This window comes from Medicago truncatula, chromosome 1, assembly GCF_003473485.1.
Source record: "Medicago truncatula cultivar Jemalong A17 chromosome 1, MtrunA17r5.0-ANR, whole genome shotgun sequence".
Lineage (NCBI taxonomy): Eukaryota > Viridiplantae > Streptophyta > Magnoliopsida > Fabales > Fabaceae > Medicago > Medicago truncatula.
The window spans coordinates 9,444,851-9,565,633 of NC_053042.1; the positions used below are offsets into that span (position 1 = coordinate 9,444,851).

The following is a 120,783-nucleotide window of genomic DNA, read 5'->3' on the forward strand; positions in this document are numbered from 1 at the left end:
AACGTAGAACTCTCTTTAGTTAATATTATGAAAACTTGAGTGTAGAGTTTGTGCAAAGACAAACAAGGTTCCTCATACTCAAACTATAACAACAACCTAAACCTAAACCTGCAAAATCATACAAAAAAATGGCCAATTTTCACAATTTCGCCTTTCTACTAACTATGTTCTTTCTTCTATTAACAGAACCAGTAACATCCAAAAATCCATGCACTGAAAAATGTGGAAAAGTTCGAATTCAATTTCCATTTCATCTCAAAAACAACACCACGAATCACACAAATCCTCAAGGTTTTGAATTATCATGTACAGACAAAGGTGAAACCATGTTAGAAATTCCCACAATTCAATTAAAACTTTTCATCAAACGCATAGATTACAAAGCTCAAAAGTTCCAAATCTATGACCCGAAAAACTGTCTTGCAAGACAATTATTAAAACTAGGAAACTTATCAGTTTCACCGTTTCAGTTTCAATTGCCGGAGTTTGATACACGGCGTAACATTAACATTTCTTTCTTTCATTGTGATTCGAACAAGGAGTGTCCGATTCTGCTACGTGATTCCAGTCATGATTTTATTGATCCTAAATTGGTTTCATGTAGAAAAGTGAGTGAAGTTTTGAATGTGGGCTGGATGATTGAGGAATGGGAAGATGATGTTGCAGAGAGTTTGATTATGAAATGGTCTAAACCAAATTGTAGTTTTTGTGAAGTTCAAGGGAAGAAATGTAAATGGAAGAATGGTACTAGAAATGGTGAAGTTGAATGTTTTGTTTGTAAATCAGATGGGATTGCAAGATCTACTGTTCTTCTAATTACTACTGGTATGAAATATTCTTTCATCTCTATGTTGCGCAATTGAGTTATAGTATAAGTGTGCTCTAGTATGAAATATTCTTTCAGCTTATAGTATAAGTGCTTAGCATCATAAATCATGAATCATGATACACACTTATGTAAAAGCTTTTTCGTAGCATAAAGTTAAAATAAATTTGCCAACATGCTTGTATTTATTGTTACATACAATCAACAATTTGAGTTGAAGTATTAGTTTAGAATATCTGAGTTGGGTCATAACAAGTTTTAGAACAAATCAGTCTAACTGATGAACAGAGGATATAGTTGTTGAAACTTTGTTATGTGTGTGATGTAATTTTCATGAACAGGGGTTATAGTTGGTTCCATGATTTTGCTGCTATTGGCAAATGGATTTCTTCGCATTTATCGTTATTTTAAGATGAAAGGAGATGACATAACAAGGATAGAAAACTTCTTGGAGGATTATAGAGCAATGAAACCAACAAGATTTACTTATGCTGATATTAAAAGAATAACAAATGGTTTTAAGGAAAATTTAGGAGAAGGAGCTCATGGAGCCGTATTCAAAGGCATGCTATCCCAAGAAATTTTGGTTGCTGTGAAGGTGCTCAATGAGACACAAGGAGATGGAAACGATTTCATCAATGAAGTCCGAACTATGGGAAAAATTCATCATTTCAATGTTGTTCGCTTGCTCGGATTCTGTGCTGATGGATTCCACCGTGCTCTTGTCTATGATTTCTTTCCAAATGGGTCGTTGCAAAAATTCTTGGCGCCACCGGAGAACAATGATGTTTTTCTTGGTTGGGAAAAGTTGCAACGCATTGCTCTTGGTGTTGCTAGAGGGATTGAGTATCTTCATATTGGTTGTGATCATAGAATACTTCACTTTGATATCAATCCACACAATGTGTTAATAGATGATAATTTGAGTCCTAAAATTACTGACTTTGGACTTGCTAAACTGTGTCCCAAAAATCAAAGTACGGTGTCTATAACCGCAGCTAGAGGAACATTGGGCTACATTGCACCTGAAGTTTTCTCAAGAAACTTCGGAAATGTTTCTTACAAGTCTGATATTTATAGCTACGGAATATTGTTGCTAGAGATGGTTGGAGGTAGAAAGAATACTAATGTGTTGGGGGAGGAAACATTCCAAGTTTTGTACCCAGAGTGGATCCATAATCTTATTGAAGATAAAGATGTTCGAGTTAATATTGAGGATGAGGGAGATGTTAGAATCGCAAAGAAACTTGCGCTGGTCGGACTTTGGTGTATTCAATGGAATCCGGTGGATCGGCCATCCATGAAAACCGTGGTACAAATGCTTGAAGGTGATGGAGTAAATTTAATGGCACCCCCTACTCCTTTTGACTCTATTGGTGCTAATAGAACAAATCAAGTCATTCCACCTAGACATCTAAATTTTGAGTTAGAAGTTATTCCTGAAATAGACTAAAATTACTTTCAGGTTCATCAAATGTAATATCTACTTGTTGAAGTCTATCAAAATTGAAAATATATTTCAAATAGTTATGCTGAAGCAATCAGTTTTATGGTTACAATAATATGCTGCCACATTATGTTATTTATGTATGTTATCGTTGTTACATCAGTTACTGGCTATAATTGATGTAATTGAATTATGTTACGACGGCTATTAGTTCAAGACTTGTATTAAGTTACCTATTGCATACGGCATCTTTATGTGTGAGACGTATTCATGTAAATTTTATGAGAAATAGAAGTAAGAAAATTTGATAGATCAATGGGAATTGAACAATACATGAAAGTGTGGACAAAAGAGAGGCTAAACAGCAGTAAATAACATTTAAAGTACTACCTATGTCTCAAACTAATTACTACCTCCATCCCTAATTATAAGATCTTTTGAAAAAATAACGGAAATTAAGATAGTTGATATTTGTATTAAATATGTTTGTAATTACTATTGTTTTTACAATTTTATCCTTTAAGAGAGAGAGAGTCGGTTTATGTTTTTAACATGTTATTTATTGCTGATTGAAGAAAAAGATGTATAATAAGTAGGGACATGTATGTAAAGAAATAATTAATGTAGTTGGAAATAACAAAGGAGTCTTATAAAAAGAGACAAAAAAAATTCGCAAAAGTGTCTTATAATCAGGGATAGAGGTACTATCTCTTTTAACATGTTTTTTTCTTTCTTAAAATAATTGTCATTTTAGAATATCAATGCAATATTTATTTATTTTTCCATTATTATACCTATATTTATTAAATTTCATCAAACTTAACTACTCCCACTAACTACAATTAATAAATATATTTTAATAAATGATATTAATTTTATCATTAAAATCATTACAATTAATCATTTCTTTAAAAATTGTGCATAATCTTAAAAAATGTTATTTTTAGACAGATTGAGTATTTAAGGTAATTGTTAGTCAGATATGATAGCTTTGACTTGGTCAAATAATTTGGCCACATATTGGTCAAAGATGGCTATGACTTAGTCAACTAATACTTGGATCTAGGGACTGTTTGATTAATTTTTACATATTAGTCAAGATAATTTGGCCACATGTTGGTCAAAGATGGCTTTGACTTAGTCAAAAACAAATTATGACAATAGTATGAGTGGTGTGATGGGCTAACCACCTTATGTGTTTTATGGGTTCTAAGGTCGTCGTTATGGTGGTAACCAGTGATAGAGGTGGTGGTGGTTGACGAGAAAGAAAGATGGAGGGACAACGACCAACCATCAAAGGGAGGGGTGAAGCGGAGGTGCGAGATGAAGAGGGATGGAGAGGAGGGTAAGGATGAGGCAGTGGTGGTTATGGTGGGGTAGCACTTGGGTGATATCGTGGTTGGTGACATTGGTGATATTGGCCAACCACAATGTCACATGTGGCTTTCTTCTTTTTCTTTCACAAGATTTTTTTGTTGTTTTGCACACTTGTAACATTGTGGTTGGTAATGTTACCAATGTCACCAACCACAATGTCACCCAAATATTATCCGTTATGGTGTGTGGAGGTTGTGGTGGTGAGATAGAGAAAAGTGAGAGAGATGTTTGGAGATGAAAAGAGAGTGGTTGTGAGATGAAATCCCTAAAATGTCCCTTGCCACATCAGCAGTGGTACAAAGTTTGACGTGATTATTTTTAAGCTTTATTGTGTTTTTATCTTTTTAAATAGAAGAAATGTAGAAGAGTTTAGATGCGTGGGGTAACCCATATCACACAGTTTGACGTGACTGAACTAATCCAATTCCAACCTTTTTACTCTAGAAAAAGTAATATTTTCACTTAAATTGTATTCTATTCTACATTGCAAAATATTACAATACTTGCACCAGTGAAAACCTATGAAGCTCGGATACGTAGTACGGGTTGGGTACGATACAATACGGATTATGGAATTTTTAAAATTTAGAATATGATATGACTTAGATACGTTAACAAAAAATTTATATTAAAACTTATATGCATGTACAACTTTTTATTTTTGTCAAAAAATGCATGTACGACTTGATTACTCTTTGTTACTATATATTCATAAAAGTTAAAATTCACAAAAAAATAATACATTAAATATTGTATTGAAAAGATAACTTTTTAAATGCAATAATTTCCAAGATTAAATTTCTATATTTACTCCCTCTATCCCTATATCATAGCACCTATTTGACTGAAAAATTGTCCCTAAATGTAAACCCATATTCAAATTACTAGATGCATTTATTATTTTTCCTTAACATACCTTTAATTAAGACTACTAACTTTATCTTGAAATATGAAAATTTAAATTTAATACATACTCCATCTGTTTTTAATTATAAGCAAATTTCGGCTTTTAGGTTCATTCAATTAATGATGTCTGTGGTAATATTATAACATACAAAATAGACATATTAATCGCACTAACTATTGGGAAAAACCCAAGTCCCACATCGGATAGACAAGACTCTTGAGAATAGTATAAAAAGAGAAGACAATCCTCACAATACAAGCCGGTTTTGTAAGGATGAGTTAGGCCCCAAATTTCAACATGGTATCAGAGCTTGTCAAATTCAAGGGCCACCTAACTATTCACACACCAAGCCCAATGAGTGTTGGGCGTGAGAGTATTAGGAAAACCTAAATCCCACATCGGATAGACAAGACTCTTGAGAAGAGTATAAAAAGAGAAGGCAATCCTCACCTTACAAGCCGGCTTTGTAAGGATGAGTTAGGCCCCAAATTTCAACATGGTATCAGAGCTTGTCAAATTCAATGGCCACCTAACTATTCACACACCAAGCCCAATGAGTGTAGGCCGTGAGGGGGGTGTATTGAGAAAACCTAAATGCCACATCGGATAGACAAGACTCTTGAGAAGAATATATAAAGAGGAGGCAGGTGAATTACTGGATATAAGGACGGAGGGAGTAATTTCTTATATTATGCCCTTGGAACATAAGTTAACAAGACCCTTTCTTTTTACTTCCCTTTTAGTCTAATTACTTCTTCCTCTTGTTTTCTTCAATTTGAGTTACGTTTTTTTAAAAAACTATGATCATTGTGTTATATTATAAATTACTGATAAACTATACTTATTTAACATCAAAAAATTTCTAATACCAAATATATTATGACTAACAGTAAATAATTCTTTTGAGGGTCCACGATTTTTTTAAGAGAAATGATATATCGAGCTGACTCGTGAACTAAACGAGTTGAATTATATGTAGTTCAAATTCAAATCATTTTTTTAACAAATTACATTTTCAACTCAAGTTCGGCTCATTTGGTTCAACGAACTAATTACCGATTCGGATCTCGAAATATTTTCGAGTTGGTTCGGTTCATTGTCAACCCTTATTTTAACCCAATCTAAACTTTTGATAGAAATTACAAAGGAGTGATATAATATGGCTCATTTGGTGCGCATGATAGGATAGAGACCTGAGAGGATTAGAAGATGGATAAGGATATGATATGATAGTAATATGAAGGCCACTTATCCTCTCATGTTATGTGTTTGATGCACACTTGTTATTGACATGATAAGAAATATATTATATTAAAGTGACAAATAATCCTTGTGAAACCTGCATAATCAACTCGTTGTATACCAGTGTTTTTGGTATACAATAGGACTAGTTTTATATTGTTTTTTGCAGGATCAAGCTAGAAATCCTAGAAATAGTTGTGCAATCTTTATAAACAAGATGAAGAAAATTGTTTTTATGGTGAAGATTTCCTTTCGACAGGAATCAACAGTATGTTAAAAGATTAAAATGCTAAAAGACTTAGAATTTTAAAGGCAAAGAAACTTAAATAAGATAAATTGCATTGCATTGCTTATAAAGATGGTTCAACAAATCATTGCATACATTCTGACACTCGTTTCTCTCTAACGTTGGGTACTTTGAGTTTGAAGAACTTTTGATAAATGATTTGTGAACCGTTTTTTCCTATGTGAAATTACTATAAATATTAAATACACAAAAAATAACTACACAAACCAACGGTCATAAACTAATTCCTTTTAACAGCTTTTGCTTGTTTTCCACGTGTCTGACTCTTCAATCTGGCCTCTTTATAGAATTTGAACTCTTTGGTGAAACCCTCAAAACCTTGTCAAAACAAGTTCTGGTCGAATCCATGTGCCTGAACTTTCAACCTTGCAACTTTAGGGAGGATTTAATTTTTGTCGAAATCAGAGAGTTTGTCGAAAACATGCTTGTCGAAAACCTCATGCTTTGATCCTGAACTTAGAGAATCTTGTAGTTTTGGCCACAATTTTGCTTGTCGAAATGCATATTCAAAATATAGGCTAACACCTTCAAGTTTGCTTCTTGAGTGAGAATTTGAATCTTCCAAGTCGAAGTGAACGAACACTTGTCGAAACCCTTCCATAACTCTGTCAAAATACTTGTGCTTCAACTTGTACTTAGAGAATTTTGAGGTTTTGATAACCATTTTGTCTGTCGAAATGCATACTCAAAAATACAGGCTAACACCCGCACAACTTGCACAACTCAACGAACCCGCGTACGGACACAAAACCTAATTGCAACAAAGTAAGGTATGTGAGCTCATGAACACCGGACTTGATCTTTTTTTGATGGCAAATAACAAATGTAGACACCAATGATTCACTCTGAAAAGAAATATTGAAATATGATTTTGAAAAGAAAAAAACCTTTCCAAAAACTGAGGGTCGGAGTCGAAGGAGATGTTTTGATGAAAAGAAGATAAGCGAGTGATCAATTTATGCTATCAGGTTGCTAACCCATCAAAAATTAAGGATGAAAATAACAAAGGGTGAGTAGGATAAGATTAGAAATTGGTTTAATTTATCCGTTCCTATTGGTGCACCAAACAATGGATTTAATCAGGATGTGATAGTTTTATCATATCTTTTCTCCCTATCCTATACACCAAACAGAGCTTGCGTTTTTGAAAAATAACGCAGTGTATCTACAAAATTAACATATTGTTAAATAAGGTTCAATCTGATCCCAAAAACTAGCTTTAAGGATGAGGAAACTCAAAAAGTCATCCAAATAAATTTGCTTTAAAGATGAGGATACTCAAGAACTAGCTCTAAGGATAAGGGTACTCAAACATATTTATATGCTCAACAGCCCAGAAACCTGAGTTGTGGGACTTGAAATAAACTACAAACAACTTCAACACATATGACAGCTTAAAATAAATTACAATTTGTAGGACAAAAAATACAAGAGAAATTATTATGAAAAAAAGAACAATGAGTTAGAAAAATTGCAACAAAGCCTTATTTCTTTGCCATTGGATGGAATCAAAGGTTACCATGATCTAAACAATTCATAGTTTCAAACCAGAAACTTTCACACACTTAAACAGCATCAAAGTTCTACTGACATGGTCTGTGTTTGTCAAGAGCAATTATCTGATGAATAACTAGTGGAAGCACCCCATGATGTTCGGTCAGAGTTGATTTCATCATGATATTTATAATTTTCATTTGGATAAAAAGAAGGTCTTGGGGGAAATTCAAGGCTTTCAGTTTTCCCTTCAAGCATCTCAACTACTTTGTTCATTGTAGGACGATCACTCGGTTTCAACTGAATACACCAAAATGCAACCATGAACATCTTTTTAGCTACTGCCATTTCCTCTTCAGAGACATCTTCCATTATTTCAATATCTCTCTCTTCTTTAAATTGATCGTAGATCCAAAACGGGAAGTAATGCTGACTTGAATGCTCTGCATTAGGATTCGAATTCTTCCTTTTACCTGCCATTTCCATCAAAAGCATTCCAAAGCTATATACATCAGCCTTGTAAGACACTCCACCAATATTTTTGTAGAACAGTTCAGGAGCCATGTAACCCAAAGTTCCTCTTGCCGCAGTTAAGGTAACAATGCTATCGTTCACAGGATATAGCTTTGCAAGTCCAAAATCCGAAACCTTTGGAACAAACTCTTCGTCTAGAAGAATATTATGAGGCTTGATATCAAAATGTAGAATTTGCATATCACATCCTTGATGCAGATATTCTATCCCACGAGCTATTCCGAGAGATATTTCATATGTTTTCTCATAACTCAAAGCGTTAATTCCTTCTTTAGGGAAAATGTATTTATCCAACGATCCATTTGGCATGAACTCGTAAACCAATGCACTCTTTTTCCCTTCAACACAGTATCCAACAAGACGAACTACATTAACATGATGTATTCTTCCAATGGTCGCAACTTCGTTAATAAAATCTTGTCCATTATTAACATTGGATTTTGTCAACATCTTAATTGCAACATCCGGTCCACTTCTTAGCTTTCCTTTGTAGACAGCACCAAAACCTCCTTGTCCTAATTTCACTCTTAAACCTGCAGTCATCTTCTTGATTTCTTTGTATTCATACCTAATAGGGTTTAGATTGCTCTCTAGCAAAAAGTTTTCAATGTTGTCATACATCGATAAATGTCTTCTTTTCCATTTGTAGATAAACAGCACAAGTAGAGCTATAACTCCAAATATAAATCTGGTTGCTAAGAATAAAGGTATAACATTTCTTCCTATGACTATTCCTAGATCAAAGTATTCTAGTCCAACAGGATTGTCCAATTGTCTTGTGCTAAATGTGATTCTACTTCTAAGTCCTGCATTGATATTTTAGCATAAGAATTAGGAGAAGCAGCAAGTAATTTGAGTCTGATTTAAGTTTGTTCAAGTATGAAATATGATAACAATTCTTATGCGATAAGAAGGTTCTTACCAATAAAAATGCCTCTAAGATAACCTGCAAAAATACAAAGGAAAAAACTAAATTAAAACTAAATATAATTCCAAGAAATTATACATATAACTCGAAGATAACTTCAATTAAATTGAAGGAGCTCAATATGAAAATAACAAGGATAAGTAAAAATAAAACAGAACCTAAGTAGAAGCAGATATTAAAACAGGGAAAAATGTAGGAGATTAATCCTTACCACGAGCATAACCAAATATCTGGTCCTGAAGTCCTGAAACACCACAAAATAATATTATTACCTTATTATTTAAGACTACATGGGGTAAAAATTAAACATTTATTTGTATAAGTAAATTATGTTTGTTACTGGAAAATTTACTAATCTTGAATGATGCAACAGTAATTAGTTATCTTGGATAAATCAGTTTTGAGAAGGACGAAATTATTGGTTGTATAATTCAAACCATAGGTACAGAGGATCATCCCGGAGGGTCATCCGAAAGGATGCGCCGCAAAAAAAAAAAGTATATATCAACAAAATATTAATCTAAAAGTCCTAACTTAACTGGCAAATGCCGAATTACAAGGTCGGACGTCGTGACCGGGTTCAAACGCGGGACCTCACAGTTGTATGTCGGTTTAATTTTAGTGAATTACCAATTACCACTTTATATAAGACAAAAAAAATAAAAAATAAACAAATACTCATCACATCTGTAAACTGAGGCAATTATACGTACCACATTTTTCGGTTGTTTGGTATACATAATGACAGAATCGCTTATCACATTGAACTTCTCCACTATCTTCATCAACAACCTCACAACTTGTCTCCTTTCCACATCTATCTTCACAAATCACAGGCAACCATGAAAGCTCAAATCCATCAATTATCATCCCATGAATCACATCATAAGAAATCTTCTCTTTCACTTCAATCTTCAACAATGGCCTACCCAACGTAGCCACCATAAAATCACACCCAACCTTAATATCCCCAAAACTATACCTGGAGAATGATGATGATTGTTCCAAAACTGCATATACATGATTAGTACTACTATTCCCATGTATGTTACAACAGCTCATGTCCACGTTAACATACATATGATCTTTAATTGGATTAGAACAATTGAAATACGCTACCTGCGTTTGATCCCGAAAACGCAACGAGTACGGCTCAAACACAAAATCTGCTTTGTTGAAGGAAAGGGAATTACTGAAACTTTGAGGATATAAAAAGTACCGCGGGATGAAAGAGCAATTAGCATCTTCCACTGCACCCGCGTCACTTAATCGAATTATAAACCTCTTGTAATCTATGTGTTGTACATAGTATTTCCCGGAGAACATGGTTAATGATGGACCATTTTCGTTGCAATCTAATTCATACCTTTTGTCCCCACAGTGGTTTGGATCAGTTTTGAGACGAAATGGGTATGTTATGTTGGTGATTTTGCCGCATGATGACGTTGGGCATGGTTGGTGATGCTTAGCAAGACAATTTTGATGAGAAATGAGAAGAATTGAAGCAAATAGTAATACTAGTGTTTGTACATATGATGAACTAGAACACGAAGCTTGTTTCTTCATCATTTAATTGTTCAAGATGATTTGGAAATTACAAAAGGAAACCCCTCATGAGCTAATGTTGTGATTGCTTTGTATTTCGATTTATCAATAGTTTTATACTTTTCTGTCTTTCCTAAAACATGCAATATTATTGTTTTGAATAGTCCTCCATTCTTGTTTGTTATGAAATGACCCAAGAAGAGTGGTCGATCAAGAAGACTTTCCTACTTAGTATATTGAGATGAGAGTAGTTCACCCTCATGGAGACTTTGTCAAACTTAGTTTTCTCAATTATTGTCCTGGGTTGATAAGAATTAACGGTGAACAAACTTTCAAAACTATCTAGAGCTGTGAATGTAGAAACTGGAATTTGCTATGAACGAAATTTGCATCCACAATTTCAAATTTCACCCATGATGTATCCACATCACTGATCCACAACCACAACGCATCTTCATAGAAAAAAGAAAAAAAGACTTCATCCGATCTTATTTTTTATTCATTACATAAATGATGTATTTGATCTATATTATACCAAATAGATTAATTACTCAGTCAATCTAAAGCCAATTTTTTCTTAATTACTCAACGATAGTTATGCAATTATTTTTGAACAACTTTTAAAGAATTTTTTTCTCATATTTATATTTAATTCTTATTCGCTTTGGGTCTCGATTCTTTTTGCCTTAAAAATTCTCCTCAAAATTGTTCTATAAATAATTGTAAAAATATCATTTCTCATACTAAAAAAAAACATTCCATAACAAAAATACTCTTTGATGTAGCACATCATCTATATGATTAGGATACATACCCTACGGATTATGTTTTTGCTTATGTTTTAGCTTGTAATTGATGTTTGAAGACTTCCCATACACAATCGAAATTAAATACTCTTGGATGTTTTTGTAAAACCGTTTTTGAATAGGCTAAACTGCACTTTTTGCCTTCTAAGTTTCAAAATATTACGATTTTCGCCCCTATTAAAAAAATGGCAAAAGTAACCCCCATGTTTAAGGAAATATGCTCTTTTGACCCCCCTAACATAAGGGAAATATAATCTTTTGACCCTTTATCTTCTCAAAAATTTGCGATTATGACACCTGTTTTGGGACATGTGGCGTCTCTTCTCATCAATTTTGGGACGAAAGGAACCAAAATTGTCATCTTTTTTAATAGGGGCCAAAATTGCAACATTTTGAAACTTAGTGGATGAAAGGTGCAGTTTAGCCTTTTTAATAACAAATGTTGTCATGTTAATTGTCATTGTGGAGTAAAAAGCTTGGGTGTTCATAACGAATGATGGCTATGAAAGCATCTTCTCTCTACTTTTTGCGGCCCTATTTAATAAATGGTACACATATCCACAATGGAGCTCTCCACTTAGGTGTTTAAATAGATCTTACATGTACCCACTACTTTTTATAATTAATATTTAACAAACACACTCAATCTCTCCAACTCAACCCGTCGAAAAAAATTAATAAGTGGATCCCAACAATTACTATATATTAGTAAATTTCTACAATAATTTATCTATTGTTCAAATATTAAATATAATAATGAAAAATAAATAAATATTAAATTAATTAAACTATAAATGATTTTTTAATAATTAAAAAAGTTATTATAAATTTGGACAATTGATAATGAATCGTTAGAGTCACTGTCCATATATATATATATATATATATAGATGATGTTATATGAAGAAAAAAAACAGTAAAAATAAAATGTTATATGAAAGACAGGAACTAAAAAAATCAAATAATAGTGTAAGGAAAGTCTAAAAAGAGGAATGATATGTGAACAATTAAATTGTACAACCAACAACTTATTTACTATTTTTAATGATATTTTGTCTGATTTCGATTTATGTGCTCCTCACAAAATTAGAGGTTGTTGCATTGGTTGTTCAATTTTAGAGGTACAAATAACATAGTTCTTTTAAAAAATAGCAATGTTGGTCAAGAAGAAAAAATAGTTGTCTATGACCAAACACTTCTATCTTCTCTTTTATTTGGTTTAATTGTAGTTTTGGCCCCCCTATTTTTATCTTTTTGTAAAATTGGTCCCCCTATTTTAAAATTCGACAATTTTAGTCCCTCTATCTCAAATTTTGTTTAAAATATGGTGATATAACATGTTTTAAATGGTGTTTTTAAGAAAATATTCTTATGATTTCATTGTTGTTGATATTTTCTCGTCTTCAGATCATATACCACGGCATTTAAAATCTATCTCATCACTTTTTTTTAGTTAAAAAATATGATAGAGGGATAAAAACCGTTGAATTTTAAAATATGGGGAGCAATTCCACAAAAAGATGAAAATTGGAAGACCAAAACTGTAACTAAGCCTTTTTATTTTTATTAATGAAATTAATACAATATTACATTAAAAAGAGGGAATTATTTTTACAAAATTAATGCATGTGAGACTCATAATTAGTCGGATAGTGAGGATGCCCATAAAATTACTCATTTTTTTAAAAAGTTTTCAAATCTAAATCTTTCTTGATATATAGCATTGCTCTCTATGCATTGAAATTTAAAGTGTCACATTAGTGGTATCAAGGTAAGTTTGTACAGTCGGCCAGTGTGACATGTGTCCATTATGCTGCTTGCATGTCTATTCTGTTACTGGTTTGTGTTATTATATTTGCACTTTGTTCATCCCTCTTGGTCTTCTTGCGATACTCAGAATTACCAAGAGATTGATCCATCCATTAGAGTTTTATATGGCATATTTTACTATGCTATGTTGTATGTCTTAACAAGGTTTGAACTTTATGTCCTTCTATTTTGAAAATTATGGGACTAGGACAAAACCCAACAAAAAAAACATTGTGCAAGACCAACAACTCCCTCATTAATAATCTTACTAGGTAAATCCAAATGGTTAAAACCATTGTGAAAGGAAAATAAGTGTAGTGCAGCAAGAAATCAACATCAACCAAAGATAAATCCTTAAGCAAACCAATACCACAGAAGAAAAGGAAGAGGGGAAACACTCTTTTCATCCGACGAAGAAAATGCTAGCTTGCCTCTAGTAAAAAGGAAGCATTCCTCTGGTGGAACACAAAAAAGCTCATAGACTTTTCAAAGAACCCATAATTTGGTCTTAAAAAAGTGAACACTCGAAGATTTGTGAAGTTTCAAAGATGAATGCTCCATATCATTCTTGACACAAAAAACGCATCATCTGATCATGAATCACTCTCTTACAATTCATATACACATCATTTACATGTCCCTTAATAGATAATCAAGATTTTTTTTTTAAACAATACATAAGCATGGTTAGTTTAGTTTCTTATAACTGAAGGTAAAAAAAAAAAAGTTATATTTTTAGTTTTAATCAAAATCAAAATTTCATAACAAAAGAAACACCGTTCATAGCTTTCAAACGTTATCACACTAAAAAGATTGGAAATACGGTTACGTGAGTTTCCATCTTTTCACTAATGTTTATAATAAAATTTATGACGATTAGCATCGTAAAATTAAGAAGATTATGAGTTTAACCGAGAATAATTATGAAATTTTGTTTGAGTACGATTTTCTTATAACATAACACATAACATGCAGAGGATATTATATTAGACTAAAATACCATATACTATGAATTTAATCCTGTAATCACTAATTTCGTTAAATTACTGTGAACCAACCAGTACATGTGTACCAATTCACGGTTCACAGCTTGTCAAGAGAATATCCTGAATATGATCATAACTTAATCAAAATTTATTAAAATTGATCATAGACAGACTAGCCTAACAAAAGAAAATACTTCTGATTTACATTATTGTTTTGAATAGTCCTCCATTGTTGTTATGAATGACCCAAGAAGAGTGGACTCAATAGGCAAGTCTAGAGTGCAGTTTCTGCGAAAGATATAATAAGAAAGGGAGAGGTATTGACAAATATATTTTATGACGACAATTCGACGAACAATTAGTTTTCTAATAAACCAATTTCATAGTAAAATTGTGGAAACGGGAAAGAAGCACAGTAGGAAGTTTCATTTCTTTTATCGGATAGGAAGTTTCAGTTTGACATAATTGAGTGAGAAGCAAGAGATATGAAATATGAGAAATTAGTGATTACAGGTTTAAATTTGTAGTTAATGATTTTTTAATCTCGTTTAATATTTAATTTAAAAAGTTAGCAATCGTGGGGTTGGTTTTGGACCTTGAAAAGTGTTCCTCTCATAGGTTCAATTCTCCCGTGCCAATTTCAGTGGAAATTTTACCCTATACCCCGACATATGTACTTCCACCCCTGTAAATCTTTAAAAATTTTAATTTTACTCTCTTTACTGTTTCACCTTGTTCCATATAATTTTTCACCCTCAATTTTAACATTTTCCATTCAAGTTCACCCCACGTGATATTTTTCCAACACTACAAGAAAACTGCGATTTAGAGTCGGCCAAAAACCCACTCTAATAGGACTAAAACCGACGCTAACACTGGTTTAGCGTCGGTTTAGCGTCAGTGTCAAGGGCAGGCTAAAAACTCGAAGTTACTGAATAGCGTCCGCTGTTTACCCTCCGAGGCTACTGTAGCGTCGGTTACGCTGAGTTTAAATCCGACTCTACTGGTAGCCGAGCCTAACATTTGCAACATCTGAAATGTCAACCAAATCATGTAGAGTGAGTCAAACCGACGCTAAATGATTCATTTAGAGTCGGACACACAAACTCTAAAGTCAACGTTTAAGTAGTCAACAAATTTTTTAGAGTCGGCCACACCGATGATAAAAATTAATATTTAAAAGTCAACTTAAATTCCTAGAGTCGGTCTGGCTGACGCTAAACAATATTTTAAAAAATTATAAATATATTTCACTCACTTTATTCCCCCATTGTGCTAATAAGTCATTTAACGCATCATAGCTAACACCATTATCCACCAATTGTAGTATCATAAAATCAAATGTCTAATGGAGCCACCTAGGAAGAGAATTTTTTATCACAAATGTTTACATTATACATCAATTACACCATCATAGCTAATCCTAAATCAAAGACACTGATCGTATTGCATAAAGACAGAAATCTTAGAAATAGTCACACATGTAACTTGTAAGAATCCAAATTTTCATTTGTTGGGTTTCAATTTGCAGTATCCACACAGTCTTGTAGTTTGTGTTCCATTAGAAAGAACAAAAATTAAAAAATAGGAATCTAATTCACAAAACAGAACCTACCTTTGGTTCAAATTTGCAATGTATTATGATTTTCTTTTTTACTTTCTTTTACTAGACAACGTAGAAAGATTTTCTTTAGTACTTGTTTTTCCCAACCTGAAATAATAACCGCAGTTATTAGAATGAATTTTTAGCAAATATTAAAAGCAAATATGATAAGAAGGATGACCTATGGACCACTGAAGCCCGATAACCTCGGCTTAACTTTTTCAATAACCTCAGCAAAAAGTGGAAAAAGAGAGGACATAACTAGAATTAGAAATATGTGTATGGTAACTGAACCAAAATAACAGAATCGAAACATGCTCACACAAACTTAAGAGAGATTCGTTCAGACCATATATAGATTGATAGGAGAGTTTCTGATAGTTAACTAACTAAAAGGGAGAGTTAACTAACTAAAGGAACTCACCTCGGCATTTTCCTGAATTCTCTACACCATTTAAGTCTCAAATACACTCCTGCCAGCTTCATAATCGCTTTTCTGTAAAATAGTGTATCGCGGCTTTTTACGTCAGCTTCTAACATTCTACATTTCAACTTCAAAACAAACACTTATTCAGCCCTTTGAACATACATATCAAGTTCTGGAACCTTTCGCCCAATTTAAATTCACGTTTTAGCTTATTTCGAAAAAATCCAAGCCGAACCCGTAGGCAAATTTTCAGCATAAAATCCTAACTTGAAACACGTTTTGTGAATCCATTCCAAATCCGAAACATACAAAATTTGTATTTAAACTGAAGGGAATTAAGTGTAGAATCCAAAAATCCAATAGTTACTCAGTTATGGGTTACAACATCATATACAAGCAAAAGAAGATCATACGAATTTCGTCTCAAAATCATGAATTTCAAGTATAACCTCTTGTAACAACAACAAATACCACTCAAAATACATCAACAACATTCATCAAAGTTGTTATACCCTTTTCCATAATAATTCCTTAAATCCCAAGTTTCTACTTTTCAACCCTTTCTCCAAAAATTCAAACTTAGTAGTAACTCACCTTGAATGTGATTCCAAAGCTCCTTATGTATCAAACAAGTCACTATCATAATCACCCACAACATAATTGCATTCCTAAAACATTGAAATGAACCATTCAACAAAAAGGCATTAAAGGTAAAGGTGGGTGGATCGAATTCCATGGGAAAGGAAGAAGAGTTTTGATACTTACTTAATTAAACCATCATGGGTGCTCCAAAAACAACTTACTTAATGACTTCCATGATATTAGAGGAAAAATTGGAGAATTTGGGAAGAAGAGGGAGAGGGGCGATTATGAGGAAAAATGGAGAGAATATGAATTTTGAACCATGATTCTTGCTTAGCTAACTCCTAGGAACTCATATTCCATGCTGATTCTGGTGAAGAATTGAGAGATTATGGTGGTGGTGAGGTGAACCGAATTTTGAGAGGGAGGAGAAGAGGTTTGTTCTTGTTGTTTTTTTTTTTTTTTTTTTTGTGTAAATGGAAAAGTGTAGAAGAATGGTGGATTTTCTACTTAAAAAAAATCTCAAATGGCAAGATTACCAAAATACCCTTTAAGTGAAAAGTCACATTACCCTCCGTTAATTCTTAACCATTTAATTTCTTAAGACTGTAGGGAATAATATGCGAGATGTTTACCAAATATCTTTGCATTTCTCAATAAATAATTAACTTTTTAGAAATTATTTATGTTCTAACATGTTCAACTGATACGATAGTTTATTTAAAATTCAGTGGGATACCTTGTACAACACATGACCAGATCAGAAGTTGGAGTTGTTATTACATAAAATATTATGCTACAGGACTCTTAGTTGATGCTACTCTACTCCGTTAGAGAGAGAACAAATTGTAATCAATCCTTCACCATATTACATTCAAATTAATAATTTTTTATAATCAATCCTTCACCATATTACATGCTACAGTTAGAGAGAGAACAAACATCAATTTGTTGTCTTTAGATTCTTATTTCTTTACAAGCAAAAGTCCAGCTAACGAAGGCATTAAGAATAACAACATAGTCTAACCTGGATTCAGGAACTTTGAGTGGCTGTAGTGCATGAGATGCATTGGCAAAAGCAGTTAAAATCTACAATATATGTATAAGTATTAGTCACATACATATATCTTTTGTAGACAGCATTTGGTTCCTATCATATCAGCAAGCACATAAATTGTGCATATCAGCAAACTACCTCTATAGCATCTTCTTGATTCACCCAAACAAATTGTAATATGCATTGTAAATGGTTCCCTGCACTATAAAGATAGATAGCAGTAATCAATAACTTCCTTACAAAGATCATACATCATATACTAAAAACTAAAAAACTTCATTATCTTTAACTAATCATTACCGTAACTTTGGAGGCCGAACTAGAGGTTGGAATGAACTAGCAAGTAGTGTTCAAGAGCATGCAGAAGATCAATGATCATAACTCTGTATTTGTATAAATACAAAGTTTTCTCATATAAGATCTTTGTCTCAATTTACAAGTTGTCAACATGATCAAGTTGAAATAAATTTAAAGGCTATACAAGCTTTCAAAGATGAAAAAATCATAACCAATGTAATAGAAAATCCAGTGTCAAACACCCCACAACTTAATGATAAAAAAGATACATAAAAGGCACATCTCATCCATATTGATCAGAATACTTTATTCAATCAATGACCAATGATACAAAATAGAATAAAAAATCAATCAAGTAGTTGTGAAGAAAAAATAAATATAATTTAGAGAAGATAAAGGAAATACATTTCGAGCACCAAAAAGAAATTAACAGTTCTTACTGCAAAAACAATCTCAATCAAAGTCAACATGCCAAGAAACATATACATGCTAGTAAGGCCCAACATATGCTAAGAACAGAACTAGCTACCAAGGCCACGAAATAGAAAACTTCAAAGAACATAGAGAATAAAAAGATAGAAAATATGATATAAAGTGAGCAAGAGCTTATAATTAAACAATGAGTAATGTGGTTAGGTTTAGAATATGCAGTCAAGTAACTCATATGCAATTTGCCGAATCACAAATGACAGTAAATTCGAGCCAAATTAACCAGCATAAATTTCCAACTACACATGTATAAAAGCGTGAATCTTACCAACAACTTTTTTCCTTTTCAGATCCTTCTTTCATAGAGACAGTGCAATTGCACGGTCGGGTCGATATCTTTTTTCTTGACATCCGTTAAATCATCCTGCACTCAATTTATCACAATTAAATATTCAGACTATCTTGTTAGGTCTCAGAAAAGAAAAAGAAAAAAAACTAGTATGCTGACATGAGTTAAGTTGTAACATTATACAATAATTTCAACTTTTGCTGGTAAAGAAAATTTTAGATTACCATTGAACTATGATGATTATCCCAAATTTTATCATCAACATGTTTGTCATTGTATTGTCCTTGTAAAATTCTATGATTGGAGCCATTGAGAAACTTAGCAAACCAACCCATAATACACAAATCTATTCCCTTTTCCTGAAAATAACACCCGAAGTACACGAGAAAATACATTCCCCAAAACATGAGAATGTTTTTTCTTTGAATTTGCAGTGAAAAAACTTGATAACTTGAACTTTTTAAATTAAATTTCAGGAACACCCAATAGGATTCTTTGAAAGTGTTGACTGACACAATGAAACCTAGAGGAACCCTTAATCCCAAATCCCCTTTGACATAAACCCTAAAAATTGAACAATAGTTAACTAACCGAGTGTGGTTGAGAAGAGACGAGATAGAATGAGCATCGCGACCTTGGTGGCAAAGAATAGGGGTATAGGGCAATCATGGTGAGGGAAAACGAGATCTGATTGTGGCGCTGTCAGATGGAGGAGACAAGAAGGATACTGAGAAAAAACAATATCTGATAGTGTGACTGAAGAAGCGATGGAAATTGTGTTAGATCACATATTATTAATTTGCATAAATTAAAAATATTGAAATGAAACAATGTACTGAGTTATAAATAACTATGCTAAAACAAATATACAACAAGTTGATGAATAGGCATAGTGGTAAAACACAAATTAATTTTTTCCAACAGGCATTGGTTCGATCCTTGTCAATGACTTTTTTAACAAAATTAATTTTCACTTAGAGTCGGATAGTCCGACATTAATTATATTAATAAGGTTTACAAATAGTAGCGTCTGACTTTAGTGTCGGTTGAACCGATGCTATAATTTGTCAGAAAAAAGAAGATCAAATAAAAATGATAGAGTGGGCTAAGCCGACTCTAAACCGACATTAGTAGCGTCGGTGTTAGGGGCCGACGCTAAAATCTGACTCTAAAATGTTGTTTTCTTGTAGTACCAGGTATGTATTTCCACTTTATTCATCCTATAATACATTTCCAAAATTTTCCCAGAACATTCATCTTTAGTTTTTCGAAAGGTATGCCAAAAAAACTTCACACATCCTTTTCGAAAAATATATAATAATCTTCCTGCTTGTGAAATCATCAAGTCGTGTGCTAAAGCACTTACACGAGCACTCTCAATATTGTGATTACAAAAAAAGTGATTGAGTAGTCCATGATGTTTACCTTATTCATTAAATTGTTTCTCTTCTCTCACACGTCGACTATAGCAGACAAACAATAATCACAAAACTTCTTTAATTTATGAAAACAATTCTCAAACCTACAATTATGAAGTCGATAATACATCGTATAATCAAAGAACGATTTCGATTCCGATAACCTAAAACACGATGTGAATCCAACACAACCATGGAGCAAAACAATTCCGGTAACCTAGAAAACCTCAATCAAAGATTCGAGAGAGCAAGCACAAAGAAACGATTAACAATAACATTTCGGTTGATGCCTGTAAAATAAATCAAATCGAATGTTTCAAGCGAAAAAGGGTTCATGAAATGCTTACTGTCCGAACATTTTCCTGAAGAAGGTGGGGGTGAACTTTTGTCTAAGCAACCTCAATGTTGAGGCGACAAGGAAAACATAAGTTGTCTAAAGGGTAATCTTCATCCGCACCATGAAGTGGCGAGTCAATGTTCCAGGACCTTTGACTTCCCTCCCAAGCAGCGTCGGGAGGACAAGTAAACTTGTATCCCAAGCCAAAGGGCATGGACCTTAGAGCAAGATCTTCTTGAGCAGGGTGGAGGTCGTCTACGCGTGTAATGGAACGCCTGCAATTAGCAAGTTGCTGACGTAAGAAAAGGTTAGAGAAAGCTGAAATAACTCGGTCTTTAGGAAACCCCTGAATGGCCAACACTTCTAACATTATTTCAAGATACTTGGCCCCATCAGATTAATGTTTCACCGCTTTCGCCAAAATATCCTTGATAGCTTCCAAGTAAGGTTGAGGTTGGAGAAGCAAGTGAGCCGCCAATACCACGCTAACCGATGCACGTCCACTATAGGAAAACCTTTGCATGAATCTGACCTTGGCATCACTAAGTGAATCATCAGCAAAGAATCTCAGATAACTTCTTGGGAGTAATCTGAATGTGGCTTTCTTGTCGACAAGATAGCGGTGTCGACGAGATGTTTCTTTGAAATTTAAGAGGTCCTTGATCCCAAAGCAGCCAACTTCTTGATAATAACTAAGAGGAGCTCGTTCATGAGGAAATTTTTTTGTTGCAAACCAACTAAAAAGACGAATGCCAAAACAAAAGTAGTCAAAAGAACTATTGATTAAAACAAAAAGTCCAAAATACATTACGAAGAAGTTTTGGTGAACAAGCAAAGTGCGTTCATTTTGACGCGTTAAAAGATGGTTCCTAGAGTTTTCTCAAGTAAAAGGTCCAGATCAAACAAATTGGAAGTAGTCAAGGAACTAAGAAACTTCAATGTCGAGGCGACAAGGAAAACGGAAGTTGTCTAAAGGGTAATCTTCATCCGCCCCAGAAAGTAGTCCTATCCATTTTTGTTGCAGAAATTTTTCTTCCGTTATGAGGAAAAAGGAAAGTAAAGATGTGGATAGTGAAGCCTCAAGAGCAAGAGTGACGTGATGTTTTACAACAAAACAATGGTTTGATAAATAAGGGAAATAAATGAAACAGCGAAACTCCTCATATTCTGTTCGGAAACCGCTGTGTGTCTTGAATGTGAAGGTAGTTTCTTTGGATTGTTATAACTTGAAAGCAACAAACATTTATTTTTTAGTTTTAATCAAAATTAAAATTTCATAAGAAAAAAATGCCATACATATTTTTCAAACCTTAGCGCATTAAAAAGAGTGGAAAGACGGGCACGTGAGTGCCCGTCTTTTCGCTATTAATAATAAAAGTTGTGACAATCTTTCAAAAAAAAAAATATTAGAAGGATAAATATCTAATTATAATAAAAGTTGTTACAAGGATAATATATATATATATATATATATATATATATATATATATATATATATATATATATATTTTGTTATAAGGATAATACTTTTTGGTGTTGTCTGGGGTTCGAACCCCAGACCTTACATATATCATGCATTGTTCTTACCAACTGAGTTTATCTCACCGGGACATAAGGATAATATAATCTAATGATAATAATAAAAGTTGTTACAATGTTAATATTGAGATTTTAAATTAATTTAAAGATAATTATGGTAATACAATAAAATTTTAAAGAGACTTTCTCCCCTCCCCTTCTACAAATTGAACCAAACACATCAAATTTAAAAAAAAATTCCCTCGACAACTCTTGAACCAAACAGACCCTATAATTTCACATCTTGCGCAGCAAGTAACACGCAAATAGTATAACACAATTCATACCTTTACGTGCCATGTTACAACTAACAGCATCTTTTGTTATCTAAACTGTACATGTTTATAGGATGAAATAATTTGGTTCATTTCTCTTCCATTCCATTAAAAACAGCATATCAGGATTCATAAGATAGATTAACTTCTTATGAGCTTAACTAAAAAAAAAATGTAGCAACATGACATATATACATATTGAACAAATTATTAGGTTCCATATAACTTCAGGAAACATATGTATCTTTTTAATTACATTTTTTTAATGGAAAATGTTTATAATTAATTATTAGATTAATATTTATTCATTCATCCGGGTTTGAACTCTACATCTCCAACTTCATATGCCTCAGCTCAAATTAATTGAACTGCTCAACTCCCCATGTATTGTTTTTACATATTGTTTACAAAGTTTACTTAGATTTAGGTAATAAAGTAACAAATTCATATTTCATATTTTACAAATAAAGCAAACACTACATGCATAAATTAGGCCATAATTCATTAGACAACAAAATAATCCAAACGTCGACATATATAATTACTTCAATAAAGGATTGCTCACTTTTTCCTCCACATAACTGATTGACCAATCTGATTCAGTTTCATTTGAGTTGCTATCAAGATTCTCTTGAATTGTTTCATGTGGATATAGTAATGGTTTTGGAGGAATTTCAAAACTTTCAATATCCCCTTCAAGCATCTCTACTACTTTGTTCATTGAAGGACGATCAATGGGTTTCAACTGTATACACCAAAGTGCAACTATGAACATTTTCTTCAAAACATCATTAATTTCCTCCATAATCACATCTTCCATTTCTCTAACCGTATTTTTAACCAATTGATCATAAATCCAAAAGGGGAAATAAAGTTGACTTGAATGCTCAGCATGTGAATTCAAATTTCTTCTCCTACTTGCAATTTCAATCAAAAGCATACCAAAGCTATACACATCAGCCTTATATGATATTCCCCCAATATTTTGGAAGAACAGTTCAGGAGCCATGTAACCAATTGTTCCTCTTGCTGCCATCAAAGTGGCAATGCTTTTGTCAATAGGATAAAGCTTTGCAAGACCAAAGTCCGAAACTTTAGGGATGAAATTTTCGTCAAGAAGGATGTTGTGAGGCTTAATATCAAAATGCAAAATTTGCATATCACAACCCTGATGAAGATATGAAATTCCAAGAGCCACTCCAAGAGATATCTCATATATTTGGTCGTTAGTTAGAGATATAACTCCCTCTTTGTTGAAAATATATTTATCAAGTGAGCCATTGGGCATGTACTCGTAAACAAGAGCACGTTTCGATCCTTCGACACAAAACCCGATGAGTCTTACCACATTTGAATGGTATATTCTTCCTATAGTTGCAACTTCACTTATGAAATCTTGCCCATTGGTTTTCGATTTAATTTTCAACATCTTTATGGCTACAAATGGCCCACTTATTAGATTTCCTCTATACACATCTCCATAACCTCCTTCACCCAATTTTACCTTGAAATTTTTTGTCATCTGCTTTATCTCTTTGTATGAATACCTTATTGGCATGAGAGTATTACCTTGCAGAAAATCTTCAATATTTTCATATATCGATGCATGTCTTCTCCGATATGTATAGATCAACAGTGTCGAGAAAAATATGATGCCCAATATAACTCTAGGTGCAAGGTATGGTAGAACATACCTTCCTGTAACTATTCCTGCTTTGTACATGTTAATATATGACTTATATATTTGATGATTTATCTTATCCATGCCTGTCAACTCTCGAAGTCCTACAATACATATCATAGAATTAATTGGTCACCATAAACGCTACATATATTTCTATGTTCAACTCCCGCATTAGAAAAAAAGGCCATGTATTGTTAACTTGTGTTTTAAGGGTACATGACCGATAAGCAATCCAAAAAGAGCAACTTTCCATTGAAAAATATAATATATTAACTTTTCAAAAACTGAATGCACGACTTTTGATACGTGTATTTCGTTAACATGTGTCCTTGAAGGCAAAGTTAGCATTTGCCTTAAAAAAATAACAACAGACATTTGTAGTTTAAAAAAATATAAGATTATGACTTATGTTAACTACAAGAAAAACTAGGTAATAATAATGCAAATTATATCATTATTCAACCATAAATGGATGAAATGGAAGCTATACCTCCGTAAATGCCAGCGACATAATCTGCAAAACAGAAAAATCACATTAAAGTTCAATTTCACAGAAAGCGCATGGCATTAAGGAATTAAAGGCGTAAAAACATCTCTTGAGGAACATGTATTGGTGCATTTGCTGGAAATTTTGGTTTAGGGAGCCAGTTTAGGTGATTAATTGGTTTCAGTTTTGGGTCTATTTTATTTCATTGCTTATTAATTTTGATAGTCAATGATGATTCTCATTTAACCATAAATCACATAGTTGTTTGTCCTTTCATCTAACTACACTTTATATTTTTACACGATTCATCTTTACCTCTTCAATCATCGAAATACCTTCTATTCTCTTTAATAACTTGCATGCTTTTTAAGGTAGCTCCACAAGTGCAAAAATTGACATTTCTTGCATTCAATTACCATTTGTAATCCCACAAGTTTCACAGTCTGATTTTCCTTGATTTCAATTGCTTTCTTAAGGATACTTGGTTTCAAGTCTTGCATCTATCAAGACACAATTAAAACATATTACACAAGGTTTCCATATCCACACCGTTTTGGTGCAACAATATCTCTCTTTTCCCTATATCTCAACCGATAGTGATGCGTATTGGATTAGGCAGTGTACCAAATAGTTTACCAGGTAATAAAGTAAGTAGAGTATCGTATCCACATGAATTGTCGTTTCGTCCAAACAATTCGCGTTACTTATTTTTGTAAGTTGTTGATATAATAAAAGATAACGGTTAGAGAGTTGCAATTTTTATCTGTTTGCAACAGAGTAAGTTTACCTGTTTTGGTTACAAAAAAGTAAGTAGCGGTTAGGATTCTTCGAATCCCCTCTATTTATATTGTAGGATATTAAATAACAGACATATCGCGTTTATTTATCTTAAGTAGACTATACGAGTGATGAGGCTGTTGGGACGTGACTAACCTAGAAGGTTGGAAGCTGCACCTGTTGATCACACGGTGATCCTTACGTGTTGGGTCTATAAATCTCGGTTAACTAGTTTTATCCCTCCTAAGTCTGGTTGCACCTGCTGATCACACGGTGATCCTCACGTGTGGGGTCTTACCGTCTCTAAGGTAATTGAAACATAGACTTTATGTTGGCTTTCCAAGATTTCCAAAGGCACTTATGGTCACAGTAGGGTTTTACGCGCGCTATAGTATATGGTTATTAATCCTATCGGATTCTGCCACCTTCGTAATGAATATTAGTGTGGGGCCTGGCCAATGTTCATGTACGTCTACCCATCTATGAATCTTTGCACACTCATATCACACTCTCTCTCACACTTAGTAGTTCTACAAATGAGCAGCCCTATCTCGCCTACCTTACAAAGGGTTAAAGAGAATGGTTCTGTTATATTATTCTTCATTTGTTTGTTTCCTTAATTACTAACTAGTCACCTCCTAGGTTCAGCAAATTTTACTTAGTATTAGTAATGTCACCTCCTAAGTACTTACTACTAGGGTCAACTCGCATTCGATATCTTTTGCTAGTTACTAACTAATTACTTCCTAGATAGATAAATATTAGTATAATGTTATAAATATCAAGATATAAGCAGCAAGATACTAATAACAATATTAGGCTCTGTCACAACCTCAGTACCTAATCTAGGGTTCGCTCCTTTGAAATAAATAACTAAATAAAACTTAATAGTGAACAAAAAAATAAATCAAATATAAACAACCCTAAATTCAATAAATATCCAACAAAAATAAACAGAGATTCATCTTAGAACTCTAACCTAAAAATAAGTAGTTACACATGGTAACTAAAAACAAATTATTAAAGATAAAAATATACCCTAGAAAATAAAGGAGAAGATAGAAACACTCTTGATGCTCCAAAGTTGCCTTCCCCTTGAACTGCCATAGTTATGAACGAGAAATTCTGAATGAAGAAGACTAATTTTTATAATTAGAGTTTCTAACTGGGTTGGGACTAAAAACGCGGACTTTACCCATAAAATTGCATAAAATTACGCCTGCGCCCGTGGCATTTATAATGCTCGGGGCACATATAGCAGGCCCAAGGCGCACCAAGTGCAACCTTGGAAATGCCCATGGTGCATGCACAGTGCCCAAGGCGCATGCCATGTTTTAGCCATGCCCAAGGTGCATGGCATGTGCCCAAGGCGCATGGTTATACTCCCTTGGCCTAGTTTCTCCAATATTCGTCGTTTTTAAGTTTTCGTTTTCAAATAACGTGCCTCGAAACTTTGGAACATAATTCCTCCCACTGTAAAGTCTCCTGAGACCTCTTGAATCTTAATTCTTGGTCTTCCCAAAGTCTTCACAAATGTTTAGATGTTCTTGATTTGCCAATTTCCTTGATTTCTTCGTGAATTACTTCAAAAATCCCCCTAAAATTGTCATGTTTGGGAAAACTAGAATTATAGACTCAAATATAGAAAAAAGGGTTAATAGTGTTTTTCACCCTTGTAATATATGCCATTTTCGGTTTTCGCCCCTATAAAATTTTCGGTTTGATTTGCACCCTCGTAAAAATTTTATTTCCCGGAAAATACCCTTAATAGGCCATTCAAAAACCAAAATTTCTTAAAAAAAATTCTAAAAATGGCCTATTAGGGGTGTTTTCTGGAAAATAAAAATTTTACGAGGGTACAAATCAAACCGAAAATTTTATAAGGGCGAAAATCGGAAATGACATATATTACAGGGGTGAAAAGCACTATTAACCCTAAAAAAAATTACAAAAGTCCCGAAATCATAGGCAAACGTTCTAATACTCCTTCTTTTTGCTGCTAAAACCTACTGAAAAACATGCTAAGAATAATGTAAGATGATCTGTCATCAGATAGCTACGAGTTATTGTTGATTGTATTCTAGTTCCACTAGTTGAAGCCTCCTCCTGAATTTGAGTTTTCTCCACCATAAATTTCAATCACTTACATCAATTATGTCTTTTACTAACCTATTAAACTCAACAAATTGCTATATCCAAAAACTAACTGAGTATTCTTATCATTGCCTCTTTAAAAAAAAAAAATTATTCAGCTAGTCCAAATAAACCATGTCATTAACATGCATGACATCAAAATCACATATCTAAGAATTATCGTGTAAATCCCTACTAGATACCAATGCATGACCAATAGTTGCACAACCATATACCATATATAATCCATACATTTTGCTATCTCTACCTATTACCTTAGCATCATACAAAATTTCAATTTCCCCATGCTCGGTACTAGCTACATTGTCAAACATCGTAAGACAAATCTAACACATACATTGAACCTTGCACACTTCACCGTTTACTTTGACTTATTACTACCACTTGATTTTGATTTAGCCCATTTGCCTTTACTCTCACATCTTAACTTCTCTACACATTTTTGTTAAAAATGGAATAGCTTTCATATTTAATTTGCACAACTTGAAGTCATTGTTACTGGAAAGATTCTTCGTCTCAAATTTAGTAGTCATCCTACTCTTTGACAAGTTTGTTGTGGTTCCCCACAAATGTCATCACTTGTTGAGAGTTCAACAAGGAAAGTGGAACATATATAATAATACCAATACTAAAAAGTTTTAGCAACAATGATATTCAACGAGTTTTAGCAACTAATGTATAGTACCTAAACATTCAAACCCTAGATAAAATGAGTAAAGATAGGAGAATAACACACCAAGATTTTGGTTACTCATTTTCCCTCAAATTAACCTACATTTAGTGAAGAGCTTGGCGGTAGCTGCACAAAATGATCCCCTCCCCTATCCAGCTTTTAAGGGAGAAGATTTTTGTATTAAGATTACCCAACAAGACTTGGAGAAGGGATTAACAAATTGTCAAAGAAAACTTCATGGCAATGTTGGTTCTAAATAAGGGGAAGAATCCTTATACAACAAAATAAATATCATTTAAGTTGTCTGGTATGAAAAATATCCAATCATTAGAAGATGATCTCCTTAGGACATCGTTTTCTTGAATTCACTTTTGCCTTAGTTGAAGACATACGCTGTGTTTGGCTGATGTACATTAACAATATAAAGTCAGGAGTTCTCAGTTTTGTTAGTGGACAAAAGATTTCAACACTCACTCATACCGTGAAACCCATGACCATGTTGGAATAAGAATAATGGAGCTTCATCAAGAATATTGGTTTGATTAGACTCTTTTTAAAATTGCTGGTGCAATAGGTATGCCTTTGACTATAGATACTGCCACACAATCGGGTATTTGGTCATTATGCTCGTATTTTGGTTGATATTGTTTTTACTCACCACATTTTTAATTAAAAAATGGTTTACAGAGATGCTTGCGCTTTCAATCTAGAGGTCATTTATGAATGGTTACCGGACTTTAGCTTCCATTGTAGAATCATTGGTCATGATGTCATAGTTTGTCGTTGGCTGCAATCTTTAAAGGTTGTTGAAAAGGTTGACCGTTGTAAACACCTAGCTCAAGTACAAAAGTAACTGACTCAGAGGTGTGTGTAAAAAGAAAATACTCATGGTATTGGCTTTTTAAAGGCTTTCGAAGCACCTGCTACTAATAATGTTACTAATAATCAAGCATCTATGATGACTTCAAAAACCCCGGCGCAACAAAAATCAAAAGATCATGTGGAAGAAACTCATTAATTGGTGATGGAGAAGCAACCAGTCCAACATTCCAAGGCCATCTTCTCTTTTCATTTGCTTTATTGAATATCACAGACGCAATTTTTGATATGTCTACATTGGTTCGAAATAATGGTAATGAGCAAATTCCCTTCATCTTGGAATTGATAATTTTTCGCAAACAAATCACCATTCTATTGCACCTTTTGACATTATTGAAACACAAGGGCTACATGCGGATATGGAAATCCATGAAAATGTTTCTAGTGCAGCTCTACATAATGTTGAGCATGTTGAGAATCATGAGCACATTGACCAGACAAGGAATGTTGAGCATTAAGATTTAGGAACTTGTGCATAATCACTACAAGAATTCATTGATTTAACATAAACAATTTGCAACAAATTTAGTTCTCACGCAAATTTGTTGCGGCATTATATGCATTTGTGGCGAAAAAGAGCCCACACAAATGTATTTCTATTTAAATTAATTTCAAAAAATATTTGCGGCAAAAATAAATCTGACGCCAATTCTAAACTGGAAAACAAAAATTTAAATTTAAAATTTGCAACAGAAGAAAGCTGTCGCAAACTGTATTAAAAAAGAACTTTACGAAGGATCCAGGCCCCCACAAAAGCTGGCGGAAAATTTAAAATTTAAACTTTGCGGCAAAGCCTAGCCGCCGCTAATTGTATGCAGGTAAAAGGATACATGTTTAAAATTTGCCGCGGAAAAAGCCACCGCAAAACTGCAAAAATAAAACAGAACTTTGCTACATATCCTACCCAACGCAAATGTTAGGCGGCAAATTCAAAATTTTAATTTTGCGGCAGATATAAGCCGTCGCTAAACCTCTATGACTACATTTTTGTACCTTTGGCATTTGTGTCATACAATAGGCCGCCGAAAATATCCCACTTGAAATTTTGTTGTTGTTGTTATGTGTGTTATATATACACTTCTTACTCTTTCACTTATTCTTACACTAATTCTTTACAACAAATATATCATCTTACAACAAATAATGAGTTATTTTTATTATTAGAATTTGTATTAATTATTAATTCGTAATTTTAATTTTCGGTATCAATATGTAATATTTTATTTGATGACTTTTGATTATTATATATATTTATGTTGAAATTATTATATTTAAATTTGCCTTTTCAAGTTTGTTATTAACTAATATTAAATTAAATGTCTAAAAATTGAAGCTTGAAAAACCCTTCTAGAGAGAGAACAGAGAGAAGCTCTGTTCTCTCTCTTCCTTCCTCTACCTAACTGTTCTTCTTCCATCCTCCTTCTTAACTCATCCTACCAAATCCAAACCTTCCCATAACAATGTAACCCCACACATCAAGGAGGTGGTGGTGTGATTCTTTGACCACCTCCTAGAACCCCTTTTTTTGGGGTTGGATCCATCAAATATGTCGGCGCCGCCGTTGATGGTTCTTCCTCTTTTTCAATCTAAACTTGTCCAGATCTGTTGTAGATGGTGACCTCGTCTTTAGCGTCACCATCTTTCACCCCTATCAAGGTAGCCTACAAAGCTGATGGCGCCACCATGGTTGTTTCTTAGATATTTCTTCCTACATCACGACGGTGATGTTCCAAGCAGATTAAGTTCGTTTAGATCTTTTTTTTTTTTAAAAAATGGCGTTGTTGCTTCTCTAGTTACGACATCACACTTCTGGTGTTTAAAATACTCGTTGTGGCGCTATGTTGACTCGTCAGAATAAGGTTCAGATGTCTCTTCGTCGTGGACAGAGATCCTTATGCTCGAAAGGGCTATGATGCTTGTGTTTGTGCAGGGGCACTTGGTCCATGAATTTGTCCGTGTTGGTGGTCGGTTCATACATCATCTATAAAAAGATGGATTTGAAGTTTTTCATATTCGTGTCTGGTTTGATTATGCTAGCGGTTTGATACATCACTTTTTTTGCAATTTTTCTTTCGTGCCCTGTGTTGGGTTCTCTAGATTGTGCTAGTGTGTATTTATATGCTAAGAATTTGTGTTTCTTATACCACTTTTGTTTTATCATCGATATAATACCCTTTTAGGGTAGATTATATGGTTGCTAGGTCAGGTTTACGCCCCCTCAGCTCTTTTGTATTCCGTTTTCTTTCAATATATTTTCCTTAGCTTAAAAAAAAAAATTAAATGTCAATTTTCTATATATGTATATATGACTTTTATTATAAAATATATATATTTTCAAAGTACATATGTGCTTTCGCGATAGAAAAAGCCCCACGGAAATGCATATATATTATTTAAAAAAATCCACAACATTTGCGGGAGACTTTTACCCACGCAAACTCAATGGCTTTTGTGGTGGCATGTAGACCTACACAAATGTGACTTTGTGTCAGCACGGGATGTTGGATTTTGTGTCGGCCATGTGTCCCACACAAAAGCCATATGGGGTTTTGTGGCCCTCAAAATTCAACCACAACCGTTTGCAAGGGTATTTTTTTCGTTAGCTTAAATCTTGCCGCATATGGTTCTTTGCATGGGCTTTTTTGCAGTTTGCGTATGGATTATCCCCTCGCGAATTCCATCCATTCCTGAAACACAGTTGGAGACGTCATTTATCCCCACCTTCACATTGTTCCTCGGTACTTCAGAAGGACCTTGAACTTCTTATGCACGCGAGAGCTTTGCAACTCAACAAATTCAATTCCTATAAAACTCACTTCAAGGGTGGTTAAGCAATATCTCTTTCCTCTAGAGCCATTTTTCTTCTATGCTTTTTCTTTTTTTTTTTTACTTGCTTTGGGTTTTTTTTAGGGTTATGGTTTAGCCCACCCTCTTGTACATTTTTTTTTTTTAATATATATTATGAGTAAATGGTAGAAGATACATTTTTCTTGGGATGCCAACTGAGATGCCATATCTAAGTCTTTCCTTGATGTTTAAACTCACTCTACGCTTATAAAAAAAATGTATGGACCTCTCGAAAAGGTCTAAAGGTAAATTTTATTATTTTTAGTAAAAAAAAAAATAATTATATAATGAAAAAAGAAAAAGAGATGTAATATATTTTATAACAAGAATTCACCTACAAAACTTATTTATTTTTTTGGTCAGGTAGCTTAGTGGCTAGAATTCACCTTATAAGGTGATAATCTTTATAAGTGGGTTGTCCGGGATTCGAACTCCGACCCCTGCATTTAATAATGCATTGTCCTACCAACTGAGCTATGCTCACGGGACACCTACAATTTTTTTTTTAATAGGTTCATATTAGATACACACCGAAAAATGGCTAGGGTTTTAAAACTTCTAGGACGAGCGCTGATCTAAAATTGCATCGAAATTTAAATATTTTAATTGATCGTACACCATAGATTATTTCAAATTGCGTAGTCGTTCCACTAGTATACATACTATTGATTTTGGTACAATCATCACCAATATAGTTTTTGTTTTCACATAAAATCGTTATTGTTTTTTTGGCATCCATCACCAATTGAAAGGTTCACGTTGACTGACTTTTTGCTTTTTATGCAAATTTGATTCAGAAACGGTGGTACAAGAAGGTGGAGCTAATCCATTTTTTGCTATGGTTACACCCATATGGCGTCTTGGTCATGCATGGTGGATTATGCAAAAAAGTGAACCGTCAATACTCCTGCAACATCTTTATCCTTTGCAAAGGTTGTCAACAACTCTCGTCATAACGCAAACTGCAATTGTCCGCTGCCTTTACCATCGATCAAAGAGGATGATTTTTGTATCAAAATAACACGAGAAATGTGAGAAGGGTTTCGAGGAATGTAAAAGAAACCTTCAAAGAAGATTGGTTCCCAGCAAGGAAGACAAGCTATATGCAACAAGGGATCTTAAAGGAAACTTTCAACGCTATGAATGACAATTGGGCTTTGGCGCATGATTTCACTTGGAAGAAAATGTTTTGAATTTCATGTTGATTTCTCTAAGGACATTTGTACTGTTTGGGCAACGAGCATTGTGAACCTTAATCCTGGCATGCTTCGTATTTCCCAAATGGACGAAGGACTTCAACTCGCACACTCAACGACAAACAGATACACAAATTTGGATACACTAGATGGAACTCCCACAAGAATATCGACGAGACACGACACTTTTTGAGATTTCTAATGTCGTATGAATTCCCTTGACCTTGGATGTTGCAACGCAAAACAAGTTTTTTGGCCATTACACGTGTATTTTGGTCGACATTGATTTATCCCGCTGTATTTTTTATGAAATCATGGTGTAGTGGGATGGATGTGCATTCAAGGTTGAAGTGGTCTACGAGAAGTTATCATAGCAAAATTTTCCATTGGTGATTGTTACTTATGAGATTGTCCCATCCAGATTTGAAACTAGTGGTCCGCTCAAGCAAGATGTTGAGATTATTGAACTATTTGTGCAACGAACTCTCAGCCTAGAGATGTGGATCACACCATTGTCGACATGACGACTCTTGAAGTTACAGATAAGGATGATCACACAGAGGTGATTGCAAACCCTCTCCATAGGTCTGCAGCGGTGCAACACAATATTGATCTAATCAAGTAGTCTTGGGAACAAGAAAAACAGGAAGAATAGCCCTTTTTACCTCATTTATCCAAAAGAAAAAAGAAAAAAAAGCAAAGCAAGCACGCAACGAAGCATATAATCAAATTGCTCGCAAGGAAAGCCTAGAACACTCGCTCCAAGAGTGGTTGAGCAACAATATACTTCTTTTGGGATTTTTTTTTTCTTTCAATAAGATAATTGTAAGTGGGTAACAGAAGATAGAAGTTTCTTGAGAGTCTTAACTTTTTTTTTTTTTTGTCAAGTAGTTTAGTAGTTAAAATTCACCTTTTTCAAGATGAATAAGTGGGGTGTCTGAGGTTCGAATCTCAACCCTGCATATAACTATGCATGTCCTTGCCAACTGAACTATGCTCACGGGGATGTTGAGAGTCTCAACTTAGTTGAGAGGTTTAAGTTTGACCTTAATGATTTATCATGCTCTTAGTTCATAAAAAAAAATACACCCTTTTTTTTATAAATTAGTTGCAATAAAAGATTATGATATATCTTTTTATATATTTTAAATAAACTATAACTATTAAAAATATAAAAAGTAGATAAAATATCAAATTGTTTAACTTCATCTTACCAAATAGAAGGCGGGACTTGTAGGACCAATATCCTGAAAATTACAATTGAAGGACAAATCATTTTGCAATGTGTTGAAAATGAAAATAAGATCAATTACTCACTTTTTTCAATTTTATTTTACAATAACGAATATACAATTACAGTATTAATATAAACTCAGGGCATAGACACGAAAGAAAGATATCGTTTTTAACAAATATATATTAGGAAGGAAAGTTGAAGAAAAAAAAAACAAGAACATACTCCTTCCGTCCCAAATTATACGACGTTTTGGACATTTCACACATATTAAAAAATAAAATTAATATTGTTTGGGAAAGATATATTATAAGTTATTTTACAAAATTGTCCTTAATAAATGATATAGGAAAGATAAATGAAAGAATTGAAAGAAGAAAAAGTAATAAATATCCTTATATTTTATATCTTTTCTTTTCAAAATTTGTTTGCTTCTTTATTTATTTATTTTTATGTAAAATTGATATTATATCCGCCCCTAAATATAGGATATTTTGCTAAAATCATGGGAATTAAGAAAATCAATAGTAGTATTAAATTTGAATATAAATTGTTATTATTTTTACAATTTTATCTCTATGAGAAAGAGTTAGTTTATATTTTCAATATAGTGTTTATTGTTGATTGAAGAAAAAGCTGCAAAATAATTAAGGGTATATTGGTAAAGAAATAATTAATGTAATTGGAAATATCAAATGAATCTTATAAAAAGTGATTTTTTTCCTCAAAATGGTCTTATAATTAGGGACGAATGTAGTATAAAAACGAATAAATATGATTTTAATCCTTATAAATATTTCAACTTTTCATTTTTGTCTCTCTAAAATGTTGCTACAACTTTTGTTTCGTAAAAGCTCTACGACCCACACTTTGAGTCACTGCTTTTAAGTCAAATCATGCGTATCTTTTAAATTTTTTGAATGTGTTCTTACAAAATGTTTAGAATATTATAAGCAGATGCAGAGCCCTTCATGGGTTGGCCCACCATAAAAAATTAAACAATTCAATTATAGGGCTATTTTGTAATATGTTTAATTATTTTCAATTAATATAAAATTGACAACAAAAATAATAATCCCTCCGGTCCATTTTATTAGAAACAAAAGTGAAAATTTTTTTGGTCCTTTTTATAAGAAATATTGACCAAGTTTCAAGTATATTTGAAGTTAAATTTCACTTGTGCCCTTATTTATTATGAGAGAGAATATTAAAAGTAAGTAAGTTGGTGGAATAAAGAGTAATTAATTTAGGGGTGTTAATGGAATTTTCTTAAGTATAGAAGTGTATTAAATGCAGGGCCGGCCCATAGCCCGTCGAGGCTGGGCGACGACACCGGGCCTCCAATTTTTTGGGGCCCAAAATATTATTTTTTTATATGTAAGATACGAAAATAATGGTTATATATCTATTAAAAGCAAATTATTTCAATTTGTACAGCTTGCTTTAGTGGCAAGATCACTTTTTATTGAGTGTGAGGTCATGTGTTCAAGACCCACCAAAGTCTGATTTCTAATTTTTTTTTTTTAAATAACTTATTTATTTTTTTTGGGCCCAGAATTTATTTTTTTTTGCATCCCTTATAAAATTAAAATTGGGCCTATGAATTTGTTAAGACGGCCCTAAATTTACTATTTTCAATGTATTTCCTTGGTCTTGATGTTTTATGTCTTTTATTTCTTGTATAAGGAATCGGAGGGAGTAATATATAAAGAGATTGCCACTATGGGTAAACAAATTTGGTATTTTTGATAAGTTAATAAGAGAGGTAGTTATTAATGGCAAGTAGTAATGCAGTCGCGCGTTGCCCACGAAAAAATGTGTCGTGCCTTTTAGCATTTTCTTAATTAAATAAACTTACAAAGTTAAATTTACTTATAATCGACACCAAAGAGATGAAGTATATCCTTACCGCAAGAGTCAAAAGGACAATCGGGAACGTAACATTGAATCTCGCCAATAGTGTCGTTGAGGAAGCATTGATCACAAGGACAAGAGGCTTTCATCGAAGAAATTTCAAATCCATAGCTTAACGCCTTGTGAATATCAATATACGAAACGTTACCTACAAATACATTTAATTCAAGTAATAATGATTTAATTAAAAAGAAAATAAGAAATTAATTATGAATACTCCCTCCATCTCACAATATCAGTCGTTTAAAATTTATGTACTATTATTAAAATGGTAAAATTAGAAGCATTTAATAAAATATTCTGATTAATTGTAGTTAATGGAATAGTTGGGTTGGATGAAATTCAATAAATAATTGTAATAGTGAAAATAAATAAATAAATTTTGCATTAGTATTGTAAAGTGACAATTATTTCGAGAAAAAAAATGTTAAAAAGAAAATAATAGTGAGACCGAGAAAATAAAAATATATGATGTACTACATCTAATCCTAAGTAGGACTACCTTCGTCCCTAATTATAGGACCCTTTTGAAAAAATAACGGGAATTAAGATAGTGGATATTTGTATTAAATATGTTTGTAATTACTATTGTTTTTACAATTTTATCCTTTAAGAGAGAGTTGGTTTATGTTTTCAACATGTTATTTATTGTTGATTGAAGAAAAAGATGTATAATAAATAGGAGCATGTATGTAAAGAAATAATTAATGTAGTTGGAAATAGCAAAGGGGTCTTATAAAAAGGGACAATTTTTTTTTTCAAAAGGGTCTTATAATTAGGGACGGAGGTAGTATAAGATATTTTGAGAATTTTTATCGTCCTTTTTTATAAGATCTTTTTTGTTATTTTCAATTGTATTGATTATTATTTACATACATATCAATATTTATTATACATGCATTTTTTTCTTCAATCACAATAAATAGTAACTTTTTTTTTTAGAGAACAATAAATAGTATGTTGAAAATATAAACTATATCTCTTTTCAAAGATAAAATTGTAAAAATGATAATGATTGCAAACAACTTTAATACAAATATCAATTTTCATAATTCTCATGATTTCGATAAAAAAAAAGTCTTATATATAAAGATCGAGGTAATAATTATTACGTTGTCCTTTAGTATAAAAACATCTAACAACAATAATAAATTTTAAGAAAAATTAACTAAATATTAAATTTATCTGAACTTTGTGTGGCTTTTACAAGAGGGGCATGCTAAGTCTCGTGAGTTTAGTTCAGTTGGTAAGAACAATGCATAATATATGTAAGGTTCGGGGTTCGAATCCCGGACGCCACCAAAACAAAAGGGTCATGCTAACCGGTATCTTCAGGGCACCAGTTAAGGATGCCAAGAAAATAAATTATTACATAAAAGGAAACATTTTTTTACTATTTTAATATTAATTACACAGTTTTCAATTCAATAATTACTGTATAATTTTCTTTTTAATATCTTTAACCAATGCCCCGGGGCACCGGTTAGCATTTCATCATGTAATATATAAACGCTTTCAATGTTAACATTTTATATTTCAAGACACTTTGATAGTATTAATAAGAGATACTCTCTTTGTCCTAAATTAAATGACGTTTTGATCATTTTCCACAAATTAAGAAATGTAATTAGTATTATAGGGAAAAAGAAATTATAAGTAATTTTACAAAATTATCTATCATTAATGGTATAAAAGAGATAAATTAAATAATTGAAAGAAGTAAGAGTAATAAATAGTTGATGATATAGTAAGAAAAATAACATTTAATACTTCATTCATATGGTAAAACGACTTATAATTTGAAACAATATTTTTCTTCAAAATAACCTATAATTTGAGACGAACGGAGAAGAGAGTATTAAATTTAGGGACAAACAAATTTTTTTTAAATGGTCTTATTTATTTTTTTTGGTTACAAATGGTCTTATAGTTAACAACGAAAGAGTCTTTTCACAGTAACTTGACTTGTTAGATTTTTTTCTTTTCTTTAAGGAACCACTCAAATTGATATAAGGGGTGATCAATGCAACCTTAAAGAGGATTATACTACATTGTCTTAAACAAACACTACCATATCAACCTAATTGGATTAACTTGTTAGATTTTTTATAATCGTATAATATAGTACTCCCTCTATCCCTAAATATACACTTATTTGATTAAAAACTTGTCCATAAATATAAACTTATTTTCAAATGACTAAATACATTTTTTTTTTTAAAAAAAACAAACCTTCAATTAATATATATCACTAAGGGTTTGTTTGGAAGATCAAAGAAAGTGAAAGGAAAGATTGTAAGCGGAAAGATAGTTGAAGGAATGTAAGAGAGTAGAAAGTGAATGGAAAGTGAGATGATTATTTAACCGTTTGGTATGAAAGAAAGAGGAAAGAAAGATAAAGGAAAGATAGATCTATGTTTATTAAAATGACATAAATACCCCTACATTAAAATTGATATTGTACTATTACATAAAGTAACATATATTAATAAAAAAAAACAAATAATAAATTAACGATAGCATAATATTATATGAGAATTATTTTATTAACCGTTAATTTATAAGAAAAAATGTTAATGGATAGGTATATATATATATATATATATATATATATATATATATGTATAATAGTAATAAATGTTGAATGTCACCAAAGTCACAGGTGAGAAAAAAGAAAGCACATGCTATTGGAATATTTTTATTCAAATAACAGTAGTATTGTAATTTTACAATTTTGGAACTCATGCCATGCTTTCTTTGCTGATTTGAGCGGAAAGTTTTAACACGTGGGCCCCATCATAATTAAACTTTCTTTCCACTCTTACAACGCAACCATGCAAGGGAAAGAATGTTTTTCAACAACCTTTCTTTCCACTTTGCTTTCTTTCCTTATTGTTTCTGCAGTTCCAAACAAACCCTAAGTGTTTTGGAAAATAAAAAAGAAAATTTACTACAAGTAAGGTTGGGAACATGTTGGACCATTCGACAGAGGCCTATAGCGTGTCTTGGAAATTGTTAACATATATATCTATGCTATATATAAAGAAGGCTTAATTGATCATCTAGTCCCTTAACTTAATTCTTTTTTTCATAATGGTCCCTTAACTAAAAAACGTCTTAAATTGGTCCCTTATGTATTATGCCGTTACCTATTTTGGTCCACTTCGTTAGTTTTTAACCATAAATATCTAAGGTGAACCAGCACCATAGGTGGTCCACCATGCACCTTATTAGATTTTTAATTTTAACCCTTTGATCTTTTGTCTATAATGAGAACAGCTAGATCATGCATGTCTATATTGTATCTTAAAGTGAACCACCAACATCCAATTTTTTTCTCCTTCTTCATCTTCTTCCTCTCACTTCTTCATCATCTTCAACAACATCTACATATACCTTCATCAATCTTCAAACACTAAAACCCAAAAATAAAAATAAAATAAAATTGTGAACCAATCAAACAACTCTTAATTTTCCAATTTTAATTTTAATATACAATTTTCGTTTTCTCTCATTCGTTCATTCTACAAATTTTCATCCCTCCCTCTCATTTTCCAACCAATCAAACAAAAATCCCTTTCCTTCAAAATAAATGGACGCTTGCTGAAGACTTAAATCTCTTCCTCCACGTTCTCCCACGGGCGGCGAAAACCTCAAAAGCCAGAAGCTTACCATCACCACCGGAGAAAACCTCAATTCACAGACCGTTTCTCTTTGTGTCGCTAACACCGTTTTCTTCGGTGTCTTCTTCTCCGTGGCATATTTTCTCCTCCACTATTGGCGTGAGAAGATCCGTACGGAAACTCCTCTTCATATCGTCAGTCTCCGAAACCGCCGTCATTGTTTCTCTTATAGCCTCCGCCGACAACGTGTCTAGCAGCACTTGTCGACACTTAAGTAAAACCACCACCGGCAACGGTAACTCCAATTATAGCTCCGATGAAGATCTATGAAGTTGCACCGGTGAATCTCTCACCGGAAGATGAGGAAATTGAAAAATCAGCAGTCACTGGTTCAATTCCGTCGGTAGTTATGATTGTGAAGGTGGTGAATTTGAATTGGGAAATGGGGTTTTGAGAAAAGGTTAAAGGTTGAAACTTTGGAGGGAAAAGAGAAGGATTGTGAGGTTGGTGATGATTTGAGTGATGGGATTGAACGGTTTTGTGGAAGAGAGGATTGAGATCTGGAGATGGGTCATGAAGAACGATGATGATGGAGGAAGAAGGTGGGCGATATGTCTCATTTTTATGTTTCAATTTTAGATTTTTTTTAAGTAATTGGATCAATTAATTTAAGATTTCAGTGAAGGATTCAATCAATTTTTTTTTTTTTGGGTTTGTTTCTTCAAGTTTATTTGGGGTTTATATGAACATTAGTGTTGAAGAAGATGAAGATCAAGAGGAAGAACAGGGAAAGAGAAGAAGAAAAGAAAAATAATTAGATATGGGTGGTTCACTATAACATGATATGGACCTTAAATCAAACGGTTATAATCATATTAAAAATATTATACATTAAAAAACTAACGGAGAGGACTGAAAGAGGTGACGGTAGAAGACATAAGGGACCAGTTCTCTCAACTCTTTTGAGCTGACTTTTCTTTTTCCAAAAACGCCTTCAAATTTCAATACAAATAACACATATAACAAATAGATAAGAATAAAAAAAGAATGTAACAAACATGATATAAATATATATATGTCTGATTTTTTTTCCTTTATCATTTAAAAAGGTGTAACAAACTAGATGGGTATATTTATACTTACTTTTTTATTGTTCCAATTATACCCTTAAGAACTTTATATTTATATATATATATATATATATATATATATATATATATATATCTTTAGTTTTAAATCAAAATTTCATAAAAAAACAATACAGTTGATAATTTTCAAACGTCAACGCAATAAAAAGAGCGTAAAAGATGGAAACGTAGATTTTCATCTTTTCGCTGGTGTGTTTATATATAAGGACTGAGAGGTATATTTGTTGTCTCAATAAAAAATTTGTACCTTTAATGTCGTATGCATGTAGTGTATCTCGCCAGGAGGATGTGAGAGTAACAAGCTCAACACGGCATTGAGGCTGCAATATTCCAAAGTGTGGATCCCCAACAATAACATATGTTTGTTGATCCAGGCATGAAGCTGTATCCGCATAATACATATTCACATCATTACTAGGTGGACTTGTACACTTCAGGTAAATTACAGGCCAAGATAAATCCGAGGAAATAGGTGAATTCGATCGAGTTAAGCTGTATAGGTATGAATTATTTTCTTTGTAAATGAACTCGGTGTAGCTTCCTGAGTTAACATAATAAGTGAAATTGGTGCGGTATATGAAGAAGCGAGGGAGAGAGGAGCAATTGTTGGGTTGAATATTAGGGTCAACAACTCGTATTGTGTAATTCTTGTAATTGATTGATTGCACAAAATATTCAGCATCATACAGCTTCAATACTGTAACGTTGTTTAGACAATTCAACTCGTACAAATTGTTGCCACAGTGGTCTGGGTCGTGTTTTTCCACAGGAAGAAGAACAAGGTTGTGAATAAGTTTTGTGTGGAAGTAGAAACAAGTAAAGAAACACTATCACACATCTTGCATAACTGGTTTTTCGTCCAAAAATAGAGGTTGAAACCATTTTCACTTAAGGTGCTAGTTTTGTTTTGGTGCTGGAGTATAGTATAGTTTTAAAGGATTTACATGGAAAAACTTATTATGTAACTTTCCTATACTATTTCCTATATCTTGTTTTGGTTCTGAATATTTTGAACCGGTCTGGTCAACACAACTAACATGAAGTTGAGTTTTTGTTTTCAACTCTTCAATCTATTTTTGAAAGAGTAACATATGAATTTATCAAATATTAGTATAAAGTAATTGTTGTCCTTTTCATTAGATCAAGGTTACATATATATATATATATATATATATATATATAATAGGTTAGTCAAACCTTGGGTAAAAAAATAAAGGTAAGTCAAACCTATGAATAATGGCCGACATGCGTGTGGTCATGAGCACATGTTACCATATTCTCAAACAACATGGGAAATATATACAAGTGAGATCTTTAATTTGTCTTTGCTTATTTTTGTTTTCTTTATTTTCTATTAATGTTCTATTCTGCTTAATTAAGTAGTTGGGGGCTTGAGTGGTTAATGAGAGGCAATTAAAGTAAAAAGATAGTATAAGTCCTTATGGACACGTCATAAACTTTTTATAAGCTCTCATAACCCAGATAGCCTCCCAAATGCTTATGGGAGCAGATAAGTTCAAATAAGTCAATTCAAACTAACTCTTATTCTACAATGTACATCATTCATGCCTACTATTTTTCTCCGTATTGTCTTGTTATTGTAGTCTTCTTCCTCTCATAGATTACTGATAAATTATTTATTTTGTTGTCTAAACAAGGGAATTGTTGTTCTTGTTTTCCATCCAGCAGACGAAGGAGGTGTAGGAGCTAAGAAAATATTAGATTCTAGAGCGTTAGAAAATGTTTATGTTATCTTTGGATTACATATTGATCCGGAGTTACCAATTGGTGAGATGGAATTTAGGTCTGGTCCAATATTTGTAGAAAGTGGCTTCTTTGAAGCAAAAATAAGTGGAAAGGGGGGTCATGCTGTTAGTCCCCAACACACTATAGATCCTATATTGGCAACTTCAAAAGTGATTATTTGGTTACAACAACTTGTTTCTCGTGAGACTGATCCTTTAGACACCTAGGTGAATTGAAGATGAAAGGTTGTGCATTATCAATATTTTCTTTCGGGGTTGTCATGTGAATTGGAGATGAACATCTTCATTATTTTGTTGTAACCATGTATAGGGAACTCAATTGATGATGATTGAGAAATGGAATGAGAAGACATTGTTTGAAGAGAGTGAGTTTTTACTTTTACGGCGCAAGGTATGAAGGATTGGGCATGAAAGATATGAAGAAGAAAGAAATAACGGAGAGATGAAGAAGGTGGAAAGATTGGTTTTTAAATTTCAAAATTTGATGATTACGTTTTTTAATTTCATCCCTATGTAAATATTCGTTTTTGGTTTTATTCCCTCTAATCACAACACTTATCATATTTCATGCCACATAAGCGTGTTTTGCCAACTCAGAAAGTGACATGTGTGCCTTCGTTAGCCGGCACAACTTATTTTTAACGGAAGTTAATGTTTGGGACCAATTTCTAAAAGTTAACAAGATCCAAGGGTTGTTTCGCCAAAAAAAATACTCGGACTAAAAGCAAAAACACGCCAACTTACAAGGACCTTTTACATATTTAAGCCTAAAATTTATAATATATATGTGTGTGTGATGGATTGAACTAAACTAGTAATATACCGTTCAATTGAAAGTTTATAAAATATGACCTTTTGGGTATCTTTACAAAATTATAAAACTATTTTCTACTGAATGCATCAAGATTAACATCACACCTATATGTAAGATGTTAAACATCTGATTTTTATTCTATTGTGATTACCTTATCTCATTCATGTATAGCTTCCAACTCTAAGGTTGAAAATTTTGTTTTGGTTTCCACAACTCTGGACGTCGTCGAGTTAAAAGGGTTTGGGGGAACAATCAAGTTTTCTTCTTCTAGAGCCTCTAACATTTTGAGCACAACTGTTATAGATGGACGATTTATTGGATTCCACTGTATGCACCATAGTCCTACGATTGCGAGTTTCTTTAAAATTCTATCATCTTCTGCTCCTTCAATATTTACGTGAATATCTCGGCCTTCAAGTAGATTGTGAATCCATTCTGGATATAGAACTTGGAAATTTTCCTCAGACAACTGACCTATATTTTTTCTTCCTCCAACCATTTCAAGAAGTAACATCCCATAACTATATATGTCAGCTTTATACGATACATTTCCAAAGTTCCTCGAAAACACTTCAGGTGCAATGTAACCTAAAGCCCCTCTTGCAGCAGTTACTGACACTTTGCTTTGATTTTTAGAGCACAATTTCGCCAAACCAAAATCAGTAATTTTTGGAACAAACTTGTCATCTAATAACACGTTATAGGGATTAATATCGAAGTGAAGAATTTGCTGATCACAACTCATGTGAAGATACTCAATACCTTTGGCTATGCCAAGAGCAATTTGTTGTAGCTTCTCCCATCCGAGAAAATGGTCCATATCATCAGGTCGGGTTATGAAGTTCTGTAACGAACCATTTGGAAAGAAATTATAAACAAGAGCACGGTAGGATCCATCGGCGCAAAATCCAACCAAGCGAACAACATTGATGTGATGAATTTTTCCCATAGCTTTCACTTCGTTAATGAACTCTTTTCCATCGCCCTCGGTGTTTTTAAGCATCTTCACAGCCACAAGAATTTCATTAGATAATTTACCTTTGAAAACTGCACCATGAGCTCCTTCACCTAACTCTTCCCTAAAATTATTTGTAATCCTCTTTATATCAACATAAGAGAATCTTGCAGGGTTGAGTGCCCTGTAATCCTCTAAGAACTTTTCGATTCTAGTCTCATCTTCACCTTTCAGTTTAAAATAGCTATAGAGATGCAAACAGGCTGCAATAATCAGTGTTATCATAACGGAACCTACGAACACAACTGCATAAAACAACACTAATTAATCTATGAGTAATTATCGTGTAGGGGCGAATATAATTATACATCGACTTTAAGCACACTGAATTAAAACATATGACAAAAACTTGAAGAAAAATAGTTAAATAATGGACAAATTCTTAACAGCAAATTGAATTAACCATCAGAAAAAGAATGTATCTCTAACCTGTGGCATATAGAATTATCTTCTTAGTAGGTTTGTGATGACGATCAAAACATTCTATCTCGTCTTCAGTTCCATTGTTTTTCAGTTTACACATCTTGTCTTCTACTTCACACCTGCTACAATTGGGTTTTGACCATGTCATAACCAAAATATTCTTATATTGCAAGGACAACGATGAAAAAATAATATCTAAAGTCTTGGTGCAGAGTATTGGGTCCAAACCCGAATCAAGGAATCGTGTACCAGAATCAGCAAAATAAACCGGGCAGGTTAATGAACTACAATCCATGAAAGTGTAGCTATTATTGGAGTCGGATCTTGCAAATAATTGAAAAGGTGAAATTTGTGAATGAAGAAGCTTTAACAACTGTTTTGGAAGGCAATTTTCAGGATCAGATATCCATAGTTCCTGGTCGTCATAAAATATCCTCTTCACTTCTAATTGAATTGGACCAGAATGTGTAGGAAGCTCTATTAGAGTTTTTCTTGTGTCTGAACAAGTAAGCTCAAATCCGGGGTAACTGCAACCATATTTTTCTTCCCTGTCTTTAAATCGGAAGGGAAATCGGATTGGCGGACCATGAGGTCCGCATCTGAAATCCCTCCCGCTACAACCATTAACATGGCATATCACTGTGTTGCAATTGCACACCAAGATTAGAACCATGACCACCAAAATATTTGACCTGGTTACCATTTCAGTGGTTATTGATACTCAAATGCTAATTAATAAATCTAATTAATATGGTGAGATAATATATGAATGAATGATAGCATTAGAGAGATAGTTTGAATAACATATGATTTGGGGAGACATTATAAGAAGACCCAGGTATTAAAAATACTTATCTCATTACTATTGCTATAACCAACGATGGTCCTCAGCATAGGCCGGAGTGAGGGGCGGCAGTTTAGAAAATTATTTTTTAGAGACATTAAAATTATTATTTTTATTTAGTAGTTAATATTATATTATATAAATATAAACTTACTTAGATTGTTTTAACGATGTTGGTTTGAGATAGGCTCTGTTTGGTAAAAATAAGCTATAAGCTAGCTGGTAGCTGATAGCTGAAAAACTAGCTTATAGCTGATGACTGATAGCTGGTAGCTTATAGCTTAAAATTAAAGTGTTTGGTAAAGTTAGTTGTCGAAGTAGCTGATAAATATAAAATGACATAAAATGATATGTTTGTTAATTTATTTTTTTTATAAATTACATATGTAATTTTTTTTTACTTAATGTATTTTTTAAATATTCAAACTTATTTGAAATTATTTTCATCTTTACACTAATAAATGTACTTTATGAATTCAATTGACATTTTTTATTCGACAAATTTTTATTTTTTGACAAATTTATTTAACTAAACTTGTTTCGTTTATTGTATATTTTATTTAATAACATTAAATGTTATATGAATTTATCAAAAAAAATTATTATATGAATTAAAATCAAGGTCATAAAAAAAAAATGGAACACCAAAATATAGAAAACTATATCATGTAGTGACTAGTAAGCTACGAGGTTGGTTTCAATGAGCCATAAAACATGGGAACGTGGGAGGTTCTTTTTTTATTTTAAAATAATAAAATTAAATTAACAAGGTTAAAATTGGAAGAAATTATAAGAAGCTATAAGCTCAAAAGCTACTTAAAATAGCTTTTCAAAAAACGTTATAAGCTCACAAGAAAAGCTTGTTACCAAACACATCACATTTTGATCCAACAAGCTTATAAGCTAATTCAACAAGCTATAAGTTGGCTTCTTGCTGTTACCAAACATAGTAACGTGCTTCAGTCTCTAGTTTATAAGCTAATTTAACTTCTTCAAAAAAAATTACATTCATATATTTTTTTAACTCATTTTGATTAAGTTTATTTGAAATATATTTTTAAAGAACATTAATCATGAACAAATCTTTTACAACAAAAAAAAAACAAGAAGAAGAAAATTGTTTGAATAATTTAAATGACACGACTTTATTAAATAATCCAAGGGAAAGAAAAAAATTAATTAGGACCGGCCCTTACTATAAGTCTATAACAATAAGGATAATATAATACTAGTGACGATAGATTATTGAATTAGTTGTTCATGACGCAAACCATACGATCTAAAAGTCTACATTTAAAGTTTGAAAAAGATATAAGATATTTTCTGCTCCACGACTATGAAAGAAAAAATAGTATTTCTCTCAAAATAGATTGAAGAGTTGAAAACAAAAACTCAACTTCATGTTAGTTGTGTTGACCAGACCGGTTCAAAATATTCAGAACCAAAACAAGATATTGGAAATAGCATAGGAAAGTTACATAATAAGTTTTTCCATGTAAATCCTTTAAAACTATACTATACTCCAGCACCAAAACAAAACTAGCACCTTAAGTGAAAATGGTTTCAACCACTATTTTTGGACGAAAAACCAGTTATGCAAGATGTGTGATAGTATTTCTTTACTTGTTTCTACTTCCACACAAAACTTATTCACAACCTTGTTCTTCTTCCTGTGGAAAAATTTCCAACATAAATCATCCATTCCGACTAAAACACGACCCAGACCACTGTGGCAACAATTTGTACGAGTTGAATTGCGTAAACAACGTTACAGTATTGAAGCTGTTTGATGCTGAATATTTTGTGCAATCAATCAATTACAACAATTACACAATACGAGTTGTTGACCCTAATATTCAACCCAACAATTGCTCCTCTCTCCCTCGCTTCTTCTTATACCGCACCAATTTCACTTATTATACTAATTCATACGAATACAGCTTACTTCGATCAAGTTCTTACGATGGAATTGATTTATCTTCCACCTCTTATGTTTTCGATGGAATTGATTTATCTAGGCCTGTAATTTACATGAACTGTACAAGTCCACCTAGTAACAATGTGAATATGTATTATACGGATACATCTTCTTGCATGGGTCAACACAACATATATGCTATTGTTGGGGACCCACAACTTGGAATATTGGAGCCTCAATGTCGTGTTAAGCTTGTTACTCTCACATCCTTCTGGGTTCCACCACCTGTATTTAGTATCAACAACATTATAGGTACAAATATATTCTCTCTCTTATATATAATGAGGAACTTCTATATCATTTAACTGTTGAGATAACTTTATGAAAAATGCTTACGTGTGCTCTTGAGACATATGTTAAGAAGTTAAATGTAGAAGTTTTTTTTTGCAAATTGTGCATTCAATGTTTAAAAGTTTCAAAAGTTATATTTTTAATATAAAATTTATTTTTAATTTCCATTTTAAGTTCCTTAACTTATGTCCTAAGAGCACAAGTTAACCTGACTTATATTTTATTAATATATAAAAACAAATGACAAAATATGATAAGTCGTTGGATTTATCTCAATAAATATTTTAGAAATATTAATTCTGTTTCTAAATATAAGATCCTGTTGAGAATTTTCTTTTTTCTCTTTTCATAAGATCTCTTTGGTATTTTCAAATACATTAATTCTTTTTTTACCAACATACCTCTATTTATTTTATATCTTTTTCTTCAATCAACATTAAATATTATGTTGAAAACATAAAATAATTCTCTCTCTTAAAAGATAAAATTGTAAAAACAATATTAATTATAAACAAACTTATTATTATCAATTTTCTTAGTTCCCGTTATTTTTTTAAAATGATCTTATAATTAGGGACGGAAGTAGTATAAGTTTTTTATGATTTTTGTTAGTACATGTTTAAAGATATTAAGGTTTAAAATTGTAGGTTAGCATGTGTAAAACAGTCAATAGAATACCTTAATGCAGAATGTAGCTATTACTATTTTGAAACAAAAAGTTGACTCGAGAAACTTATGTTTTTAATTAATATTTTCAATCTTTCAAGAAATCAATATTTTTTTTTTTAATGAATTTAATCACTGTTTGAACTGAGATGTATTTTTATATATGATTATATACCTGTCAATTTTTGTGTGTAAATAGTACAGTATGACTTTTATATAGGCAATGTGTCATACATCGATATTCATAAGGCACTAGGCTATGGATTTGAAATTTCCTGGATACTAGCCTTTTGTCCTTGTGATCATTGCTACCTCAAGGACCCTGCCGGCGACATTCTGTGTTACGACCCCAAACCCAACTGTACCAATTGCTGTAAGACCTTGGTCCTTTGTTACATTTTCTTTCTTTTATATAAAAATATATCATTTTATTGTTAGGTTAGTTGTCAAACGTATCTATCATTTTTTTTTTTTTTAATAAACTAGGGTTTTGGAGAGAATAATAAAGGAGACGGTTAGAGTTTCCAATGACATTATAAAATAAGATTGTTTCTTTTCTCATCTATGAGCTTCTCACGCGTCTTATGTAGTTCTGATTTTAAAATCCGAACTATATAAAAATCTCATAAAACCTTTAAAAACATACTGAAATATTTCGGATTTTAGAATTCGAACAAGGCACGTGAAAAGCTCATAGGGTGAGAAAAGTAATGGTCATAAGATAATATCGAATAGACTCTTCTAAGGTAGAAAATATAAAGGTCCAATAACATGTTATTTAACACCTCCCCTCAAACTCATGGTGCAACTACAGAAAACATTGAAAGTTTATCAAACAAGAAAACATAAAAAAAAAAAAAAAAAAAAAAAGCTTACTCAATAATATAAACTTAAAATATTTAATATCTAATATTATCCCTCAAGTTAAAGCTTACTAAGCTTTAGACTTGTTACGAAATTAACCCTAAAAATAAATCAAACCAATTAATATCATAATTAACTGAGAGGAGCATCCAATGAATGAGCACCAGCCAGAGAAGAAGCAACAACATATCACACCAAACCAAATAGAAGAATCAATAGAGAGAAACAACCAAACAAAAGAGTCAGAATAGAACGAATCAATCAAACAAAAAAATAGAGAAATAATCAATCAAACATCATAACCAATAAGAAAAGGAACAATCAAGTAAACAGAAGAATCAATCGAGAGAGATAATCAATTTATTGGATTAGTAATTCATTTTAGTTAGAATTAGTCTTATATTTGTTAGTAGCTTCATTAGAAACTTGCATGTGAAGTAACTAACTCAAGTTACTTGCACGTGAAGTTATGAGTTTGTTTTAGTTGTTTGTTACATCACTTGATGTATAAATACTTCATAGCTCTTGTAAATAGATAGTTCAATTCATAAATAAAATTTACAAGTTTTATTTTCATCTCTCTCTCTCTCTCTCTCTCTCTCTCTCTCTCTCTCTCTCTCTTCTCTCTCTCTTCTCTTTTTTTCTCTCTCTCTTCTCTCTCTCTCTCTCTCTCTTCTCTCTCTTCTCTTCTCTCTCTCTCTCTCTCTCTCTCTTCTCTCTCTCTCTCTCTCTCTCTCTCTTCTCTCTCTCTCTCTCTCTCTCTCTCTCTCTCTCTCTCTCCTCTCTCTCTCTCTCTCTCTCTCTCTCTCTTCTTTTCTCTCTCTCTCTCTCTTCTCTCTTTCTCTCTCTCTCTCTCTCTCTCTCTCTCTCTCTCTCTCAAACTGTGTTGTTTTCATTCAATCTTTAGACATTGTTCCATCAAATTGGTATAGCAGAGTCTGGTTCCTTCATTGGCGTACGAAAAAATATTCACCTCATATCTTTAATTTAATATTTATATGGACTTGCCACAACATTTTCAATAAATACAAATTTATCCCAAATGATTATCCTTTAACAACAAATTACATACTGAGAAACAAACCCATAAACATTAAATTAAATTACTTTTTGAGTTTGAATATAGTTCACGTTATCCGGTTGATTCAAACATTGGCTTTGAATTATCATTTTCTAATTTATAATTAATAGCTTGCTCAAAACTCACGAGAAAAAAGAGAGAAGAAGACAAGAAAACCATAAGATGTGAATCTGAAATTTGATTATAGAGAAAAGTTTAATTAATGCGTAATTTGATTTCTAAATCCTTCTTATTTTATGGGTTGCCGAGAAATACACTTTCTTGATGAAGACATTGATGACAAAGAAGAAGAACACATTTTTTTTTCAATTTTTTAAAATTAGTGTAAATACAATTGCAATCGCCTTATTGTTAAATACTATTTTTAGTCCTCGTGAGCCTAACTCAGTTGGTAAGGATAATGAATAAAATATGCAAGGTCCGGTTTAAACCTCACCACCACAAAAAAAATACTCTTTTTAAAAATATTGAAAACATCAATCAGTAAACACGCTAGTACTAACCACGATGGAGATTGAATAACTGATTTTTCTCACTATGAAGTTGAGGTGATGCGTTATTAGCTGAGTTCCGTGCTATTCAGATAGGTCTTGATTTTTGTAGTCTAAAATGCTATGCCAACATTATTTGTGAGAGTGATTGTTTGGATTCAGTTGACATGCTTACTGATGGTCGTGATCATACCTTGCACATTTATACTACTGACATCCTTCATATTAGAGATGTTTTACATGGAAATGGTAATACAAGATTGGCGCATGTTCTTAGGGAACAAAATTCGTATGTAGATTTTACGACTAAGGAAGGATCACATGCAAGGTGCTCTACTCGCTGGAACTGCCCTCCATCAGGCATAGAATCTCTCGTTCTCAGAGATAAGCTTGAAACATAATTTTGACTCTCCCTCTTTTTTCTTTTTCTTTTTGCCTCGTTACTTTGTAACATTACAAAAAAAAACCGCAAGTAATATTTTAATAATAAATCAATGGTGAAAACCTCATTTTTGCACTATACACAAAAGTTATACTTTTGTATGCTAAACGTCACCATTAAACAAGACAACTTTTGTTGTACCCGAATTAATTTATAAATAGACTATGAGACATGATAAAATAAGGGGTAATAGATATAGTTGTTCATCTCTCGCTATTCATGACTCATTCTCCTCGTTCAATGTACAGAAAAATTATGTAACTTAAACGTTGTTCTGTATTATTTTATCTAGTTCTTATCCTATTACAAGTCAAATGGACCCCTAAAATCACATGAATGGTAAAATTTAGTTTAAAGATGGATTTAATTATAAATTATTAACAATTTGGCCTGATATTATGTATTATTTTCATCATATATGTAAAATGATTTCTTCTCTATTGCAATTTTCAGCACGTTGGTGGATGCATCTGGCCTTCATTCTATATGGTAAGGTTCTCTGATTTAATTTAAAATTTTCTTAATTTTTCGTTTTTAGTAATCTTGCACTAAGTTTATAATAAAATTCTATACTTACTTGAAGTCGAATAATATTTCATCAACTTCCCTGCATTAAGATAAGGAAGAGAGAGATTAATGTGAAATAATATAACATAGATATCGATAATCAGAGTTCGATTAAAATTAGCTACATCTTAGGACTGTTGCAGACTTTTCTATTGCAAAGAAAAATATATATTAAGTATTCCAAAATCCAATTATACTATGTTTATATTTAAAAATAATTATTTTGTTGGCTAATCTTAAAAAATAATCTTGAAAAATAAACAATTAGACTATTAGGCGAGGAAACCACCAACTGATGGAAGGATAGGTGATGCTTAAGCAGCCAAGCAAGAGGAGTTGATTCTTTATCTAGGCCATTAACTCAATACATGGGTACATAAGTCCAGACTGGGTCTAAACATAGTAAGACTAGACCATGATACATAAAACTCATGTTCCACGATTGTAGCACCACTAACAAATAAAAGGTGAGGGAAAATACATGATTATCATGGAGTTGTGCACTAAGAATGATGTCAATAGATCATGGTGTGAAGATGGAGATCAGAGCCAAACTTTGGGTGCCACAACTCCATTAGCAAGGAAGTTTTCATGCATAAACTTGCGAAATTAAACGAGAAAGGGCTCATCATTATAGGTGACGCCGTTTGGTTAATAATATACATAATTTTTGCTATAAATAGTTAGTTCATACACTATAATTGAAACATTAAGTAATTAATGTTAGCCTCGATTGAACGAGCCTTCACTGACATTGAGAATGCCAACATTTATGGCTCCTTCTAGCATTTTTAAGACACAACTAGTTGAAACACGTGACTTCAATGGTGATGACTATGTATTTAATTATAAACTATATTGATATGGGGATACATGACATAATGTATCGAGTCTCCAAAAAACTTGTTGACATTGCTAGATGTAACCAATTATGGTGACAATTTAGTCACTAAAACTCCACAAAGAGTACAAGGGAGTCAAAATATGGAAAGTGTTGTTAATCAAAGTCAATCGATCATTTCATCCGTAAGACCTCATCAGGTTCAGTCCATCCCTATACAATAAACACTTTATACTCGTTATTCCTAGCGTGGTGTTTTTTCCACAACTAATCCTCGGGGGAATCCAGTGGCAAATTGTGCTTATAATCAGGCTATCCTTCAAGTTAGACCGGTACATATGGCAAGGAAGCCACCAGAAGCAGTAGGATACATTGGAAGTGGCATATAGCATGGAAAAGAAGAAGAGATTCCCATCATGAGAAAGTAAATTTTATCCATTAAATTAAGTAAAGAACATTGTCTTATGGTACATTTTCAACACTAGATTTTTTTTCCCTATCTTCCACTATCATCTCTCCTTCGTTGCCATATTCAATCTTCAACCAAGAACATAAAAACTCTTCTTCACATGTGATCCATAAATCAGATTAAAACTAAACAACTCTAACAAACAAAATCAGATCTCGAAAAAGGAAATAAGTCTAGAAAATGGAAACAAAAGTAGATTTGAAAAATGAAAATAGACTAACTATTTATATTGTAGAGTTTTTATTCTCGAAACAACAACAATACTCATCGTCACATAAAACATATTCTTGAGAAATCCTTTCAAACCCATCACTCCAAAATTTCTCATAACAAATCTTTTTTTTTTTTAATGTGGGATTCAAGTGAGAAGAATCAAATTAAATTAGAAGATGGGTTATGAAAAAATGTGAGTGGTAAAATAATAAATTGGGGTTTTGTTACAAGTGAGTGGGTGAAGATTAAGAAGATGATTTATGAAATTGGTATTTCATCTCTCAATTGACTAAGAAGATGATTGAAGTTTATTAATTACTGAGGATAGTGGGTGAGTGGAGACCGTATTTTCATTTAAGGAAATTTTGACACATGCTAGGTTAATGGTAATGGAAGAGAGAGTGGTGGTGGAAGCTACGGTGAAAAAAAATCTAGTGTTGAGAGTTTAGGATAAAACTATGTTCTTTACTTAATCTAATGGTCAGTGTTTACTTGTCCAAGGTGGAAAACTCTTTATCTTTCCCATGTTAAACTCCACCTACATGGGAATGCCGCAAGTTCCACCTTATGGAAGTACTATGCAAGCGAGCAACATGTCTTACGCTCGAAGATACGTCTACAACCCAACAATTGGAACAATGTTTAGTTTTGGATTATCTTATACAACAACCATTGATTAATAGTCCACTGTCAGCTAATACTGAAATATTCCTTCCATAACCCAATGTATCATGTACAATCCCTTGTAGGTTTGATGACCATTAAACCAATAGTGAGTTATGTTGGTGAACAACCATGGATCATAAATCAACTTCACCAAAATAACACTATTTTGGGTCTAGGGACTTTGAGGCCTTCAAAGCTGCAAATTTTAGGTCTCAACCACATAACGTATACAATCAAGTGATTTTGCTCATAAAAATAATTCAGGGTATAAAAAAAGTTATTTTTAAATGGGGGTTCCATGGCTCCCCCTTGCACCCCCGATTGCAAAGAGCACAAATTAAAAACTAAAAAAGGAAATAATAAATAAACTTCTGAATTATTAAACGTTTACAACATTAAATAAACAAGTTAAAAAAAAAAAAAAAAAAAAAAAAACAGTTCTAAAAATATACTTCTACTTTAGCTTTCTAACGGACACAAGCTAGTATTTCCCTAATATAATTTTTTTTTTATGAAGTAAACTGCACTATAATTATGTGATCTCAAGAAAAAACTTAATTCTATTTTTTTTTTCTGTTGCAGATTTTGTCTCAGGCATTTATCAAGGTATGGATTCCATATCATCCATTCATCGTGTTTTCTCTTTTATGAATAATAAATTGCATAGTCATTACCCCTTTCTCCTTTTTCTTGTAACCCATAGAACCCGCGAGCAATACCTTTTAATGATTCTTTTGAATAAAGCTTTTTTTTTCTTTTTAAATCGAATATTTTCCATGCATTAGTACAAAGACTATTCTCCGAGTCATATAAGATTTAAATGGGCGGAAAAAAAAAAATCTAAGAGATTTAACGTTATTACATGTTCAAAATGAGAATTAAACTGAAACCTTAGAAAAGATATGTATAATATGATCTAAATGTTACGGGATTGTGATTGAATGTATTAGAAAGAAAAAAAAAAACTTAAACCCTGATTAAATTAGAAGAGATACATCTACGCTCTTTATATTTTGGTGTATGGATAATATATCGGATATGTCCCTGGATCAAAATCAAGAACTTAAGGTCTAAATAAATGGATCAAAATCACGACACGATTTCTCCAAATCGCACCATGAATTTTGACGAACCTTCAACATCAATTTTGAGTAAATTTTCAACAGCAGCTCAATGAGTAAGTAAATGCTAAGTTAACAAAGAAGTAATTCTAGGAATTTTCGCTACAATTTTCATTAATTTTACATTTTAGTTTCATCTGGTTATCTGAATCTATAATCCTATGGTTCTACCACTAGCCTAGATGTTTATCATGAGTCATGACCAAATCTTTGATATGAATTGTAGGACTTTGTGAGCTAGCAAGCATCAAATTTGATTGGGAATATAATTATAATTATGCAAACAAAGTTGGAATAGTCACAGGAAAGTATGTTTTGCCATACATTGCAGTTAGAATTATGTTGGGCATCATACTTTTCTCTGCGTTATTGATCTATACATATCGAAGAAGACATGCATCAATATATGAAAATATCGAAGATTTTCTGCAAAGTAATACACTCATGCCAATAAGGTATTCATACAAAGAGATAAAGCAGATGACAAAAGGACTCAAGGTAAAATTGGGTGAAGGAGGTTATGGAGATGTGTATAGAGGAAATCTAATAAGTGGGCCCTTTGTAGCCATAAAGATGTTGAAAATTAAATCAAAAACTAATGGCCAAGATTTCATAAGTGAAGTTGCAACCATAGGGAGAATATACCATTCAAATGTGGTAAGACTCGTTGGGTTTTGTGTCGAAGGATCAAAACGCGCTCTTGTTTACGAGTACATGCCCAATGGCTCACTTGATAAATATATTTTCAACAAAGAGGGAGTTATATCTCTATCTAACGACCAAATATATGAGATATCTCTTGGAGTGGCTCGCGGAATTTCATATCTTCATCAGGGTTGTGATATGCAAATTTTGCATTTTGATATTAAGCCTCACAACATCCTTCTGGACGAAAATTTCATCCCTAAAGTTTCGGACTTTGGTCTTGCAAAGCTTTATCCTATTGACAAAAGCATTGCCACTTTGACGGCAGCAAGAGGAACAATTGGTTACATGGCTCCTGAATTGTTCTACCAAAATATTGGGAGAATATCACACAAGGCCGATGTGTATAGTTTTGGAATGCTTTTGATTGAAATCGCAAGTAGAAGAAGAAATTTGAATTCACATGCTGAGCATTCAAGTCAACTTTATTTCCCCTTTTGGATTTATGATCAATTGGTTAAAAGTACAGTGAGAGAAATGGAAGATGTGATTATGGAGGAAATTAATGATGTTTTGAAGAAAATATTCATAGTTGCACTTTGGTGTATACAGTTGAAACCCGTTGATCGTCCTTCAATGAACAAAGTAGTAGAGATGCTTGAAGGAGATATTGAAAATATTGAAATGCCTCCAAAGCCTTTGCTATATCCACACGAAACCAATCAAGATAATCTTGATAGCAACTCAAATGAAACTGAATCAGATTGGTCAACCAGTTATGTGGAGGAAATTGTAACTAATCCTTTACTGAAGTAATTATGTATGTTTGGCATTTTGATTGTTTTGTTGTCTGATGAATTATGGCCTAATGTTACTGTCTAGTGTTTGCTTTATTTGTAAAAAATAAAACATGAATTTGTTACTTTATTACCTAAATGTAATATCTGCATGCGCAATATGTAAAATGGCTTGAGTAACTTAAGTGGTTTAAGCTAAGATATAAAGAGTCAAAGGTCCTGGGTCCATACCGAGATGGAAGATCGTATATAACATGGAACGAAATTAAAGCCCCATTTTTCCCTCCTTCTGTTCTAACGTTAACGTTTGAACTAGGACTTGTGTTATATTTGCGTGTGATTTGGGGTATTTATGAATTAGACAGAAGGAAATTAGGAGTCTTCAAAGGCTTAGAGAGAGTGTTAATTTGGTGCGTAAGATCTGAATATTGAGTTTTGATCAGCAAATTCTCTAAACAAAATTAGTGAGAAGTGTTTGCTAACAAGTGCCTTTATAAAAGTTCAAAGTGAACATTTTGTCTTCGGATTTGTGTATTCAACACATTGAAACATCAAAGAGCAACTTTTTCTATATGCAAGTTATCAATTGTTTAATCGTTAACAACTGCCCTAATGGCACTTGTTAGCAAGACCCTTATATTATATACCTTACATTTGTACTGTTATGTTGTCTCATGGCCTAATATATCAGTGTATTGTTTTCTTTATTTGTAAAATATGGAATATGAATTTGTTAGTATAGTTACTAAAATATAAGTATTGCATATGCATTATGTATAAATACCACATGTCCTTGAATTAGTGGTACGAAACTATCATTTGTCCAATCTGTATGTTTTTCATCTAGCTCCCTTTTTCTAGTTAGAGCTCTTAAGGAGTTAATCTATTTTAAGAATCTTGATATGTTGCTTTTATTGAAAACCAAGAAAAGAAAACCAGAATTGTTTTATCTCAAAAGCCATGAGTGGTTTAAGTAGTATGGCCGCTGTCAGGTGTAACATGGAAAGTAATGGTAGAGCCTATAACACCCCATTTTTCCTATCTTACGTGCTAATGATTGAACCTGGACATGTGTTATATTTGTGTTTCATTTTAGGGTATTTCTGTATTGGGTAAGTCTAGTTTATTTTTGCGTCGACGTGTATAAGTCTAGACAAAAAAAATGTTTTTTTTTTACCAGCTGCACGAGTAAATTCAGACGAGTCTTGCTCAATAAATTCCTCAAATTGCTCAACTGATCGGGTGGTAACTCCTAATCAATTTTTTTTTAGTAAACCCCAATCGGATCGTAACTCTTGATGGAAGCAAAATTTTCTGAAAATGAGAACAATATGAGAGACTTATTGAGCAAACATCAATTCAGATGGAAGTAGTGGTTTTTAAATTCCATCTCCTAAGCTCAAGAGCCCACAATAGGCCAAATGTTACCCCTTCCAACGTGGGAATTTTGCCTTTTTTTTCCTCAAAGTTATTCGGTTGGTAACTTCCGGACGGCTTATTTTTTTGTGTTTAGAAACCCTTCGGGATATATCTCCCAAACGTTGTTGCATACACGTAAAAAGAGTAAATATGGGGCCAAAAGGCCGTCGTCCCAACATGGTAACACAACCTATACGGTTCTTTTTCCTTTCAAGACTGAAAAGTCCTTCATCATCCCGAAGGACCAAGCCCAGAACTTAACCATTTTCATGCTTGTTGACTATTGTTTGCTAAAAAATAGTAATTATTTGCATACAGAACCTTTATAAGTTCTCTTCACCGAGTATATGCCATTATTGAATTTGAACATTCTAGAAATAAGGCTATATTCATGGGTGCATGGTAGAATAGGAGTAGTGAGAATGGCATGTGTTTCATCATAGTTGAAAATTGCTTGCACCAGCTTAATATTCCAAGTGTTTGTGGAGATGATACACACCTTCAACTCTGTTAAATAAGTTGGCATGGTTGTTTTAGGTTTTAAAAATTGACCAGACTTTATTGAAGGTTCAGACAAACAATAATCTGCAACCGATTACGAATACACCATCTATACGCTGGTGGGTAGCCAGGATCTGCCGATAAAAACTGATGAGTTTGTTTGACTGCCTTTATTTTGGACCTAAAAACAGAAAATAGCAAATGGATTTTGGAACCTGGAAAATCTAATACTGAAAAGGTGAAAATGGGCTACTATTACTATGCAGAACTGAAATCAATATTTTAAGCAATAAAATTATTTAATAGGCTATGTAAAACTATAAGCTTGTGTTTGGAAAACAAAGCTATGGTGCCACAGCAGGGATGGTAGGATGTTAGGCCTTGGTGATGTCATTTTCCGTGCATTCAGCTCTAAATTACCGTGTTTCCAAACATATTGTATATAGCTTAACATCGATTTATAACGATGGTAGGTGAGTTTGTAGAATCTCCAGGTAGCAGTCAAGGTAGATTTCTGAGTTGTCCAATTCCTTGTACAGGCATTCCTTTAGGAGTTTGAAATGGCTTTGGAGGCATTTCCAAGGACTCAACATCTCCTTCAATTGTTCATTGACGGACGATCAATTGGTTTCATCTGTATATACCACAATGCAACTATTATCATCTTCTTCAATATCTTTTCCTCCTCTTCTGTACCATTTCCCATTTCTATTTCCTTCCCTTCGCTAAATTGGTCGTAAACCCAAGAAGGGAAATAAACTTGACTCTTGACTCTTATGCGCACGTCTATTCTATTACTTGTTCGTGTTATTATATTTGCACTTTGTTCATCCTTTTTGCTCTTCTTGCGATACTCATAATTACCAAGAGATTGATCCATCCATTAGTGTTTTATATGGCATATTTTACTATGCTATGTTGTATGTCTTAACAAGGTTTGAACTTTATGTCCTTCTATTTTGAAAATTATGGGACTAGGAAAAAACCCAACGAAAAAACATTGTGCAAGACCAACAACTCCATCGTTAAAAACCTTACTAGGAAAAGATGAGGGCAGTGCAAGAAATCTACATCAACCAAAGATAAATCCTTAAGGAAACCAATACTACAGAAGAAAAAAGGAAGAGAAGGACACATCTATCTAGTAAAGCAAGGTGAAACACGCTTTTCATCTGACGAAGAAAATGCTAGCTTGCCTCTTGTAAAAGGAAGCATTCCTCTGGTGGAAAACAAAAAAAACTCATAGACCTTTCAAAGAACCCATAATTTGGTCTTAAATAAGTGAACACGAAAAGATTTGTGAAGTTTCAAAGATGCATCTTCTTCTGTTATTTAAACTTCTTTACCTAAATTAATATGGCTTCATCTGCTTGACACAAACAACGTATCATCTGGTCATGAGTCACTCCCTTACAATTCCTATACATCATTTACTTACAAACCCCTTAATCGGTATAACGTGGTTTCGATGTTGTGAAGTATAAGTTCAGTAACAAGAGGATCACTGTGAAATTAGTGCATTGAGTAATAGGTGTTTATTAAACGCAGAATGTAGTGCTCTGATAATAAATAAGGATTTAGGAGCTACAATTAGAGTTTATATTGGAATTCTCTTATAGTCATGTTCTTCTTGAAATTTATTCTCTCAAATGTTATCAATTTAACTTTATTCTTATTAATTGCAAATCTTGAGAAGCAATTCAACACTTGTAAACCTATCACTCTTCTAATATCTTAGTGGATTAAACTTTATTCATATATTTCGTTTCAACATTTGTGTTACACCGTTCAATCGAAAGTTTATAACATATAACCTCTGTAAATCTTTGCAAAAATATTAAACTATTTTCTATTAAAGTACATCAAAATTAACGGACGTCACACCTAATTATATGTAAGATGTTAATCTTGCAGCACGTGATATTTTTCTAATCTGACTGCCTTATCTCATTCATGTATAGCTTCCAACTCTAAGGTTGAAAATTTTGTTTTGGTTTCCACAACTCTGGACGTCGTCGAGTTAAAAGGGTTTGGGGGAACAATCAAGTTTTCTTCTTCTAGAGCCTCTAACATTTTGAGCACAACTGTTATAGATGGACGATTTATTGGATTCCACTGTATGCACCATAGTCCTACGATTGCGAGTTTCTTTAAAATTCTATCATCTTCTGCTCCTTCAATATTTACGTGAATATCTCGGCCTTCAAGTAGATTGTGAATCCATTCTGGATATAGAACTTGAATATTTTCCTCAGACAACTGACCTATATTTTTTCTTCCTCCAACCATTTCAAGCAGTAACATCCCATAACTATATATGTCAGCTTTATACGATACATTTCCAAAGTTCCTCGAAAACACTTCAGGTGCAATGTAACCTAAAGTCCCTCTTGCGGCAGTTACTGACACTTTGCTTTGATTTTTAGAACACAATTTCGCCAAACCAAAATCAGTAATTTTTGGAACAAACTTGTCATCTAATAGCACGTTATGGGGATTAATATCGAAGTGAAGAATTTGCTGATCACAACTCATGTGAAGATACTCAATACCTTTGGCTATGCCAAGAGCAATTTGTTGTAGCTTCTCCCATCCGAGAAAATGGTCCATATCATCAGGTCGGGTTATGAAGTTCTGTAACGAACCATTTGGAAAGAAATTATAAACAAGAGCACGGTAGGATCCATCGGCGCAAAATCCAACCAAGCGAACAACATTGATGTGATGAATTTTTCCCATAGCTTTCACTTCGTTAATGAACTCTTTTCCATCGCCCTCGGTGTTTTTAAGCATCTTCACAGCCACAAGAATTTCATTAGATAATTTACCTTTGAAAACTGCACCATGAGCTCCTTCACCTAACTCTTCCCTAAAATTATTTGTAATCCTCTTTATATCAGCATAAGAGAATCTTGCAGGGTTGAGTGCCCTGTAATCCTCTAAGAACTTTTCGATTCTAGTCTCATCTTCACCTTTCAGTTTAAAATAGCTATAGAGATGCAAACAGGCTGCAATAATCAGTGTTACCATAACTGAACCTACGAACACAACTGCACAAAACAACACTAATTAATTTATGAGTAATTATTTCCTAGGAACGAATACTTTTTTTTTTCACGTTACATTACCAAAAAGTCTTACATAAATCAAATGTCAAGACCATAAAAATGCCAAATCTAACAATAAATAGGAAGCGCATATTTAGCTAAATAATAAGCAGTTTGGTTGGCTTCATGCCTAACATGCAAAAAAATTAAGCTACATAAATTAACATTAAAACTAATACACTTTATAATAATAGAGTCGACATAGGAGGGAGGTTGTTGATGAGCATTAAACGTCAAAACCACATTAGAAACATCTGATTCTGCTATAAGATTCATAAAAAGACATCTCTTTCGCAGCTACCAAAACTTTTTGATATATCGACTTTAAGCACACCAAATTAAAACATGACACAAAAAAAAAAAAAAAACTTGTAAAAAAATCTTTAGAAATAAAAATGAGAGCATGGGTCTTCGAATCTATTAGATATTTCCTAAAAAATGTGGAATAAGGAGTGTTATGAACACATTTTTTCAAGTCTAACACATAATATTTTATTGGGTGAAATTTACGTGGGTCTTAAACTTTAGAACTGGATCTTACATAAAATGGTGAGATCCACATAGAATTCACTTGATAAGAGAATAAGTTTCGGATAAAGCGTTAAAGATAAATAGTTTCGAACATTTGACAGTTTGGTGGGTGTGGTGAATGGGAATGAATTCCATCCATAACTACTGATAGCAATCTTTCCTATTTTTGACTTTGTCTTGAAAAAATATGCTTAAATATATCTTTATTTTATTTCAATATACACATTTTACTTTTAGCTCATTTAGAAAAGAAAAAAAATTTACTTAGGTTTTGTAAAAAATAGATATTAATTGTTTTGAATCCTTATAGATATATAATTTTGGGTAATAGGTCTTTACCCCCATGTAATATGTCATTTCCGGTTTTCTCCACTGTAATTTTTTTTTTGTTTCACCCCCTTTAAAAAAAAAATATTTATTTACCCCCTAATATTATATTAAACAAAAACCAATTATATATTTTTTTCAAGAAATTTTCGTTTTTATTTAGCCTATTAGGGGGTAAATCAAAGCAATTTTTTTTTACAGGGGGTAAATAAAAAAAAAATTACAGGATGGAAAACCGGAATTAACCTATATTACAGGGGGTAAAGACCTATTAACCCTATAATTTTTGCTTTCAATCTTTTTAAATCAGATTTAGTGTATAAAATTTGTTCATGTTAGAATTAATCTAATATGTATATATAATATTCATTTTAATCAATTTTAATCCTTATGAATTAAATAAAATGCACTACATATTACTAAGATTCTTTCAAACATATTCTAAGGGATATGAAAAAAATTCTATTGGATGTTAACAAAAGAAAACTTAACAAAAACGTTTCATGGACAAACAAGTTTCCCTACCCATACCACCACTATTTAATCACATGTAAAATTGTCGTTAATTCAGTTGAGTATACATTAAATATTGTTTCCGGTATTTGATCAAAAAGTCTTACCATTTGATCAACTTTGATATGATGTATCTTATTGATCAAATGGAAGAAAAAAAAGAAAAAAACTTGTCCATGGTGCAAGATTGATTTCCTTATACACATTAGACCAAGTCTCGAAAAAATGTAAAGAGGTATATCTCACCTGTGGCATATAGAAGTATCTTTTTAGTTGGTTTGTGATGACGGTCAAAACATTCTATCTCGTCTTCAGTTCCATTGTTTTTCAGTTTACACATCTTCCCTTCTATTTCACACTTGCTACAATTGGGTTTTGACCATGTCATAACCAAAATATTATCATATCGCAAGGACAACGATGAAGAAAGAATATCTAAAGTCTTGGTGCAGAGTATTGGGTCCAAACCCAAAGCAAGGAGTGTATTACTAGAATCAGCAACATAAACCGGGCAGGATAATGAACTACAATCCATGAAAGTGTAGCTATAATTGTAGTCGGATCTCGAAAATAATTGAAAAGGTGAAATTTGTGAATGAAGAAGCTTTAAAAACTGTCTTGGAAGGCAATTTTCAGGGTCAGATACTTGTAATTGTTGTAATTGATAATCTATTGCTGTGACTTCGAGTTGAATTGGACCAGAATGTGGATGAAGCTCAAGTAGAGTTTTCTGCGTGTCTGAACAACTAAGATTAAAGCCGGTATAACTGCATCCATATTCTGTTTCTCTGTCGTTAAGTCGGAAGGGAAATCGGATTGGCGGGCCGTGACGTCCGCACCTAAAATCCTTCCGACTACAACCATTAACTTGGCACATACCTAAGTTGCAATTACAAAGCAAGATGAGAATCATGACCACCAAAATATTTGTAAAGGTTACCATTTTTGTAGTTATTGATAACAATAGGGTAACATATGGTTTGGGGAGAGACATTATAAGAAGAACCAGATTATAAAAATACGTATGGATAATAATTGGGACGATAGTTTATTGACACGTCCATACGATTTAATAGTCCACATTGAACCATAAGATTTGAAAATCCACAATGAAAATCATATAGATATTTAAAAGACTTTTCTTTTTCTCCATGAAGTGAACCATACGATCTAAAAGTCCACAATATTGAAATTACATAACTATTTTCTTGGCAGCTTTCAGCGTAGTCTATTCTGTAGTATATAATATAAAGAAAATAACCTCTTTCGCCTCTCTTTTGGGTTGATATTTTCACTTTTCAACAATGTCATTAATTTTCGATACAAATAACACATATAACAAATATATATAAAAAAATTAAATATTTATACTTATTATTTCATTATCCTAATTATACTCGTAAACAACTTTTATATAATAAAGGTTATTGTTGGTGTCATCAAAAAAAGAATTTAGATTATTTTTTTTTTATATTGTTGGTGTAATTGAAATAGATAAACATGGTTAGCTTGGTTTGTTGTAACTTGAAAGCAAGAAACATTTATATTTTAAGTTTTAATCAAAATAAAAATTTCATAAAAAAAACATCTTTCATAACTTTTAAACGTTAGTGCAATAAAAAGAGCGGAAAAACGGTCACGTCTTTTCGCTAGTGCTTATAGTGCTCATACTCAAAGTAAAACTGTAAACATATAAAAATAAAATTCAGTAATTTTGTTTTGGACCGGCTAAAATGTCATATCCAATTAGCAAATGAACAATTATAAAGTAAAACCCTCCCCCACAAAAAAAAAAATATATATATATATATATAAAGTAAAACCCTACCCCTCAAAAAAAAATATATATATATATATATATATAAAGTAAAGGGTTAATAGGTCTTTACCCCCCTGTAATATAAGACACTTTTGGTTTTGCCCCCTGTAAAAAATTTTTTTTAGATTCCGTCCTTGTAAAATGAAGATTCTTCAAGATTGCCCCCTGAGCCCTGTGACTCAGCAGAATCTATGATGTGGCATTTTTTTTGGATGCCAAGTGTAAAAAATAATTTACATGTCATTTAAAATTAAAAAAAAAAATATATATTTTTTTTAAAAAACGAAAAATAATTTAAAAATCAGAAAAAAAATAGAATTTTTTTTCAAAAATTTAAAAAATTGAATTTTTTTTTAAAAAATAAAGTTCCAGATTCTTTTTAAAAAATAAAAAAAAATTCAGATTTTAAAAAAAAAAATTAAGTTCCAGATTTTTGTTAAAATCAGAAAAAACATGCAGATTTTTTTAATTTAATTTTTAAAATAAAAAAAATATATTTTATATTTCAAAATCTTTATTCCAGAAATTTTATAAATTCTTTTTTGAAATTAAATAATTAGAAAAAAATTCAAATATTTTTTACAAATTCAAAAAAATTAGATAATACTTTTTTTTTCCAAATTTTATAATTTTAATTTAATTCGGATTTTTTTTTTAAATTTAGTATAATTTTTTTTGGAAAATTTGGAAATATATTAAGTTCGAGAATGGAAATGGTATACCATATGAGTTTTCATGTCATTGATTGGAAATATATTAAGTTAGCATTTAGAAAAAAATTCAAAAAATATATTCCTGAATTTTTACGAATTTTTTTTCCTGAAATTAGGAAGTATTTTAAAAAAGAAACTGGATTTTATAAAAAATTTCAAAAAAAAATCAGAATTTTTTCTAAATTTAAAATTTTCGAAAATATCTGAAGTTAAGATTTTAAAAATTTAAATAAAATCATTTTTTTTTCCAGATTAAATAGTTGGAATTTAAAAATATTTATATCCAAATTTTTAAAAATTAAAATATTTTCCAGAATTTTCATTCTTTGTAGAAAAAATTTAAAAAACTTTTTTATTTCGAAAAAAATATGAATGTTTTTTAATTTCGAAAAAGATAAGACAATTTTCTATTTCGGAAAAAAAATCTAAATGTTTTTAATTTTTGGAAAAAAAAAATCTAATTTTTTTTCGATTTAAAAAAATAGTTTGAATTTTTTCAGATTTTTTAAAATTTTGGAAATTAATTTTCAGATTTTTTAAAATATAATTTTCGTTTTTTTAAATTTTATTTTTTATTTTAATTTTTTTAAATAAAAATGACGTGTAAACTTTTTTTTACACGTGGCAAGCAAAAAAAAAAAAAAAAAAAGTAAAAGCCACGTAGGTGCCACATCATAGATTCTGCTGAGTCACAGGGCTCAGGGGGCAATCTTGAAGAATCTTCATTTTACAAGGACGGAATCTAAAAAATTTTTTTTACAAGGGGCAAAACCAAAAGTGCTCTATATTACAGGGGGGTAAAGACCTATTAACCCTAAAGTAAAACCCAACACTCTTCCTTATACCTATAAGTAGAGCTCCACTTCCAAACAAGGTAAGTTAATTATTTCCTTCAAACCTCTTAATCTTTTTGTTTCCCATCTGACTTGGGCAGCGCTTGTGCGGATACAACCCCATCCGTTTCACCAGCAACGTTCCAGGTGCTTCCATGGATTCTGACCAGATCTTCAACAATGGTACACTTTTCTTCCACCGATTCATTTGCAATGTAAGATTATCTATCTTTCTTAAGATAATCTTGTTATCGGACACAACAAATTTAAAACTTATTGGATCTGTTTTTGTAACAACTGTTTGGATTGAATTGCATTAATATATATTATTTATTATTTTTATATTTTTGCTAATACTTATTAGTTAAATTTAATCTCTTTTTTTCTCTCAAAAAACTCCCCTAAAATTGGATTACACGCATTCAAATATTTGAGATATCTATAATTATTCAATTACGATCGGACGATTAAAATTCAATCTTTAAATTTTTTATAAAAATAAATATGGCTTTTATATGTGTTTAGTCCTTGCAAATAGGGGTCATTTAAAAAATGGTCTCTGTATTCCTTAATCCTGGCATTTTGTCCTCCCAAAATTTAATCATTTAAAATTTGGTCCCTCCCCCCACTTAATCATTGTCAAGTCACTAGATTAGCTGACGTGGCACATTGACTCAGCAAAGTTTGACGTGAAGTGACAAAAATACTCCTCCTTCCATCAGAGAGGGCAGCGAAATTACTTAGGGGTATTTTTGGAACTGTTGATCACTGATGTCCCAAGGGCATGATCAATGTTCCTCTTATAAATAAATGCATGTAATCCAATTCCTCATTGAAAAGGAAATAGCGTAGGAAAGTTCCATATTGACTTGAGTTACATTTTTCTTTTAAAACTGTACTCTACCACCAAAACTAGCACAGTGAGTGAAAATGGTTTCAACCTCTAACTTTGGAGTAAAAGCCAGATATGCAAGAGGTGTGATAGTATTTCTTTACTTGTTTCTACTTCCACACAAAACTTATTCACAACCTTGTTCTTCTTCCTGTGGAAAAATTTCCAACATAACTTATCCATTCCGACTAAAACACGACCCAGACCACTGTGGCAACAATTTGTACGAGTTGAATTGTCTAAACAACGTTACAGTATTGAAGCTGTATGATGCTGAATATTTGGTGCAATCAATCAATTACAACAATTACACAATACGAGTTGTTGACCCAAACATTCAACCTACCAACTGCTCCTCTCTCCCTCACTTCTTCTTATACAGAAACAATTTTACCCAAAAAGATACTAATTCATACAAATACAGCTTCCGTCGATCGAATTCCACGTTTGATTATTCCGATAGAATTGATTTATCCAGGCCTGTAATTTACCTGAAGTGTACAAGTCCACCTAGTAACGTTGTGGATAAATATTATACGGATACAACTTCATGCCTGGATGAACACACATATGTTATTGTCGGGGACCCACAACTTGGAATATTGCAGCCTCAATGCCGTGTTAAGCTTGTTACTCTCACATCCTTCTGGGTTCCACCACCATCTGTATTTAGCATCAACAACATTATAGGTACAAAAATCAATATTTCTTTTTTTTAAATGAACCAAATCAATGTTTGAACTCAAATGTATTTTTATTTGATGATTATTATATACTGTGTAGATTTTTTTGTGTGTAAATATTATTTCTTTTATAGGCAACGTTTCATACATAGATATTCATAAGGCACTAGGCTATGGATTTGAAATTTCCTGGATGCAAGCCTCTTGTCGTTGTGATTATTGCTACCTCAAGGACCCTACTAGCGAGATTCAGTGTTACGACTTCTACTGTAAGACCTTAGTCCTTTGTTAAATTTTCTTTCTCTTGTAAAAAAATAAACCATTTTATTGTCCCAGTTGCTGTAAGACCTTAGCTAGCATATTTATTATTAATAAACTAGAGTTTTGCAGAGAATCAAAAAGAAGACGATTAGGGTTTCCAATGACATTAGGGGTCAATATGTTGAGAATATAAGATAATATTTTATGAGAAATGATATTCGTACAACCATTTTGTAACAACTTTTTGACAACTTTCTCTTTCATACTCACATTATGTTTTCATTCTCTCTTCTTTTTCTCCCTCCATTGTTTTTTACCAATGGAAAGGTAGGAAAAAGAAGTTGTCATGATAGTTGTAAAAAATGGTTGTTCAAATATCACTACTCATATTTTATAGACTTTACTAAGTTAGAAATATAAAGGTTTAATAACTTATTATCTAATACCTCTCTTCAAATTCATGATGCAACTATAAAAAACATCAAAGTTTATCAAACACATGGTCGGTCCAACAAGTTCAAAGGTCTAAAGAAATTTTTACTGTTAAGTCTTTTACAATAAAAAATTACATAAGTTTTTTGAAAATTAAAAAAATTACTGAGAGTCAAGAGTTGAACCTTGGACAAAGAGGATATGAGGTCTTCGCTTTTGCGAACTCAGCTTGGGAAACATTTATTCTCAAGTTTTCATATTGTATATTTTTAAGTAAATTAAAATATTTTGAGGCATTTTTCCATGAGTATTACTTTTCCCATCCTATGACAGTCTCACACATCCTGTAAAATTTCTAAAAATGCCCCTTTGCAGTCCGGATTTCATAATCTGGACTATGCTTATGTATAATCAGCAATCATAATCTCTCCCATTTCAGCAATTTTGAATTTTGCTTTTAAAAACAAACAAAAAAAGGGGTCTATCCATGTCACATAAAATCATAAAAACACAAGGATGAGAGTTAGGAAGATTAACATTCTCCTTAAAATGACTATCCATGCTACAAAGATGTTTAGAATTGGTGCTGGTGTTGTCCGGATTACGTAATCCAAACTATATCAGCACCATGATAAAAAGGGTCTAAACGATGAAATTTTGGATTTTGAGGGCGGAGTCCCGTAAGAAATCCCTTCTAAGGGAGTCTTGATCATAAAAATACAAGGATGAAAGCTAAGAAGATTAATATTGTCCTTAAAATGACTATCCATGTTATAAACATGTTCAGAATTGGTGCTGGTACTGTTCGGATTACGTAATCCGAACTGCATCAGCACCATAAGCAAATAGCGCGCCCTATTTTTTGAGATTTTCGGATTACAAAATCCGAATTGGTGAAAAACTCTTTTTTTTTTTCACCCTATTACAAAGGAAAACACAAGTTCGGATTTTAAAATCCGAAAATCTCAAGGGCATTTTTGGAAGAAAAAAATAGGGCGCGCGAGAAATGGATAGGTTGGGAAAAGTAATACCCTTTTTCCATTCCAAAATGTTTGAGGCCTAAAGCCCTTGCTTAGGCCACATGCCCCTTGGGCTAGCTCTGATCAAACAAAAAAAAAACTTACTCAATAATATAAACTTCAAATATTTAATATTCTAATATTATCCCTCAAGTTGAAGCTCACTAAGGTTTAGAACTGTTAAAAAATTAACCCTAAAACTAAATCAAACCAACTAATATAATAATCATGTGAGAGGGGAGAATCCAACGAATGAGCACCAGCCAGAGAAGAAGCGACAACCTGGGAAAATCATCAAACTAAAGAACCCAATCACACGAACCTGAACAGAAGAACAAATAGAGCGAAGTAACCAAACAAGAACCAACAGAGAGAGAAGCAATCAAACAACAGGAAACAGAACAATCAAAGTAAATAGAAGAATCAACCAAGAGAGAGAATCAATCAAACAAGAGAACTAATAGAAAGAATCAATCAAACAAAAGAACCAACAGGGAGAGGATAAATCAATTATAAGAAACCAATACGGGTCAATTCAAAAGAATAAACTAATATGACGAGGAGCAATCAAACTAGAATCAACAGGGAACAAACAAATCAATATAGCGTCTGTTTGGTAGAGTGTTTTTCGCTACCCAAACGACGTTTCCATATCCTAACGTTGTTTCCATCTTTTCTGTCATGTTTGGGAAAGATTAAAATTGGATCTGAAACACCGTTTCCTTTTCCAAACGCGGGTTGAACTGAAGCTGCAATTCCAAGCTTCTGCGTTTTTAGAATCAATCATGAAGAAGCCCCAAATTCATTTCCAGTTTTACCTCGGTTTTTCTGATGTGTTTTCCCTGCTTGGTTCTTGCTACAGTGGCGTTTCTAGAGGTCAGGGAAGGAAGATCAATGGGATTCTCATTGCTTCAGAAAACAAAGAATCCAAATAAAGCCCATTCTACTATTTTATATTTTTTTTATAAACGTTTATTTTCTTCTGACACCCTTTATTCTTATATTATATTAAAAATAATACAATTTATAAAACAAATTTAAAAAAACAAAAACTCTTATAAACTAAAATATTTTTAAAATGAATTTATGAATCAATAAAAATGAATTTATGATCTTAGATAAGTTAAAATAATTATCTAAAATGAAAATGATATTTAGTTTTAAATACAAACTATCCAAACAATTTTAATTCAAACTATCCAAACAACATCAACTCGAAAGAATCACTTTTAAATGAGTATATCTAAACATAATCCATTCACATCAAACTCACTTTTAACCAAACCATTTCTCTCAAATTCAATTTTATTAAAATCAATTCTCTTCACCGCCATACCAAACACATACACAGAGAAGAACCAACCTACAAATTTTGAACCCAAAATCCAACTAGAGAGGAGAGATGAACATCTAAAAGAAAATTCAAACAAAATTTTAAAACTCAAAATCAAATAGAAAGAAGGGAAACTAACATCCAAATAACCAACCAAAATCGAAATTTCTTAAACTTGTCAAACGATTGCATATAGGCTGGAATGAGAATAGCGAAACTTAGTACAAAATAAAATAAAAATCAAACAAAGAGAGATATAAGACCTATAAAGCATAGGCACATGTACCGGTATGTAATACGACAAATTTTTTTTAAAAGAAGGTATGCATATATGTCCATTGAATTACTATTATTGTTGTAAAAACATGCTTACAAAAAAAAAAAGGGTTAATAGTGTTTTGCCTATGTAATTTTTGATATTTCCCCTATAAAAAATTTTCCTTAGATTTCCTTCCTTGTAAAATCAAGATTCTCCAAAAAACACCCTCAAATCCATCACTCACCAGATTCCTTCCTTGTAAAGCTTTATTAACTCAAAAAATAAATTATAAAAAAATAGTATAATTTTTTTTTGAAGGAAAAAAAAAAAAAATTGGTATAATATTATTCATATTTTGAGTCATGTATTTAACGACATTCTACTATCATGTTGCTTAAAACATTTACTTCTTTTTTCCAACTCCTTAACTATTTTCATCAAAAACAAGAGAGTGAACTGAAATATAGATAAAAAAGCAAAATAATTTATGATATCGTTCAGTCGCGTGTACATTTTTGTTGCATACACTACGGTGAATCAACTAAGGATATATATATATATATATATATATATATATATATATATATATATATATGATAGCAGCTTGGAGCAACCAAGGCCCAAGAGAAATATAACTAAGCCTGCTTGGACTAAGAACTTCATTTGTAAGTAGTATTGGGCCTGAGTCAGAACTAGATTAGGAGAGCCCAACCCAAAAAACTAGTCCAATAGGTGGGAGAACCTCAAGGCTTAAGTACCACATCAAGCACTTTGATATACTCGATGTGGGACTCCTAACAATATATATATATATATATATATATATATATATATATATATATATATATATAAGATATGAATAGGCAGTCTCGTTACGGTTAGTTCATGTGCTTCACCATTTTTAGAGTACACGTGTTTGATAAGATAAGACACAAAGAGTTGTTTCATATATTCTAGATCCTTACGAAAAGTTTTCTCAACAACAACACGTGATCTCCGAAGCATGGATAATCCTCGGATAAGATATGATCCGGTGTCAGACTTGGATCGTGTCCGACATCAAAAATACAATTATACTGAATTATGTGATTTTTTCAAATTATTAATGGTGTTGGTGTGTCTGTGTTTGTGTTATATTCGATATTTATGTCCGTATATGTGATTCATAGCACGTGATGCACGAATCCAAAAAGAGATTAATGAAAACGACCAGTTTTTAAAAACAACAAAATCAAGCAACAAATCTCAAAGGCATTACTATTGCAAATCACCGAATATAATAAAGAACATGAACAAACCGAGGAATTAAAACATACCAAAATTACAACCTACAAACTTAATGAATCATCAGAGACCAAACTAAATACATTCCCAAACGGTTGGGACTTCGATAGCGGAAGCCATGAATGGTTAAAGGAGGATCTAACCATATTTTTTATGTCGAAAATTGCTCTTCTCCCTTTTAGACTAGATCATTCCCTTAAATACATCGTAATAGTTAACTGTTCTCCCGCTGACACTTTTAAAATCGGCTCATTCTATTATACACTAATCATATATATGAGAAGAATGAGATTAAGGATAATAACTTGCAAGTAATCTTTGTATTCTATCTTTGATTGTACTTTCTGTTAGTGTAGTACAATTAGAATATGCGCATATATATATATATATATATATATATATATATATATATATTGATTGTACTCCATCTCTCACACAATAATGAAGATTCATGTTCCTTTTCTATTGTTTCATAATATGGTATCAGAGCACTCTCTCTGAGAGTGGTTCTGAACCTAACCGTTTTTCTCTTTCCTTATCTGCTGCGATTCATCGCTTTCTTCTTCCTTTTTCTGGTTGAAATTCATGCGTTTTCTCGCAATTTCACCTTGATTCTTGATATATTCACCATTGTTTTCCTCGTTTTTATACTTCTTAATTCATTATTCAAGCTTTCTGTACTTCCTCATCTTCATCAATGGTACACGGTCAGAATTCTCAGCAAAACACTGATTCAGTTGATAGATATATATCACCCTCCAACTTGTGGGGGGCTATTACACACTAAACATATAGATGAGAAGAACGAGATTAAGGATAATAACTTGCAGTACAAGTAATCTTTGTATTCTATCTTTGATTGTACTTTCTGTTAGTGTAGTAAAATTAGATTAGTGTAGTACAGTTAGAATATGCCTATATATATATAGTGATTGTACTCCATCTCTTACACAATAATAAAGATTCATTTTCCTTTTCTATTGTTTCATAATATATTCACTTTTTAAGTCGGTTCAACCGATCTTAAAAGTGCCAGCGGAAATTAATTCCCGCTGAAAATGCCGAGCCTGAGTTAGCTCACACTGAATTTAAGGGAATGAGCAATTTCATAAGTGAGAAGAGCAATTTTCCTTGATGTCATGTTAATAAAATAGAGTTTCACAAAGAATAATAAAGGTGATTGCTAGGGAATGCAATGGCATTAGTTGTCAATATGTTACAAGAGAATATATGATATATAATATCTAATAGATTCTACTAACTTAGAAATATAAAAGTTCAATCGCATAAGCTCAATAACTTGTTATCTAACACTTTTCCTTTCTTTTTTGAGTAATAATTACCTAACACTTATAACCAAATAATTGTGTTCAAGTAGTTAATGAGCTTCAGACGAATTGTTTAGGAGAACCAAAGTTTGATTCTTAGATAGAACAATTTTTTCCAACTTTACTTACTTCTCGATCGAACTATGGATTAATAGAATCTTTTTCCTTAAGAATTGGAGAGTTAACACAAGAAAAATTTAGCATAGTTATACCAATAACTCTATGTCAAAAATTAACTTTTTAGAAGATAAATTAATCCAATTAACTTTTTAGAAGATAAATTAAACCAATTAACTTTTTTCATAAAATTTTGATATTATATGATATTTCATTACATGCATGATGCATCTTATTTTTGTTAGTTGTTATTTCAAGTTAGCATAATTGATTAGTGATTTAATTCAAGTTTGTTTGATTAAATCACATAGTAATCAAGTTAGTTTTGGTTGTTAAAAGTTAGTTACAGTTTTGCTTGTTTTTAGCATTGTTAGGGGTTTGAGAGATGACTTGTTTTCAAGCAACTTTGTATATAAGCACTTGTATGTGTGCATATCAACGAATTTCAATTTATATATGTGTGCATGAATAAGTGGATAGTAAATCATGAACAGCAAAAATCACATGAATGGTAAAATTTAGTTTAAAAATGGATTTAATTGTAAATTAGTACTAATTTGACACGATATTGTGTATTATTTTCAACATATGTAAAATGATTTCTTCTTTATTGCAATTTTCAGCACGGTGGATGTATCTGGCCGACATTCTGTTTGGTAAGGCTCTCTAATTTAATTTAAAATTTTCTTAATTTTTAATTTTTAGTAATCATATGCACTAAGTTTATCTTAAAATTCTTCAGTTAGTTGAAGTCGAATAATATCTCGTCAACTTCTTCCCTGCATTAAGATTAGGGAAAAGAGAGATTAATATGAAATAATATAACATAAATATCAATAACAGAGTTCGATTAAATTTGGCTACATCTTAGGACTGTTGCAGACTTTTCAATTGAAAAGAAAAATATATATAAAGTATTTACAATCATTCACAAAAGAGCATTTAAGCCTAAAAATAATTATCATGTTGGCTAATTGATAGGGAAGCGTATAGTACTACATGTGTGTATACGTACATTTTTGTTAAAAAAGTGAACTATAATATTATTGTTATTTTTTTATGAAGTAAACTGCACTATAATTCTTTAATCTCAAGAAAAAACTTCACTATACTTTTTTTTTTTTCTGTTGCAGGTTTTGTCGTTGGCATTATTCGAGGTATGGATTCCATATCATCCATTCATCGTGTTTTCTCTTTTATGAATGATAAATTGCATAGTCATTACCCCTTCTCCTTTCTTGTAAACCATAGAACCTGCGAGCAATACCTTTCAATGATTCTTTTGAATAAGGCTTTTTTTCCTTTTGAAATTCTAGCGCACTTGTTTTAAATGTTCTATATGATGTTTTAACGTTTGCAATGTTACGATTAATGTTCCAACATCACGCGATAAGCAGAAATAAAAACAAGAAAATAAATGACAGGAAAGTAAAAAATATTATTTCCTTAAACAATAACGGGCGCGCGTACAAGTAGGCGAGAACCCAGGCACACTGAACTGTGCCAGAATGTTGGAGCATCGTATCCAACATCTTATAGAGACGCCTAAACACATGTTGAAACTTCGGTTCCAACTTACAGAACAAGGATATTTGTTTTAGCAACAATGCAGCCAATCCAAATACCCACCACTTTTTAAATCGAACATTTTCCAACCATAACTACAAAATCAGAATTAAACTAGTTTGGTGCTTCTAATGATGTTGATCTGTTAATTCACTCCCACCCTCCAGAGGGGTTCATTCCTTTGCTGCAATCGGATGAATTAGGAACGCTCTTTTTGAGGCGTTAGTTTCTGTTCTTTTCTTTTTGTTTCTGTGGTTTTCTTTCTGTTTTATTAGCCTTGTAACCAAAAAAAGCAGAATTAAACTAAAACCTTAGAAGAGATACATGTAATATCATCTAAATGTTATTGGATTGTGATTGAATGTATTAGGAAAAAAACTTAAACCTTAATTAAATTAGAAGAGATACGTCTACACTTTTTAGACTTTGGTATATGGATAATATATCGGACATCCCTTGAATAACCTCATCAAGCATGGACGATCACAATGACATACAAAAAAAAAAAAAAAGAACTTAAGGTCTAAAATAACACATTTTCCAAAATAAATGGATCAAAATCACGACACAATTTCTTCAAATCGCATCAAGATTTTTGACGAACCTTCAACATCAATTTGAGTAACTTTTCAACAGCAGCTCAATGAGTATGAAAATGCTAAGTTAACAAAGCAATAATTCTAGGAATTTTCTCAACAATTTTCATTAATTTTACATGTTGTTTGATATGGTTATCTGAATGTATAATCCTATGGTTCTGTCACTAGCCTAGATGTTTATCATGAGTTATGACCAACACTTTGATATGAATTGTAGGACTTCGTGAGCTAGCAGGCATGAATAATAATTCGGACTATGTTAATATTGGCGGTGAATATGTTGGAGCATTTACAGGAAGGTATGTTCTGCCATGGATTACAGTTAGAATTATGTTGGGCATCATACTTTTCTCTGCGTTGTTGATCTATAAATATCGAAGAAGACATGCATCAATATATGAAAATATCGAAGATTTTCTGCAAAATAATACACTCATGCCAATAAGGTATTCATACAAAGAGATAAAGCAGATGGCAAAAGGTTTCAAGGTAAAATTGGGTGAAGGAGGTTATGGAGATGTGTATAAAGGAAATCTAATAAGTGGTCCATTTATAGCCATAAAGATGTTGAAAATTAAATCAAAAACTAATGGGCAAGATTTCATAAGTGAAGTTGCAACCATAGGGAGAATATACCATTCAAATGTGGTAAGACTCATTGGGTTTTGTGTCGAAGGATCAAAACGCGCTCTTGTTTACGAGTACATGCCCAAAGGCTCACTTGATAAATATATTTTCAACAAAGAGGGAGTTATATCTCTTACTAACGACCAAATATATGAGATATCTCTTGGAGTGGCTCGTGGAATTTCATATCTTCATCAAGGGTGTGATATGCAAATTTTGCATTTTGATATTAAGCCTCACAACATCCTTCTTGACGAAAATTTCATCCCTAAAGTTTCAGATTTTGGTCTTGCAAAGCTTTATCCTATTGACAATAGCATTGTCGCTTTGACAGCAGCAAGAGGAACAATTGGTTACATGGCTCCTGAATTGTTCTACCAAAATATTGGGAGAATATCACACAAGGCCGATGTGTATAGTTTTGGAATGCTTCTGATTGAAATTGCAAGTAGGAGTAGAAATTTGAATTCACATGCTGAGCATTCAAGCCAACTTTATATCCCCTTTTGGATTTATGATCAATTGGTTAAAAATACAGTGACAGAAATGGAAGATGTGATTATGGAGGAAATTAATGATGTTTTGAAGAAAATGTTCATAGTTGGATTATGGTGTATACAGTTGAAACCCATTGATCGTCCTTCAATGAAAAAAGTAGTAGAGATGCTTGAAGGAGATATTGAAAATATGGAAATGCCTCCAAAGCCTTTGTTATATCCACATGAAACAATTCAAGAGAATCTTGATAGTAACTCAAATGAAACTGAATCAGATTGGCCAACCAGTTATTCGGAGGAAATTGTAACCAATCCTTTACTGAAGTAATTATGTGTGTTTTACATTTTGATTGTTTTGTTGTCTGATGAATTATGGCATAATGTTACTATGTAGTGTTTGCTTTACTTGTAAAAAATGAAACATGAATTTGTTACTTTATTACCTAAATGTAATCTTTGCATGTGCAATATATAAAAACAATACATGGGTTGAGTAACTCAAGTGGTTTGAGCTAAGATATAAGGAGTTGAAGGTCCTGGATTCAAACTCAGAGGGAAGAGTAAATATTAATCTAACAACTAAATACTAATATTTACTATTAAAAAAAATGTAAAAAAGGAAATATATTTTCTAAAACCTAATCATCTGTCCAATATGTATATATATCATCTTGCTCCATTTTTTAGTTATAGCTCTTAAGAAGTTAATATATCTTGAGAATCCTGATATGGTGATTTTAGTGGAAAGCAAGAGAAAATAATAAAAATTATTTCATATTAGAAACATGTATAGTTTACATAACATGGCTGCTGTTAATCTTAACATGGAACGTAAATTTACCCCCCATTTTTCCCTTCATATGTTCTAACGTTTGAACTAGGACTTGTGTTATATTTGCGCGTGATTTGGGGTATTTATGCATTAGATAGAAGGAAATTAGGACTCTTGAAAGGCTTAGGGAGAGTGTTACTTGCTGCGCAAGTTCTGAATATTGAATTTTGATCAGCAAATTCTCTAAAAACAAAACTAGTGAGTTTAAAGTAGAAATTTTATCTTGGTTAGCAAGACTTTCAATATTAGCATTTTATATGCAATATGTAAAAATAACACATATTTCCTTGAAGTGGTATGGAACCTAATCAGTTGTCCAATCTGTATATTTTTCATCTAGCTCCCATTTTTCTAGTTAGAGCTGTTTAGAAGTTAATCTATTTTAAGAATCTTGATATGTTGCTTTTAATGAACATGAAAAGTAAAGGTAGATATAACGCCCCATTTTTCCTATCTTACGTGCTAACGTTTGAACTTGGACTTGTGTTATATTTGTGTTTCATTTTAGGGTATTTCTGCATTGGGTAAGTCTAGTTTATTTTTGCGTAGACATGAATAAGTCTAGACAAAAAAATGTCTTTTTCCAGCCGCACGAGTAAATTCAGACGAGTCTTGTTCAATAAATTCCTCGAATTTCTCAACTGATGGAAGTGGTTTTTATATTCCATCTCCTAGACTAGCTCAAGAGCCCACAATAGGCCAAATGTTACCCCTTCCAACGTGGGAATTTTGCTTTTTTTCCTCAAAGTTATTTGGTTCGTAACTTCCGGACGACTTATTTTTTTTGTGCTTAGAAACCCTTTGGGAGATATCTCCCAAACGTTGTTGTATACACTTAAAAAGAGTAAATATGTGGCCAAGAGAGCCGTCGTCCCAACATGGTCACACAACCTATATACTGTTCTTTTTCCTTTCAAGACTGAAACGTCCTTCATCAATCCGAAGGACCAAGCCCAGAACTTCACCATTTTCCAGCTTATTGAAGATTCAAAGCATAATACAAAGATGCCAAGAGATTTCAGTTTGGGTGTGTGTCACAAACAGTTCAGAGGCTCGTGTTGGTGTAAGCCCTAGAGGCCAATAGTTTATGTTAAACCTATCTTATGTATCATGACTTTTATTATTGAATAATATATGGCACTCTTTATTATATTTAGATAATGTTAATAAAGTCCTTAGAATAGATAGTTCGTGTAATAATATATTAAGTGTGACTTAATCATGAGATTACATTATCTTATAGAACGCTATTCTTAAATGTATCCGTAGTCAAAACTTTAATATGAATAAAGGATAATAATAAAGCGTCGAGACTATTATGTATATAGACTGATGACCGCATCTCATGGGTCATAGATATGAGATATCAAGTCTATACATAGATATAAATATTAGGAGTAATATTTATATTGGATTGACCCACTGTGAGAATACTACATAGTAAGTTATGAAATTGTCATAAGATATTCTCACAATGATAATAATGTATATCGCTCTTAGACCTGAAACCACTATGATCTCTAGATGTGGACTCAAGTGCTTTGTTGCCATTCTAACGTTGTCTGTAAAAGGATAACAATAACGTTGGTTGATGGGCACTTGATGAATCATGCTGAGGGTCATGAGTGTCCTAGATGGGATTTGTCCCTCCTCATAAACAGGAGATATATCTTTAGGCCTCTTGATGAAATATGACTATAAATATGCATGGCCATGCCGAACTAAGTCAATATAAGATATTGGACTTATTCGTTAAATAGTATATTTCGGAATCAAGATAAATAAACATTGATCTATACAAGGGTGACACTATCTATGCCTTGGGATCAATGAAGATATTGAGACAAAGGAGTAATTATACACATATGTATTATCATGAAAGGTTTCGTCAGATCACTTGACATTCTTGTCACTTGGGTAGCCATGATGTGTTGCTAGATACCGCTCATTGTTTATAATATTAAATATTAGATTTAATATTATTGCCAACGTGACTAGAACCTAAAGGGTCACACACAAAGAACAGTCAAAAGAGATATGTATAAGTACGACTTATATAAAGGGTGCGCTTAGTAAATAATGCTAATGATTTAGCAAAGTTTACTTAAACTCGTATTGGGCTTAATGAAGTCAAAAACGAGTTTGACTTGCAAAGCACATAAGGAGTTCTATAAATAGAACCCTAGTGCAACAGTTTGCGGTTACGTTCTTTTGCAGAAACCCAAGCTCTCTGACTTCCGTATTCTTGGCTAGCACCGAGGTTTTGGAGGAGCACTGTTCGTGTGGACTTGATAGAGGCTCTGCTATTTGCTTGGCTGTGATCGTGATTCCGGTTCGCAGATTTCACCGTTCGTTCTCAGACCAACCGTTCTAAGGTAACAATCATATCACTGGTTCAAGTTCCAATTCGTAATGATCCAAGGAAAGTAAATCGAAATTTAATTCCGCTGCTTATTCTGTTTATGTCGATTTACCTTCAGCTCGAACACTATACACCATTGGATTGGAGAAATAAAAAATCTCTACAGTTGCTGACATGAAAATTATTTAACTCTATGAGGGATTTGCATTTTCCATATTAGGTTCCATTTTCATGCTTGTTGAATATTGTTTGCTGATAAACAGTAATTATTTGCACACAGGTTTTAAAAAATGGTTCGTTACCGAGTAAAAGGCCGCGACAAAAAGGTATAGGCAGCGGACGTTGCCGTTTTTCACCGAAATTTCAGAGTGAACAAAAATCACGACGAAACGCCGTTACAGCCGCAAAAAAATGCCGTTCATGACAATAGACATAGAATCCAGATATTTTTTTCAATTGAGATAGATAAAAATCATATTTTTGATACATATCTGATCATAAATTACTCAAGTTATCTCCTTACCTTGTTTAGAACTCAAAATCTTCTAGTTTAAGTTATTTAAGTTACTATCATTATTTAAGAGTTGTGCAATGTTGTGATTAATTCACACCGCAACAACCGCAATCCGTATCGCAACACCCATAACGACCGAAATCGTGAAATCCTATACGCGACCTTGACCGCAACCGTTATTTAGAACCTTGCACAGAGCCTTTATAAGTTCTTTTCACTGAACTTTGGCTTGTTCAAAAAAAGTTCTCTTCACTGAGTATATGCCATTATTGAATTTAAACATTCTACAAATAAGGTTATATTCATGAGTGCATGGTAGAATAAAAGTAGTGATAATGGCATGTGTGTCATCATGGTTAAAAATAGCTCGCACCAGTTCAAGTGTTTGTGGGATGCAATAGGTCTTGAACAGAAGAAAATAATGATAATACACAACAAGTAATAGATAGCTTGCAGCACAAGAAAGCCACTTAAAGGGCTTTTTAGTCTTTTTACGTTCTTCTTCTTTGTAACAGTTTAGTTAGTTACTTGGTTCTATGTAACTACTATATAAGCTTGCTTGTAAAAACCTTTTGATCTAATGAGAATATTTCACTCTTTGTTCATTTCATAATATGGTATCAGATTTACGTTCTTCTTCTTTGTAACAGTTTAGTTAGTTACTTGGTTCTATGTAACTACTATATAAGCTTGCTTGTAAGAACCTTTTGATCTAAAGAGAATATTTCACTCTTTGTTCATTTCATACTAATAGGAGATGATACACTCCTTCAATTCTGTTAAATAAGTTGGCATGGTTGTTTTAGGTTTTAAAAATTGTCCGGACTTTATTGAAGGTTCGAACAAACATTAATCCTCAACCGATTACCAATACACTATCTATACGCTGGTGAGCCTGGGAGCCAGGCTCTGCCGATTAAAAATGTTGGGTTTGTTAGAGTGCATTTATTTGGGACCTGTAAACAGCAAATAGATTTTGGAACCTGGAAAATGTAATACTGAAAATGGGATACTGTTACTATTTAGAACTGAAATCAAAATTATTTTAAGCAATAAAATTATTTAATAGTTTATGTAAAACTAAGCTTGTGTTTGGAAAACAAAACTACGGTGCCACTCCAGGGATGGTAGGATGTTAGGCCTTGGAGATGTCATTTTCTGTGCATTCAACTCTAAATTACCGTGTTTCCAAACATGTTGTATCTAGCTTAACGTCGATTTACAACAATGGTAAGCGAGTTTGTAGAATCTCCAGGTAGCAGCCAAGGTAGATTTCTGAGTTGTCCAATGCCTTGTACAGGCATTCCTTTTGCAGTTTGAAATGGCTTAGGAGGCATTTCCAAGGACTCAACATCTCCTACAAGCAACTCAACCACTTTGTTCATCGAAGGACGGTCAATTGGTTTCATCTATATACACCACAACGCAACTATTATCATCTTCTTCAATATCTTCTCCTCTGTTGTGAATTCGATGAAAAATCACACCAATAACAACTTGATGTGTGGAGCAAGGGATAATCAAGCAACCAAAACAAAGTGTATGAAAGTTATAAATACAAGCCAAAAGTAGAAAACAACGGCGAGAAGAACACAAAGAAATTTGTTGACCCAGTTCGGTCCAATCTGACCTAGTCTGGGGGAGAGAGCAGCCCTCCAATCCACTATATGATGAGTACCGTTACAAAGAGAAATCAATGGGTTACAAGGATAAGTCTCCCGCCTAATTCTACCCAAAGTCTCAATCTCTTCCCGTAACCAAGAGACTTCAATCCTAATAGTGTTTCCCAAGGTGAATCAACCCACAAACCCTAGTGTTTTCTCCTAAGAGACAAACTCTATACAAACCCTAGTTTTGTTGTTGCCTTTCTAAACCCTTGTTTCAGCCCCCTCTATCTCTCTCTCAAAGTTTAGCCTGATACAAGGTCTATATTTATAGTAAAAGTATAACTCATAAATTTGGAACAAATACCACAATGAAGATACGTTTTTTTTTCTCCTTCAATGAAAGAATATTTGCATCAAAAATATAATATTCCCTTTCAAAATATATTTGCATTAAATTGTTCTTCATACGATATAAAAATATATTTATTGTCCATAAATATATTTTCAGCACAAAATATATTTGAAACAAATCTTTTATATTTTTAGCAACAATATTCTCCATCCATCAAATTTTGAGTCATACTACAACATCCTCCTCCTCCGTACCATTCCCCATTTCTATTTCCTTCCCTTCGCTAAATTGGTCGTAAACCCAAGAAGTGAAATAAACTTGACTCTTATGATCTTCACTCTCATTCATGTTCCTTCTCCTACTCGCCATTTCCATTAACAACATTCCAAGCTATAAACATCTGCTTTGTACGATACTCCTCCAATGTTCTTATAGAACAACTCTGGTGCCATGTATCCCATAGTTCCTCTTGCAGCTGTACACTACAAAAAAAACAAAAATTAGTGAGGGAAATTTTGTGAGGGAAAACGTGAAATCCCTCTCTAATTCCGTCACTAAATTTTGCGACCATGGAATTTGTGAGGAATTTCATTTTTTCCGTCACTAATTTCCGTCACTAATTTTACTTTTTCTGGCAGTGGTAAGCGACACAATGCTATTGTCCGTTGGATATAACTTTGCTAGTCAAAAATCCGAAACCTTTGGAGTGAAGTTTACGTCAAGAAGAATGTTATGAGGCTTTATGTCAAAATGCAAAATCCTCATGTCACACCCTCTATGTAGATATTCAATACCACGCGCTACACCAAGAGCTATATCAAACATTTTCTCAGAACTCAAAGAACCCATTCTTTCTCTTGAGAAAATGTGTTTTTCAAGAGAATCGTTAGGCATGAACTCATAAACAAGTGCTCTTTTTGTTTTCTCAACACAAAAGCCAATTAGGTGAACCACATTAACATGGTGAATCGTTCCAATGGTAGCAACTTCATTGATGAATTCCTGTCCATTTGCTCTTGATTTAATTTCCACCTAGCAATTGTCCTTTGTAAACAGAACCATAGCCACCTTCGCCAAGTTTATCATTAAATTCTTTTGTCATTTTTTTAATGTCCGAGTAAGAGTATCTTATTGGCATGAGATTATTGTGAGATTTAAGAAACTCTTCAACTGAATCATATGCAGATAAATGCCTCCTTCTCCATTTATATGCCATGTACATCGGGATAAATAGTAAACCACCTATGATTCTTATCAGAAGAATAATTCCTGTTTTGACAAAAGTAAAAACAGATACGTTAAGATCCCTCTAAGAAAAAAATATTTTATTGTTGATTAACAATGAATTTGAACTACACAACTTATCTACCATTTTAAGAAACATACTGATGATAGCGCCTAATTTATGAGGACCTGTAAAATACAAATTCATATAAGTACACCAAAGAAATGAACTTTTTTTTCTTTTACAAAACTGAATAGATGATATTTGCAAACTCGTTGTAACCAAGCCTAATTTAGATATCATATTCACAAGTATAAGGTCATGTCTCATTGTTCACTTCTTTTTTCTTATGCAAGTTATTCAGCAATAAAGCATTGATCTAAAAAAATGTCTTAATTATAAAATGGGATTTAAATGTTAAGTTTAGGGAAAGCTATGATTTATTTGGATTCCCATCTTATTTTTTTATGATCTGTTATGCAATAAAATGAAATTAGTTGTGGATTTCCATCTTAAGTTACATCAAATGGATGTAAAGATTGCGTTTCTAAATGGTATCATTGATGAGACATTTCATATAGTGCAACCGGAAAACTTGTTTTGGAAGATTCAAAGTATATGGTTTGTAAACTTAAGAAACTTATCTATGGGTTCAAGCAAGCATCTCGACAATGGTATTTCGAATTTCATCTAGTGATCATCTCAATTGGTTTTGAGGTGAATTGAGTCTATGATTGTATATATCATAAGTTCTGTGGGAGCGAGTATATCATAGTTTTGAGCTGAATTTGCACGTTGTCCAGAATTTGTGATTGTGATTGGCGATATTATTGATATCACCATTGAATAGATAAAGCAAAAGAAATTGAAAAAGTGAAACCAAAGATACGGTGAGTGGGAAATCAAAGGTAATTGTGAGTCGGAAATTATAGGCAGTTCTTTTTCCTTCAAACAATTTATGTGTGCAGTCGTGTGGTCTGATACATGGGAAGAAAAAAAAGTCTCACAGTGGCAGCGGCGGTAACCGACAAAGGGGGGAAATATAACACCAAGAAAACAAGCAGGAAGAAAATTGATCTACATAGCATGTAGAAACTCGGGAAAACAAGGAGGAAGACATGAACACTATTTGCGTATTTATTGTATGTTTTAAGTACAAGTAGGTGCTCCTATTATGCTACACTATTGGAGACAAAAAAAGCAAACATATAAATGCTAATTGATCCGAACATGATTACATATCAATTATAATAACGAGAAAATCACAATATATCGCAGCCACTATATATTTAATCTAATTCTTGAATAACTTCTAGCTCGAAATTTATACGCTTTGTAACAGTACTAGCAGTTGAATTAGTTGAAGTTGTAGGCCCAAAAGGATTGCTGGGGACTTTTAACTTGTCTCCATCACCTTGTAGCATTTGTATCACAGTTTTCATGGATGGACGATGCATAGGTTGCCACTGGATGCACCGAAGTCCAACAATCGCCATTTTTTTTGGAATCCTGAAATCTCCCTCTTCGTCAATAGGGATTTGTATGTCTCCCCCTTCAAGCAAATCGTGGATCCAATCTGGATATAGAACTTGTAAATTTTCTTCACCTGTGGTTGTGTTTGTATTCTTTCTTCCTGCAACCATCTCCAACAACAACATACCATAACTATATATATCAGACTTATATGAGACATTCCCGAAGTTTCTAGAAAAAACTTCGGGTGCCATGTAGCCTAACGTTCCTTTGGCTGCGGTCATAGACACTGTACTTCGATTTTTCGAGCACATCTTAGCCAAACCGAAGTCTGTAATTTTGGGAGTGAAATTCTCATCTAACAAGACATTATGAGGATTGATGTCAAAGTGAAGAATTCTTTGATCACAACCTTGGTGAAGATACTCAATTCCATTGGCTATGCCTAGAGCAATTTGTTGCAGCGTGTCCCATCCAAGAAAAGCATCTTTGTTGTTTGGTGGAGAAAGAAATTTCTGCAAAGAACCACTTGGAAAAAGATCGTAGACTAAACCGCGGTAAAATCCATCAGCGCAGAAGCCAAGCAAACGGACAACATTAAGATGATGGATTTTTCCCATAGTTCCCACTTCATTTATGAACTCCTTACCATCTCCCTCAGTGTTATTGAGCATCTTAACGGCAACGAGAATTTGGCTTGACAATTTACCTTTGTAAACAGCTCCATGAGCTCCTTCTCCGATCTTATCCTTAAATTTGTTTGTAATTCTCTTTATGTCAGCATAGGAGAATCTGGTTGGCTTTAAAGCCTTATAATCCTTCAAAAAGTTTTCGATTCTTACATGATCTTCGCCTTTCATCTTGAAATAGCGATAAATTCGAACAATGGTGCCGAGAACAAGTAATAGCAAAGTTGAACCGATGATTCCACCTACAAATTAAACATTCAATATCCTAACTCATCGCAGTTATTTAATAAAAATGAAATTAAGGGACAGGAATAAAGATGCTTCACTCTCACCTGCAGAGAATAAAATTACTAATGTTGTCTTCTTTGATTTATGTTTACATTTCAAGCATCCTATGTCAAAATTTGTTCCTGACCATGTCAATAAGAGACGGTTGTCTTGAATGCTATATGCAGAAAATGGAGAAACACGGTCAAACAGTTTGGTGCAGTATACTAATACGTCAGATTCAACGATAGTTTCTTGATCTGAATCAACGACATAAATTGGGCAAGATATGATGTCTTGTGTTCCGTGATGTTGCATTAGATTACTGCTCCTGATCAGTTGTACTACTGAAGAACAATTGAAGAAACTAACATCGAATTGTCGAGGAAATTCATAGCTATGATAATCCTTAAAAGGAAAATTTGATGAAAAATTGCGGTCAAGTAAGAGTTGTGGAAGACAGTTTCCAGGATCAGATAGTTTTATTGTTCGCAATTCGTAATTAATGTCACTGATGTTGAATTTTATAGGGACTGGATAAGTAGGAATTTCAATAATCTTCATGTTATTATTTGTACAGTTGAGATTGAAGGGACATCGAATGGAAGCATCACTCTTACCATTTTGAAGGTTCATTAGCAGCATCAGCAGCAGTGATAGTATTGTGAGTGACATGTTCAAGAGAATCACACATCAAACTTGTTATAATTTCATATATGGCATAGCCAGCCCTCCGAAGATAATAGAAACGCAATTACCTCTATGCATTTAAAAATGAATAAAAATAGGTTGACACTGCAACACAACTTTCAGTTAACCAAATATATGGTATGTGTGACCATATTTTTTCAGTTGTCTGACCATATTTAAAAGCTGTAAAATGTGATCACACAACTAAAATGTATGTGACTACTATTTTTGCCACTTAGTTAACCAAATAAATATAATGATCACGCAACTAAAAAAAATATGGTCACAGAACCATATATTTGGTTAACTTAAATTAAATATTTATAAAGGGGTGTACACATAAAAATTTACAATAATGGTGCAAATTAAAATATAGATAGGTAAGAATCATTCAAAGTCCAAGTCCATCATGTGCATCGCAACGTCGCCTAAGGGGCAGAAAGAGACTAAAAATATACTATATAGAAAAAGAATCAAATCACTGAAGGTGAATGACTTACAAAAAATTATCAAGAAAGATATAGAGATCAATGATTTTGAGAAAGACACAGTTTTTGATAGGATATTATGACATGTTTAATTCATATAACCGGCCCCAATTAATATAATAAGACTTGGTCCTTGTAGTTTCTCAATTATTATCGATTTAGATATGTATTTGGTATATGTTGGAGATACTTGTTACACAATTTGTGTAGATTCTTTAAGGAGAGCTATTGATGAGAGATAATAAAGTATAGGATTAAATAAGTTTTTGGTTCAACTCATATTTCTTGAAAAAAAATTCAAAAAATGTTGGTTTGCGAAATATTTTATGTCATGATTTTTAGTTTCTTCTTTTAAATAAATTCATGTGTATCTTTTAAAATTTTGAATTATAGACTGGATCTTCGAATATCAACAACGTGAAGGTGAGCTATTCATTTTTATCTTTATGATAAATTAGAACAACACAATGTAGTTTCCTTGCACATTATATAAATGTTAATTATTATAAAATGTGTGAACCACTGCTTCATCAAATATGAACACCAAAAGGAAATTTCTACAATTTTCCTTCAACAATGTAGTTTGAGAGACCTCAACAATGTAGCTTTACCAAAGCGTTTTCAAATCCTACTATTTTTATTCGCAAAAGAACTTGCACGATGAAGAACTCTACTACGAAGTTTTCAAACTTCAGTACACATATAATTTTATGTACGTAAACACGCATTAGAGAATCATAATTGTTTTCAAATATGCTTTATACATTATTTTATTATCATCAAAACTTTACGGGCTTTGTTATATTAACCAATTTTGGTCTAACATTCTTCTCCATGAATGGAACACAAACTAATTCAACAATGATTGTTGTTGGATTTCCAATTCCAGTAGCACAAGATCTAGATAAGTATGATATGTCATAGCACTAAGCTGAGAAACAAGGTGATATGATGCTCAAGAAAGATGAGCATGTGACTTACTTGAAGGTAAAAAATGGCCTAAAATCTAAAAAGTGATTAGATTCGACACTACAAGAAATGTTGCATTTTACCACGGAATTATGCTAGGAGCATGAACTCCTGGCAAATTTGCCAGGAGCAATCCCACATAACCCCTGGCAAAATGAAAGGCCCCCCTTACTTTATAGCCTTTGCTCTTAACCTCACCCAAAAAGATACTTTCTCTGACCAAAACCCTTCCTCTTTCACCTGTAGAAAACCTATTCAGACTTCAGATCCACTACCACCACCACCAAACTACGGCTCAATACCACCACCACCACTCAACACCACCACCGAACCACCATCCCTCTTTCTCTCACATCGAACTCCCCAAAACCAGACACCATGTTCGTCTTCACTGCCTCACCAACCACCCTCCTCTCAGCCACCAACATCAAACCCTTCATCCTCGTCAAACTAACCCTTCGTCGTCATCATCAAATCCTTGAATTTTTTGGTATTCTGTTTGTGTTCTATATGGTTGAAGATGAATTGATGTTGTTCAAAACTAAATCACTAGGCAGATTTTATATGAAAGTATGATCTAATAAGATTCATTTTATTAAAAACATGTTGCTATTTGGAATATTGACGCAATGCCAACGTCTGATTGAACTAGTTATTCAAGGTTATATCGACTCCTTGTTTCTCTAAATTTCATTTTTCTATTCAAACTTAAAAAAGAATCAATTGTCACAACACTTGTTCATGTTAGTCTTTTTCATTTTTTGAAAGCAAGTGTTTGTGTTCCATTTATGATATGTTGTGGTTGGTGCATTGGTTCATCTTAGCGCTTCTTAAGTATTCTATTTTTGTTGATGTTTGAGTTGGTGTTATGTTGCAGAATTTTGCAGTTTAGTTTTGGCTTATCAGTACTACTGCGATTAGCTTCTTACTTTTCATTTTAAATTTTCATTACTGAAACATTGTGAATTGAGATATGCTACTAAAATGGTTGGTTTTTTTAATCTTTTTGAAGGGTCTGAGTTATCTGCACGCAGTCAGATATTTAGTTCACAGAGACATAAAGCCTGCTAATTTACTTGTAAATCTCAAAGGGGAGCCGAAAATTATTGATTTTGTTATTAGTGTTGGCTTAGAAAATTCAGTTGCAATGGTTAGTATATACTCTATCATTCATAGAATTGAAATTGCACTTAGGGAAAATTACTGATTTCTATCTATCTATCTATACACATTCACGAAATGGCCTTGAAAACTTGTTGCTATGTACATAACTAAACTTGTTGCTGACCTGAGATTCATATGAATTAGATATAGTATAATGCTACTGTACTGTGAATGATATTTTTGGTTGTTCCCGTATTTGTACGGGCGAATTCAATTTGTATGTGATGTTATTAGCTTTATATGCTTCGTACAGAAGAAACTAGGTGCCTGAGTAGAACCACTGATGAGCGATACACGCTGCTCAATCTGTTTGTTGGTTTGAATGGCATAATAGTTATTGGTATGTTCAAGTTGACATGCAGATTTCAAATTGAAACATTTTTTTTTGAAGAAAATTGAAACATTATAATGTTTAGTTATATCTGTTAATATAAACACACATGTGTCTCTCAAACTGTTGATATTTTTGAATGTTTGCAGGTGAATTGGAAACTAAGTGAGCATATTTTGATGTCATTATCATTACAAGACACATCAGTCAATATATGTATTGGAAGTCTATTTCATGAAATTGTAAGTGCGTTATGATATTCTTGAATATTAACTGTGTATGTTCAATATTATCAAGTGCTTGAGACTTATTGACAGTGAACTCCATTTATCACAAAATCACATTAAACCAATTGTATTGTTTGGCAAGTAATTTGTGGGTATTTTATATCTCTTTGAGTTGTGTTTTTACGCACGGGTAGACGAACTAGTTGTTGAGAATATATATGTTTCTTATCAATTTTTATCAATGTATTGTATTAATTTTGGGCCATAAAATGCTTACTATCTATCTAATAATCATTCCCTAAAAGAAATATCTATCTAATTAAAAAACAATTTTAAAATAGTTTTTAAAATTATTTTATTTATTAAATTTTAATATTTTGATTTTTTAAACAAATAAAAAACTTTTTTTTATTTAATCGTCTGCATTTTTCTAGGGGTTAACCCTTGGCAATGTTCCTGGCATGGTTAGAAAATGACATGACTGATGTGATGTTGACACAATCTGCAGAAGTCTGCAAATTTACCAGGAGCTAAAGCCCTGGCAACGTCATTTGCGATGAGCAGATTTGCTGGTGATTCTGCTCCTGACAAACGTTCATTTGCCAAGGCTTTTTGCATTTTGCCAGTGTTTCCGCCCCTGGAAAATGCAACATTTCTTGTAATGCAATGGGATCTTATCTCAAATTCATGTACATTAACCGTATATGAATATTGGTTATATCATTCAAATGGGTAAAATTCATAGGATAAAAGTACGGTGTCTTATAGAAAACTGACATGGATGGTATTATGAATATATTTAAAAGATGTGATTGTCTGTAGAAGGTTTCACGCAAAATGGTGATGCAAATCAACCTTACATCATCATAATGCATATGTCTAACGATTCCACTTCCTATTGTTGCATAATACGTGTTCTGACATATTGACTGTATATTTTTTTTTGGGTTAAATATGTTTTTGGTCCCTATAAATATGTCAACTTTTCGTTTTAGTCCCTCTAAAATTTTCCTTCAACTTTTAGTCCCTATAAAATTTACAATCACTACTTTTGATCCCTATTTTTAATTTAATTTTTGTATTTTTTAATGAAATTGTGCAGAAATGTGTCAAATATTCTAAAAACAATTCCTAAAAAAAATTAGATTTTTTTAACGAAACACAAATTAAATATGAATTTTTAACCATAAAAAATATATAAATTCATGTTTTGTTAAAAAATTCTTAATTTTTTTTGGAGTCATTCTTATAATATTTTGAATTTTTCTGTAAAATTTTATTAAATAATATGAATTCTACATATGAGTTTACTTTAAAAGAGGGACCAAAAGTGAAGATTGAAAACTTTATAGGGACTAAAAGTTGAAAGAAAATTTTAGAGAGACTAAAACGAAAAGTTGACATATTTATAGGGACCAAAAACATATTTAACTTTTTTTTAAGGGGAAAATGACTGTATATTTATATTTGACATGTACATAGAATTTCCTTAATCCAGATGATGCTTGAAAGGTATATATATTACGAAATTGATTTATGGATTAGAGTAAACTTCCTGAAGTTGAATTATTTGTTTTATTGTTGAAGTTTTAAGAAAACTTAGATTAATAAAAAGGAAATGTAAAATCTTGTACACACAAGGAAGTTAATGGGAGCATTTGTATTAATCTACCATAGTATGTGGAAGACAAACTCATTATCAAAAACAATTTACTTACACCTTTATAGGGATGGCAATGGGTAGGGTATTATAATACCTTTCCCCATACCCGCATATGTAAAAAATGTCCGTACCTAAGTCCGTATCCTCGTGGGCAACAACTTTAGTGTATTTTCCCATACCTTATGGGTATCTAAGTACTCATACCCGCACCCATTACTCGCACTTTAACTATGAAAAGACAATAAAATATATCACAATTGAAAATAAAATTATGGTCCCAGAATTTTCAAATCAACTCAGAAACTAGTACGAATCATAATATTTAGCTAAATAAAAAAAATCCAAAATATCCCTCGAAAGTAAATGTAAAAACATTCAAAATACATATAAAAAAGTGCATACTAAAATAAAAATCAAATTGGTTTAAGGTATGAAGGGAAGGATGAAACAGTTACTGTATTAGTTTTTAGGTTTAGGTATAGACATAAATAGCTAAATAAAATAAATAATTATGCACCAAAAATAAATAAAGTAATTTTTAAATTATATAAATATGTATATGCGGGTTGCGGGGCTGGGTAGTATAATACCCTTACCAACCCCCATACCCACTTAAATTTGCGAGTAATTACCCGGGCCCAGCCCATACCCATGAAAGTGGAGTTTTATCCTACCCATTGTGGATATTTGTTGCGGGTGCTCATCGGGTCTGGGTCCAATTGTTATCCCTACACCTTTAAGACATTATTAGACAATAGTCTCTTAATGAAAGTAAGTACCTAAATTGATTCTAGTATTTTGCACTAGAGAACTTACATAGATACAAACACAAATAAAATTATTTCGACACACATAACAATAAAGTAAGTTAAATGATGAATAAATTAGTCACATCATTAAATCAATTTATCTTTACAAAAAGCATTTGTGTGGGTGTGCTCAAACATTTTACATTTGTGTTTGTCTTTAAGTAAGTATTTTTCTTTGCACTAAATCATTATCAAAAATATCCTTGAATGTCTTAAAATACTAAGAATTATTTCTCAAACACGAATGAAATGATCATCGTAAAGAAGTTACAAGGATGACGACTTCCATATCGGTGTACAATATATCTAGAACTAATCTAGAATTAATATTATGATTTAGATATTAACTATATCAGTTGTAAAAGTACAAGCTTTAAATGGTCGTTATTTCCATTACAAAGATCAAATAAATGATTTGAAATGTTTAGCTCATAATTGAGTGGAAATATGTGTTTCTTGCGTTGCAGAAGTAAAAAGTATATATATAAAAAGTATTTGATCAATATATTTGAATCAAATTTAAGAAAATTATAAAATAAAAAGCAATCAATAATATTTCTACTCTACCCATTGTGGGTTTAAGCTTTTTCTTATAAAACCCCGTTTTTTTTTACTCTACCCATTGTGGACTTGCTTTTCTTATAAAAGAAAAAGCAATCAATAATTATTCTACTCTCATCTCTAAAAATTGCTCTACCTCTAATCAATAATTTTTGAGTCGGCCGCTAGAAAGGGAAATCTTTATTTTATTTTTTTTTAGGAATAAAGGGAAATCTTATTAACCTAATTATAATATAGAACGGGGTTTAGGGGGACGAAAGGTCACCCGTTGTAAGAATTAAATAAAAGTTTCACATGACCAGACACAACAAAAATTGTTTAATTGTCAAGACCGATTCTTTATTCATTCCATTCGACAATAAAAATTATATTTAAATTATAATTATATTTTTGAATTGGTCATATTATTTTTTCCTTCATTTGTGTTTAAACAGAAGAGTTCCAACTCTTTAATTTAAATAATCATTATTATATCGTGAAAGTCATTATCATATTTTATACAATCAAATAAACGGGCCAAAAACATACAATTAACAAGCTTGTTTCTTAATCAAAACTCTACGTCTAGTCTAATGATCAACTAATTCAAGGACTAAACTCATTGTCCACTAACCGAGAGTTTAATCAAACTAGAAGAGTAATGATACATAGACACTCTTTATTCTCATACACCCTTGTACATCCCATGCATTAGGAAGAGAGAAGAGGAGAGAAAAGAGAAAGTGTGTTTGTGCGGGGTCCACGTGACTACGTGTCAGATTTTTGTGTGGGTGTCAAAGGGTGTATTGCCACCTAAGGGTGTCTATGTATCATTACTCAAGTAGAAATAAAGTTTTAAATGGATTGATCTATCACAAAAGACTTTGACTCGGGCAAAGACAATTATATCCTTACATTCATGATCCTTCTGATATCATGATCCCTTGCAGAGAATAACCCTTCTCCTGCTCTAATGGAATCATCCGTATGCTTCCTCCAAACTACGGTTGTTATTTTGATATTAGTGTATCATCATCATCATCAAACATGTGAGGCTACCAATAGTAATAATAACCAAACAAATTGTCCACCTTCTTCATGTGGCAAACTCACAAACATAAAACATCCGTTTCGACTCAAGAATGATCCAACAACCTGTGGTGATCCGAGGTACGAGTTATCCTGCGTAAACAACATCACAACGTTAACTTTGCTTTCGGGTAACTACAATGTGAAGTCAATCAACTACGATAACTACACAATCAGACTAGTTGATCCTGGAATTCAAGAGGATGATTGCTTCTCCATTCCTCGTTATTTCTTAACCAAATCCAATTTCACAAGTTATTACAGTAATAGCAAACGCGAGGATCCATACGGATTTGATTATGCATCTTGGTTCGAATACATAACTTACTTGAACTGTAGCAAGCCAGTGAAGGACGATCCTGATTATGTGGACACAGCTCCGTGCAGAGTGAACTGGGACTCCAACTCCACTGATCATGTTTATGTGATCGCTCGGCGCATAAGTGCTCGAAAATTAAATATTGATTGCCACGTGAAGCTTGTTGCTATGTCAGCAGCTCCTGCTTTTATCTCTCGGAGTGATCAACACCATTTTTCTTACGCGGAAATTCACGGAATGCTAAGCTATGGATTTGAAATTTCGTGGATTACACGTGCTTGTGAAGATTTTTGTGACTTAAAACGACAAGACTGCTCCATGGATCGAATTAACACCGGACCTTTGATATGTCTAAGTCGTGTTTGCACTGCTCCATTCGGATACAACATCTTATGTGGTAAGTATAAGCAGCCTTCATCTTTTTAATTTCACAAATATAATAAATTATTTATAAATAAATGGGGCAAAAACAATCCACATGATTTTGATTAAAAACTCATTTTCTAATATTTTAAACTAATACTAGTTGTTGTGAATTCGAACAAAATCACACCAATGAAAAACAAAGATGTGTAGAGCAAAATGAAGTAGTAATTAATGGATAAAGTGTCTCCAAGCAACAATAACAAAACAGACATAAATATAAGTGTAGAAAACATCACAAGCATAATCAAAGCAAAAAAGATAAACAATGAAAGAAAGGAACAAACACACCAAGATTGTTGACCCAGTTCGGTCCAATATGACCTAATCTAGGGGAGAGAGCAGCTCTCCAATCCACTATGATGAAAGTATTACAAAAGAGTTATAAGAAATTAGCTTACAAGCTTACACAAGAACAAGACCTAATTTCTATCCATTTTGTGTCACTCACTCTCACAATGTGAATCTTAAGAGAAAACACAAAAGGAAGCTTTTTGATCCTTCAAATGGTGAAATCTCACTACCCAAGATGTTTACAATGTTTCCCAACCAAAGAGAACCTCACTACAAAGACATTCAACCCAAAAGTTACCTCCTTTGTAATCCAAGTTTCTCTCTCTAAAGCTCTCTCACAAAAATCTGCAAAGAAACACTTATATAGTACACAGTGACAGGCGAAATCGCGCCGCGTCTGTCAGAATCGTGCCACGATTCTAAACGTACGACCCAAGGTACAACGACCTTATCCACGAATCGCGCCACGCTAGTACTAAATCGCGCCGTGATTTGCCTTCAACAAAAACATCCATTCTACCAAGAGAAATCGCGTCACGGCTCCCAAAATCGCGCCACGATTTTAGCCTTTGTAAAATTAGAAATTTAAAGTCAATTTCAACACTAGTATTAAATAAAAGTTAATTTTATCAATTTCTTTCTAAATACTTTCTTCACAACTAACACCATTTGCTATATCCTATATTCCTCCAGCACATGTCAATATTTTTTCCTTTTAATTGCAATTTCAAATCATTTTTGTCCCAGTTGAATACACGAATGAAATTTGACAATAAAATTAGAAGCATGACAAGTATCAAGTCCACACTTAACAAACTATGTGTCGAGTTTATTAGGAGGCAAGTGAATGTAGTGGCCCCACGAATTAACCGAACTAGCTACTTCTTTATCTGGCTTTCGTATTTATGATGATGCACCATTTTATATAAATAATTTGATTACTAATGAAATGCTATAAGCATTTTTTTTATTTTTAAAATGGTACTGGGTCAATAAAAAATAAATAAACGGATGATCAGTCTAACAGAAACCAACCGACAAAATGGTTAGTTATTTAAAATAAAATAAAATAAAATACTCTTTAGTGTTTGGAAATTGCTCTTCTCTCAATGATTTTTGCTCTCTTCATCAAACACTCACAAATTATCTCTTCACAAATAATCACTTCAAATCCTAATCTCCACCACCACCTTTCATTCTTGATTACAAATTAAAAGGGTTCGCCGAAATCACTTCCAACACCCATCGCCTCATACACCGCCGAAATCAGCTCCGGCTCCACCCTCTCGTTTGGACCCCACAACTTCTTCCAAAGGTTTCGATGTGGGACTATATTAAAAGTCAAACTTGGTAGATTGATAGTTAATTATAGCATGTTTTAATTAAAGACGTAAGTGGTGGCAGGACAGATCCAGACTTTACGTACATGTAGAGCTAAAATTAAAATAAAAAACAATGCAAACTATTTTTTTTAGATAATAAGACGGTCATTTCGCCACTGATCACCAATTTTATTGCATAGGTTACTCTTCACAACTTTCATAGCTGAAAAAACACGTTTAACACTTGCAATTGCTACTAGCATGAGAAAAGCCAACTTCAAAACTTTATAAACCATAGCAAATGTGTTGCACTTATTTGTTTCCACAAGTTTTGCGCATAGATCTTAAAGCCCTTTCAACTTAGCAAATTTTGGGTTAGATCGAACATTTGTACCATAATTCTTAAGTTGACAGCGTAACACTACTTCCGGCACATCTATAAAATCATTTGGATAAAACTCAGTCATACTCAATAATTTGTTCACATCAAAAGCTGCAAATGATTTTGTGGGACTCAAACATGAAACACAGCGTAAAAGTTCAGTATTCTCTTCACCAAACCTAGCATTAAGATCATGCAACTACAAATCTAAAACACTAAACAAACAATCATTCTTAAAGTGATGCAAATTAGAAACACTAGAAGTTGAATAAAGTGTGAGTGAATGTTAGGCTTAAATGCTCTTTTGGTCCCTTAACTATTTAATTGGTATCGCTATGGTCCCTTAACTAAAAAAAAGATTGTTTGAGGATTTTAAGTTTTCTTTTAGTCTCGTTTTGGTCCCTTCTGTTAGGTTTCCGTTATGGTTTAAAAAAAAAAGTTAACTCCTGAACACGTGTCGCCTTCTCATTGGCTCTGAGTTTTTTTTTTGTACAAAAAAAATTATTTTTTTGTAAAAAAAAAAAAAAAAAACTTAGAACCAATGACAAGGTGACACGTGTCCACACTTAACGTTTTTTATTAAAACTAACGGAAACCTAACAGAAGGGACTAAAAAAAAAACTTAAAATCCTCGAACAATCTTTTTTTTAGTTAAGGGACCAAAGCGATACCAATTAAATAGTTAAGGGATCAAAAGAGCATTTAAGCCTGAATGTTATGTGTGCTGATGTGTTTTATCTATTAAAAAAAATTAGGGGAAAGCATGTGGAGCTACAGTCCCACATGCATCCACCCTTTAGTGGTGGTCGGAGAAGGGGATGCAATGTGGAAGGGCGAAGAGGAATAAAATTTGTGAGAAGTTGTTGATTTTGCTTCCTATAAATATGTCAGTTTTTCGTTTTAGTTTATATAAATATGTCAATTTTTCGTTTTAGTTTATATAAATATGTCAATTTTTCGTTTTAGTCCCTCTAAAAAATTTCTTCAACTTTTAGTCCTCAAAAGTTTTTCATTTTCACCTTTGGTTCCTCATTTAAAATAAATTCTAATGTAAAATTTTGAAGAAAAATTTATGGTATTATAAGAATCACTCTAAAAAAATTATATTTTTTTAACAAAACATGAATTAAATATGAATTTTATATTTTTAACAGTTAAAAATTCATATTTAATTATGTTTTGCTTAAAAAATTCTAATTTTTTTCTAAATATTTTTATAATATTCTATACATTTCTGTACAATTTCAATAAAAAATACAAAAACTAACTTAAAAATAAGGACTAAAAGTAGCGATTGAAAATTTTATGGGACTAAAAGTTGAAATTTTTTAGAGGAACTAAAATGAAAAGTTTAAATATTTATAAAGACTAAAAATATATTTAACCAAAAAAAGAAGTTCTTCTGACAAACTATCAAACATTTTTTATTAGAAAAAAGTGAACGCCAAAAAACTTGTTTTATTATATAAAAAAATGTAGAGCTAACCATATTTTTTTGCTTTCCCTTTTTTAGAACATATGTCAAGGCTGAACATCTTGATCGAAGGTAAGCAATTCTATCTTCTTCTTTTTTTACGAAAAGTAAGAAATCTTATTTGTAAGTAAATTTGTACTTTGTTATGTCTGGTTATCGACTGACCATTTTCTTTTTCTTTTGTATTTTTCTTGTATGACTGACTGTTTATAGGAGTGGTATTTTAGTACATCTTAAAAAATAAACAATAATATTTTTTCTTTTAATCAAAATTAAAACTTTATAAAAAATACCGTTTATAATTTTTAAATGTTAGTGCAATAAAAATAGCGGAAATATGGACACATGAATGCCCGTTATATAATAAATAGAAGTTAATTTTTTGTTAATTATCATGTTTTTCTTGTTGAGTTATATTTTTTTTTTATCAATAATTATTGCTTTGTATGTTATCTCTTCTAATAGTTTTTTTTTTTTTTTACCAAATCTCTTCTAATTGTTGACGTTGACTACAATTTGTTGTAGATATAACAATTGGCTTTTATAAAGGTAATATTTTATCTTTTTCTTAGAGGTATTTTATTATGTTCTGTTGTTTACGGTTATTTATTTACTACTATTTTTCATCTTTGATTAGTTGGTCGTAGTTAATAAGAAAAGAAGTCATTGAGCCTATCTCATTTGCCAGTGATTTTGCATAATATATTTAAATGTTGGAGTTTGAACTTTAAACATCCAATTTATATTCATCTTAAGAGATGAATTTTTAACTATTTGATTGTTTGACAAAAAGAGAAAAGAAAAAAAAAACGATTTCTCAAGTTGTTTGAAATAAGAAAATAAATCAAAGGTGACAATGTTTATGACTTTTTTTTTACGACTATAGTTATGATTGATCATAATTATTTTATGATTGATAAGTAAGAAGAGGGATCATTAGATTTATGCAGTTTGTTAGAATCTTCTTTATGAAAAAGCATCTTCGCAACCTATACACTTTTATTTGGATAAAAATGTCCAACTTTTTCTTTTTGAACAAAACGTCGTGCTAACCAGTGACTCAAGGACAGTAATTAAGAAAACAAAAAATTGTTCGCTCTGAAATTGAGCTTGGCCTCTCCTAAATAATTTATTTCTTAGTGGAGCTCATTAATTACTCACTTGAATCAAATTGCTTTGTTAAAATGAAATGAGTTTACTTTTCCTAGTACTATACTAAAAATAAATAAATAAATAAATAAAACTATTGATACCTGATTGACATGAAAGAAAAAGAAACAACTTAGAGGATTATAAAAACACGTTGAAACATCCCAATAAATTTAGTTCAATTAACAGAGACATTGTATTATTTATGCAGGGGTCGGGTTTAAACCCCAAATTCTCCAGCTATTCACATAAATAAATTTATGGTCAATAGACTATTAATTTGACCAAAATAAATAAATAAACACGTCAAAATTAAAGGGATTAAAATTGCAATTAAGTATACTGAATATAATTTACTTTCGCGGATACACCGTATTTCAGACAGGTATGTCAGTTGTCCGAATACTTTATATGCCTCATCTCGGCCCACCGCCTCGGCTATTTGGTCTTCTATCCTTCATGCTCAAGATGCCCTCAAAGATGGTTACAATTGGCGTGTCGGGTCGGGTCTTTGCTCCTTCTAGTCTTGTCCATGGAGCACTCTCGGATTTATGGGGAGCATACATTTTTTCATTGACATTCATGATCTTCATCTTACGGTGAGAGATGTAATATCATCTGGTAATCCTCATACAAATATTATCTACATCATTCTTCCTCCCCCTACAACAAACACCATAAACAACAATCATCTCAATTTCAATGCCTCCGTCGAATATGCTTTCATTTGGTCCAACAACAAGAACAACACCTACACCGCTAAAAGCGGTTATTCTTGGCTGCTCTCTCGTAAGGACCCAGTTACAATTTCTCATCCTCCTCCCTCTTGGTCTTGGGTTTGGAAGCTTCAGCTTCCTGAAAAAAAATCAAATTTCTTTTTGTTGGCATGCCATAACTCGGTGCCTACCTTATTCATGCTTAACCGTAGAAATATTGTTCCTTCTCATGTTTTCTCTCGGTGTGGTCTGCACGACGAATCTTTCCTCCATTGTGTGAGAGATTTCCATCACTCTAGAATCATTTGGTTACGACTCGGTTTTAATCATCCGGATTTTTTCACTAATTCGGTCTCTCATGATTGGCTTAAAAACAATTCAGTTGGCCCTTTATCTTTAATTTTTGCAGTTACTGTTTGGTGGGCTTGGAGAAATAGAAACATGGTGTGTTTTGGAGACGAGCATTGGAAGATTAATCATCTTGCATCCAACATTCACGATATGGTTGAATCTTTAAAGTCCTCTTACCCTTTATCTTCAAACGGTACTATGGAAGACAGATTTGTCAAGTGGAATCAAAACAACCACTCTGGTGTCATCCTCAATGTTTATGGGAGTTGTCTTGGCTCCCCCACTAGAATTGGTTTTGGCGGAATTCATAGAAATGATGCAGGTTTTTACTCGTCAGGATTTTCCGGATATCTTCACGACTGTTCTGACATCCTTTATGCTAAGCTATATGCCATCTATCATGGCCTCTCTTTGGCCAAAGAAAATGGTATTGTCAACCTTATCTCCTACTCTGGTTCCTTATTATGTACGAACATCATCACCGTCCCCATCATGAAGTTTCATGTTTACGCTGTTTTGATTCAAGACATAAAAGAGTTATTGGAGCAGACTCAAGCTTCTATCATCCACACACTCAAGGAGGGTAACTAGTGTGCGGATTTCATGGCCAATCTTGGTGCCTCGTCTAACATTGCTTTCACGTGTCATGATTCTCCTCCTTCGGAGCTGCTGCCTCTCATCCGAAATGATGCCTCTGCAGCTTTCTCTTTGAGGCTTTAATGCTCTTTCTGTTTTTTGTTTCTTTCTTTTTAGCCTCTGTAACCAAAAAAAAAATACACCGTATTTAAAACCTAAAGGCTTAATTGATTCACTGGTCCCCTAATTAATTTCCAGTTTTTATTTTAGTCACATATCTCGTAAAATCAACATTTTGGTCCTTATGTTTGTCTCTGTTATTCAAATAAATCTATGGTTGTTAACTTTAACCCAAATGTCTACAGTGGACCAACTTTAAGAGTGGTTCACCATAGATCTTATTAATTATTTTGATGAAAAAGGGTTTTGATTAAAAATAATACCCAAGATTCATCATCACCTTCTCTGAAAAATCAAAGAAAGAAACTAAAAAGGGTTAGTTGATGAATCTAATAATGGGTTTAATTTTTGGGTTTCTTATTCTAATCTTAAACGAAAAATATTCAATTTTATCAATGATATGGGTCACCAATTGAATTATGATTTTATGTATGCTTGATATTTATGAGATTAGGTTTTGTTGTTGATGATGGTGGGGGTCGTATAATTTTTTTTCGAGTTGTGGTGGTGGTGATGATGGTGGTGTTGAATTTCTTTAGTAGTGATGGTGGTGGTCCTGGTGGTGTTGGAATTTTTCAGGGTTGGAGGTGGTGGTGGTCGCGGTGGTGAACTAGTGCAGGTGGTGTTGGTTTTTTTTTTTCCTTTCTAGCTTGTACTTTTATTTTTCAGGATTTTTTTAAGGATAATGAATACGGTTGAAGTAGATCAAGAATAAGAAGTCCCGCCAGCAGGCTCTTTGGGATAATATTACGAACAAGTTGGATTTGCTGATCAAAATATTTGTGTGCATGGTGATTTCAGTACGGAGTGTAGGAACAGTTCATAGACATGCATGGATATATATAGCGGCTTTAAATCAATTCATTGACGGTAATTTATTGGTTGACCTTCCTCTTCGGGGCCGCAGCTACACGTGGTTTTGGGGGGACGGGAGATCTATGAGTCGCATTGATTGGTTCTTGCTATTCGAAAGTTGGTGCTTGACTTGGCCAAATTGTTTTCAGATGGCTTTGGCGAGGGGCTTGTCAAATCATTGTCTGCTAGAGCTCTCTGTTTGAAACCGGTGGAGTTCCTTTCATTTGGAGGGGTGGGGTGGCTATGTTTTGAAAGAAAAACTCAAATTAATTAAATTGGTCTTAAAAGATAATGTGCGTAGAGCTGTGTTCTCTCATTTCTCTTCCCATTTTAAACCTCGTTATGTGGAGCGCCATAGTATGGAAGCCTTTCAATTTCGTTAATTGTCTCATAGAGAAGGAACTGGTTTATTTAAGCCATTTTTCGTGGAGGAGGTGAAGAGTACTTTCATTGCTCTTATCCCTATGGTAGATAGCCCTCAATGGTTGAATGACTTTCGACCCATTTGTTTGGTGCGAAATATGTATAAGGTTCTGGCAAAGGTCCTTGCTAATAATAATCTTAGGTTGATTGGTACTTTGTTTGTTTGAGTAAGAAGGTTGGTGGTTTAGGGGTAAGAAGAATTATGGAGTTTAATATTGCCTTATTTGGGAAGTGGTGTTGGTGGATAAAGAGAGTTTGTGGTTTAGGGTGATGTTGGCACGGTATGGTGTGGAGGGAGGCCGGCTGTTGGATGGAGAGAGAGAGACATCTCTACTTGGTGGTGTGACATTGTTTTCATGCGTATGGAGGGTTGGTATAGTGATCATGTTAGTCATTATGCGGGAAATGGAAAACTTACCCTTTTTTGGTCGGATGTGTGGGTTGGTGGTGTGTCATTTAGGGACAGGTTTAACAGATTGTTCGACCTGTCAGTGTTTAAAGGAGTATCAGTGTTTGACATGTGTCAATTAGGGTGGGGGGAGGAAGGTGAGGCATGGAAATGGAGGCAGAGGTTGTTCGCATGGGAAGGAGAGTTGGTGGGGGAACTTAGATTATTACTTCAAAATTTGACTTTGCAGGTTGACAAGGAGGATAGATGGCTTTGGAACTTGGAATCATGTCATGGATTTTCAATTCGTAGTGCTTATAATTTTCTGACTATTAAACCTCATGCTGCCGCTATGGTGGTTGTGCAGTCGCTTTTGCATAAGGATATCCCTCTGAAGGTTGTGCTTTTTGCTTGGCGCCTATATCGTGATAGGTTGCCAACAAAGGATAACTGGCTTCGCCGTGGAGTAATTGATAATGATTCTCGGCTGTGTGTTGGTAGCTGAGGTTCTTTGGAAACTTCCTCTTATTTATTTTTACATTGTTGCAGTTTTGGGTCAGTCTGGCACTTTATTCATCGTTGGCTTGGTATTTCTTCGGTTCTCCTTTGTTGTATAGAGGATCATTTTAATCAGTTCAGCTATGGCGGTGGTGGCTCTAACTGGCGGCAATCAATTATTTATCTGATTTGGTTTGCTAGTGTGTGGGAAATTTGAAAAGAAAGAAATAACAAGATATTCAATGGTAAAGAATGTTCGATATTGCAAATAGTAGATAAGATTAAGTCAATTTCCTTCTTGTGGTTGAAGGCGAAATTTGTTTCTCTTCCCTTCAATTATCATGGTTGGTGGTTTAGTCAGTTCACAATGTTGGGCATCGACTAGTTGTTATTTCTTTTCTTGTTTCTAGTTCATTTTCAGTTTTCCTTCATGTACATATTGTTTTGACTCTTATGTTCTTCCTTGGCACACCTTGTGCTAGGAAGGACATTTTAATTTGGTAATATATTCCATTTTAGGCTCTTAAAAAAAAAAGAATAAGAATAATAAATTGAGGGAAGAAGATAAAATAGGTGTTGGTGGTACATCGTAAGATAAAATAAACATGCGTAACTCAAAGGTAATCTTTAAAAAAAAATCGATTTAAATTAAAATAATTAATAGGATTTATGGTTAACCACTCTTAAAGTTGATCCACCATAGACATCTAGGGTTAACAGCTAGAGAAAATTAATTAAGAGACCAATAGACCAATTAAGTCAAACCTAAAACAAAGAAATGTGTATTATTTTGCCACTGGTAATAGATATTAAATTAATCGTGACCAACTATATGATATGTATTGTAGGACTGAATAAGTTTACAGGGAAGAATAAGTTCGAGGAAGAAAAACCAAATAGGTATTATCTATACGAAGTTGGATTTGTTACAGGAAGGTATGTTGTGCCATACTTTACACTTAGAATTACATTGGGAATCATACTTTTCTCTGCGTTGTTGATCTATAAATATCGAAGAAGACATGTATCAATATATGAAAATATCGAAGATTTTCTGCAAGGCAATACACTCATGCCAATAAGGTATTCATACAAAGAGATAAAGCAGATGACAAAAAATTTCAAAGTAAAATTGGGTGAAGGAGGTTATGGAGATGTGTATAGAGGAAATCTAATAAGTGGGCCATTTGTAGCCATAAAGATGTTGAAAATTAAATCGAAAACCAATGGGCAAGATTTCATAAGTGAAGTTGCAACTATAGGAAGAATATATCATTCAAATGTGGTAAGACTCATTGGGTTTTGTGTCGAAGGATCGAAACGCGCTCTTGTTTACGAGTACATGCCCAATGGCTCACTTGATAAATATATTTTCAACAAAGAGGGAGTTATATCTCTAACTAACGACCAAATATATGAGATATCTCTTGGAGTGGCTCGTGGAATTTCATATCTTCATCAAGGCTGTGGTATGCAAATTTTGCATTTTGATATTAAGCCTCACAACATTCTTCTTGACGAAAATTTTGTCCCTAAAGTTTCGGACTTTGGTCTTGCAAAGCTTTATCCTATTGACAAAAGCATTGCCACCTTGACAGCAGCAAGAGGAACAATCGGTTACATGGCTCCTGAATTGTTCTACCAAAATATCGGAGGAATATCATACAAGGCTGACATGTATAGCTTTGGAATGCTTTTGATTGAAATGGCAAGTAGAAGAAGAAATTTGAATACACATGCTGAGCATTCAAGTCAACTTTACTTTCCCTTTTGGATTTATGATCAGCTGTCTGAAAATAGAGAAAGAGAAATGGAAGATGTTATCATGGAGGAAATCAATGATGTTTTGAAGAAAATGTTCCTAGTTGCACTTTGGTGTATACAGTTGAAACCCATTGATCGTCCTTCAATGAACAAAGTAGTAGAGATGCTTGAAGGAGATATTGAAAATATTGAAATACCTCCAAAGCCTTTACTATATCCACATGAAACAATTCAAGAGAATCTTGATACCAACTCAAATGAAACAGAATCAGATACAGGCTCTACCAGTTATGTGGAGGAAATTGCATCCAATACTTTATTGAAGTGTTCAGCTTGAAAATTGCAAGTAATTATATACTACCTTACATTTGTACTATTTCGTTGTCTCATGTCCTAGTATATCAGTGTATTATTTTCTTCATGTGTAAAATATGGTGTGAATTTGTTAGTATAGATGCTAAAATATAAGTATTGCATATGCATTATGCAAGAATAACACATATTTCCTTGAAGTGGTATGGAACCTAGCTAATCATTTAATTTGTCCAATCTGAATATTCTTCATCTAGCTCCCATTTTTCCAGGTAGAGCTCTTAAGGAGTTAACTATTTTAAGAATCTTGATATGTTGCGTTTAATGAAAACCAAGAAATCTCTCAAATAAATTTAGTTAGAGCTATTACGAAGTTAATCTATCTTAAAAATCTTGATATCTTGCTCTAACTAGATTTATTGAGCAATTTGAGAATTCAGTTTAGGTGTCACAAACAGTTCAGAGGCTCAAGCACTGTACACCATTGGATTGAAGAAGTAAACAATCTCTACAATTGCTGACATGAAAATTATTTGATTCTAGCAAGTATTTGCATTTTCCATATTACGTTCCATTTTGATGCTTGTTGCATAATGTTTTCTGAAAAATAGTAATTATTTGCATACCGAGCCTTTATAAATTCTCTTTGTGGCGTATATGCCATTGTTATTACAGCATGGTTAATCAACTAGAGTTAGTTGATAGGTTACCAAGTTAGTTAGTTAGTAGATGAGGAAATTAGTTAGGGAGTTAGTTACTCCAAGTACACCTATAAATAAGTCTCTATTGTACCATTTGATAATTCTTTTATCAATCTATTCATTCTACAATGAATCTCTGAGTATCTCTCACATGAATAATCTTATGCTTGCTTTCTTGCTGATCACTATGATCTTCTTCCCTAGAATTCGATGATTCATAATAATTATTGAATTGAACTTGCTACAAATAAGGTTATATTCATGAGTGCATGGGAGAATAGGAGTATAGTGAGAATGGCATTTGTGTCATCATAGTTGAAAATTGCTTGCACCAGTTCAGCATCGAAGTATTTGTGAGATGCACTATGAGATGAGACACACCTTCAACTCTGCTAAACAAGTTGGCATGGTTATTTTAGGTTTTAAAAATTGTCCGGACTTTATTGAAGGTTCGGACAAACATTAATCCTCAACCGATTACCAATACACCATCTATACGCTGGTGAGCCTGGGAGCCAGGCTCTGCTGATTAAAAATGTTGGGTTTCTTAGAGTGCATTTATTTGGGATCTGTAAACAGCAAATAGGTGGCAAAAAGATTTTGAAACCTGGAAAATGTAATACTTAAAATGGGCTACTGTTACTATTCAGAACTGAAATCAAAATTATTTTAAGCAATAACATTATTTAATAGGCTATGTAAAACTAAGCTCGTGTTTGGAAAACAAAACTACGGTGCCACAGCAGGTATGGTAGAATGTTAGGCCTTGGAGATGTCATTCGCCGTGCATTCAACTCGAAATTACTGTGTTTCCAAACATGTTGTATCTAGCTTAACGTCGATTTATAACAATGGTAAGCGAGTTTGTAGAATCTCCAGGTAGCAGCCAAGGTAGATTTCTGAGTTGTCCAATTCCTTGTACAGGCATTCCTTTTGGAGTTTGAAATGGCTTAGGAGGCATTTCCAAGGACTCGACATCTCCTTCAAGTAACTCAACCACTTTGTTCATCGAAGGACGATCAATTGGTTTCATCTGTATACACCATAATGCAACTATTATCATCTTCTTCAGTATCTTCTCCTCCTCTTCTGTACCATTCCCCATTTCTATTTCCTTCCCTTCGCTAAATTGGTCGTAAACCCAAGAAGGGAAATAAACTTGACTCTTATGATCTTCACTCTCATTCATGTTCCTTCTCCTACTCGCCATTTCCATTAACAACATTCCAAAGCTATAAACATCTGCTTTGTACGATACTCCTCCAATATTCTTATAGAACAATTCTGGTGCCATGTATCCCATAGTTCCTCTTGCAGCTGTAAGAGACACAATGCTATTGTCCGTTGGATATAACTTTGCTAGTCCAAAATCTGAAACCTTTGGAGTGAAGTTTACGTCAAGAAGAATGTTATGAGGCTTTATGTCAAAATGCAAAATCCTCATGTCACACCCTCTATGTAGATATTCAATACCACGGGCTACACCAAGAGCTATATCAAACATTTTCTCAGAACTCAAAGAACCCATTCTTTCTCTTGAGAAAATGTGCTTTTCAAGAGAACCATTAGGCATGAACTCATAAACAAGTGCTCTTTTTGTTTTCTCAACACAAAAGCCAATTAGGTGAACCACGTTAACATGGTGAATCGTTCCAATCGTAGCAACTTCATTGATGAATTCCTGTCCATTTGCTCTTGACTTTCCACCTAGCAACTTGATTGCGACTAGGTGACCGTTGCGAAGTTGTCCTTTGTAAACAGAACCATAGCCACCTTCGCCAAGTTTATCCTTAAATCCTTTTGTCATTTTTTTAATGTCTGAGTAAGAGTATCTTATTGGCATGAGATTATTGTGAGATTTAAGAAACTCTTCAACTGAATCATATGCCGATAAATGCCTCCTTCTCCATTTATATGCCATGTACATCGGGATAAATAGTAAACCACCCATGATTCTTATCAGAAGAATTATTCCTGTTTTGACAAAAGTTAAAACAGATATGTTAAGATCCCTCTGTGCAAAAATTATTTTATTTGTGGTTAACCATGAATTTGAACTGCACAACTTATCTACCATTTTGAGAAACATACCGATGAGAGCGCCTAATAAGTGAGAACCTGTAAAAAAGAAATTTATAAGTAGACCAAACAAATTAGCATATGTTTTCTTCTACAAAAAAGGAATAAAACATATTTACAAACATGTAACCTAGCATAAATTAGATATCATGCTCGCAACTATAAGGTCATATGTCTCATTGTTCACTCTTTTTATCTTCTGCAAGTGGTTCATCAATAAAGCATTGATCTAACTACTGTCTTAATTTTCACATGAGATTTAAATGTTAAGATTAGAGATTTAAATGTTAAGATTAGAGAACGCAATATGAATTCCGTGGATTACGATCTTATATACATCAATCTAAAATAGCAAAGAATAGAAACACCACCTTTAGTCAGATCTTTGACTGTATGGATTAGCTCTTTTAAAGCACCTGCATATGTCCAAAGGAGAAAAATATTTATCAAACTGTTAAAGGAAAAAGCTTTACAAAATGTATACAAAATCAATCAAAAAGTATATGGTTAGAGGAATTCAAAAAGAAAACTGCTATCAAAGTGAAAGAAATAGAAAGTGTACTTACATTTAAAAGACGGTATATAGTCATGACTGCAAGGTCTACTACTTGAACAACCGATGACCTCATTGTTGTTATTCAACTTACAGTAACCTCTACCTTGACACTCTTTGCAGAATATCTCATGCCAAGAAAGCTCCAATCCATAAACAAGTTGCTGATGAATATTCACATACGAAAAGTTTTTGCCACTGTTGTTCAATTTTGAAGTTGTAACAACCATGACTAGTATGCTGCATGAATCCTCCAACTCAGAGATTTTCAAGTCACCAAGTACAGCATAATTGGAAGAGTTGATCAATCCTTTGTTACAAGATGAAGTATCCATGTAAAGTGGAGAATTAATTGAAGCTGCACAGCTTATAAATGCTATGGTTTCTAAGTTATTAGTATCTAACAAGCTATAAGGTTTATCAGTGGTGAAGTTTTCATTTGTTAAAGTGTATAGAGGAATTGAAGAGCAATTTTCTTTGTTCAGACCTGAATCTATGATCCTTATTGTGGAATTTTTGTAGTTGATGGATTCTACAAAGTATTTTCCATTGTATAGATTTAGTATTGTTTGATTGTTCTCACAGGAAAGTTCATAATTTGGATCACCACAGTTTTCGGGATCGGTTTGTAGACGAAAAGGGTAAGTGATGTTTTGTATGTTGCCACAAGATGAAGGGAGACATTGGTCATTTGTTTCTGTTAGGCAAGGAAGAGGGAATAGGAGGATCATCAAAACAATTAGATTAACAAGAATTTTCCAAGACATGGTTGAAAGGAGAGAGATTTCAAATTTGAAACAAAGGAAAAGGCTTATACTATTGGCTAAAGTATGAAGAAAACAATGTTTTAGGTCGCGGTTGCAGTCAGCCGTGATCCCTAATGTTATAGATAATTACGGTCAAATGTAGTTGATATGACTTGCATGTGGTTGCGGAAACATCAAAAACATTGATGCTGAGGTTCAGATTGTGGTCGTGGACCTTATTTTGAAACCCTTTTCAGATGTATGAAACTAAGCTTTACTTATATTTTGATGTATGTGGAAACTATATTTTGAAGTTTGAAATATTTTCCTATTAGTGAAAAGAAAACTAGTAACTTTGATATTGGTGATTATGACACTTACATTGGAATTTTCATTATGTTCATGTGACATGAGAATATGTTGTGATATAGACACAAGGTTGAGACATGAGAAGAGGATCCTATTGGTGTTGTGTTGTTTAACATCATTGACAAAAATTGATGCCATTACTATGGGAATATGCTGCACTCAAGGATTCTTTTGAACTTTGATTTTGATTTTTGATTGGTCTATAAACTTCTTAATTTCAAAATTTTATAACTTATACATTAAATTCATACGTAAGCATGCATGTTTGGTTGCTTCTTTGTTATTTTAATTTTGATCATGTATTATATAAGTGTACCAAATAGTGTTGACTTTGATTAAATTTTGTTTATGCGATTAGTAAATTGTACTTGAAATTCAATGGTTGGATTCTTTATTTTTTGTGAAAGATTTAACTGAACGTCAAGCTACAATTGAAGTGGGATTCTTATCATTCATTTAATACTAAGTTGACATAACAAATATCACGAATTTTCATATTATTTTCCTGTAAACTATATCAATTGGCCACTTAATTTCTTAATTTGGATAAAATTTAATTTATGATAGGTGATGGTAGTTTATGGTAAAGGTCAAAACTTTGAAGTATTATACACAAATGTTTTTTCAAATGTACCAACTTGAGATGGAATTTCTAACACCACATATTTGAGGATTTGGTTTTTTTTCTTACGGTACTTCAGTGATTTGATTATATACCAATTGTATTTACTTTAGTCAATTTTAACACCAATTATATTTACTTTAGCCCCTAGTTATATAAGGTTTCTTTAGGGAAAAATATGCTACAAATTCTTATTTAACATGAGATATTTGCAAAAATATGCTACAAATTCCATAGTAGAGAAACCTTATATAACTAGGGGCTACATTTACAAGTTTAAATATGAAGGACTAAAATTGTGAATCAAAGAAAGTAGGATGACCATGAGTGCATTTAAGTCGATAAAAAAATATATAAAAAACTAGACTTAATGAAGCAATTTTTTTCGCAAAAAACTAGCTAGACCTAATGTCAAATAGCTTGAGCTAAAAAATAAATGTCAAATAGCCAGCCAGCACACGTCTGCTGAAATAAAAATTTGTTTTGATTAACATAAAAAATAATGAAGATGGCTACTCAACAAAGTTGTTATGTTATTGTCATTCAACTAAACTTTATTATACTATTTGATTGTTCTGGGTTTTTTTTAAGGGCTGTTTGATTTTTCTAGAGTTAAACCATTTGATTGAGTACGATTTATCAGACTAGGGTTAATCTGTTTACGTCATGTCTTGAGAGTGCTCTCAAAGGTTAGTATTTATAGCAGTATCTATGCCTGTTTGGCCCGCTAACTTAGGTGTTAAGTTATTTAGGAAGAGGATAAGCATTGAGGTTTCTGGGTGCTTCTAGAAGGCTCCGAAGGCGGCTTCTTATGAAGGGTTTGGTGTCCCTTATCATGGTAATCCCGGTCCACAAGCCCCCCAAGCACGAGCCTTAGGACAAAGCGCAGTGATTTATGATACGAAGCGTAGTTTGCTGGGTACTTTTCCTTATGAGTGTACTTTTGTATATACCGTCTTTTCATAGGACATTGTGTCCCCTATCTAGGCTATCCCGTCCATATTTAATTTAAGAAAATGTACAATTAATAATTTGAGTAGTATGGAAGTATATATTCAAAGAGATAAATTATTTATACGATTCAAAAGAAAATATGCATGACAAGCTTTGAAGAATTTAAACTCAAACTTTAAATAAAGAAAATAAAAAGACTAAACTCTCAAAGAAAAGCAACCTAATTAAAGATTAATATTGTAACAAAGAAAATAATGACTATAGTTAGCAAGTGCATCACCACCTTGACTTTTTCTAATCAAACTCACCAGTTTGACTTTAGTTTCCTATTTGGTATTTTACATACATATGACAATTAAATTCTTGCTATCATACATAGTCAATGACATATGTTGTGTATAAAGAATGATAAGGTGGTTGACAATTACCCTAAAAAAAATAAAAGATGGTTGACCTTCAAAAAACAATTCACTAATATTATTGTCATTGCAAATATTTAATAGAACAATAAGATCCTATCCTACCCAATTTAATTTCATATACAAGTCTAGTCTACATAATGAAAGTATAACTAAAACTTAATCATAGAGAAAAATGTGGGGTAATTACTCTACATTAGTTCTTCAATTCTTATGCTTCTTTTTTAGTGTAAATTACTACACTAACCTTGCTTCAAATGATGTTCAATGCATGAAAACAAGGTGTAATCACAAAGATGCTCCAACTATTCAATACCCTTTTAGACTCCAAAACATTCAACCACAAAATTGTGGCAAAATTGGGTATGATCTTTCATGCTATGAGAATCAACAAACCATACTAAAATTGCCAAATTCAATCAATTTTATTGTCAACAAAATTGATTACAAGTCTCAAACAATTCATGTAACATACCCAAATGGATGTCTTCCAAAACTCCTTTCAAATCTTAATGTAACATCCACACCTTTTCATTTCATTGACAATTCAAATTCTAATTATACCCTCTTCAATTGTTCATCCATGAACACTGCTTTACAATCTTATTATTCTTCCATTACTTGTCTTTCTTCTAATGGATACGAAGTTTATGCATTGAACTCTACACTTCAATTAAAGGATGTTACTTTGACATATTGTACAAAGTTGTATGACATGTCTTTTGTTCCGGAAGATGTTGTTTTTAGTCATGGAGATGATCTTATTTTAGGTTGGGATACAAGTTGTGGTAATGAAAGTGAAACTGAACATGAATGTTACAACAATGTCAACAAATCCAAAGGTATTTTGTTTTATCACTTTTTTAGTCCTTTATTTTTTCTATTTTGTTTTCAATTTTTTTAAACATTAATATAATATATAAGTTTATTGGATTCACGTGATTTTACAAATATATAATTAATTATAACTATTATTTACAAATACTTGAGTGTTTATAATTGTTTTTTCTCTATAAAATAAATTTTAACTTGACGAACGCTATAATTTGAAATTTCTATTGGAAGATAATTTAAGTCTAAGAAAAATGATTTTAATATGAATATTTTTTTAGAAAGAAAAAAAACTCGGTATCTAGTCATACCAAAAAAATCATTTTTTTTCTGAGATAGATATAGTGAGAAATCAACCAACAATAAGTGGTTTCTATAAGCATGACAAGGTTGTCTTAACATGTCCTTGACTTTTTTTTTACAGGTGCAGGGAAAAAAGTGGAGATTCTAGGTGACAGTTACTCAGAGATTATGTTCTCTTTGGTTTTATTATGATCATCATTATTTTCAAAGTTCTAAATCATGAGAGTTTAATTTGTATACACTAATAAAAATGTTTTACACTCTTAGCAAATCATAATCAATCAAACCAATGACTAAATTTAAAGTCAAACACTCTTAAGCATTTGACCATCATGATTGATTAGGGTGTAAAAAAATTTACATCAACAATATATATGAATAAATGGAAATCATAATCTCATACTCGATCACAGTTGCAAAGATATGAATATATGTTTGGTATCAAGGTGAATATGTAGCTTTTGGCATAAGCTTCAATGTAGCTTTTGGAAAATCAATGTGGGCTACCGTGATTCCGGCAAGCATACATACCATACCATGATATCAAACATATAACTTGCGATCTAAACTTCTATAGAGTACTTTCAAAAAAATAATTACTTCATTATTACATCTTGAATGTTTGGATTAATTAACGGTTTCTTTGTGTCATGCAGTACCAATACTATCATGTCTTGGAATTTTACTACTAGTCACTGTACTATACCATTTTCGATATAGAACTCAAAAAGATAAAGAAAACGAAGCAAGAATAGAGAAGTTCTTAGAAGATTACAGAGCATTGAAACCAACAAGGTATAGCTATTCAGACATAAAGAGGATCACAAACAAATTCAAGAACGAATTAGGGCAAGGAGCATACGGAACGGTGTACAAAGGTAAACTATCTAGCGACATATATGTCGCGGTCAAGCTTCTCAAAACTTCCACAGGAAACGGACCAGAGTTCATCAATGAAGTAGGAACAATGAGTCAAATTCATCACGTCAATGTTGTTCACTTAGTTGGCTTTTGTGCCGATGGACACACACGAGCTCTTGTGTACGAGTATTTACCAAATGGTTCGTTGCAGAAATTCATTTCCACAACGGATTTCAAAAACCACTTTTTGAGTTGGGAGAAGTTACAAGAAATTGCGCTTGGAATAGCGAAAGGAATTGAGTATCTTCATCAAGGATGTGACCAGAGGATACTTCACTTTGATATAAAACCTCATAATATCTTACTTGACAATAACTTCACTCCCAAGATATCTGATTTTGGTCTGGCTAAGCTTTGTTCAAAGGATCAAAGTGCGGTTTCCATGACCGCGGCTAGGGGGACTATTGGTTACATAGCACCAGAAGTTTTCTCTAGGAACTTTGGAAATGTGTCGTACAAGTCTGATGTTTATAGTTTTGGAATGTTGTTGCTAGAGATGGTCGGGGGAAGACAGAATGTCGATGTTGTAGAGACGAGAAGTGGTTTAGGGTATTTTCCGGAATGGATTTATAATTTGTTAGAGCAAGGGATTGATTTGAGGGAACATATTGAGGTGGAGAAATACGCGAAAATAGCGAAGAAACTTGCGATTGCTGGACTTTGGTGTATTCAATGGCACCCGGTCGATCGTCCTTCTATGCAAGTTGTTGTTCATATGTTGGAAGGAGATGGAGAAAAATTAAGTATGCCTCCAAATCCATTTGCTTCTGCTGATCCTGCTATAATGAATGTGAGTTTAATTGGAAGGCACCTTCATAGAGAGCAATGATCCATGTTAATATGGACTATATTCTACATGTGTATTAAAGATTATAAAAGTACATTGTTGATCTTGTTACAACCAAATTCTGTATGGAAAGAGTATGATATAATACATAGATGAATCTAGCATTTTTGTCCTCTTTTTATTCTGCTCTGTTTGCAAACTTTTATTAAACAGTGCTACATAATATTTTATTTAGGAAATTGATTCTAAATTTTAGATATTAGATTTAAAGATATGTAGTTTTTGGACTTTATCTGAATTTATTAAAATTAACTAATTGAAGGATTATGCATTAATGTTTTTTATGAAATTTCTTCTTGTTCAAATGATGTACTTCATTTTAATTTGTTTTTTGTGGGGGTGTTCTTCATTTGTTGTTGTTAAAGCTTATAAAATGATATTATTTGATATTGATGTGTGTGTCTATCAAGCTTCAATAACCGTAGTATTTTTTTAACCTTTTTTTTACAAGATCTTAGCCTCTCAAGTCCCAATACATGGATAGACCTCATCCGATATCTAATTTACAACTCATATAGTTTCGGTTGCAAAAAGTTTCGATTTCTGCTCTTTCCCCAGCACATTTCGTTCGCGTCCTGCAGTCATTCCTAACATACCTCTGCATTACGTCTATGATGAAAGCCAGCATCTACAAACAGGGATGGGTATATCTAATGCTATGTGTGGGCTCGAGCCCCACTATGTACTAGGTTTAATTCTTAATATTATGGGTCTATTTAGTAAGCCATACATTTGAGCTTATAACTCATGTCATATAAGCTCATTTGATTAAAAAGATATGTTTGGTAATTGTCATTTTTTCACGAGCTTATAACTTATCTATAAATTATTTATCTCTATCGTTTGATTTTGAATGTTTGTTTAGAACTTCTTCAAGTTCACAACCAAATGCATTAACATGTCGACTGGAACGGACAAATGTCATGACCAACACTACTTGCTACAAGATTTGGTAAGAATGAGAATGGGGAATAAAGTGTGATTGAAAGCATGAACTATCTTTTCTAAGTGTGCCCAACATGAACCAAAGTAGTAAGTTAATCAAAGTCATAAGGTATGCATTGGATTTGTGCATCCTCTCGGAAAGGTATGCATTTTTAAGTTTATGCAAATTTATGACTTTCAGCTATTTTGTTACTTAAGGATTTGAGCATGAACTATCTTAAGAACCTCTATTATTTGTTGGATTCTCTTACAAGTGCATGACAATTTCCTTTATCAATACTATCTAAATTATATTTATTTTATATGGATTTGTCTTTCTAATCAAAATCGTTATGTATAATTTATGTGAGTCGTTCACCGAGAGATTGAGAATTCTTCTTGTATGACTAGGTTTAATGTTCTCAAATGCACATGCAAGATGGGACTAAAACCGAAGACGGGGTAGGCCTTACTTTGTTAGACGTCGTGAATATAAATCTTAGGTAGTATTTGATCTAGGAACATGTGTTAATCCAACAAAGACATAGAGGGGATTCAAAAAGTTCTAATCACCGACAAATCTCAATTTCAAACCAGTTTAAGCTTTGTCGTAATCAACAATCTTGAAAAACTTCCCCAAACTATTGTTTTTAATTATAAGTTTAGTTGATTGTCTGCTAGAAAACGACAATCCTTGTATATATGATAACTCTGTGCGGGTGGATGTTGCAATACTGAGGATGTGGACCATTTGTTTCTGAATTGTGCTTTTTTTGGGTAAAATTTGGTATGTTGTTTCTAACTGGGTAGGCATTATAACGGTTAATCTGACGTGTGTATCAGATCATCTTATTCAGATTTACGTGTTGCAAGACTACTTAAAAAAATGTTCGACAAGTTATGTATTTTATTTGGCTATCAAGCGTGTGGATTATATGACGAGAAAGAAGCACGAATTTTCCATCACAATGATGATACATTGCAACGTTTTCTTGATAAAATTAGTTGCAAATTTTTTTTGTGGTTGAAAGCAAAACTATGTTAATTTTATTTTTCATTATCATTGTTGGTTTATTCCTTTTTATGTTTGAAATGTAACAACTCTTTTCGCTTTTATTCTTCTTACGTTTATCGTTCTTTTTGATGTAATTGATATTTTTGTTTTTAGTCTATTTTAACACTTCTTATACTCGAATCGAAAGTCAAGATTGTTCATTTCTTTCTAGCTTCTTCGAAGAAAAAAACGAACATAGTCTTATTTTAGTGAAGATAAAATCAAATTTCACTCAAATATTAAAAAAATCACAAAAGAAAAAACACAAATTTAATAGCGTAATTATTACACAAAAATCAAGAAACCAAACGAAAACAGTATCGGTCAGACAACACGTAATTTTGGGCCACCTGTCGAAGAAAGAAGTAAAAGCAGTCAGTCACTGGTATGGCAATTGCGTAGTATGTCCTTTTGATGGAAGCAGAAAACCGCAGCTGGCCTGACCCGTAGAGAGAGATATTAATATTTACGTGTAGCTTTGGACCACAACCCTACAAAAGCTACTTCATCAAATAGAATGTACTGTACCATAAAAATATCATCATATCATATAACTTCAATTAAGTATTAAATATCACATACTACAATTATTATTTCGGAAAAATTGCGAAGGATCAATCATTTTATAGTCCAACATAAAAGATCTTCAAAATATCAATCATTTGAAAGTTCAACACAAAATATCTTCAATGACTAAAACATTAAAATTGATAATGACAACATAAAACCAAGAAATATGTGAGAGTATTGTTTTTCTAGCACGCCTTATTGAAGAGGTGAATAATATAAGTCAAAGAAAACTTCTAAGAATATGATACGTGTCGTAAAATAATGTGAGAAATTATTCATAAACAGATTGCAAATGCAAATATTTTCTTAGCACTCTTTAAACACGAATTCATCTATTTTTTAAATTTTTTGTTTTAAATTAGTGGCTAAGCCGTCCCACTCTTAGAGAGGAAGGTCATAACTTAAATCGAACTTATATACATATTATTGTGTCCAAGTTTGAGTTATATGTTTTATATTAAATAGAAAAGTGAAGGTTGAACATTTTATATGTTAGATGACCTATAAATTCATTACCTTCAAATTTTGGATAAAAGTGTGGTGTCACTTTTACTTGTGTGGTTGTTTTATCCTATATGTGGACGGTCCCGAGCTCCTCTCATGATCAAATTTAAGTTATTCTTCTTTTTTTAATCATATTAGTCATTTATTTGTTAAAATATTTATTTCAAGTGTCCCACGTCGGATAGGAGATAGTCTGACAATATGTTTATAAGTAGGGGCAATCTTCACCTCACAACCGGTTTTGTGGGGTTGTGTTCGACTCAACCACGATTTCTAAAATGATATCAGAGTCTCTTCAAAGTCCATTGGACCACTTGTTAGTAGGTTTCTGTTATTGGACCACCCACCATTTTTGTCCACGAACCATACCCGATGGTGTTGGTTGTGAAGGGGTGTGTTAAGAGTCTCACATCGACTATGAGATAGTTTGACAATGTATTTATAAATAGAAGAAATCATCATCTTAAAAGTCAGTTTTATGGGATGGTGCTAGACTGTTATAATGACATTTGAATCCCTTAATTGTTTGGTTCATGGTTCAACAACTGAATGTTACTTATGGATTAGAAATTAAGTTAACTTGAAAAGATTTATCATGGCAGATGTGTGTGACTGTGAATGCCTTGGTTTAAAAAAATCAACTTAACTTGAAAAAATATTAAACGAAGTTAAAATAATATGAAATAAAAAAGAATATAATAATATAAAGAAAGCAAGATGCATAATTAACTTGGGTGACCACGCCAAAAATCAAGCATGGACAAAGATAGAAAAATGCATGCGTGTCCATATACTACAGTTCAGTAGTTAGGAAGGTTCAATGGAAGTATCTAACTATATCTCTTCTAGTAAGGTCCCAATTCAGAAACGCAACCCATCTCCATATAACACATGTCCTCCAACCTCAATAAAAGCATCATTTACGGATAGCAACGTGTATCATGCCACGTTAACTATCCTATGACCCTGACCACGACCCCTTCTCTTTCTTTTTCTTTTTACAAAGTCTAAGGTTGGGTTCCGGAGACTCATCATAATTTTTTGTGTTAATCTTTTGATTCTTAATAAAAAAAGAACATTGAAAAATGTTTGCCAAATATTGTTTCGTCTAGAGATTAGATATAGTTTTACTGAACAGTTTATCATTCATGAAGTTTATTAACCATTTGATTTCAATTGTTTGATTGCAGCAACAAAATATGTTTGAGGTAAATAAAATCTAATTAAGAATTGTTCTATTCAAGAATCAAGTTTAAGTTCTCTCAACAATTCTTTGTTGATGGAGTTTTTTTTTTTATATAAAAAAACTCGATATCCGATCCAAGAATCGACTAATCCGAAGAGACCAATCTCACCGCCCACTTGTGGGGGCTCCGTTTAAAGCCAGAGCAAGCTCTGTATGGACTTAGCCCACCGAAATTGGCACCAGAGAGAATCGAACCTGAGACCTCTGAAGGAGCAAACTCCAAGATCCCAAGCCAAAATATGAGTCGTTATATTACAATATAAATGATAGATAATGACATATTATTCATCAACAAAATATGAGTCATTATATTACAATATAAATGATAGATATTTCGAGTCATTTGATCCCATTTACTTCCAAGAGAATAATCGCAATAATTATACACAAATATCATTTTGATTTAAAAATACAATAAAAAAATTTATGCATTAGGTTAAAAAAAAAAAAATACACTGTAACCACAAAAATTGGATAGTCAGTCTTCTAAAAACTCATTTATTAAATGAATTTAAAAAGTTGAAAGTTATTTATAATTTGGAAAATACTAATGGGTGCCCTAAGACACTTTTTATTGATTTTAGATAGTAAAT

The 120,783-nt window shown here is 32.6% G+C and overlaps 12 protein-coding genes, 2 long non-coding RNA genes and 1 pseudogene across 27 annotated transcripts in view; 6 read left to right on the top strand and 9 right to left on the bottom strand.

Annotated features, from left to right (window-relative positions):
* LOC25482328 (rust resistance kinase Lr10) overlaps window positions 1-2,483 on the top strand; it is a 3,320-nt gene extending 837 nt beyond the window's left edge. Inside the window, exons 1-2 of the mRNA XM_013610878.3 lie at window positions 1-825; window positions 1,168-2,483. The exon at window positions 1-825 is cut by the window's left edge and continues 837 nt beyond it. Of these exons, the coding sequence (XP_013466332.1) occupies window positions 129-825; window positions 1,168-2,279 (1,809 nt within the window). The 5' untranslated portion in view covers window positions 1-128 and the 3' untranslated portion in view covers window positions 2,280-2,483. The remainder of the gene's footprint in view (window positions 826-1,167) is intronic.
* Window positions 2,484-7,571: 5,088 nt separating this feature from the next.
* Window positions 7,572-10,778, bottom strand: LOC25482329 (LEAF RUST 10 DISEASE-RESISTANCE LOCUS RECEPTOR-LIKE PROTEIN KINASE-like 2.1). The gene is made up of 4 exons (XM_013610879.3): window positions 9,776-10,778; window positions 9,274-9,306; window positions 9,057-9,080; window positions 7,572-8,940 (listed from the first exon to the last, which is right to left on the bottom strand). The coding sequence occupies exons 1-4, from the start codon at window positions 10,629-10,631 to the stop codon at window positions 7,712-7,714; spliced, it is 2,142 nt and encodes a 713-aa protein (XP_013466333.1). The 5' UTR covers window positions 10,632-10,778; the 3' UTR covers window positions 7,572-7,711.
* Window positions 10,779-15,554: 4,776 nt separating this feature from the next.
* Window positions 15,555-19,756, bottom strand: LOC25482330 (uncharacterized). Of its 3 annotated transcripts, XR_005645896.1 has the most exons (9): window positions 19,544-19,756; window positions 19,177-19,311; window positions 18,932-19,027; window positions 18,178-18,260; window positions 18,016-18,079; window positions 17,848-17,909; window positions 16,833-16,906; window positions 16,236-16,307; window positions 15,555-15,919 (listed from the first exon to the last, which is right to left on the bottom strand). It is a non-coding gene; the product is annotated as an uncharacterized lncRNA (long non-coding RNA). The 3 variants fall into 3 exon arrangements; XR_005645899.1 differs by lacking the exon at window positions 16,833-16,906 and having other exon boundaries at window positions 19,544-19,755; XR_005645898.1 differs by lacking the exon at window positions 19,177-19,311 and having other exon boundaries at window positions 19,544-19,754.
* Window positions 19,757-22,987: 3,231 nt separating this feature from the next.
* On the bottom strand, window positions 22,988-42,064 carry LOC25482331 (rust resistance kinase Lr10). The gene is made up of 5 exons (XM_024779080.2): window positions 41,424-42,064; window positions 36,401-36,553; window positions 34,472-34,504; window positions 24,735-24,758; window positions 22,988-24,345 (listed from the first exon to the last, which is right to left on the bottom strand). Exons 1-5 carry the CDS (start codon window positions 41,575-41,577, stop codon window positions 23,102-23,104), a joined length of 1,608 nt encoding a protein of 535 aa, XP_024634848.2. The 5' UTR covers window positions 41,578-42,064; the 3' UTR covers window positions 22,988-23,101.
* A 1,675-nt stretch (window positions 42,065-43,739) lies between these two features.
* On the bottom strand, window positions 43,740-46,073 carry LOC25482335 (rust resistance kinase Lr10). Of its 5 annotated transcripts, none has more exons than XM_024775488.2 (3): window positions 45,444-45,570; window positions 45,201-45,313; window positions 43,740-45,016 (listed from the first exon to the last, which is right to left on the bottom strand). In XM_024775488.2, the coding sequence occupies exons 2-3, from the start codon at window positions 45,292-45,294 to the stop codon at window positions 43,914-43,916; spliced, it is 1,197 nt and encodes a 398-aa protein (XP_024631256.1). In that variant the 5' UTR covers window positions 45,295-45,313; window positions 45,444-45,570; the 3' UTR covers window positions 43,740-43,913. The 5 variants fall into 5 exon arrangements, with proteins under 5 accessions (XP_024631256.1, XP_024631254.1, XP_024631255.1 ...); XM_024775486.2 differs by having other exon boundaries at window positions 45,201-45,316; window positions 45,423-45,558; XM_024775487.2 differs by having other exon boundaries at window positions 45,423-45,557.
* A 1,486-nt stretch (window positions 46,074-47,559) lies between these two features.
* Window positions 47,560-57,338, top strand: LOC25482336 (rust resistance kinase Lr10). 4 transcript variants are annotated; one of them, XM_024776302.2, is made up of 5 exons: window positions 47,560-48,268; window positions 49,194-49,346; window positions 52,305-52,340; window positions 55,190-55,213; window positions 55,955-57,338. In XM_024776302.2, the coding sequence occupies exons 1-5, from the start codon at window positions 47,596-47,598 to the stop codon at window positions 57,187-57,189; spliced, it is 2,121 nt and encodes a 706-aa protein (XP_024632070.2). In that variant the 5' UTR covers window positions 47,560-47,595; the 3' UTR covers window positions 57,190-57,338. The 4 variants fall into 4 exon arrangements, with proteins under 4 accessions (XP_024632070.2, XP_039689609.1, XP_024632073.2 ...); XM_039833675.1 differs by lacking the exon at window positions 55,190-55,213; XM_024776305.2 differs by lacking the exon at window positions 52,305-52,340.
* A 3,497-nt stretch (window positions 57,339-60,835) lies between these two features.
* Window positions 60,836-64,622, bottom strand: LOC25482340 (rust resistance kinase Lr10). The gene is made up of 2 exons (XM_013610889.3): window positions 63,815-64,622; window positions 60,836-62,140 (listed from the first exon to the last, which is right to left on the bottom strand). Exons 1-2 carry the CDS (start codon window positions 64,560-64,562, stop codon window positions 61,038-61,040), a joined length of 1,851 nt encoding a protein of 616 aa, XP_013466343.2. The 5' UTR covers window positions 64,563-64,622; the 3' UTR covers window positions 60,836-61,037.
* Window positions 64,623-67,770: 3,148 nt separating this feature from the next.
* On the top strand, window positions 67,771-78,346 carry LOC25482343 (LEAF RUST 10 DISEASE-RESISTANCE LOCUS RECEPTOR-LIKE PROTEIN KINASE-like 2.4). Of its 3 annotated transcripts, XM_013610892.3 has the most exons (5): window positions 67,771-68,515; window positions 68,643-68,777; window positions 75,165-75,197; window positions 75,675-75,698; window positions 76,924-78,346. In XM_013610892.3, exons 1-5 carry the CDS (start codon window positions 67,864-67,866, stop codon window positions 78,156-78,158), a joined length of 2,079 nt encoding a protein of 692 aa, XP_013466346.2. In that variant the 5' UTR covers window positions 67,771-67,863; the 3' UTR covers window positions 78,159-78,346. The 3 variants fall into 3 exon arrangements, with proteins under 3 accessions (XP_013466346.2, XP_039689620.1, XP_039689623.1); XM_039833686.1 differs by lacking the exon at window positions 75,165-75,197; XM_039833689.1 differs by lacking the exon at window positions 68,643-68,777.
* Window positions 78,347-82,746: 4,400 nt separating this feature from the next.
* LOC25482346 (rust resistance kinase Lr10-like) lies at window positions 82,747-84,831 on the bottom strand (annotated as a pseudogene).
* Window positions 84,832-85,831: 1,000 nt separating this feature from the next.
* On the bottom strand, window positions 85,832-87,977 carry LOC25482347 (rust resistance kinase Lr10). Its single transcript, XM_013610896.3, has 2 exons — window positions 87,217-87,977; window positions 85,832-87,126 (listed from the first exon to the last, which is right to left on the bottom strand). The coding sequence occupies exons 1-2, from the start codon at window positions 87,824-87,826 to the stop codon at window positions 86,012-86,014; spliced, it is 1,725 nt and encodes a 574-aa protein (XP_013466350.1). The 5' UTR covers window positions 87,827-87,977; the 3' UTR covers window positions 85,832-86,011.
* Window positions 87,978-94,501: 6,524 nt separating this feature from the next.
* On the bottom strand, window positions 94,502-95,586 carry LOC112422101 (uncharacterized). Its single transcript, XR_003012497.1, has 2 exons — window positions 95,450-95,586; window positions 94,502-95,214 (listed from the first exon to the last, which is right to left on the bottom strand). It is a non-coding gene; the product is annotated as an uncharacterized lncRNA (long non-coding RNA).
* Window positions 94,980-99,970, top strand: LOC25482350 (uncharacterized). 3 transcript variants are annotated; one of them, XM_013610899.3, is made up of 3 exons: window positions 94,980-95,837; window positions 99,375-99,407; window positions 99,861-99,970. In XM_013610899.3, exons 1-3 carry the CDS (start codon window positions 95,006-95,008, stop codon window positions 99,905-99,907), a joined length of 912 nt encoding a protein of 303 aa, XP_013466353.3. In that variant the 5' UTR covers window positions 94,980-95,005; the 3' UTR covers window positions 99,908-99,970. The 3 variants fall into 3 exon arrangements, with proteins under 3 accessions (XP_013466353.3, XP_039689626.1, XP_039689628.1); XM_039833692.1 differs by lacking the exon at window positions 99,861-99,970 and having other exon boundaries at window positions 99,375-99,486; XM_039833694.1 differs by lacking the exons at window positions 99,375-99,407; window positions 99,861-99,970 and adding an exon at window positions 98,617-98,739.
* A 5,111-nt stretch (window positions 99,971-105,081) lies between these two features.
* On the top strand, window positions 105,082-106,758 carry LOC120580205 (rust resistance kinase Lr10). The gene has a single exon (XM_039833691.1). The coding sequence runs from the start codon at window positions 105,250-105,252 to the stop codon at window positions 106,570-106,572; it is 1,323 nt and encodes a 440-aa protein (XP_039689625.1). The 5' UTR covers window positions 105,082-105,249; the 3' UTR covers window positions 106,573-106,758.
* Window positions 106,759-107,865: 1,107 nt separating this feature from the next.
* Window positions 107,866-111,183, bottom strand: LOC25482351 (rust resistance kinase Lr10). Its single transcript, XM_013610900.3, has 4 exons — window positions 109,894-111,183; window positions 109,699-109,743; window positions 109,340-109,366; window positions 107,866-109,222 (listed from the first exon to the last, which is right to left on the bottom strand). Exons 1-4 carry the CDS (start codon window positions 110,645-110,647, stop codon window positions 108,081-108,083), a joined length of 1,968 nt encoding a protein of 655 aa, XP_013466354.2. The 5' UTR covers window positions 110,648-111,183; the 3' UTR covers window positions 107,866-108,080.
* A 1,927-nt stretch (window positions 111,184-113,110) lies between these two features.
* On the top strand, window positions 113,111-116,013 carry LOC25482352 (rust resistance kinase Lr10). The gene is made up of 3 exons (XM_013610902.3): window positions 113,111-113,832; window positions 114,246-114,272; window positions 114,781-116,013. Exons 1-3 carry the CDS (start codon window positions 113,166-113,168, stop codon window positions 115,872-115,874), a joined length of 1,788 nt encoding a protein of 595 aa, XP_013466356.1. The 5' UTR covers window positions 113,111-113,165; the 3' UTR covers window positions 115,875-116,013.
* The last annotated feature ends 4,770 nt before the right edge of the window (window positions 116,014-120,783 follow it).

What these genes read in the sequence shown, in the direction of transcription:
- LOC25482351 (XM_013610900.3), bottom strand. Translation starts at nt 110,647, where the DNA reads ATGTCTTGGAAAATTCTTGTTAATCTAATTGTTTTGATGATCCTCCTA. An exon ending in CTATATACCGTCTTTTAAAT is followed by an intron (nt 109,744 to 109,893) that starts GTAAGTACACTT and finishes GGACATATGCAG; the next exon opens with GTGCTTTAAAAGAGCTAATC. An exon ending in CTTATTAGGCGCTCTCATCG is followed by an intron (nt 109,223 to 109,339) that starts GTATGTTTCTCA and finishes TTGTCAAAACAG; the next exon opens with GAATAATTCTTCTGATAAGA.
- LOC25482331 (XM_024779080.2), bottom strand. Translation starts at nt 41,577, where the DNA reads ATGTATTATGCGGATACAGCTTCATGCCTGGATCAACAAACATATGTT. An exon ending in ACATGCATACGACATTAAAG is followed by an intron (nt 36,554 to 41,423) that starts GTACAAATTTTT and finishes ATGTATTTGTAG; the next exon opens with GTAACGTTTCGTATATTGAT. An exon ending in CAAGTCCCGCCTTCTATTTG is followed by an intron (nt 24,759 to 34,471) that starts GTAAGATGAAGT and finishes TCTGTTTTGCAG; the next exon opens with ATTATGTCGCTGGCATTTAC.
- LOC25482347 (XM_013610896.3), bottom strand. Translation starts at nt 87,826, where the DNA reads ATGTCACTCACAATACTATCACTGCTGCTGATGCTGCTAATGAACCTT. An exon ending in AGTAATTTTATTCTCTGCAG is followed by an intron (nt 87,127 to 87,216) that starts GTGAGAGTGAAG and finishes TTTAATTTGTAG; the next exon opens with GTGGAATCATCGGTTCAACT.
- LOC25482352 (XM_013610902.3), top strand. Translation starts at nt 113,166, where the DNA reads ATGTGGGGTAATTACTCTACATTAGTTCTTCAATTCTTATGCTTCTTT. An exon ending in CAATGTCAACAAATCCAAAG is followed by an intron (nt 113,833 to 114,245) that starts GTATTTTGTTTT and finishes TTTTTTTTACAG; the next exon opens with GTGCAGGGAAAAAAGTGGAG. An exon ending in GAAAAAAGTGGAGATTCTAG is followed by an intron (nt 114,273 to 114,780) that starts GTGACAGTTACT and finishes TGTGTCATGCAG; the next exon opens with TACCAATACTATCATGTCTT.
- LOC25482336 (XM_024776302.2), top strand. Translation starts at nt 47,596, where the DNA reads ATGGTTTCAACCACTATTTTTGGACGAAAAACCAGTTATGCAAGATGT. An exon ending in TAGTATCAACAACATTATAG is followed by an intron (nt 48,269 to 49,193) that starts GTACAAATATAT and finishes ACTTTTATATAG; the next exon opens with GCAATGTGTCATACATCGAT. An exon ending in TGTCTCAGGCATTTATCAAG is followed by an intron (nt 55,214 to 55,954) that starts GTATGGATTCCA and finishes TATGAATTGTAG; the next exon opens with GACTTTGTGAGCTAGCAAGC.
- LOC25482329 (XM_013610879.3), bottom strand. Translation starts at nt 10,631, where the DNA reads ATGATGAAGAAACAAGCTTCGTGTTCTAGTTCATCATATGTACAAACA. An exon ending in GATATTTGGTTATGCTCGTG is followed by an intron (nt 9,081 to 9,273) that starts GTAAGGATTAAT and finishes GTATTTTTGCAG; the next exon opens with GTTATCTTAGAGGCATTTTT. An exon ending in TCTTAGAGGCATTTTTATTG is followed by an intron (nt 8,941 to 9,056) that starts GTAAGAACCTTC and finishes ATATCAATGCAG; the next exon opens with GACTTAGAAGTAGAATCACA.
- LOC25482335 (XM_013610884.3), bottom strand. Translation starts at nt 45,897, where the DNA reads ATGGTAACCAGGTCAAATATTTTGGTGGTCATGGTTCTAATCTTGGTG. An exon ending in GATAATTCTATATGCCACAG is followed by an intron (nt 45,017 to 45,200) that starts GTTAGAGATACA and finishes TGTTTTATGCAG; the next exon opens with TTGTGTTCGTAGGTTCCGTT.
- LOC25482350 (XM_039833692.1), top strand. Translation starts at nt 95,006, where the DNA reads ATGGAATCATCCGTATGCTTCCTCCAAACTACGGTTGTTATTTTGATA. An exon ending in CGGATACAACATCTTATGTG is followed by an intron (nt 95,838 to 99,374) that starts GTAAGTATAAGC and finishes TCCCTTTTTTAG; the next exon opens with AACATATGTCAAGGCTGAAC.
- LOC25482343 (XM_013610892.3), top strand. Translation starts at nt 67,864, where the DNA reads ATGGTTTCAACCTCTAACTTTGGAGTAAAAGCCAGATATGCAAGAGGT. An exon ending in TAGCATCAACAACATTATAG is followed by an intron (nt 68,516 to 68,642) that starts GTACAAAAATCA and finishes TTTCTTTTATAG; the next exon opens with GCAACGTTTCATACATAGAT. An exon ending in TGTCGTTGGCATTATTCGAG is followed by an intron (nt 75,699 to 76,923) that starts GTATGGATTCCA and finishes TATGAATTGTAG; the next exon opens with GACTTCGTGAGCTAGCAGGC.
- LOC120580205 (XM_039833691.1), top strand. Translation starts at nt 105,250, where the DNA reads ATGTGTATTATTTTGCCACTGGTAATAGATATTAAATTAATCGTGACC.
- LOC25482340 (XM_013610889.3), bottom strand. Translation starts at nt 64,562, where the DNA reads ATGTCTCTCCCCAAACCATATGTTACCCTATTGTTATCAATAACTACA. An exon ending in GATACTTCTATATGCCACAG is followed by an intron (nt 62,141 to 63,814) that starts GTGAGATATACC and finishes TGTTTTGTGCAG; the next exon opens with TTGTGTTCGTAGGTTCAGTT.